Raw genomic sequence first — 144,179 nt, 5'->3', positions numbered from 1 at the left:
ACTGATCTATGGCTTTCTCTAGTTTTCCCTAAAACATCTCCTCCAAATCTAGAGAAACTCTAGTTAGGGCCGCTAAATGTGGAGGCAGACCCAAAATTGGTGGCATCGCTAAAAAAAATCTGCCGAATTAACTCTAGATTAATTAAATGAAAAACGGGTTTAATTATCTACTAATCTGTGTTTAGCGCCATAATTGCACAATTAGGGCTAGACGTAACCTTAACACATGGTGGTTTCTGTGGGCGTGTTCACATGGTGCATTAAACATTAACAGTTAGCTGTCCGCCGGGTGTAACTTTAACTGTGACCATTACGTTGAGTGGTTTTCACATGGGTAGGGTTGGCCCGCGTGCTGGCTCTCCTAACCACCAACCTTAACAATTTTAAAACTTAAATATGCGCGGACAATGATAAGATTAAAAACTAATGGTGTGGTAGAGTGGTAAGGTGCATGACTAGGGGAGGGGAGGTCATGGGTTTGAACCTTGGTGCCTCCAACAAAATTTTGATATACCACTCATTCAACCATTTGACCTACAGGAGGGACATGTGGCAGTGTCCGGGCGTGCCACATGTCGCCTTCCCATTGGTCCAATTCAACCACAATTGGCCAACAACAGGATGCCACTTGTCAACATATGATCCACCCACCTATAGAAGTATATTCCAGGGAATATTTTGAGGAATATTCTCCTTGCTCACTGGGTTGTACGGATGCCAAGTCAATTGTTTTTTTTCAAAATTGTCCCTGTTTAGTGAAATGATCAGCGGGCTCTAACTTCTTCATACAAGCTCCGTTTTGAATGAAAGGAGTTGCGTTGGGATATTTTTGATGAGAGGAACACGTTCATTCAAGTTTCGCATGTTTCCGAGCACTTTTATGTTTGAACTAATTTTTGCCTTGAAAGAGTAAGATATTGTTTTGTACAAGTTGGAGCTTGTAACTTGTTGTTAGAGGATTGGGGTCCTCACTATATTCATCAATACAATTATTTTTGTTCTATATCTTGTGCTCTGGTTTACTTTATGACTAAAACCTTAACTATAATAATATAATAATTGAAATAAATATTGATTCACCCCACCCTGCATCCCCCGGACCCCCCCCCCGCCCTCCCTTTCGGTATTTCCAAAAATCACCTCAAAATTTATCCTTAGTTTTTGATGTAATAATATTTTTAATATTATCCTTATTCTATAAAATGATCTCCTCCTTTATCTCCCAACAATCTATCCAAGTCTAGCATTTCTTGAGGCAAAGGTGGCTCTTGACGGAGTTGGAAGTAATTCTAAGAAATCTCTTATATTCCATGCTATTTAACCTCTTCTTATACATAAGATACCTTGTCATAGTCATGTTTGCAATGGGGAAAGACTTGCTTTGATGAGGAGGAAAAGATAAGAGTGTATTTCTTTTAAATCTTGAAATTGTAGGCTATAATTGATTTTGGATCCATTCTATCTTCCTCTGTGACTCTCCAGATATACTACATTCCAAAACCTCGCATCCATATCAACTAACAGTTCGATGAGAGTCTCAAAGAGGAGTTTATTTTTGATCTCATATCCAAAGATCTACTGAATTTCAATTATTTTCAACTCCATTATCTTTTTCTCAATGTTATAATTCCACTTGAAAAGCATATGATGGATATTAATTCCAAGATATGTGTATGAAGGAACTACCTCCAAGTTGTTATTGTCATATATGAAAGCATTGTATGTGATAGTTCCTTATTTAATTATCGTGATTTTTGTTTTTTTAGTATTAACAATCATACCCATCTTGGAACATAAATCTCTTAGGATTATTAGTTTCTTTCAAAGATTGTAAGGACTCATCACCAAAAGAATAATACCATTAGTATAATGAAGAAGAGTAATGATAATACTAGTGAGAGGGGCCAACACAACCTAATTCTTCCAAACACTCTTCTAACTTATCAATGTATATGCCAAAAATAGTAGAGGACATGGGAAACCTTTGCTCGACTCTAATATTGTAATTAATTTCTTTTGCCCAACCCTCAGTAGTCCTAAACTTGGCCATGATGTTCCAATACAACCTTTTTCACAACAACCCTCAATTGAAGAGGAAACTTTATCTCTTTCACAGGCTTGTCCTAGGAATGGTGCCAAAATATTTTTTGAAGTCAATGAAACAACAAAGGAGATCAATTTTATTATTATGGAAATCCTCTGCAATGATCCTAAGAGTAACAAGGTGTCCCATAGTTGAATGATATCCCCTAAAACCATGTTGGCCTTTAGCTTTCTTATCATGGCTTTCCAGCCATAGGTGAATTTTTTTTTCCAAAATAATTCCATGCAACTTAGCTAAAATGGAGCTAATCATAATGATACTATAGTTAGAGAGAATGATTTTATCCCCACTTTTAAAGATAGATGCAATGAGACTTTCTATCCAAAGCTTAGGAAAGTCTTTCTTCAGTAACAAATTGAAAATCTTGTATTTGCGAGGGATGAAGATAAACACTCTTATTTTAAAAATTTCCTACATTTTAACTATAAAAACAAATATATTGTTTAAAATGAAATTACAAATTCTTACAATTTTTTTTTTTTTCTCTGTAAAAACTAATTCTGTTAAGAGGAAATATTGTACAATAAGAAGTTACATCCAAGAGAGGCAAGAACACAGGCTGCCGGTAAGGATATGCTATCCACCTCGGCCCCTAAACGAAGAAGAGAAGAGAGCTGAACTGAGCAAGGGAGAAACAAGAAGAACAGAAGAGCGAGAACAAAACAGAGGATTCTACCCAACATGTGTAGAATCAACTATTCGGCATTTTTTCCCTTTCTTTTTCCCAACTTTGACCCAATCAGGGGGAGACTGATGAACCGGCATGATTTGCAAACTGAGCTGAGCTGTCGGGGAAGGCTCCTTGTCTGAATCCGAGGTGGAGGATTCATGAATTCTTTTCTGTGAGATTGATGGGACGGATAAATCCTTAGGATCAGTCGAAGGCGGATCCTGAGCTGGCTTCGCTTCCATTCCTTCCACTTCCTCTTCCTCTTCATCCGAGCTGAAATCAAAGTCATCCATGGGGGGAGGATCATGAGGCTTCCAGCTTTTGGATTTCTGCTTAGGCTTTACTTTCTTCTTTTGGGCCGCCATCGTGGGACAAGAACTCTGAAGGTGCCCTGTGAGATGGCAGTTTCGGTAGCGAAAGGCTGTGTTCTCGTAATCCAAGTTCTGAGTCCAATGGAAGTCTCCGATTTTGAGATTGATCTGGTCAGGGAGACCTTTGCTTATATCTATTTCTGCACAGATTCTGGCAAAGGTGTATAGGCCCTTTTCCCCTCTAGAGACGTCTGTGTCTAGAAAGCGTCCTAGAGAATTGCCGATCCCTTGGAATACAACAAAATGCCATAGGTGTGCCGGAAGATTTGGAAGTCTGACCCAGATAGGGAGCTTGGTGATGATTGCTGTAGCGGGATCGAAATCTGGGAACCAGGGGGTGAGGAATAAACCTGCTGAGCCCCAGAACCATGGGCCTGCAGTTAAAGCTTTTTGGTAATCCACATCAAGAGCAAACACTACGATGAAGAAGCCCTTTGAGCATAACAGCACCTGGCAATCGTTGGTCCAGTTAGAGTGAAGCCATTGGTAGAGGTCTGCTGTGCGTGGCCATAGCCCATTGAACCTACAAATGATGGCGTGATCTGCAAGATTTTGGGTTAGCTCATCCAGCGTTGGGTGCATGATTTCGATGGAGGGGGTTTCCTCCAGTTTGTCCACCAGAAAGGGCTTGGGAGCCTGAGCTGGTGGAGCTGTTTTCTTAGGCATCTGAGCATGGACAGCGTCTTTGTAAGAAAACGACTTAGCTGAGGATGACTGTCCTGCAACTCCCCCTCTCAGACGTAGGGTAAAAATAATGGATGCATTTCTCTTAATACTGTAAAAAGACAGGGGGAGATGATCCTCGAGTTGTTTACCTTCGTGGAGAAGTCGTTGAGCTGCAAAGGGTATACCCAGCTTGAGATCCAGAGCATGTTTGAGGTCCAGCACAAGATCCGACGAGCTCACCCACTGTAGCAGAGTTTTGCCAGAGATGAGCCTGATCAGGATCTGGAATGCTGCTTGATCCGTTTTCTGCTTTCCTCTGCAGATCTGGGATGAGAGGAATCTGGTGCATGCACTGCTTGCTGAGAGCCCAATCTGTGTCTGATTCTTTTTTCCCTTCGCCGCGCCATCTTTTTCAGGGCCTAGCTGAGCGCAGACGGTGGCTGAACATTGCAACCCGCGAAGGTTTCTCAAAGCCTCTTCAGAAAAACCATTCTGCGTGTGGCTTGAGATCAGGGTCCTCCGTGAGACCAAATCTCTGTATTGCCTTTCGTCAAACACTTGCCGCGCATCCTCCCTGCTTCGGCATTTTGCATATTTTTTGAGACTAAGGTTTCCCGGAGAATTTTTTTCCTCCAATCCGCACATCCTAGCATACCGCAGGGACGTGGATTGTTCCAGAGGAAAACATACATGTTCTATGACCCATCTCCCCGCCCATAAGCGGTTTGGGAGAGAGCGTAGGGTATCCACAGACTTTAAAAGCGATATCTCAAGCAGCTGTTGTTCCCCCTGTAACCAGAAGGCGTATCCATTCGTGCCGTCAAAAATGGTCCTGTGGGGTTCTTGGGAAGCACCTTCACTTGTTAAGCAAACCTGAAATAAATCGTGGATACCAAAATCTGCTCTTCCGCTGGAAATGACTTATGTTGCCTCTGAGCTGAGCGGATCCAGAGTAGTGAACAGAGCCACATCGAAACTGGAGCCAGGGAATCCAAGCACGAAAGGGATGAGACTTGCCCGAGCTGCGCCGTCCAGGGAAACATTGGAACGCAGGGAGAACCTAGCCGAGCCCGCCATTCTTTCTCCTTGAAAATAATTCTTTTATTCAAAATTAATAAATTTTTAAATATATTACAAATTCTTACAATTAAAGATATATACTATACAATATTACAATATTATTGTATTATAGAATACATCATTATATAATCCTATGATTTGTAATGTTGTTTTCAATCATGAATATGTACTTTTCTACATTATATGGTTTATTCTTTAAAATCAAATATAATATTTTATTATTATTAATTTTTAGTAATAAAATTTTTCTCTTATTTATTTGTTTTTTTATTTAATTAAAAATTATTTTATTTTTTTACTAAATTTTATTATAAGTGATTTTGTTTTTAATTTCTTTATCATTTAAAATGTTTTGAATTTAAATATCATTTAATTTAATTTTAACATTTTAAATTAGAATAGACAATGATGGGGTGTCCTGTTAAGTCACTTTGTGATGTGAAGATCACTGGTTCAAAAATTCATGGGAAAAAAATCTAGTCATGCTAAGGGATGGTGTGGCCCAGGCTGGATGTGATTCCTGAGTGATTTTGACGACTTAAATGCCCCTGGGTCGCAGTTTCTCAAGCCACGAGTCAAGCATGAAGTCAATCTCAAACAACTTGATATATATATATATATATATATATATATATATATATATATATATATATATATATATATATATATATTTATTTGAGGCTTCTACGATCTGCATTTTGTGTGGTGATGTCTTCCGAAGTCATAAAAAAACTTAATAATGGAATTAATTAATTAAACTAAATCTGATTTATAGCTTTATCAAACCTGTCGGCTCTTTACATTACCATCCCTACCCTATCCTCTATTTATTACCCATAAACCTCTGACTTTTTTCACATATCTAATCCTGATGATGAACCACAGAGGTTGGTTCGAAACATCGATACATAAAATCATATATATATATATATATATATATATATATTGTTTATCGCATTTCAAAGTGACTCTATTATAATTTTTATAAATCTAATCCACATTTAGTATTGCAAGAAAGTTTTCCATTTCTCCATATGATTTTATCAAACTTCTAATCAATGTAAGGTTTACATATAGTTAACTATTCTCAAATAGAAATATGGCACATGATCATATTTAACTATTATAAATCCAAGTTGACGATTATCGTTGATCCAATTTCTTCAAATTCTAATGGCTTTTAAATTCCTAACTCATCAATAGTAGTTTTCTTTATTAGGCTCATTTTAAACCTCAAATTTACTTTAATGATTTCAAGAGATCAAACTTGTACATCTTGTCACTCTACCCCTATAGCACATACTACATGTAAAATTTGGAGATAACCCTTATATGTCCTCTTCTGATCACATTGCTATTACTTCAATCAAACCTTTCAAACTCCAAATTTGAGCTTTTTGGTAGAACCTATGCTTTAAACCAGGTTTAACCACTAAAAAACACCTTATCTTATTTTTAATCCCACAGGTCCCACACCAATACAATATTCTATATTATTGCAATATAATGATAACATAATTAATTAATTAATTATAATAATAATAATAAGTATAATGAAAATGTTACAATAACTCATTTGAAAAAGCTCAAGTAAAGTATCATCATTTCGTATACCAAATGTTATGATTCAAAGTATCTAAATAGAAAGAAAAAAAAGAAATAGTAATGTTGTGGCTAAGAATGAGAGAAAGTGAATGACCAACTATGCCACTTTAAAGGGGCAACGTCCTTTACCACTTACAAACATGAAGACTATGTAATCATATACTTATAAACCATAATTAATGAATGAATAACAATGTCATTTCGAGGGGCCTCCTTTACACCTTATGTTTACAAATAACTCTTAATTGCCCCTAAAAATGTATCTCCTTTGCATGTGTTTGTGTGTGGGAGATTAAGGGTAAAAAAATATTCCAAGTTACAAGGCCCTAAGAAAACCCTTAAGTACTTCTTGTAGTGCCCACTCTAGTTGTCTGACCCTGATATGACATTATCCTTGATACATTATTCTTTGAGGACCTTAGGTTGAGGATTTAGATATTTGACTCTTACTATGAGTGGATGTGATAACAATTATTTTTCCAGTTTGATGTTATGATGATAATAATTGTGATGGACATGTTTTATGATTATGTCTAATCGTATGATGGATTCATTATGTGTCTATTTACATTAGTTCTTGCTCTTAGTTACAAATATGTTGGTGATTATGTCATGATGATGATTTAGCATACAAAATTATATTGGTGACTAATATTATGAATCAAATATTACTGATGATCATTGAGTGTGGCAGGAGACCACCCAGATGCACTTGCATGTGATGAGTCAACAACCTCTGGTTTGGTTTGAATTACATACTACTGCCTCAATAATTTTTTCAAGTCCAATTTAAAATTTTTGTTGTGACTTCTAATGACATGATAGTGTTTGCAGGCACAAGTTAGTTGCTTGGACGAATGACTCACACATGGGTGATTGGGTTGTACAAATAGATGTAACTTCATGGGAGGGGTGGGACAATGTCCCTGATTTCACCCGCTAGCACTCCCATCGTGACTTGGGCTGGAAGGTGTTGGGATACCTTCATCTTGAAGATCACGATGCCATGGGGTCAACCTTCACATTAGGCTACTCACAAGTATTTTACTGGGGGGCGTGCATCAAGGAAGATTCCTTTATCCCCAACACCATTAGTCGCACTATAACGATCAACGTAGGAGAGGATATTGGTCTCCATAGTTGCACCTAGTTTTTCCCCTCGTAATCATTGGATGCTTGAAGGGAAAGTGACGTGGCACCCTTGGATCTTCATGCAAAATTTTTGAAGGGGACAACTAACTTGGAACCCTTGGCATCAAGAATAAAATGATTGGTGTGGAACCCTTGGAACTTCTAAGGGAATTTGTTGAAGGGAATGACCGACTTGGCACACTAGGCATCATGAAGAAACTACTGAAATATAATTAAGATATGATAATCATACTAATTCACATAATGTGGTAAATGAAGTTTTAAAACCAAGTTATCTAATCAAGAATAAAACTTGGGGTAAAGGGAGAATAGGAAGAAATAAAAATATTGGACCACTTGAGAACTCTACCCTTCCCTCATTTGGAAAATTTTAGGTAGACAATGTGTATAAGTGTTTTAATAGGAAAAGGGGGGAAGAGGGACATAGATTTAATTAGAAATATTAATCCTAAAATAGTTTAACCTCATTAAGAAAAGAGGGTGGTGAATAAAAATAAAGATTAATAAATTAAATTAGAGAAAATTTAGAGAACCTCCATGTGGCAAGAGCCAACAAAAGAATCTCCATCTAAGAGGAAATTTGAGTTAAATTAGGAGGTAGTTGGGGGACCAAATATTGGACTTGTCAGTTGACTTCAATAATGAACACAAATTAATGAGTAGAAAAGCGGGATCAAGAGACAACTAGGAGAAAAAATAGGGAATCATGTTGGGGCGAGGAAAATATTATTTTTGAATCAAAATTTAAGTAAATAATTTTGGATGGCCTTGATGAGAGGGTGACACATGGGTGGGTGAATAATCAATTTTTTCGATTAATAAAAATAATTAGTTATGCATGAAGTGCCAAGTGTCAAGTTTGAAGCCTCCTATAAAAGAAGGGGCAAGTTATAGGAGAAGGGACCTTTTTTCCCTATTGTTGGATGGATGAGATAATGCTATTGTGAGTAACTATGAACCATAGTGAGTTTGGTGAGGTCGAGTACATTATAGAGGGGGCTCTTGAGCCAAGAGTTCTCTTCTCCATCAACTAGATTTCTTCCTCTATTGTACAACCTCATTCCAGCTTAGGAGTCTATGGGGAAGAAGAGTACCCAAGGAGTAGCCTTGAAATTCAATCAGTGGGTTACCAACGTTCAGTCGGGACACATTACCCTTTACATGTGGATGCAAATGGAGACAAGGGAGCACAAGTAGCAACAAGGCCAAGAAACGACAATTCACTCCTTGGTGAATGATACATTGTGTATTCATAATTTATATTATATGATTATTTATGTATTTATAATGACCAAAAAATTGTAAATGTGAATTTCATGATGGTTGAATTGAAATTTATGACTATTGATGTATGCATCTCAATTCATGTGTTTTCAGTAGTGATGTAAATTTTAAGTAGTGTGGGAACTTGATTGCTACCATGAATTGTAAATTAAAAAAAAAATGTTTAGATTACGAAGGTCCCTACACTTGGTATCTGAGTCTAGGTTTGGCCTATAGGACCTATGGACCCTACAAGTTCATGGAGTCTTCCTTCATTGAGAGCCCAAAGTTCCAAATAAAAATATATAAAGCATTTCAAAATATAGCAGAAGTTGGTACATCAGATACAATCTTGAATTCCAAACTTTAGAAAAATCAGTACTCAAGATGGGTTTTAGCTTTTCTCCCACGATATATACCATAAAATGGTATGCACCATTCCTACTATTTCCTTCATATATATCACATTCATTGATTTAGATAAGAATTTATATCTATATATTTATCTATATGAAATCCAGATGATTCCATGGCCTTAATGACATTCTAATATGCATTCCTACACATAAATGAATGTATACAATAGCCTTGCATTGGGTATAAATGTATTAATCAAGCAACATTATATATAAACATGGTCAATCATTCCGAAATAAGTGGCTTGGAAGAAATAAGGGAAAATTGTTTATGAGTTTACACGTCCATATATATATATATATATATGTGTATGTATGTATGTATATGAGAGATAGAGTAAATAATTACAGGGAAAAGAATCCCTTTTAAGGCTTTTTTTAATAGAACAATTTTATCCTCTTATATGTTGTTAATTGTACAAAGATTCTAAAAAAAATTAGAGTTAATGCCTATGGCCTAAGAGCCAAACCACGAAATTGTCCCTGAGGCTTTATTGACCAATTCAAGCTTTCGAGGTTTTCAATTATATTTTGAACTCTTTTGATACAATCTACTATCATACTGATTTGAAATCCCATGATTTCCGATGGATATACTAAGGAAAATTCCAAACTAATGGATAGTCAAACCCTTCATCCTTTCGACTCTAATGCTACATCAAACTAAGTGGGAAATTGGAAATTTTGTTTAACACATTGTAGTTATTCTATTGATTGTTGAGAAGTACTAATAGCGATAAACATATATATTTTTGTGCCTGGTGTGTTACTACTTGACTTTAACGGTAGTTGAGATTCTGTATCACTAGGGAAACCTTGACTCAATCCTTTGTGCACTGTCAAAGAATCAAATTGTGGAGAAGGGTGTGATAAATGATTTTCTTTCTTAGGATCATCACTTATACCTACTCCTTTAGTTAAATTTTTCTCTCCCAAAGTATGAGATCTATCTATCATAGTGCACACAAGGAAACCATTGTGAATTCAAAGTAAAAAATATATAATTTAAGTTTTGCTTTCATGGAGATGGTCCCAAGATTTTTCCTTCACTCCAAACTTCATACACAGTTTAGGTATATTACTTAAATCTCTCTAATGGATTGGCTTACTAGGTAGCACATTATTTCGTGACATGTTGTTAACCAACCCAGACTGCAGGAATGAACCACATTTGATCCACACTTGTGTCAATGTAGTTATTCCTAGAATTATTGAATGTTAGGGATTGTTTGATGTAGTTTTCTATCAGTGCGCCAAGGTAAATCCATGATTTGAACAAGATATATCTCTTTATAAATGACAAATTATCGCCGCTAAATTTTGCATATTTTGTGCAAATTTAGATATTTGTAGGCTCTGGTGATGTATCTGGCAAACAAATCCTTATGATCCGCTCGACTTGTTGTCAAATGAAATGATTTAATGGAATCTCTGCATGGTGTATATCGCTAAGATTTTTTTTGTAGCTGATTGTTCCTAGCCACTTTCAAATACCAATGTTGATGTTGATATCGAATCTTTGTTAAAAAAAAATGTTATAGGTCGAAAGGCCCCAAGAAATACGAGCAAGAGAGAGACCCATATCATATGAAGAATGAAGGCTGAGTGATGAGACTTTTCATGATTTCTCTCTAAATATTCAATATGTAAACATTTGAATCCTTGCCATATTTCATTGATATGGAGATTATCTGTAATAATTCACCATTGTGAAAACTACCATAAAAATCTTTAAGTTGTTAATGGGTGATTTCAATTCTATCCTAAACCATTCATGAAGCTAATAGAACTAGAGTGATAAAACTATGATGATTGTATGGAAATGCAATAATATACAATATTCAACTTTACTTTGTGCATATTTGGATTTTTCTCCTCTCCATTCCTACTATATTTGACCAAAATAGACAGTCGAGCAACTATTTCCATAAATGACATTACTGTAACATAATTGTGTATCCTTTATTTATATTTCATATCCCATGTACCTTAGGCCACTCACAATCATAAATGGGTCATTTCATATAAAGCACTAGTACGCTTGGCCAGATTTAGTAATAGTGTTGGTTCAAAAAAACTGGAGTTTATTTTTATGATATATGAAAGACCGTTTACTAATAACATTCCATCATTGCATGAGGTTTCTCTTGATAGATCTATTCCTCGATAACTTCATGTATTGTATTGCTACAAGTTATATACAGTGATAAAGTTCTAGGATTTCTCAGAAATCATGGTTGCAATCCTTGTTATTTAGAATTTGACTTTAGCGTAGCTGAATTTTTCTTTTCCGTAGTTCAGGATAAAATGTTGGAGGGAGATGCATTTTACTCACCATTTTAATAAGTCCTACTAGTATAGAATATGAATTTATTTATCAATGGAATGGAGGAACCCATTTACTATCAGGTTATGTGAACAATACAAGACTATTTTGCAGATTTCAGACTCACTTCCAAGAAAAACATCCATGATAAAAATCAATATTCTAGTGATATTTTGCTACATTCACCATTATAACGCCTTATACATTTTATAACTATATTGATTTGGTATTGTATGTATCTGCATGGACGTAAACGACGATATATTTTTAAATTACAATTTGAATATTTTACATATTTTCAGTCACAGAGTTTTTCACCATTTTTCCCTGCATCTGGTTTTTGAGGTCAACTAGTTTGGTTCACTATTCAGTAACGATATATAGTAAGTTAGCAAAGTCTCCCTGAGCCATTATTTCTACTCCTCGATACTGACTATGAACACATTTGCAACTTCTCACATTTGCAACTTCTCTCTTGATTTCTCAGAACCACAAGCTCCACAAATAAATTCCATTAACAAACTAAGAAGAGTGCAGATACCACACTTCCACATAGAATCCCTTTCATTTTCACTTGTTTGGCTTTCATACCAGCTTGTTGTTTACATTGAAGAACCATGAAAAATATCGTTCCTTTCTCTTCCTTCGTTTTCACTTGTTTGACTCTCATGATGAATATCACAAAATAAACATAATATAAATAAAAAATTAAATTATTAAATTAAACCATATTGCTAATCACTATGAATTTATGCAGACATAAAGTGCATCAAATGTGTAAATCATGGGTAGATAGACCCAATTGTCATTAGTAATTTTTGCTTGAAAATAATTTTGTTCTCCATAAATAATAATTGTTTCATCGATTTCTCTTTCTTTCACACATATCACTTTGGTTCCTAGATAAAAATGTTAATATCATTGTTAAACATTATAGCTACTATCGAACTTGAAGATCCATCAAAACTCCTCTCTCTTTCAATGGCCCTTGAACCCCATCTACCCCAGAAGTGATAGGAGTAGCACACCAAATATCATCCCTAAGTCTCATTATTGCAACCATTGCAGTTGCTTGATTTGAAGTCAAAAGTTTCATCATATCCTTATTACCACCTAAGTGGTTTGGACTTGAAGGTACTAGAGTGCCAAGACATGCTCTTTTTCTGCAGCAACGAAAGCATTCTGTCGGAGGGACGAAAGAGATATATTTTGAGCAAATCCTCTCAATCGTTTTCCTGGCGCATCAAATCCTTGGCCAATTTATTTGATTCCCTTAGCCATCAACTCCTCACATTCATGGTGATCTCATTTAATAGCTTGTAAAACTTGGCATAGACTAGTTTTTAATTAATTATATAGAAGGTGTAATATGTGAAGTCATGTATGATAATGGATGTATTTATAAGGTGTTCAAAGAAATTTCAAAAGTGAAGACTGCCTGCATAACGTAAAAAATGTCCTAGAGAATTTTCCACCAACTCCAATATGAAATACAATATACACAATATACGCTGAGATAAAGAGGATATTCATGCAATGATTAAAACTATTAAAATCCTAAAATTCCATTAATTTTTTGTTAAATAAAAAGTGAATAATTAAAAATATTGATTAACTTTTGAAATAAGTATTGTATTAAAAATGTCAATTAGAAATGTATATACAACACTATGTAAGTGCTTAGCTTGTGTGATTCATTCATATATATATATATTATTTTTGGGATCCATATTCCTTGTACAAGTGGATTTTATTTTTAGTTGTTAGCTTAAAGTTTGAAATTAAAGTTTACTTAACTCCAAACCGTATACAAATCAACTAATATATAAATTTGAAATTATTAAATTTTTTGATAGTAAAGTTGTCTTTATATGGACATTATTTTGTATTGTGTAGTCTCTCTCTCTCTCTCTCTCTCTCTATATCTATATATATATATATATATATATATATATATATATATATATATATATATATATATATATATATAACTTTTGCACTCTATGAACCATTTTAAGTACGTAACTAAAAATTTAGCTAGATTTATGTGTTTATATATTTGGATTGATAAGGGAGTGGATAGGTCTATGTGTGCATTTGCCTAATAAGAAAAGATTGTATAACCCCTTTTGTTCATAAAGTAATTCAGGGTATGACAACAATGATGGTTTAGGAGGATACAAACCTTGGAATCATCGTCACCTTCCACATTGAAGTTATTGCATCAATGTGGACTAATGAGAATTGGTAATTGTGGAACATGTATCATGGAAAGAATAGGCACATGTAGGAGTGGGGCTACTAGAGGGTGCAACATGGTGCCACCTCAACAACCAACTCTTTCCATCCCACCCAATGATGGGGAAAACATCACAACATAAGAACATATACCTATTGGAGAAGTGTTGAACTTAAGGAGATCATGCCAACACATTTCAGAGGCATTAATAAACTGCCTTGAATGGGAGTAGGGAGGACCTATCATGCCAAAATAAACACCCCAAACCACCAAAATATATGATGTGCATTGACATATAGAAAAGGTAAAATTTCCAGAATTTTGGAGTTCCACAAATGGTCAAATTGTAGAGGCATGGCTAGAAAACATGGCTATGTGATTTACCTTGAGGGGCTACACCTCAAATTCGAAGGCTAAGATGGGTGTATTCAAGTTGAAGGGAAACACATTACTTTGGTGGAAGGAATTATTACCCCATTTTGGGATGGATATCTCAGAGGTAACTTAGAAAATATTTGAAGAAAAGTTTAGAGAATGCTACGTGTCAGAAGCACTCATCGAAATAAAACTAAATGAATTCAATGGACTAAAATAAGGCAATTGCTTGGTGCCTAAATATGAGGCTCGTTTCATGGAACTTCTTCGTTTTTACCCTCACTTAAATGCATAAAAGCTCAGAGTGAAAACAATTGTGTATGGACTAAATTTTAACATTTGAGTTAAGGTTAGGATGTTGATGCCTCACACCTTGCGTGAGGTAGTTCAATGAGAAGTTATTGCAGAGGAGCAGATCTTAAGCAATGGACCAAGTAGGCCACCAAAACCTGTAGGATTAGGAGTGTTAAATGGAAACATTATGAGTCACACAAAATTCAGAGGGGACCAATGCATAGTCATTAAAACTAGTTAGCAAAAAATCGAAGAACACCATATATGCATCTAGCTCAACAATCACCTATGGTATCATATGGTATCTTAGCAGAATCATCAACCACCATAGTACTGCCCTATACAATAGCACTGTGTTGCACCATGACAACACTGATCACAATAGTTTGTCTCTTACCAATAGAGATCCAAACCAACTCTTAGTTAAGCTGGTAGTAGGAGCCAAGCTCCTAAGAGGGGGTGTTGGACTTGTGGAGTCCCACACTATGAGAGGGATTTCCCTCAAAAGACAAGTAAAAAAACTCAACCTGAACATTAACCATAGTGGGGGACCTAGGAAAAGCTCATCACGTCCATGCAATGGTGAACAATCACTAAGTTGAACACTAATCCATTGTGCTGGAGATGTCAGGTAATATTGATGGTACAAGTTTTGTCATTATAATAGATCCAAGAGCTGCTGATTCTTTTATTTCTTTAAATTCATTATCAAAAATTTAACATGAAGCAATTGCACAACATGATTTTAGGCATGTAGAGATGGCATGTGGTATGGAAATAAATGTAGGAAAAATGGTAAGGGATTGTGAGGTGGATTTGGGAGTATGTAAAACCAAGGTGTCCTTGTACTCTACAATCTTAGGATCCTATGATGTAGTCATAAGAATGGATTGGTTGGAGCGGCATGAGGAAATTATAGACTGCAAGGAAAAAATATTGCATTTTATAGATGATGACGGGCTAAGAAAGTCCTTGAAGGGAAAGAACCAAGGAGTGTCCCTAAGGTTCATCTCATCAATGCAATTGATGAAATATAGAAAAAGGGGATGTCAAATGTTCACGGTGGTAGCCCTAAATGATAAGGGTGGCTCTAAAAATCCTGATAAGTATCCAACTCTTGTTGAATTCAAGGATGTATTTTCCAAACAATATGTCCAAAAAGGAAAAAAGATTTTACCATTGACCTTAAACCAGGCACGAAGCCTATTTCAAAGGCACCCTATCACATGTCAGTTATAGAATTAAAGGAGTTGTAAATCTGATTAAATGAATTGTTAGACTTGGGTTTCATACAGCCTAGAATATCCCCGTGGGGTGCCCTTATAATGTTTGTTAAGAAGAAGGATGGGTGTAAGGTACTACCTTACCAACCATCAATAATATAAAGCAATGAAGGTCACATTGAACACTAGTACTCAATTTTTTTGTTTGTTTGTTTGTTTTTAATTTTTTTAATTTTTTCATAACATGACTAACTTAGTTTTCATGTAATCATGTTCCTTCATTTATTTCAACATGAGAAGTCAAGGATAACTTTCCCTTAAAACCAATTCCAAAACACATTTCTCCTTGAGTTTAAAAGAAACATGTGCTCTTTTCATATTGTCAGCTCAGGAGGTAACTCCTCAAAATGAGATTGTATTATTCATTTAGGTTGTTCATTATTATATACATGAGGGAGTGACTGTTGAGTTTCATCTCTCGATGACTCTCCATTTTCTCTATTATTTATTTACACTATTTGCAGTTGTTCACCCAATCCCTATGATTAGGTGTCAACATTCCCCCCCTTAATCTGAAGGGATGTTGGTGAGTCCAAGCATCGTTCTGAATCTTTCAAGCTTTTCTCTTCCAAGCGCTTTGGTGAAGATGTTTACAATCTGCTCATTAGTGGAACAATGGCAAAGATGGATTGTTTTAGCCTCAACATGATGTCGAATCAGATGATATTTTGTATTGATGTGCTTCATTCGATCATGGAACTTTGGGTTCTTGGCCAACTTTATTGCCGAGGTATTGTCAATCATGAGTGGAGTCGAATTTACTTGTTTTACCTGCAAATATTCCAAAATTTTCCTAAGCCACACAATTTCTTTTGTTGCCTCAGTTGCTGCCACATATTCTGCCTCTGTTGTGGAATCTTCTGGAAGTGATTGTTTGTGTGATCTCCAGGAGACAAATCCTGATCTAAGACTCATAGCATAACCCAAAGTAGATACCCAAGTTTCTTTGTCTCCATCGAAGTCTGAATCAAAGTATCCAATCAAGCTGAAGTCGCCCACCTGTGTATGCTTGAGTCCAAAGTCTTGAGTTCCCTTCAAGTACTTTATAACTCTTTTTGCAGCATACCAATGTCCCTCACAAGGCCTTTGCATAAACCTGGAGAGGATACCAACAACAAACGAAATGTCTGGTATGGTAGTAGTCAGGTAGTTGAGACTTCCTACAAGTTGTCTATACTTTGTTGCATCCTCAAATTCTTTTCCTTCAATGGATGTGATCTTTAAGTTTTGTTCCATTGGAGTACTAAGAGGATTGGATTCAGCCATGCCAAACCTATTCAACAAATCTCCAATGTACTTTTTTTGAGAAAGGAATACAGACTTCAGATGTTGAGTTACTTCAATACCAAGATAGTAATGAACATAGCCCAAATCATTCATTTCAAAACATTTCCTCAATTACTTCTTTATGGATGCAATGTAGCTCTCATTGTTCCCTGTCATCAAAATATCATCTACATATACCACAAGATATACAACTATTTTTCCAACTTTCTTGACAAACAAAGTTGCATCATCAAGATCATAATGTTTGAAATTGAGTTTCAGAAGGTGCTCAGTTAATTTTTCATACCATGCTTGTGGTTCTTGTTTGAGGCCATACAAGGATTTCACAAGTTTGCATACTTTATGTTCATGTCCTTTCACAGTAAATCCTTCAGGCTGGGAAATAAAAACATTCTCTTTTAGATCTCCATTCAAGAAAGCAGTTTTTACATCCATTTGATGGACTTTCTAACCATTCTGAGCTTCTAGGGCAAAGAGTGTCCGGATGGTAGCCCATTTTGCCGTGGGGGAAAAATTCTCCTCATAATCGACCCCTTCCTTCTGTGCAAAACCTTTTTCCACAAGCCTGGCTTTGTGCTTATTAAGTGAGCCATCAACTTTATACTTGTTCTTGTAGACCCACTTGCAGCCAATTGGTTTGGTTCCCAATGGAGGATCAACCAGCTTCCAAGTGCCATTCTTTATCAAGGCATCATACTCCTTTTGCATTGCTTCTTTCCATTCATCATGAGAAGCAACTTCTTTGAAGGAAGTTGGTTCAAAATATGTAGACAAATTCAATTCACAATCATAAGAAACATCCATATCAATAGGTGAATCAGAGTCATCTACATCACCTCCATTTTGTCGGGTTGAATTTCTAGTTCCTGTCTTTCCAACCTCATCAGGATGAACACTTTCAAGTGTCTTTGTCAGCCACTTTGGGGGACCTTTCTGAGATGGTCCAGGCTGCTCAGTTGATTGAGTTGGGACTGAATCAAGATTGAGTCTCCCAATTCTGTTAATCACATCACGCAAAGTATAATCTGTTGTTGGAGTTTCATGTAGGGAAGAGAGTGCTTCAGAAGAAGATTTCACAGGTTGATCTAGTATAGGAATCCCCCCTTCAAGATGTGGAATCTGATTATCAAATTATTGAAATGATTTTTCATTTGCGAATCTATCCAAGCGATCAAGTTGCCGCTCAACAACATTGTCAGATTTGGAAGATTCAAGAAAGATTACATCTCTAGATACAATTTTTTTTTTATTGACTTCATCATAGAGACGATATACTTTAGAGGTGTTTGAATACCCCAGGGAGATACACTTACGACTCCTTGCACCAAGTTTGTTTCTATGTACCTTTGGTATCAAGGCATAACATGTGGAACCAAAGACCTTGAGATGCCTTACTGAAGGAATGTGCCCATACCACATTTCATAAGAAGTGTTGTTTCTAATAGCATTAGATGGATATCTATTCTTTACATATACAACACATAGAACTACATCAGCCCAAAACATCAATTTTACATTCTTGAAAAACATCATGGAGCACACCATATTTAAGATTACTCTATTCATTCTTTCAGCTACTTCATTCTGTTGGGGATTATAAGGCACAGTTGTTTGATGTTTGATCCCATGTTTGCGAAGATAGTTTTCAAATTCATTTGAAGTGTATTCTTTTCCATAATCAGTGCGAATAGAGCCAATATGTATTGTGCATCATGTTCAATCCATGTATGAAATTTCTTGAATGTTTGAAAAGCATAATATTTATTCTTCAATAAATAAACCCAACACATTCCGGTGTAGTCATTATTTCCATTTTCAAAAGGAACAGGCATTGGACCACATAAATATGAATGAATGAGTTCAAGTTTTCTATGTGCTCTGGAATGTGAATCATGAAAAGACTATTTGTTATGCTTTCCTAGAATGCAAGCATCACATTGGTTAAGTTTCCTAGGAATTGTAAGCAAACCAGTAACACCATTTTTCTTCAACAAGCGAACGTTGTCATAGTTCAAGTGTCCAAATCTAGCATGTCATAATAAACTTTATGGAAATGTGCCTTCTTCATAATGAGAATTGTATGAGAAATTTTGTGCACGAGCATGTTAGAAAATTATATATTACAGAGCAATGGAACACATGAAATATTGCAGAAATATAAGCACAGAAAACACATAAAACAAGAGAGACACAGATATACGTGGTTCACCCAGTTTGGGCTACATCCACGGAGAAACAACCAGTCCTTCTTTATTATATTATCCAACAAACTGAAGAGATACAACCTACAATAGATCCGTTGTAACACCCTCTTCACTCTCAATCTCCTCTCTCTTCCTCACTCAGAATACATATGTACATAGACGCAATACAATTCCCTCATATATAGTAAGGGGTTGCCTTCTAGGGTAAAAAACCCTAAATTATACATAACTTCTACCTTCAGATCATCCGCCTAATGAACGACCCAGATTGACTAGAAATTACTAGACTTTTACAAGGCAATTTTACATCTATTTTTAGCTTTGGGGGCATTGCCCCCGAATGCCTGCCGGGGGACCGCTGGCCCCCAGACCCCCCAGCTAGGGGGGGTTAGCCCCCTTGGACCCCCACGGGGGGGACAAGTTCCCCCCACGTGGAGGGGTGTACAGTCTTCCTGGGGTATACATCCGGCTGAGACATTTGAATACAGAAGATAATCAGGCTCCACACCCAACAATCTCCCACTTGGAGACTGATTATAGCAACTCCACCGCTGCTTCATTTGCTAGACAATGACTCCACTTTGGACCTGGCTGTTTCTCACCTTCTTCATCATACTTGAAGACCAATTGAAACTAAGCAGATTCTCAATTTCTCCCTGGTTACAACTTTTGTTAGCATATCTGCAGGATTCTGGCTAGTGTGTACCTTTTCCAGCTTCAACTGTCCATCTTCCAATGCTGACCGCATGAAATGGTACTTGAGTTGTATATGTTTAGTCTTGGAATGAAATGCAGAGTTCTTTGCAAGATGTATGGCACTCTGGCTATCACTGTATAACCTGCCCAACTCCTGCTTCTTACCCAATTCATCCAGAAACCTTTGTAACCAAATCATTTCTTTACCAGCCTCTATAGTAGCAACATACTCTGCTTCTGTTGTTGAAAGTGTAACAACACTTTGGATTTTTGAAATCAAACTGATAGTTGTTCCACCTACAGTAAATACATATCCTGTAGTGCTCCTCCTGTTATCTTTGTCACCTGCCATATCTGCATCAACATATCCCTGTAGAACAATGTTTGAACCACCAAAGCATAATGCTTGATTTGTGGTACCTCTCAAATACCTGAGAATCCACTTCACTGCCATCTAATGTTCTTTTCCTGGATTTTTAATGTACCTACTTACAACTCCCACTACATGTGCAATATCAGGCCTTGTGCAAACCATTGCATACATTAAGCTTCCAACTGCTGATGCATATGGAACTTTAGACATATGAGCCATTTCTTCCTGAGTCTTGGGACATGCCTCCTTACTTAATTTGAAATGACTAGCCAAAGGTATACTAACTGGTTTTGCATTCTACATATTAAACCTTTTCAACACCTTTTCTATGCACTCACTTTGAGACAATGTTAATTTTCGATTATTCCTGTCTCTAGTTATTCTCATACCAACGATTTGTTTTGCAGCACCCAAATCCTTCATTGCAAATGTGTTTGCCAATTTCCTTTTGAGCACATTTATTTCTTGCATGTTAGAACCTGCAACAAGCATGTCATCTACATACAATAACAATATAATATAGCTGCCATCATTTTGCCTTTTGAGATAAACACAATGATCAGAGTGACATCTAGTATAACCTTGTTCAGACATAAACTTGTCAAATTTTAGATACCACTACCTTGGAGCCTATTTGAAGCCATACAAGCTCTTCTTCAACCTGCACACTAGTTTCTCCTTCCCTTTTACCTCATATCCTTGTGGCTACTGCATATATATCTCTTCCTCCAAATCCCCATGGAGAAAGGCTGTCTTTACATCTAACTGCTCAAGATGAAAATCTTCAACTGCTACTAGACTTAAAATAGTTCTGATTGAAGTCATTTTAATGACAGGAGAAAATATTTCATCAAAATCAATACCTTTCTTCTGTGCAAACCCCTTCACCACAAGTCTAGCTTTGTACCTCTGTTTTCCTCTATCTTCTTCCTTAAGCCTGTAAACCCATTTATTTTGCAATTCTGTTTTACCTGTAGGCAACCTGACTAAGTCCCAAGTCTGGTTATGTGCTAAGGAGTCCATCTCTTCTTTCATGGCTTGCTCCCACTTCTTCCTGGTTTCTACCTGCACTGCTTCTTCATAACATTCTGGTTCACCAGAATCAGTCAACAATACATAATATAATGAAGGAGAGTATTGTTCAGGGGGTCTACTTATCCTGGTAGATCTTCTAACACCACTTTCCAGTGTTTGAGGTGCTTGTTGTTGTTGTGGTTATTGTTCTAGCTGTTGATCATTATGATTTTTAGGCACCATCACTTTTCCTGTGATATCATCAAGCACTGTGTATTCTCTGTTTTCTTTTTCTTGTTTCTTTTCCTGCAACTGATTCTTATACAAGACCTTTTCATTGAATATTACATCTCTGCTCCTAATGATTTTGTGATTTTCATAATCATATAAGTGATAACCAAAATCATTAACACCATATCCAATAAAGGTACATTTCTTTGATTTTTTCTCAAGCTTTGTTCTATTTTCTTTATTAATGTGGACAAAGGCTTCACAACCAAAAGTCTTTAAAAATGAGTAGTTTACCTTTTTACCTATCCATGCCTCCTCTGGAATACCACCATCCAAGGAACTTGAAGGCCCTCTGTTTATTAGATAAACAACAGTATCTACAGCATCTGCCCAAAATTGTAAAGGCAGTCCTACATGCAATCTCATGCACCTTGCACGCTCCATGATTGTCCTGTTCATCCTTTCTGACACACCATTTTCTTGTGGTGTTCCTGGAACTATTTTCTCTCTGTGAATTCCATTCAGTACCTATCAAACTCTTTGCTGCAATATTCACCTCCATTATCTGATCTGAGACACTTCAACCTTTTCCCTGTCTCATTTTCAACCAAAGCTTTCCATTTCTTGAAAGTATCAAATATATCAGATTTATTTCGAATACAATAAATCCAGGTTTTTCTGGTTGCATCATCAATAAAAGTAACATAATAACGAGAGCCACCAAGAGATGATACCTAAGCAGGTCCCCATACATCAGTATGCACAAGCTCTAATTTTTCACTCTTCTTTTCTTTCCCAACTCTAAGGAATCTGACTCTCTTCTGTTTTCCATAAACACAATTCTCACAGAATTTTAAATCAACATGCTTCAAACCTGGCAACAAATTTCTTGAGTGAAGAATCTGCATCCCCTTCTCACTCATGCGCCCGAGCCTATGATGCCACAATGCTGTATCTTCTCTTTTAGAGGTTAAAGCATTAACAGAATTAGAAATACCATTGCATAAATACAATGTACCAACCTTTCCTCCTTTTGCTATTATCAAGGATCCTTTAGTGACCTTCCAGGTTTTATCTGTGAAAGTACTTACGCAACCTTCACCTCCCAACTGCCCTGTTGAAATCAGATTTTTCTTCAGATATGGAACATGCCTTACCTCCTTCAATAGCCATTGATTTCCATTCTGCTGTTTTATGAAAACTGTACCCATTCCAACGATTTTACAGGGTTTATCATCACCCAATCGAACCTGTCCAAAATCTCCTTGAACATAATCATGAAAATGTTTCCTATTAGGTGTGGCATGGAATGAGGCCCTTGAATCTACCACCCAAGCATCAATAATATTTTCTAATGAAAGAATCAAAGCATCTTGCAACACATCACCTGTCACATTCGCTTCATGGTTAGTTTCTTGCTGCGCGTCTCCTTCTTTTCCCTTCTGAGACTTGCAGTCTTTCTTTAGGTGTCCTTTCTTCCCACATTTCCAGCACACTATCCCCGATCTGGACTTGGATCTGCCTTTTCTTGACTTACTGCGATATCTTGGGCTCTTTCCTCTTTCCATTTTTCTTCCCCTAGTCTTTGCAGTCAAAGCATTACCTGATGTCTCACCGGAGCTTTTCCGTCGCATTTCCTTGCTAAGGATTGCACCGACAACATCATCAAACTTTAAAGTACTAGATCCAGAGACAGAGTTACTAATGGCCATAACTAAACCATTCCAACTTTCTGGCAATGAGCACAAAAATAATAAAGCCCTAACTTCATCATCAAAATTTACCCCTAGAGAACTTAACTGACTTGTAACTGTATTAAAATCATTTAAATGATCAGCAACAGATCCACCCTCTGACATCTTCATATTAAATAAACGCTTCATAAGAAATACCTTATTTGATGCCGAGGGTTTTTCATATAGTTTGGCTAATGCCGACATTAAACCCTGTGTTGTCGTTTCCTTTGAAATATTGAACGCTACCAACGCCGCTAGGCACAGCTGTATTGTTCCAAGTGCCTTTCTGTCGAGAATATCCCATTCTGTGTCTATCATACTCGTCGAATTCTTTGTCTTTCCGCTCAATGGTAGGTACAGATCTCTCTGATATAGATAATCTTCCATCTACATCTTCCACAGCTGGTAGTTTTGGCCATTGAATTTTTCGACCCTAAACCTACCATCTTCTGCCATTGCTCCCACTCGAACCAGGAACCCTTCTCTCCTGTGAGTTTATCAACCAAATAGACCTTCGGCTCTGATACCAGTTGTTAGAAAATTATATATTACAGAGCAATGGAACACATAAAATATTGCAGAAATATAAACACAGAAAACACATAAAACAAGAGAGACACAGATATACGTGGCTCACCCAGTTTGGGCTACATCCACGGAGAAACAGCCAGTCCTTCTTTATTATATTATCCAGAAAACTAAAGAGATACAACCTACAACAGATCTGCTGTAACACCCTCTTCGCTCTCAATCTCCTCTCTCTTCCTCACTCAGAATATAGATGTACATAGACGCAATACAATTCCCTCATATATATTGAGGGGTTGCCTTCTAGGGCAAAAAACCCTAAATTACACATAACTTCTATTGTCAGATCATCCACCTAATGAGCGGCCCAGATTGACTAGAAATTACTAGACTTTTACAAGGCAATTTTACATCTATTTTTAGCTTCGGGGGCGCTGCCCCCGAACCCCTACCGGGGGACCGCTGGCCCCCAGACCCCCCAGCCAGGGGGGATTAGCCCCCCTCGACCCCCGCGGGGGGGACAAGTCCCCCCCGTGTGGAGGGGTGTACAGTCTTCCTGGGGTATACATCCGGCTGAGACATTTGAATACAGAAGATAATCAGGCTCCACACCGAACAGAGCAGAGATACCCTGCAACTTGAGAAGCCTTTCTTCTTCTATCCCCATCATCACAAGTGAGTGGTCTGATGCTTTTCTCACCTCAACCTTGCCATCAAACATATGGATGGAGTGTCTTTGTTGGTGGACGTGGAGCAAGGACAGTAAGTTTCTCCTTAGCTGTGGGAGATATAAAACATGATGCAGAAGAAAGTCTAGAAGACCAGGTAATTTAAGCTTGATTGTGCCAAGCCCTGATGGCATGAGTTTTGATTTGTTTGCAAAGTATACTGCTCCATTAACATTGTCAGTAAATTCTTCAAAAAAATATCTTCTAAAAGTCATGTGGCAAGTTTCCCCTGAATCAAGCAACCAATCATTTTTCCAAGAAGCAAGTGAAGCATTAAATAAGTCTTCATTTACTCCAATATTACAATGTGCCACAACATAGTGAGTGGATTCAAATGCTTCACCTTTCCCTTTGTCATTAGTTTTACCTTTGGGTTTGTTTCTTTCTTGCTCAATTTTGTCCCAAGGCAACTTCCATGTGGATGCATCATGTGATCCATCTCTTTTGCAATGTATGCAATGCAAATTTGACTTTTCTCCTTGAGAGAGTCTGCCCCCCCACCTCTGAAATTTCTTCCTCTTCCTCTTTGACCACCTCTTCCTCTGGAAGAATCTTGAGCAAGATTCTTCTCTCTATGTGCAAGACACACAACCTCTTCAGAAGACTGAGGAGCTGTCTTCTTCCCAAAATCTTTCTCTCTTTCAACAAATTTTTTCACAAGGGAGTCAAAGGTAATATCTTTGAGGTTTCCATTTGCTTGCAATGACTCAAGATAATTTGAGTAAGTGGGATAAAGTTCCTTGAGAAAAGCTATCAGAGGAATGTCCAGTTCAACATTAGTGACTTTGATATCATGCATAATAGATTTTACTTCTAATGCAAGAGCAAGAGGATCATCATTTTGTAATTCAAGGTTGAACAATTTAATCATGAGTTGAACAACTTCAAGTGCAGAGTGTGAGTCATAGAGTTCCTTCAGTTTTTGTAAGGCTTCGAAAGCATTTGAAAATGGCGAAATATGGCGAATCACCTCTTCATTTACTGATATTGCAATCAATTCATAAGCCTTGTTGTTCTTATTTTCCCAAATGGCGAATTCCTTGTCTGAGGTATGTTGTTCTAGCTCTGTCTCCTTCTCCAATACACACTCCTTTCCACAACTCATTAAAAATGAGTGTGTTTGATTTTCTGAGACCACTCAGGATAATTTTCCTTCCCATTGAGGACCACTCCCACAATAGATATTAATGAGTGCATTTTAAAAAAACTGTGAACTGTAAAAAAATATACTTCTGCTGCCAATATATAAAATATTTTCACTTCTAGTGTTAAAGAAAAGAAAAAAAACTGCACTGTAATAGCAATATTCTTAAGAAAAAAAGTGCAATTCTGATCAAGAATGCAGTTCTGGTAAAAAATGCATTACTGATAAAAATGCAGTTCTGGTAAAAAAAATCATCTTCCAGCATGGCTTTAAAGGACTCCATCTGCTCTATTCAAAAACAAAGAAGAAGTATCTTAGAGGTTTTGTTCAAAACCCCATAAAACCAGAATGGAGATGCCTGAGCGTGTTTTCCTCCTCAAACCTCTCGCAGGACCAATACTGGGCATCCAACACAGTCTACTGCGATATTGGAGAGTAGAATATTGGCAGCGCAGTGTATTGGAGGGAGGGAGGGAGTAGCGTATGGAGGGAGCAACTTATGTATGGGAGCGTTGCGTATTGGAGGGAGGGAGGAAGCAACGTGTAGAGGGAGTAGCACATGTATGGGAGCACTGCGTATTGGAGGGAGGGAGTAGCGTATGTATGGGAGCATGCATTTGAGTGCTACAAACAGGCTGTAATGGAACTCTGCGTATGAGAGTACTATGTATGAGCAGTGAGAAATAGTGAAACGTTGTGTATTAGGCAACAGTCCAGTCTTGAACGCCCAGAGAATAGCAAAAGGATGGCACGAAGAGGGAGGTTTTGAAATGATTGGAGCAACATTAATAATGAAAAAATTGAAAGTAGCGTTGAAAACAGTGAGACTCAGAACCACAATGGCAGTGGAAGCATTTTAAATGAATAGTATGTTATACCTCTGGAGATGTTGGGAGCCAATGTTGTTGTTAACCTATGCGATATCACCAAATATGCACTCATCGCACCACAGTACAGTCAGAGGTGTCAGTTTTGCAATATGGGCAGAACATAGGCAGAATAGGCAAATAGGTAGAAAGGGAGTTACAAGGGCAGGAATGCTAAAAATAGAGCTGGCTCTAATACCATGTCAGGCCAGGAGGTAACTCCTCAAAATGAGATTGTATTATTCATTTAGGTTGTTCATTATTATATACACAAGGGAGTGATGGTTGATTTTCATCTCTCGATGACTCTCCATTTTCTCTATTATTTATTTACACTATTTAGAGTTGTTCACCCAATCCCTATGATTAGCTGTCAACACATACTTATATGTGACCTCTAAGTAAGACTGGAAATAAATGCCACAATAAGGCCATGTGCGAACATTAAGCTATATCAACCTATTTGATCTCCTAGATTATGCTAAATAAGTTCCACTTATTGACTCTTGACATCATAACCAGAAAAGTGTGCCACAATAACCTAAAATATTATGCTTTTATCACAAAAATCACATATAAGATTATGAGTATTAACATACTTGTAACAAGATAATTGAGGGAGGAATACGCCTCTCTTCATCAGTATAATAAATATTATATGTTTATTGATTCATCAATTAAAAATTCCCAATGGAATTACTTTAATCATGCGACTCGTATAATGAACGTCACAACAAGAACAACCACTATTACAAATTCAAAAGCATATTATTATTTAAAAAGTGCCAAATAAAACAATGGAATTGCCAAAATTGGGCACAATGGTTGTTCTCTATAGTCATTAAAGCACAAGAATGCACCCATGAATACATGCAACTCAAACAGAACTTGTTATGCTCACTTGCACAAAATCTTACAAAATTAGTCACTGTAAAATTGTTTCTAGCAAGAATCCCCTTTTTAAAAAAAACTTTAGATAATAAAAGTAACAACTATCCTATTCTCTATTCACACTTTAAAAAATTATTAAATTCATTTTCACATTAAAAAAATCGCAGACATAGGAAGCTACATCCATCAAATAATATATAATAAATTTCTAGTACATAAAAGTTACAGTAAGTAACACATTTACTCTAACAATTTATATGCACAAAAGCTACAACCATTGAGGCCTTTTTACAAACACTTCGAAAGCATGCAATCTACAGGATACAACCATTGAGGTATTTTGACAAACACTTTGAAAGCATGTAATCTACAGCCATTGAGGCCTTTTAACAAACACTTTGCAAGCATGCAATCTACAACCATTGAGGCCTTTTGACAAACACTTCGCAAGCATGCAATATAAGATTCTTACTCAACCTATTTAACTCATAAAATTAATAAATTATAATTCAAATGTTGGCATATTAAAACAAGGACTAATTCATCTTAATCCTTCACCAAAAACTTGATAACAGGCACACACAGTTGACAACAACAATCTGCAAAATTGCCCAAATTTATGATCTGGGTTTTGAAAAGTGTTTTTTTTGGAATCAAATGGGGGGTTACAAGTTCTAATCGTATAGATACCCCCTGATGTTGGGCTGAATTGCATCCAATATGCCCATGGATGCAATTCTTTGAAACACATGGAATGCAAACTTTCATCTTCAACTCTACGTGAGGAAATACAACCCAAAATTATTCTACTAAGAGTTTTTCACTGAATTTACACATTATAAGTCCACCATATGAGTTTTTCAAACATTTTAGAACCTGCAAGCTACTTCCTTTGACATAATTTGACAAGATTATTGCAGCCATTGCTATAATTTGGCAAACACATGGCGGCCCAAAATGCTACAACCTATAAGGCTTTATGTAAAAATTCTAATAGTACTATAACAAAAACTTGAATCACAAAGCATTGAATTATTAATAAGAAATAGACATAAGTCATAACTAAAAATTGCCTCAAACATACCTCAAGCCTTTGATCTTCCAAACCATATTTTTTGCTGCCATTATTGTTGCATTTTCTTTTAAGGGCTGATTTTGTAATTCCTCCAGGTATATTTTGGGTACATGTCCATTTTGTTACTTCTCTTGTAAGCTGCAAGTTATCACTTATTCATGCCAAAATATATTTTGATAGCATTACTCATTGAGGGATTTTGTAAACATACCCTGGAACCCTTTCTAAAATGCATATAATTACCTATTTCAATTAAAACAACACAAAACCATAAGTCATGAAACTCTTACCCAACCTCCTTCGCAATTCTTCATTATAATTATTGTTAGCAATATTTGGCTTTTCTTCCTCAGTTTGCTACAATACCAAGGTTAGTACAATAAACTACACCAATAATATTTCCAACTTGAAGTATAAGAATCCATACATATAGACTACTCTTAATATTCATTCTCAACTTAGCCAATAAGCTTCCAAATAACATAATCTTAAACCAAAGTTACATGCTCACAAAAATTAAAATTCCTACGATTCTTTATGCTAATATTATACTAAAATTTCAAGGAAATTAAATATATACCTAATGCAATATTCAATTCTAATTGTTGAAATCATGCTCCATCCTTGATTCCTTAACCAACTTATTTGAACCATCTAGTTTTCCTCCCAACCATATCTAGGAAGAACTTCTCCCCTTGGAACCCTCGAGTTGTATAAGCTCACAAGTAGTACCAAAATATAGCAGTAGAGAGATATACAAGGCAAGTTGAGGAAAATAAGTTTCACTTCCTCTCAATACAACTCATGCTAAAATCCATTGGGTAGAGCTACTTAGTAATTTAGATTATCATTTGCCTATGCTCCAGGTCTCTGCTTCTCACAATATTCTTCAAATATCTCCAACTCTTGGTATCACAATGCACCTCTTTCTCCCCCAAGTGAGAATACATGAGACACATATATAGGAGGAGCAAAAAATTCTTGTCATAAAGGAGGAGTAATATGCATTCCTTGAGAAAAAGTAACATATTCCATTTAGAGGAGTGTAACTCATGCCATTAAGGAGAGGTATGCATGCCTTAGTTAAGGAGAGTGTAACATATGCATTAAAGAGAGTGTAAGAGGAATATTTTATGACATGCTTTAAATGAGTGTAAGAAGAATACGCCATGTCTTTGATGAGTGTGTAATGTATCATTAAGAGAGAGAGTTATGTAGAGCCATGAGAGTCATCAAGGAGAGAGGTGTGAAGTGATTGAGGTGATGAAGGTGACTTGTAATTCCTTTTAATAATAATATCATAGTCTCATAAAAGATAATAATAATGATGATGATTACATCAATATTGAACTATTAGGATTGATTAGTGATAAGTTAAGTGATTTTACTTCAACTATACTTGATTACCAATTGATGTAAGGTGATTTACTATTTTCAGAAAGTCATACCTATGATGCTAGACATGACTTTCTATTTTTAGAAAGTCACTCTAGAATTGTTAGTAATGAGATTTTATTAAGGAAATTCATCCTTGAGTTGCCCATGAGTGGTATTTTTCTTTCGACCTTATGACCTAAACCAGGTCTATAGCATACAAGAATATAAATAAGTCTGACATGCATAATCTTTATATCATTGCATCAAAATTACCATCTCCAAGTGTCATCAAAGCTACCTCACCAAGAAGGGACACTACAATGGGTCTTGGCGATTGTGCATTGACTATCGCCAATTGAACAAGGTGACGATAAAAAATCAATATCCTCTACTGAGGATAGATGACTTGTTCGATCAAATGAGGGAAGTCATTGTGTTTTTAGAGATAGACCTAAGATCTAGATATGATAATTTGAGAATCAAGGAGGAATATATTCCGAAGACAGAATTTAAGATAATATTCCGACATTATGAATTTGTAGTATTACCCTTTGTTTTTACAAATGCCCAAAGTGTTTTCATGAGTTTGATGAATGAAATATTCTAGGAATACGTAGACAAGTTTGTACAAGTCTTCATTGACGATATTTTGATATACTCAAAGACCCTATAAGAGAATAGCGAGCATTTGGGGCTAGTTTTACAGTGTCTAAGAGAGAACCAATTGTATGGGAAGCTATCAAAGTGTTCCTTTTACCAATATAAGATCCACTATTTTGGGCACATTATCCTTGGGGAAGTGATTGCGGTAGACCTGGAAAAGATTGAGGCCATCATCGAATGGTCAGAACTAACCAATGTTCATGAAATACGTAGTTTCATGGATATGGATGGATATTACTACAAATTTTTCCAAGGGTTTTCAAAGATAGCAAACCCCATTAACGAACTCCAAAGAAAGAATACAAATTTTGTTTGGACTAAAAAATGTGAAGAGGCGTTCCAAAGGTTAAAATTATTATTAACCACAATTCCAATTATGAAAGTACCACATATGGAATAAGAATTTTTGGTTTGCACTGATGCCTCTAAGGAAGGTTTGGTCTATGTACTAGGGAGAGTAATAGTGCATGCGTTAAGAAACTTAGAACCCATGAGGAGAACTACACAACACATGATCATGGAAACTATTGTTTATGCCCTAAATATTTGGAGACACTACCTTCTAGGAAGGAAGTTTGAACTAAGGACTGATCATTGTGGGCTACAACACATATTCACCCAAGACCATTTAAATGCCAAACAACAAAGGTGGTCAGAATTAATAAGTGAATATGATTTTGATATTATTTACATAAAGGGAACAATAAATAAGGTGGCAGATGCTCTAAGTAGGAGACCTTGAATACTTTTTAGTGATTCCCTTAAACACAAATTTGAGCGATAAGTTGCTCCAATTACAAGTGGAGGGCACCTGGTACAAGGAGGTTAGCAAGAGTTTGAGGGAGGATGAAATGATGATCTCAAAATATGAAGGGTACTCCCTAGATGGTGATGGAATACTATGATTCCATGGGAGGATATATGTGCCATTGAATGAAGATATATGCCAATTAATCTTGAGAGAAGCACATCGAGTGGTATACATGGCACACCTCAGTGTTAAAAATATGAGTGTAGACCTGAAACCACTCTTATTTTGGAAGGGAATGAAGAAGGACATTGTAAACTTTGTAGCGAGATGTTTGGAGCATCAACGAGTAAAAGTTGAACACAAACATGTAGCAAGGTTATTGCAACCCCATGAGATACCAAAGTCTAAATGGGAAATTATATCAATGGATTTTATCATGGGACTACCTATGACCACAAGAAGACATGATGTCAAATTTGTAGTGGTTGACAAGCTAATTAAGAGCACCCATTTTATACCAGTCAATACTACATATAAGGCACCTAAGATAACTAGAGTTTTTATTGATGATTGTGATATTACATGGAGTACGAAGGAAGATCATATAAGATAGGGGAGTAGTATTTATAGGAAGGTTTTGGACAAGTTTCCAAGAAGCCTTGGGAACCCAAATGAACTTCAACATTTCTTATCACCCTGAGACAGATGGTCAAACAAAGAGGACTAATAAAATCCTCAAGGATATGTTGCGAATGTATGTGATGGGACAACAAAAGTGATAGGAGGAATTTTTACCACTAGTGGAATTTTCATATAATAATAGTTATCGGAGTTCCATCAAGATGGCACCAATTGAGTTCTTGTATGGGAGTCCTTGCATAATGCATCCCAATTGGTATCAGTTAGAGGATAGAGTATTAATAGGACCAAATAAATATGACCATGAATAAGGGGAGGATTAAAGAAGCAAATGATTGATATAAGAGTTATTTTGCTGCTCACTAGATGGATTGAAGTTATGAAGTGGGAGATAGGGTGTTTTTGAGAGTAAGACACCAAAATAATTCCATATGGTTTGGAAATGGAGTAAAATTATCCCCACGGTTTGTGTGACCTTTTGAAATCATAGAAAGGAAAGAGTGGGTGCCATATAGGATTGATTTACCTTCATCATTAGCACATATGCATGATGGTTTCCATGTGTCTATATTATGCCATTATATTTTAGATCCTTTGCATGTTATTGACTTGGGTCATCGATCTGAAATTGATTGATTAGTTTTGTTGTGCTAATAAAAATTACAGATTTATAAACATGTGCTTGCTTCTTGCATTTTGTGAATTGGTTTCCTTAGTTGTTGGTGCTTACAAATAGGTAAATTTCCTTAAGTTAAACAAGACATTCATGAGAAAAATAACTTCAGAAACTAATAATGAACATCAAACATGTACAATACAACAAACCATCAAAGAGACACATTAACACAGTGTTTTGAAGAAGGAGTTCACCCTCCTGGGCTACATCTCCTTGGTCCAGCTTCCATGGCTTGGGCCTATGTATTAGCTCAATGTGGCAAAAATGTTATTTACAAAGATCTATGGCTCTTGATACCTGAACCAATGTGTTCAGAAGGTCCAAATTAGCTAAGAACACTTCTTTATGATCCCAATTTGGTCGAAAATTGAGTAAGTTATGGCTCAAACAGTTTTTCCTAGAAAACCTCCGCTAAATCTGGAGAGACTCCAGTTAAGTCCACCAAAACTGGTAGTTTCCGCCTAATTTGGCACGTTGCGAAATCTGCCACCAACTTAATCCGAATTTAAAGCACACTTAATTAATGCCTTAAACGGAATTAGTTTTTAAAAATCATGATTAGCGCTAAGCACTATCCATTGCTCCGTCAGTCATTTAATGCACATTTAAATAATGTTCCTGCGACCCTATTTTCATTCGGTGGTCCAATGGTAAATGATTTGGTTTTGGGTGGGGGAGGTTATGGGTTCAAGACCCACTCTGCCTAACCCATATTCTTTTCCATATTAAATGTAATACCATAAATTTAAATGCGTTGTTTGATTTTCAGACTTTAGATTTGACGCATGCCATAAATCATTTAAATTACACCTTTGTATAATTCGGCTTTAATATGTGGATTTGTGTTGAATTAATAATATATATATATATATATATAGTTAAAAAAAAACCATATAATATAATATTAAATTATATATATAATAATATTTAAATAACAAAAAAAATTCAAATTCCATAATAATATTTAAATAATTAAAAAAATTCAAATTCCACCTTGGAACCAATTAGGCAATTTCATCTTCTCTGAGTTAAACTGGCGAATCCAGAGGTGAAACTTGTCACAGCTCTATTGGGAGAAAACTGAAAAATATTCTCCTTGCTGACTAGACTGCCATGTCATCATTTTGTCGCATTCTACAACTTTTTTCGCCGTTTAGGAAAATGAACAACAGGCCTTTTCTCCTTTATCTGGGCTCCATTTTCGACGAAACGAATTGCGTTGTGATCGTCTTGATGAGACGAATGCAACCATACAGTTTTCGAGCCAATCTGATAACTTTGAATTTTGAGCTAAATACTGAGCACTTGATCAGTGATTTCCAAATCTCAAATGAGGGCACAATGATGGACAAAGCAATTCGCATACACTTTGCAACTTAAACAATGATTAATGGACCAAGTTGAGGTCTGGTGGGATAGTTATAGTCCCAATTCTTCCACTTTGGAGGACGTCGAGGAGATGCATCACTTGTTTCCTTTTTTGTTCTGAGGACTTCGAGATGAAGTCCATTGTTGATAGGGAGTGTATGTAGTGCCTAGTCTAGTTTCATAGCCTTAATATGACATTATCATTGATACACTATTCTTCGAGGACCTTAAGTTGAGGATCTGGATATTTGAATCTTACTATGAGTGGATGTGATAATATTTGTTTTTTCCAGTTTGATGTTATGATGATAATAATTATGGTGATCATGTTTTATGACTATGTCTAATCATATGACATATTCATTATGTGTCTGTTTACATTAGCTCTTACTCTTAGTTACAAATATGTTGGTGATTACTCTCAGTTAATAATATTATGGGTCAAATATTACTAATGATCATTGAGTGTGGAAAGAGACCACTAAGATGCACTTGCATGTGATGAGTCAGAAACCTGTAGTTTGGTTTGAATCACATACTATTATCTTTAGAAAATTTTAAAGTTCAATTTAAAAATTTTGTTGTGAATTCTAATGACATGAGAGTCGCTGCAACCACAAGTTAGTTGCTTGGTGATAGGATTTTACAGATAGATGAAACTTCATGGGAGGGATAGGACAGTGTCCCTAATTTAACCTGCTAGCACTCCTACTATGACTTGGGATAGAAGGTGTTGGGATACCTTTTCCTTGAAGATCACAATGCCATGGGGGTAGACCCTGGATTGGGTCACTCATGAGGATTTTGCTAGGGGGCATGCATAAAACAGATACCTTGATACCTAGCACCATTAGTCTCACTATATCATGCGAAGTAGGAGGCAATAATGGTATGCATAGTCGCACCTAGATTTTCCCCTCGTAGTCACTAGATGATTGAAGGGAAAGTGGCGTGGCACCCTTGGAACTTCAAGGGAATTTCTTGAAGGGAACAATCGACTTGGAACCCTTGGAATCAGTAATAAATTGATTGGTGTGGCACCCTTCGAATTTCGAAAGGAAGTTCTTGAAGGGCATGACCGACTTGGCACATTAGGCATCATGACGGAACTACGGAAATATAATTAAGATATGATAATCATACTAATTCACATAATGTGGTAAATTAAGTTTTAAAACCAGGTTATCTAATCAAGAATAAAACTTGGGGTAAAGGGAGAATAGGAAGAAATAAAATGATTGGACCACTTGAGAACTCTACCCTTCCCTCATTTGGAAAATTTTAGGTAGATAATGTGCATAAGTGTTTTAATAGACAAAGGGGGAAGAGGGACAACAAGTTAATGATAAATATTAAACCTAAAATAGTTTAACTTCTTTAATAAAAGATGGTGGTGAATAAAAATAAATACTAATAAATTAAATTAGAGAAAATTTAGAGAACCTCCATGTGGCAAGATCCAACACAAGAATCTCCATCTAAGAGGCAATTTGAGTTAAATTAGGAGGTAGTTGGGGGACCAAATATGAGACTTGTCGATTGAATGTAGTAATGAAGACAAATTAAGGAGTAGAAAAGAGGGAACAAGATACAACTAGGATAATAAATAGGGAGTCATGTTGGAGTGAGGAAAAATATTATTTTGAATTAAAATTTAAGTAACTAATTTTGGAGAGCTAAATTGGTGAGAGGGTGACACATGGGTGGGTGAATAATCAAACTTTTGAATTAATAAAAATAATTGATTATGCATGAAGTTCCAAGTGTCACCTATGAAGCCTCCTATAAAAGAAGGGACAAGCTACAGGAGAAGGTACCTTTTTTTTTCCCTATTGTTGGATTGATTAGATAATGCTATTGTAAGTGATTATGATCTATAGTGATCTTGACGAGGTGGAGTACATTATAGAGGGGACTCTTAATCCAAGAGTTCTCTTCGCCATCAGCTAGCTTCATTCCTTTATTGTATAGCCCCATTATAGCTCGACTGTGCGGGGAAGAAGAGTACCCAAGTAGTAGGTTGGGAGATCAATCGATGGGTCATTAACATTTGTTCGGGATTCATTATCATTTACACATGTACGCAAACAACATCAAGGGAGCACAAGAAGCAAAAAGGTCGAGAAACAATAATTTAATCCTTTGTGAATAGTACATTGTGTATTCATAATTTTTGTTATATGATGTTTGATGTATTTATAATGACAAGATTGTCAATGTGAATGTCATGATGGTTGAATTGAAATTTATGACTACTAACATATGCATATCAATTCATGTCTTTTCATTAGTGATGTAAAGTTTAAGTAGTGTGGGAACTTGATTTCTACTTTGAATTATAACTTAAAAAAATGGTCATCATAGGAAGGTCCCTAAACTTTCCATCATTTTGAGGATGCTACCTAAGATAAATCCTAGAATCTTCAAGACACGAGGCCATCCAACAACAATGCTTGAATCCATTATGCCATTACAATAATATACTCATTATGATCTCAATATGTAACTTACGAGAATTGAACTTAGTTTTAGAGGATAACAATCATTCCTCCCAACCACCTGAGATAAATCCAACTGATAATAAGAATCTAGTACTAATGAGAACAATGATATAACAACAGAGATGTAGTATCCCAAACCCTAGAGGATTTAACAATTTGTTTCCTCTCATCTATAGAATAGTATGTTGACTATCAAAGACTTACATAGCCACTGTGAATCTTTATAAGTGTGCTGTTGATTCCTCTTCACCTGTTTTCATATTATAAAACCTTAAATTAAAGACATTATCATTTGAGTACGAATACATACAATTACATAGAAAATTATCTATTAGCAATCAATTTCAAGTATTCTCAATTTAAGATAATTGATCCACATTCTTATTATATTTTATATCAATTTCAAAATTTTAAAGAACTATTTGTAACTTTTGGTTCACATATCAAATCTACAATATACTTAATATGTTTAATTATTTCAATAAATTATTAAAAAATATATTATCATATAAAATGAAATAAATAAACACTATAATAATATAATACTATAAATAATGTTAATAAATTTGACAATATCTTTCACAAATATATATATATATATATATATATATATATATATAAATTTAAAATTATATTAAATAAAAATAATAATAATAAAATAATTCATCGATTCATTATTTAATTCATCAAAGAATCATTCAATTACAATAAGAATTTATTAGCTATTACATTTTTTCTCTATAGTAATAAAATCACTTAATTTTATTTAAATTAATTTGTGATTTTGTTTACTCAAAATGTGAAATATAAATTTCAATTCAAAATTATTTTTAATTGCATAGCAAATTAACTTAAAAAAATAAAAATCGATTCTCCCTTTTCTCTTAATGTGATTTGTATGAATAAAAATTACCCACTATCCAAAATGTCATGCAAAAAGGAGATGAAGGCTCAATTCTTAGATTTTTTATGGCTACTACAATGATGAAATCAACCACAAAATATGTTACATTTCAAGTGTAAGTGGCCTCATGGATTTCTTTAAGCATAGAATAACTCTAATATGAACTTAAAAAAGTTGACTCAAAATACGAGGGGTTTATGGTAAAAGTTTGTTACTTCACTATTACATGTTTTTCAAGAAGGAAAGGGTGTTTAGACATAAAAGTATATATAAATAAAAGTGAATTTATTATTAAGTTTTTATTGATATTGTTTTTTAATAATTATTATAAAATTTTATATTTTTGCATTTTGTTTTAATAATCTATTTTTTCAAAATGATTAATGTAATAAAAAAGAAATCTCTTTTATTTTTACTAGTCTAATATTTAACATGTTGTGATAGTCATATAGAGTTAGGATTAAAGGTTTTGCATGCCTCAATTTTTGATTAAGTTTAGAGTTTTTGACTCTTTAGAATCTTTTTGAGAGTCCACACATGACTAGCTCTATATGGGTGAGTAGTGGGCGTTGAATTGGCAACCACTGGATATTATTAGTAGTCAACAACATAAGTCAACTTGAGGGAAGCACACATTCCTTGTACAATATTTGATTGAGGCAATATTTGCACCATTGGAAAGCTATCAGTGTGTTGAATAACATCAAAATACTAACAATGATGTGCACCAAGTTTTGGCCCCTAAATCACCAAAATAGGCTTGGCCCATATATCGACCCTATAAGCTAGGCTCCATTTTTTCTCTCAAAAACATCAAAATAGATTGCAAATATAGTGATCCATTTCGGACCATAACTATATATTTTGGGAGGATTTTGGTCCCCAAAATATTTTACTAAAGAGGTGAGTAGAGTTTTCCTCTACCATATGCTTGGAATGCCATATTTTTCCATGAAGTTGTCCTTTGAGCCCAACCTACCAAAGTTCATGTTGCCTCCCTCTAGTTGTTCTATACTTCCCTTGCAAAACCACATCCTCTACTACCCATGCATGATCTAGCAAGTCATCAATCACAATGGGCCTAATGGTTAAGAGCATGTGTTTCCTCCTAATAGGTCATAGGTCCAAACCGAAAAGGGGGTAGAGTATGTACATATTTGTAGACTTTAACAATCAAAATCATTGCGTGGGGGCAAGTCCTTCATCCCAAAAACAAGGGGGTCTCATGCACCACTTTGGTGTCCAACTTGATCGTGACCTTAAAATTAGATCATTATTATTGTTGTTGATGATGATAATATGAACCAAAATGAATTATCATCCATTCATATAGACCTTCTCTTGCACTAAAGGTAAGAAAGGTATTCCTCTAAGCATCTCTTCATTTACTTATACATAGTGGTGTCCTAATATGATATCCAACATGTTGAAGTACTTGAGAATCTATAATTGATCATGCAAGTCATCAATCAAAGTGGGAAAATGATATTGAATCTCAAGGGTGATCTTATTTACAGTGCTATAGTCAATACACATTCTCCAAGTCCCATCCTTCTTCGGTACTTTGATGATAGGTAACCCACAAGGTTATAGATTTGGTTTAATTACTCCCTCTACAAACAATTGTTGCAACTACATCTTCAATTTATCCATTTTTTATATACATTGTTGGTAATGGGTAGTCATGCAAAGATTGTATCATGTGCTTCAATTTCCTATTAAATAAAAACCCCTTAGTCTCTTGAAAAACTTATTTATATGCTTGCAAAAGTTTCTTGAACCAATGTTTCTACTTTTTAGTACATCCCTCTAGATGCATCTTTACAGTTTCATCTCCTTGTTGATTTTGTCTTAATAAGAGCAATACAAACTTCCTACTTGAGGTAGTCGGTGTGTTGACTTGCTTAACACTTATTAGAGAGTCCATGAACTTACCTTTGTGTGCATGGATAGTTAAAATACTTCACATAATTGATAAGGGGTTAATTGTTTTCTCTCCTCATGAACATCACATCCCTCATGTATATCTAAGGGCTTCCTAACACCACACGACACATATCAAGTGGTACTACCTCCACCTCAAATTCAACAATATAGTTCACACTAACAGGAAATTTTACGTTGCGTTATCTAGTGACCTTGAGTTCTACATCCTTGTTTACCCATCCTAATGAGTATGGGTGACAATAGTCATTAATTTCCAATCCAAGTTTATCTCCCAAATATTCTACTATGAAATTGACTTGTGAACCAGAATCAAATAAAGCATCCACCTCTGTCTTCTTGACTTGGATCTTGATATGGAATGAATTAATCATCTCCTTCTTTTCCTTAGGATGGAGACTACTTGGGTTCACCGCACTATGCATTATAGTGTAGACAATCTTTACATTTGCATCTAAGCTACCTTTCCCTAGTTGCCTAAATCAATGTTAAGTGTGGTTTTATTCTCGCCTTCCTCATTGCGTTTTTTGAATTCATCTGTAAATATAGCTTCCAACATTTATCCTTAATATGCCCATAGATATTACAATGGTTGAAGTGGTTTCTTGAATCCTTACATTCATGTGCAGTGGTTGTTGTCTTCATAAGTTTTCTCCAGAAAACAATTCCCTTCTTGGGAATGCTTTGCTGGTCTCTCTAATTGGAACCATTTGGTTGTCATCTCTTCTTATCCATCTCTAGATATTGTACTTGCAAATAAGTATCAACAACTATCCTAGGTTTAAAGAGCATTAGTTATCGCCTTATATCATTGTCATGATTACCCAGATACTTGAGTACATTCATGTTCTTGAGAGATATTCCCAACATAATGGATTGTTTTCTTAACCTAGTAATGTATTCTAGTACATTTTGTTCTTTCTTCCACCAAAAGTGATGCCAATATATTCATCAATCATCTTCATACATGATAGGATAAAACTAGGATGAGAATTTTAAAGACCTCCCATTTAGTCACCAAGAGATCACCCCCTAACCTTAGCATCTTCATTTGGATTTCATACCAAGTTTGGGCATACACCTATAACTTAAAGGGGGAAAATATTATCTTGTGGAAAACATTGAAATAGACTTCTATATCTTGCAACCATTGATTCAACTTAACAACGTAAATCTCAACTTTATAGAGCTTCATGTCCACTTTCACTTCCAATTTCAATAGAAATTAAAAGATGGGTTTCTAGAACTTGGTCTCTCTTTCTATAGTTCCTTTTAAAGTTATTTTTCATTAGCATTAGGAGAATTTTAAAGTGAAAATTTCACCTCAAAACAAAAAATGTATTATCAATCTTTACTTTAAAAGAACCAATAGGATTCAAGATGATGATGTCATCCCATAGATAAAAATTTTTGGAGAAAAAAGAAACCCATTTTTTAACCATAATTTTGACTTACCTCTTCAAAGTTTTACTTAAATATCTAATGTGGACACTCTTCACCCTTACCACTGAACCCGTAGGAGCCCTTATGATTGAACCATAACCACACTGGCTTAAAGTTAGTATTTAAGTTAGTGGCCTGAAATATTGTTGTCTTTTTTGTTGTAAAATGGATTAAAGCAAGTGGTGTTAAGATGACTTTAAAACAAGTGGTCGTTGATGAAGTTGCATAGGTAATGTGAAATGGACAGTTTTCTTTTGGAGATTGGAATTCTGAAGATTAACCTATGATCCCACCACCTTCACCATTGAACCACAACCTCACTGGCTCAAAATCAATATTTAAATTAGTGGTCTGTAATATCATTGAACCACAACCTCGCTGGCTCAAAATCACTATTTAAATTAGTGGTCTGTAATATTGTTGTTTTTTCGTTGTAAAATGGCTTAAATCAAGTGGTGGTTGATGAAGGTGGGAGATAACATGGAGTAAATGAATGATAAAACTGTGGGGTAAGAAAAGATAACTCATTCACTAGTACACCTAATAGAGACAACCGATAAATACTTTCAACATTGCTACATTGGTAATATGAGGTATATAAGTTATCCTCATGTCACAACATCAACTATCCACATTATCTGTAAAACAAATGGAGTTGCCATAACAATAAAACAAGTAAATAAGCGCTAAACTTCGTGGTAGACAGCTGGTTTCCAAAGAACTTGATCTTTCACTTCCATATTATCTAGAATATCTAGTGTCCTAAACTTTGAATCGATCCAAATTTAGTAGCCTTGAGTTAGGAATAAAAACAACTCACAAACAAATTATCACACATGAAGATGAGAAATAAACTTCGTATTCCTTATTGTTATCAACTATAAATAGGTTTTTGATAACCCCAGTCAATGAAATTATTAAATATCTATAGAACTAAACTGCTTGTAGTGCATTTGAAAAGCCCCGTACACAAATTTATAGATATAATGTCCCAACTGGCATGGTAAGACAATGCACATAGCAAGAGAAAATTCACTCAATACTAAATAGATGATTTCTACTAACATATACTACATGCCTTCCAAATTCCATGACATTAATAGGTCAGGTGCTATGTGGTTGCTTCCCTTCATATCAAACTATGGCAATGCATTCAAAAATATTCACTATAATCCATTCTCCTTTTGCATTAAAAAACACAGGATGTTTTCAAAAATATTCGCTATAATTCATTCTCCTTTTGAATATATATATATATTTTGGAGTTAATGACACATTAAATGTTTCTTGACATGTGTAGGCTTCCTTTTAGTTTGTATCCCATATGTGCCATAATTCGTCATTGTCTAGAAAATTAGTAGAATAGAAAAGCAAAAAATAGAATAAAAGAGTACAAATTAAAGGGTGGTTATCCTTTTAGGTTTCATTTAAACTTCAAATGAGGTTTTACCCAAAGGACTCAGAAAAATTATCACCATATTCTACATGGACAACCAGGATATCAAAACCACAAATCGTTCGATGGAACTTTCTTTAGTGCTTCTTATTTATATAATTGACTACAAGAACCACAACCAATTATTGCTAGTGTTGTCGATTTAAGACTAAACATAGAAAATTACTACATAAATCTTCTCAATTTTTTTCATGCTAGGTATAAACATGGAAAGGAACCACAATTTCTTCTTGGATAGATTGGAAGTAAGCTAAGTGTAGACCACCATAGCTAGTGATGTTAGGAAAAACTTCAGAGACTCATTAACAAATTAAAGTTTGCATGATAAAAAGAGTCGATGAAAACCAAATGCAAACATATAATTTATATCTCCAATTCAAATCAAAATATCAACGTTATAGAATTGCTTTCAAACAAAGAATTGGAAGTGAATACAAAGATTACATGTTGAAACATATGGAACCTAATGTAATTTGAATTTACAAGCCCAAACCTAATGACTTTGGTTATTTAACTGTTTACAGACCCAGACCTAAGGACTTTGGTCATTTCACTGCTTTAAGAGGTTAGACAAATGACATAGGTTTGGGTCATCTAATTGTAGTTTCCTAGCACAATTCTTCCACAAGAAAGGCTCTCTTCAATATTGCGTATTGGCTCCTCCAAGATACATTGCCATAACAAAGACCTCTCACACACAAATTTGTGAATACAATGATGAATATAATTTGTGCCTTCGTCCTCCTTTTATCAATTCGATCCATGCTAAAATTGGACAAATTACAAATTTAGAATTTGAGTTGTGATTGACTAGTTAACTAAGTCTAACTGGTTATCTAACTTGTCCTTGCTTCAATCAAGACTAAAGTTCCTAATTCATCTTCTTCCAAACTCAAACTACCACTCGAACTTGTAGTCAAATTGAAGAAGTTCCACGTAATTGTTCCTCCAACACTACACATGAATTCACCATCTCCACAAACTCGTCCATGGTTAAAGGAAGACAAATCATGGTCTTTCTAGCTAAGCCATGAGCTAGAGAAGACCTTCCACACTACCATTTTCAACATTATGAAAAGGGAAGCCTAGTATTTGACCATATTTCCCTATTAATGCTATGCCCTCTATGTACCTTGATGTTAGTGGCATTGTTTGTCAAATTCCTCTATCATGAGCCCACTTAAAAAAGTACCCATCGGTCAAACAAAATCTTGACTTGACATGCCATGATTTTCTATCTTATTTTAATGCTTAGAGGGTAATATTAATGACTAAGATACTAATACGATCAATGATTTTGATGATATGTAGATATTTGTTGTAGCATGGTTTTTGCAAAAGGCCATGTGGAGCTTGTTTGTTGATGTATTTTTGGTTTATAGATGGCTTGCTCTTGGTGATATTTTGGTTATGTGCACTCTTACATGATATATAAATGAGAACTTTTTCTTATTTGTGTATAAATGGTTTGGATTCATATGGATGCACGTGAATATATATGTTTTTCTTTAAAATTTGAATATTTATGTGTTTTTGGTTTAATAGTTGTTTTTACCGGTTCTGGTCTAGTTCTGACCGGTTCCCAGACTGGGGGGTCTACCAGTTATATGACCAATCTGGTTCTAATAACATTGACAACCACTAAAAAATTCATGATGTTGAGTATGTTGACACTTACAATTCGTGCCTCTCCTAGCATTTCCACACATCTCCCAATTTGTCTCCTTCAATTCAGCCAAGGCCAAATGTGACCTCCCATCTAATGTCCTTTGGGAAACCACTTTAAACTCCTACACCCACACCATCCACCATTTACTATCTTCCAAATAGCTATCCCATGAACTATGTTACCACTCAATTTGTCTCACTAGATACGAAAGGTCAACATGTTGGAGAAAACAAGGGAAACCTGGAAAGGAAACCACTGTCACCTAGGCTCTCACTTCCCATTCTTCTTACATGAATACAAGTCACCTAAAGGGGGGATTCCCAACATAAGATTTCTTTGTTTGTGTGTAAGTGTGTTTTAAGATAATGCTCTATCTTAGGAAATTGCTAGGAGGTGCTCAATGAAATGTTGCTAGAATGTTCTAGAGTCTCCTCCTCATGAACATACAAATTCAATTCATAGTAGGAATTTCAGACCAAATTAATGAATTTGTTGCTTGTATCCCACCAAAAGTGGGGTACCCCTTTCGAGAGCTTTCCTTTCCGATGTATCATCCTTCAGCTGGTAGCAGTAGCCCTTGACAGCCACCTAAGAGTTTTGATGTGTTACTTTATCTTTGCCACCCGAGCCAACCATACTATCTCCTCACTCATTTGTCTTGATCATATGTTTGAAGGTGGGACATCCAATCCTGAAGTTATGACTTTTCATTACGTAATTGTGTGTTTATGCTTATTTTTGTTGGGCACTGTTGGATATGGATTACTGGGTGACTTGGAAGGAGGAAGAGTTTTGATTGTTGCTTTGTTCCCTTCCCTTAATGTTAGTGTGAAAATTCTTAGTAGGTGTACCAAAAATGTTTCACTTAAGTCACTAGTGACAAGTGATCCTAACAAAAAGATGTGGTCACTTTTATGCTTTAGATTGGCAATAAAACATGATAAAACCCTATAATAAAACATCTTATGCAAGCCAAAAACATCTAACAACATAAAATAGAAGTGTAATAAAACAACATAAGACTTTAAATGAATAATAATTTTATTTAAACACCCGACGAAGAATATTTACAACATGGGTCTGTAAATCCCCCTTCGTGGGATGGGTCCTTTTGATGTCCTTTTGCTTCAACAATCTTGTTCTTCTCTCTCAAATATGTAGACAAACCCAGAAATCAAGATAGAACTCAAGTGGGAGCTCAAATGACATGAGATTATAATGGTGATGATGATAACGATCATGGTGAAAAATTAACAGAAAACCATTTTATTTATAACAAAGGATTGAGCCAAACTAGGAATTGAAAAATAATAAAAAACTATTAACCAAATCCAAATCTCGTTGTTAGGAATACTTTATTATATTTTTCTTTGGAGAGGGAAATGATATTCAAAATGATCAAGTATATTTATTTAGAAATTGGTTGAAGTAATTAAAAAATAAAATGATTTATTAATCACTTTGCAAAGATTAAGAAAAGTGTGGATTTGAAATAATTATTAAATAATGGTTTAACAATGATTCCAAAAATAAGAATAAGGAATAATAAATAAATAGTGATTTATTTAATTATTCCAAGGTGATTTAATCAAATGTGTTAAGAAATAATTATCAAATAATTATTTGATAATTATTTCTAGAGAAAATTAAATAAATAATGATTTATTCAATTATTCTAATGTTTTTTTTTAAACGGAAATAATTTAATAAAAATGGTTTACAAAATTATTTCCTATGGTGAAAGTGATTTTACTATGGTAAAATTAATCCTACATGGTGTATTTCGATCCACCTAGTTAGAATGGCTAGGCGATCATTTTTTAGGTGATAACAACTTCCCCCCCAACATACGAACGTCAGGAGAAAATCCTATGACCAAAATACGTTGTAGGTTACACTTCCACGTGACACCAAAGAGAGAGAGAGAGAGAGAGAGAGCAGTGCAAGGAAGGACAAAGAAATGGAGGGGGCGACACCCACTAAACTGATATAAGTCTCCTTTTATTTGGGAGTACATGATCTCAAATGAGGTGGGGGAGGAATACCCATACCCACCGAGATAAACGAGTACAAATAATAATGATGCACCCAACGATGTGGGATTGAGCTACAAAATACATCATACATGATATGTTGGCATCAATCGACCAGAAAGTGATACAATGATACAATGAATCCCATATACATAATGTGCCTGGAAAACATAGGTCATGACAGAATACAATAACATCTACTTAGTTGAGTACATGAGACATAGTGCCCCTCAATCTAACATGGTGATGGGAGATCATAAACAAAGAAGCCCTACTAAACAGGAAAGGGATCTAAAGACCTGAATGGACCATCTGAAGGAGACATCCATACTATGGGTGTTGCAAGCGGCTGAAGCCAGACCAATCAAACCTATGGAACTGCATCTTAGGGTGGATCATAATCTGCTTCCATCCAGGAATGTGAGGGGCTACCTGAAGGGCCACCCCCTCGTGAGGTCTAGAACATCTCACGCAAATGCAAGAATGTTGGGTCAATCTACTGGATCACTGGAACATCAAGTGTACGATTTTCAATCGTGCGATAATGAGCTGGAGTTGAGCACGCATGAAATAACCAAGTCAAAGGGAAATGATGATGCCCTTTGCTTGATCTGAGGCACCAAACAATGATGAAAGATGGAACCAAAGTACATCACCTTCTAGACCACTCTCCTAGAATATATATGTTGAATTCGATATAAGAGGGCTTGCTAGAGGTGAGGCCATGAGGATTCCTCAACAAAGGCACGAGGGTCATAGTAATGTGACTGATGGACTGACACTAGGGATGATGATGGAAGGATATAATATGAGAGGTAGATTGATGAATTCCCTAGTTAGAACATGATATGCATGGTTGACCTGACAGTGACTGACTCGATTCCAGAGGGGATGGTCAATTATTTAGACGAAGACTTTTCAAAGAGGGAGAAATATAGTTGGAGGCCAAATATGAGCATAATGGGATGAATGCGACACAAATATGTATGATATAATGTAACAGGACTCAAGGGGACTCGAAACAGAGTCCACAGATGCAAGGGTGACTCATCTTTGATGCTTTGAACAAGGGTGACTCGAATTATTGAAAAATAATAAAAAATTATTGACCAAATCCAAATCTAGCCGTTAGGAATACTTTATTATATTTTTTTTGGAGAGGGAAAAGAAATTCAAAATGGTGAAATATCTTTATTTAGAAAATGGTTGAAGTAATTAACAAATAGAATGATTTATTAATCACTTTGCGAGGATTAATAAAAGTGTGAAGTTGAAATAGTTATTAAATAATAGTTTAACAATTATTCCAAAAATAAGAATAAGGAATAATAAATAAATAGTGATCTATTTAATTATTCCAAGGTGAGTTACTCAAATGTGTTAAGAAATAAGTATCAAATAATGATTTAATAATTATTTCTAGAGAAAATTAAATAAATAATGATTTATAAAATTATTCTCATGGGGTTTTTTATTTTAAACACAAATTAATTTAATAAAAATGGTTTACTAAATTATTTCCTATGGTAAAAGTGATTTTACTATGGTAAAATTAATCTTACATGGTGTATTTCGAACCAGCTAGTTAGAATGGCTAGGTGATCATTTTTTAAGTGATAACAGATTCCCCCCGAATGTATGAGTGTCAGGAGAAAATCGTATGACCGAAATACGTTGTAGGTTACACTTCCACGAGACACTGAAGGGGGGAGAGAGAGAGATAGATAACTGAAGCAATGCAAGGAAGGATGGAGAAATGGAGGGGACGATACCTACTAAATTGATATAAGTCTCCTTTTATTTGGGATTAGATGATCTCAAATGAGGTGTGGGAGGCATCAGGGAAAAATTTAAAGATACAAATTTATTTTAATGTTTCGAAACCTTGGAAAATCTTATTAGTTGCTAACATGCAAAGTATAAAATGTTTGAAGATACTTTTGTAAAAATATTCAAATTTATAATGATTTTATATTGTGTTTGTAAGATTTTGGCAATTTTAAGGTAAAATAATTTTATATTATAAAATTTGGGTGAATCATTTTTAGAAAAAAAAGGGAAATTGGCGAATCATTTTTGGGAGAAAACATGAAAAATTAGCCCACCTACAAATATTAGCCCCTAAAATTTTCCTTGGGAGGCACACCTTACTCACCGAGGTAATTGAGTACAAATAATAGTGGTACGCCTAATGATGTGAGATTGAGATAGAAATTAAAATACATGATACATGATAAATGGTATGCTGGCATTAATAAACCAGAAAGTGATATAATGATACAATGAGTCCCATATACATAACGTTCCTGGAAAACACAGGACACGACAAAATACAATAACATATGCTAAGTTGAGTACATGAGAAATAATGCCCCAACCTGACATGTTGTGGAGAGATCAAAACCAAAAAATCCCTGTTGAACAGGAAAGGGCTCGGAAGACCTAAATGGACCATCTGAAGAAGACATGCATACTATGGGTGCTGTAAGCGGCTGAAGTCAGACCAATCAAATCTATGGAACTACATCTAAGATTGGATCATAATCTATTGTCATCCAGGTAGGTGGGGGGCTACCTGAAGGGCCACCCCCTCATGAGGTCTGGAACATATCACACACACTTGAGAAATGTTGGTACAATCTGTTGGATCACCAGACCATCAAGTGTATGATTCTCGATCGTGCAATAATGAGCTGGAGTTGAGCACATGAGAAAAAACCAAGTCAAAGGGAAATGATGATTCCATTTTCTTGATCTAAGGCACCAAAAAATGATGAAAGTTCTAACCAAGGTACACTTCCCTCTAGACCACTCTCTTGGAATAAATGTGTTGAAGTCGACAGAAGAGGGCCTGTCAGAGGTGAGGCAATGAGGATTCCTCAACAAAGGCACGAGGGTCATAGTAATGTGACTGATGGACTGAAACTAGGGATGATGATGGAAGGATACAAGATGAGAGGTGGACTGATGAATTCCCTTGTTAGAGCATGATATGCATGGTTGACCTGACAACGACTGACTCGATTCTAGAGGGGATGGTTAATTACTCAGACGGAGGCTTTTCAAAGACAGAGTAGTATAGCTAGAGGCCAAATATGAGCACAATGGGACTAATAGGACACAAATATGGATGATATACTATAACATGAATCAATGGGACTCAGAACAGACTTCATAGATGCAAGAGTGACTCATCTTTGATGCTCTAAATAAGGGTGACTCGATGATGCTGCCACATAGGGGACACCCAGAGGGGATCATAAAAACATGAGTAAATAATGGTTACTCATGATGAAAATTGGCACACGAGTCGACAAGTGCAAAGGTAAAGTGGTACCAGAGTACAGGCGGATCATATGAAGAAATTCAATTTTAATAGGCGGCAAAGTTAAACCTTGTGGAAAAAATGGCTTCCTGGTAAAGTGTCAAATTACAAAAAAAAAAGAGATCCATTATAGAACTCAATGAGATCTTTCCAACAGTTCTGACAGATCGTCAAGCCGAGCTACGATTTGGTCGCAATGGGTGACAGAAAAACTAGGGTTTTCCCTATAAAAGCGATTCTTGCCCCCAAATCCAACTCATTTGCATAGTGAGTTGTTGGAGAATTGGGAGAGGAGGAGGAGGCCCTAAATATTGACGAGCACATAACAAACAAACCAACCATTGTAATTTGGATCTAAAACTTTCAAGTAGGTGGCCTTATCTGTTTGAAAATGGCCTTAGTGCTTCTTGGGAGGATGGTTGTTGGTTACCTTGAGATGGTTGGTTTTGGTTACCCTTCCCCTTATTTATTATCTTGGGGTTGGGGGGTTTATTTTCACTCTCCTGAGCATATACTTAACCTTGAGGAGGTGGTTGATATTGTGGCAAAGGTGGAGGACGCATGAGAGGTTGGGGAAATTGTGTCAAAGGGGTTGGAGTGCTAGGTGGTGCATAAGGAAAGTAAGGAGATGAGGCAACATTATGATAAACAGGTGAAGCAATAGCTAGCCCTGGCTTCTTCTCATGTAGATGGGAATATGCATATGACATGCTAAAAACTGGATAAGTGTTTCGATGTGAAGGATTGGGAGGGGGATATGTGTAAGAGGAACTTGCCCCCCCATGGGGTTGACCATAACTCATCAAAGGTAGATCATATGGTGGAGGTTGAGGGTGCGAGATGGATCCAACAATAACGTTAGTAGTATGAGATGCCCCTGGTGCATTAGTAGCACCAGGCTGAGTTAGATCGGGAAGGGCATTATAAACATATCTTGACTGTGCATAGATGAAGTCATATTTCATAGCTACGTGGAGCACTTATTCCTCAAACTGAGGGAAGTGAGAGGAAACATATTCACCTATGGGAGCCAAAATATTTCTTAATAACTAATCCATATAGACACAGTCTTCGAATTCAAGGGATCTACACATGCTCATCCTTCTGCACCATTCTTGGACATGGTCAGATAGGTGGGTGGTAGAAGTCTAACAGAAAGAAGTCAATAGTTCAGTACTAGTGTCATCATAGAGAGGTAACTAGAAGTAGGATAGAAAATCTTACGCGATAGCCACGAAAGTGTAATGGGAGGCATGCAATTGGTCCACATACCACTTGGTAGCAGCTCCAGTAAAGGTTCATTGGAAGAGGCGAAGGTGAATGGAGTCTTCAGTGATGGAATTTGATGAACACCACAATTGAAATGAGCGAACATGATTCGTGGGGTCTTCTCCAGGATTACCTTCGAACATGGATATGTTGGAAGGAAGTTTGGTAGGCATAGCAGGCCAATTGGGGTCATGGAGAAGAGGATCGTTGATGAGATGGTTGAAATCAGGAAGGCTCAAACTAGCCATATAGGGAATGGGAGGTTAGTGACCATACTGGCAGAGGTTCCACCTATGGGGTTACCTTAGTTACCACCTTGGTTTCCTGCACCCATGTTGGTGCCTGACATGGTGGTGGTATGGGGTTGGGAAGATGTGAAATCAAAGGAAGAACTGGAAGAATCAGCAGAACCAAAGTCAGAATGAGGACTCAATGGAGGACTAGGAGGATGAACTATAACTCGACAGGGAGGAGTAAGATGTCCTAAAGGAAACTGGGGGTGAAGGCCACAAAGTATTCTTGACAAATTCTTAGGGGGCGCAATGATGTCAAGACAAAGATGACTCAAAATAATAAAGGGTGATGATAGGAGCAAAATAACAACAAACAATAAACAAACACCTAGTACAGTGGTGCCAAGTGTAGACTAACTATATTAAGATGCTACTCTAATTCAAGAAAATGTGTCCTACCAAAGAAAAAATGACCTTTAGCATATAGGTTATCTAAATCCTCAAATAAGTCCTAAATATATTGTTTCAAGTGGCCTTTTAAAAGACTTCTTACTTGACTGAATTCGAGCCCCATAAGTAGAGATGTCTAGAGAAAGGTTGGGTAAAGAACCAACTACTGCCCACAATTAGTCCTATAGGGTTTTTTCTATGATAGGTCACTATGGTTACCTTTGTCTCACAGGGTGGTCGAGTCTTAAGCTTCTTAGTGATCAACCAACACACGAGATTCCCTAGCACATGTTAGGTATCCCCAAGGAGAATCACTCACACGATGATCTAGCCTAACCCCCTCTGAATTCAGTTTCTGACACACTCTGGGTTTGGACCGTGGGATGGTAAAGGATTTTAAGCTCTCAAATATGTCAAATTCTATGTGTCAATGTAATTGATCGATGGGTATTATTGGAAGCCCATCCCACCGATCCTACACCTAACTACACATATTTTTTGGCCCTAGTGCCTAAGTGGGCTTGATCTATGTGTGTTGATTTATTAAGGTGTAGTGTTTCAAGTCTTGGATTGGTGGTGTTAAATAAGCTCACGTTCACTTAGGGTGTGACTATGAGAAATAATGTATCAATTGGATGAGTTAATTGAGCATGTTTTATGATGCCATGTGTTGCCGAAAATAAAGTGCTAAAAAACTATAAATAATGCTGAAAATGGACAGTAAAATGAACGACAAATTCAAACACACAAAACCCCACCTGAGAAGGCTATCAAGCAGCTAAACAAAGAGGTAGAAAAAAATCTACTCAAAGACATACTTATGGCCAAAAGATCTAATGTCTAAGGGATTGGGATCTGAAGGAACAAGGCTGCTAAAAATGGTGCATATGATCCACAAAAATCAGAGGTGAAAATGCTGAAAAATGATAGGCAAGAAGCTCAAAAACTTAGGATACACAAGGGGATCCTAAAGGGGGAAGGAAACACCAAACTATAAAGGGAGTAAAATGATGAATAAACCTATACAAAAGGGTTGTAAAACAATGGACAAAACCATAGAAATTAGAGGTTGAAAGTGTTGTTCCCTACACTCCTCAACTCAAAAAATCTCTTTGTAAATGATGAAGGTGTACTCTAAACCCTAAGGGGATTTTTCCTTATTCAATGAGAAATTACTAAGAGAATCTAGGCCTAGGGGTGACTTAAGAAATAATAGAAACCCTTCCTAGTACACATGCAACACAGTCGACAAATCTGGAAAATTCTAAAAAAAATTATGAAAAATGACAAAATGCAGAAACTGACTTGAAAAGTGCGTTGGAATGCAGAAAAATGCTTGAAAAGTGCATTGTAGAATGTAGAAAAGAGGGAAAAAAGTGCGCTTTTCTCCCACAACTCTCTCTTGGAAGATCTCACCCAACGTATACTGTCTCCTGCTCAGTTGGTACTTGGACCTACTGAAAGATGCAAATTACCAAGAGAAACAAAAAAAATTCCAAAAAAAAAGGAGATCTAAAAATAGAAATTGAGAGGCTAAAAATAGCTGGAAAAAACTTTGAAGAGCATTGAAACGACAATCACTAAGGATCTGAATTACTACACTAGTGGAGTCACCATTTGTTAGTGTGAAAATCCTTAGTAGGTTTTCCAAAAATGCTTCATTGAAGTCACTGGTGGCAAGTGACCATAACAATAAGATGTGGTTGCCTTTACGCTTTAGATCTGCAATAAAACATGATAAATCCCTGTAAGAAAATATCTGATGCAAGCCCAAAATAGATAGTAGTAGAAAAGAGAAGTGTAATAACCCAACATAAGACTTTAAATGAATAATAATTTTATTGAAACACCTGGTGAAGAAGATTTACAACATGGGTCTGTAAATCCCCCTCCGTGGGATGGGTCCTTTTGATGTCCTTGTGCTTTAGTTATCTTCTTCTTCTCTCTCAAATATGCAGAAGAATCCAAAAAGCAAGATAGAAGTCAAATGGGAGCTCAAATGACATGAGATGATAGTGGTGATGATGATAATGATCATGGTGAAAAATGAATGGAAAACCCTCTTATTTATAACTAAGTATTGAGCTAAACTAGGAATTGGAAAATAATAAAAAATTATTGACCAAATCCAAATCTAGCCGTTAGGAATACTTTATTATATTTTTTTTTGAGAGGGAAAATAAATTCAAAATGGTCTAATATCTTTATTTAGAAAATGGTTGAAGTAATTAACAAATAAAATGATTTATTGATCACTTTACGAGGATTAAGAAAAGTGTGAATTTGAAATAATTATTAAATAATGGTTTAATAATGATTTCAAGAATAAGAATAAGGAATAATAAATAAATAGTGATTTATTTAATTATTCCAAGGTGATTTAGTCAAACGTGTAAAGAAATAATTATCAAATAATGATTTAATAATGATTTTTAGATAAAATTAAATAAATAGTGATTTATTCAATTATTATCATGGGGTTTTTTTTTAAATAGAAATAATTTAATAAAAATGGTTTACTAAATTATTTCCTATAGTGAAATTGATTTTACTATGGTAAAATTAATCCTACATGGTGTATTTCGATCCACCTAGTTAGAATGGCTAGATGATAATTTTTTAGGTGATAACACTTAACTAAGGGGGTTAATCTTGAATCCTGGTCTCATGGGATCTCCCTTATTGGATATTGTCTAGGGCACTACAAGGGAAACCCTAATTTTGGTTGCATGGTCTCGCTTTCCAATACCATACATTTCAATCTCCTCCGCTCATTATGAGTCCTTTTTCATATTTTCCTATCTAGGTCGACATTTTTCCATCGAGTCCACAAGGTGCTAACATCCCCTTCCCCTTGTCCATTGCCTGGGTTAGGCTTGGAATGATGCTTCGAAGGTTTATGGAGCTAAAAAAAAAATATTAAAAACATATCATGGCCACATACAAAAGGAAATAATACTACAAAATTCAAAATATGGTGGGGACACAGATAAAGCCACATGTGAAAATCCAAGCATGAGCTCTACCCTTCATCTATGGCCATCACTGGTTTTTTGGGGCTAATTGTGCCCTACCACATTATGGAAAGAAATCCTTGCATGTCCCAACCCCTAGTGGGTGAGGAACTTCCCACCTTTAAGATGGTAATAAATGTTGCCACATCATACAAAACATACTCTTATCTTGGGAGCTTCGACTAGTAATACAAAAGAAAATCAATAAAAAGAAAATGACATAAGAGGGATGGAAAAAAAAGGCCAGGGTAATTCATGCATCCATGTATGCTACTTCCTTACATTCATATACCCAACTTGTGGTATTTCCTTATCCTAACTACCCTTGTGCATGGCATGTGGCTTGGAGCCTTCCCTTTGTCCCGACTCCGTTCCATCCCTATTTCACATGACACCTACCATTTGAAGGTGTTGATCTAGATTGTAATTGATGTCAATATGGAAATATTCTAGGATACTAAATGAGATGGAGGACCCAAAAATTGAATACATCATATGGATTGAATATATATACAAACATAGTAGAAGCAGTGGACCCAAGGAGCGTCCCAAGGAGGAAAGCTATCAAAAGTCGAGGAAAGCCATCAAAAGCCATCAGAAAGACATTGGAAACCATTGAAGTCAGAAGATGAGCGAGAGAAGCATTTCATCAGAAGACATAAAGAATCAACAGAACCTTCTGGGGGGGGGGGGGGGATCATCGGGGGTGGGGGGGGGAGGGGGCTAGAGGGGAGGGCTGAGGGTGGGGAGTGAAGGGGGGTAGTGGGCAAGGGTTTATTGTTTTTTTTAATTGTTTTATTTATTTATTTATTTTAATTTTTAAAATAGGTGGCCTCAACTTGCCCAGTGGGAAACCAAGTCTGTTGGCCACCTATCCTCGTTATAAGCCATTCAAAAACAATATAGTATCAGTTGATCTAACCAAGCTATATACGTATCAGTATCATGATAAGAGTTTATGTGTCTATCTATCATAAGCATGCATCAGTGAAAGTAAATACTACCCGCAAGAAACAAAAAAACATCCAAGAAACTGACGAATCTTGCTGTTCTTCTAAGGCAGACTTCACTGGGGCCGGGTCTTTGGATGAGTCGCCAGGCATGTCAACAATCTCAATAATGCAAGGGATTTGGCTTTGGATTCATTCAAGGCGAATGTCCTACTTACATAGCTGAAATTGGATTGTTTGCAAGTATTTTTTGTAATTGGGCATGTCCTGAGGGTCATAGCCATGCCCACTAACATTTTCTCCCTTGCCTTCCCCATGAGGCTCTTCATGAGCCAGTACAGATAGAGCGTCGGTTTAAACTGTGTGAATCTAACCTTGGTATTCCCAAGATTTGGGATTACAGCCTACCAATTCTCCATTTCCTCTTCGAACTCATCCTCCTGTTTTATCTTCTCCTCATATTCGTCCAAAATCTTACAGATTCCTGCATCTGTTCCTTCCTTGTAAGCTGCCGCCACTTCGCTGATGAGACATTCTACAGGCTTCCTCCCATGCATAGGTTCCGAAGTGCTTGGGTCTGCGACTCGAGTCGACTCCCTCCCCCTTTTGTCGCATCCTCTTCCATGTGCAGGTCGGGCCATCTCTTCTCTGTTCTGTGCTTGTTCACACACGAGATGAATTAGCTCTCAGTACGTGGTCTCATGCCTCTCTAGATTGATGCAGGTTCCCCTCCTCTCACGCTTCCCATCACAATTGCCTCTGCCTAGGTACCCCTTTGCCCCAAGATGTAGTGCCTCTCCTCTACCTAGTGTAGCTACGCCACTCTTCTGCCACTCATTTTTCTTTCTCACCTACCTTGCGATAGCCTCACCACCACCATGGTTTTTCCAAAGCTCTCTCCTACTCACAGGAGTAGTGTCGCAGTGCCAGACCCAATTTACGCTTACGACTCTCACAACCAGCCTATCGAGCCAGGTTACCGTCACTCCCAATCACATTGCCTTCCCTTGCCCCTCTGCCTAGTGCTGTTGCCTCACACCTCTGCCCAAAAGAGCTACCTCACTTCTCTGCTCCTCCCATGGCCATCGCGCATGCTTAGCCTTAGTCTCCCCACCCTCATTGGTATACCAACTATCTCGTTCGCTCACAGGAGGGTTCTCTAGATCCTAGCCCCAGTTTTCTCTCATGGCTCTCGCCTCCGGCCCAAACACGATCACCATCCCCCCCAGCTTACACTGGTCTCCCCGACCATCCCCCCAATTTCCCTCCCCTGTCATCTCCCGCACCCCCCAGCCATGAATTAACATAGTTACCATAGTAATGGGCTTGTAAGGCCAGGATACATACCTGGAAATGCTTCGCAGAGGTCGTTGCTGGTAGCTCTACAGTCTTGTGCCCTCGCTCCTCCCTCCTCCCGTAATCTCGACTATACTCCTCTCTCTGTCCTGACTTCTTTCATAATCCCATTCCACCTTGCTCTGTCGCATCACCCGTCCTGCCTTAACCGCCTCACCTCCTTCTCCGTCCTAGCCCTGCCTGCCACTTCTCCCATCTCTTCTGTCAGGTAGCATGCGGGAGGCCACCGCACCCATCGCCATGAGCGTGTGGGAGGCGGTGGGTGGTACCCTTCCCTTAAACGTCATAACTACCATGTCTGACTAGCGTCCTCGCCTGCCTCGAGCACGCACCCCGATCGGGGGTGTTTTTATCTTTTATTTTTAACTTAAAAAATGGTTTTGTTTTAATTTTTATTTATTTTTTAATAAATTATATATATATATATATATATATATATATATATATATATATATTAAGTTTTAAATTTATTTTTTGTTTGCTTATTTATTTATTTAAATTTTTCATTTTTACAAGTTTTTTTTTTTTTTTTAATGAAATTTAATTTATTTTTTGTCATGAATCGTCCACTTGCCACCCCTAGCTGGTTGGGCCTCGGGGTGGCCGGGGAATTATTATTATTATTATTTTTAACGCTGTATTTTATTTTTGTAATTTTTATTTTTATTTTTTATTTGGTTTTTATTTTGTTTTACTCTTTTTTTTTTGAACATGGTATGGTTAATTTTGTTTTACATGTTATAGTTTTTTTTTTTTTTTTTAATGTCATTACTATATATTTTTTATATTTGATTTTTTTTGTCATGTTTTATTACTTGTTATTATTTTTTATTTTTATTTTTTTTCAATATTTGAATTTTTTCTTTTCTGTATATATTTTTATATTTGATTTTTTTGTCATGTTTTTATTATGTTTTATTACTTCTTATTATTTATTATTTTTTATTTTTCAATATTTGGTTTTTTGTTTTCTTATGTATCTTTCATATATATATATATATATTGATTGTAGGCTTCGTGTCATTGCTTGTCTAGCGATCCGATCCCATTATGTGCAATTTGATAGTTGATTTTAAATTTTTCGTAATAATGAATCGAGTCTGCCCCACAATGTGTTAATTTCATGGTTGGTCTTTAAGTTTCCATTACAATGGGTTGAGCTCACCTACATTGCATGTCAATTTGATAGTTACTTTTTAATTTTTTTTTGCAATGTATCAATTTGTCTTAGGCTAAGATTTCAAAATCGCTATACATTTAGCATTTAAAAGAATTACTCTTGGTATAATAACTCTTTCATTCAAGTGTTCATTTTTAAAGTTTTTTTAGTTATAATTTTTTCCATAATGTCATGCTTGAAATATTTTGAAATTTTAAGATTGTTTTGTAGTCATAATCTTTGGTTTTAATTCCATGGTTGAAAAATTGTCAAGATTTTAATGTTTTTCTAAGTCGTGATATTTTATCTTTAATGTTATGGTTGAAAATAGTTATAAATATTTTTTCTTAGCACCATGCTTGAAAATTGTTGGAATTTTAAGGTTTTTCAAAGAAGTGATATTTTAAATTTAATGTCATGCTTAAAAATTGTTGGAATTTTAAGGTTTTCAAAGACGTGATATTTTATCATTAATGTCATGCTTGAAAATCATTGGAAATTTAAATTTTTTCAGAGTCACGATATTTTATTTTTAACGTCATTATTAAAAAATGTTGAAAATGTACCCTGAAAAAAAGACGTTATTTCGGCATCAATATTTTTCGATTTCAAGGTGTTTTTTGCACCAAACAAAATGGCTTTTTATTGTTTTTTACTGTTATTTTTAAAAAATATTGAAAATTTACTCTGAAAAAAATGGTGATGCAGAATCAACACTTTTTATTTTTGGGTTGTTTTTTCATGTTTTTTTGAGATTTTTGGGCTTGAGTACCCATTTTGAGGTAATAGTTCTCGTTTGATCAGTAACTATGTTCTCATCAAAAGGGCTATAGAAAGGATAATGTTGTGCAGTTGAATATAGGTCAGGTTGATACTGGACACTTAGAAAAATAACAACAGTGAGGCACAACTTCTCATCGTTTCATCTGAATGTAATGATGTTAAAATGTTGGATGTCAATAACTTAAGGAGAAGCAAAAAGATACAGAGGAACTCAGATATGAAGAAATATAGCAAGAAAGACAATTTCAGTGGCATTTTTCTCTTGACTTGGACTATGAAGGGCTCTTAATTATGACTATGGAGACAACAAAATACATATTGTAGAAGCATAAAAAATTGGACTTGGACATTTGGTGTGTGGCTATTTGGAGTCTATTTGGAAGTATTAAAGTAGAGCATCTTTAAGGTTAATACTTGAAACATCTTGAGAAAGTTCTTTTTTTGGAGTAGCATTCAAAACCATGTTGGAGCAGACATTGTTGCCCACACTTGAGCATGGTTAAAGGAAAAACTTAAAGGTTTGTTTCAGACATCCTTGAAGCAGCATTGTTGAAGCCATGATAAAGTAGTTTTTGAGACATGAAGAAGGGATAATGTGCTAGTTGATGATGAGGCAACAATCTTTCTATCTTGAGTAAAAAGAAGAGCACCATGACAGGGGGAGTAACATACCCATGAAAATATACTATTCATGAAGAAGAGAAGCAACTTGACAGGGGGAGAAGTTCGACAGGGGGAGTCCTTGTGCACTCCTTTGCCATTGATGTCAAAGGGGGAGAGAAGAAGAATATTGCCATCAATGACAAAGGGGGAGATTGTTGATCTAGATTGTCATTGATGTCAATATGACAATATTCTGGGATACTAAATGAGATGGAGGACCCAAGAATTGAATACATCATATGGATTATATATATATATATAGTAAAAGAAGTGGACCCAAGGAGCATCCCAAGGAGGAAAGCTATCGGAAGTCGAGGAAAGCCATCAGAAGCCATCAGAAAGACATTGGAAACCATTGAAGTCAGAACAGGAGCGAGAGAAGCATTTCATCGGAAGCCATCAAAGAAGAGTTATCAGAAGACATAGGAAAGCCAAGCCAAGAATAAGAATTGAAGAAAACAATGGAGGAGCATTGCGGCGGAGGAGAATTGCGGTTACAATTCACTTTTATTGACCTATCACATATGCCCAAGAGTAAGAGCCACATCGGAGGAACTAAGAACCCAATCCGAGTAATAAGCCATGGAAACCTTTTAAAGTTCACAACGCATGTAATAAAAACAAATCAGAGTTAACATATCGACAATATCGTTTTATTATATGCCACCACTCAAAACCCCCGATTGCGATATGTAATATGGACCCGAAACAATTTATGGTAACAACTCTATTGAAATATCGCATCCGCTGCATCGCGAGCTTTAAAGCCTTGTCACGTTCAAATCCATCGATTGCGATATAATATGTGGACCCGATCACTCCATTATAATACACCTTTATGTAATATCGCATCTGCCTATCAGAACTTTCATATCGCTAGTTTCAAAGGGATGTTCAAACCGCCGATTGCGATAGAATTGTGGACCTGACGGACCACCAATTGCGATAGAGGTGTGGACCTGATGATTTATCAAAATGAGTTTGATATAATATTGCATCTTCTCCGTCAGTAGTAGGGGATCAACAATGTTATGTGCAGACCTCCGAAGTTGCGATTGCGATTAAAGCAATGACGTGGCATGTGGGGACCGCCAGACATCTATTATAATGTGGGTATAGCCTCTCCTATGTGGTTTCCATGAATAAACAAGTCTATGATATAATTGGATGAAAGGACCTCCGATATATATTTTAATATACAAGTTGGCCTCCCTCCAATAAACGTGTCTTTTAGGTATTGGTGAAACCCATATAAATACAAGTCAAATGCTTCACCTCAAGTATCAATCAGAAAGAAGAAGTACAATTCACAACTCGCGAACATGAAGGAATAAAAGAAAGAAAGGTGAAGATTGAGCGAGCGAAAGAGGAAGCGGAAGGTCCAATAGAAGAAGAAGGAAGCTGAAGGCCAAGCATTTTGTTGACTGGGTTACTCATTGAAAGGCACAGACCTATAATGACTTCGTAGAATCGCAACCCACGACCTGTTAAAAGATTGCATAGACAAGATTGTTTTTGAACGCACAATTTGAAGCAGTGACAGTCACTCCTATGAAGCAGTTATTCCTGAAGCATTACTCCTAAAGCAGTTACCACGACAGTAACAACATAGGGTAGAAATAGAGAGTTGTTTTTGTGCAGACATTAAGGCCTAGCGCAGATATCTTGTTGAAAAGCATCAACATATCTTGAAGATATTATTGAAGATCATGATGCATTGTTGAAATCATCATGAGGTAACTTTGCAAACTCTGTTAGGCAATATGAAGAGTTGTGAAGACTCCTTCATATGAAGACAGGTTGTCATTGATGATGTAGCATGGAGACTACAGTGAAGTTGTAGATTGACAGAACTCAGTGAAGAATATTTTGGGAGCCGTGAATTACTATAAAACATATCTAGACAAAGTACAGTAGTGGGTTGGAGCCCAAAGTGTTGGTGCCTTGAAGGTTGGAGCCTGGAACAAACAAGGTAGGTACCTTCAAGGATATCGTTGGAGCCCTAGAGGATCGGTGTCCTCAAGAAACAAGGTCAGAGCCTGTACCAGAGAAGGGTTTGTGCCCTAGAGGTTGGAGCCTCTAAATGCAAGGTTGGTGCCTTGAGAAGATAGGGTCAGTGCCCTAGAGGTTGGAGCCTCACAAAAGACCAAGTTGGTGCTTGGCAACAGGTTGGAGCCTTAGGAATTGAATATTTGTGTCTTCATCAAGGGTTGGAGCCCTATATATATTGTACCTGATTTATTGTAAAGATTATGTTAATAAAATCATTTATTCCTATTGTTAGTTTTGTGCTCCAAATATAATTGATTTAAATGGTAAAAGTAACAATTGAAAAGGAATATTGATTCACCCCCCCTCTCAGTATTTCCAACATAAGGATGTACCTTGGACATGCCATCCCCTTAGAGGTTGAAACCACCTAATAGGATCCTTCATTAACCACTCCTACCCAAGAAGGTAACACCCTTACATGTTCAAAGCCCCAAATCTGGAAGGGAAACCCATTTTGAAGTATCACGTATGCCCTTGATTAACAAGCTTATTCACTCAATTGCATTAATGAATTATTGTATCTAAAGGTGAGGAGATGCATTGGATCTTATACAGGATTACAATTGGGATTGCATCTTGGACTTGGCCTCCTTATATGGAATCCAATCCCTCCAAAGGACCATGGCGGCATTTATTGGGTGAGAGTCGATATCCATGGGCTTCCATTCATGCAGAACATTTATTTCCATGTCGTGGGCTTCTTCAACACTATTGGTTGCTTGTATGTTGCCCCATTTATTCAAGACGATGGTGCACTTGGACTAGGATGTGCCAACCAGCTACACATTTCACCCAACACTTGGTAGTTGATCTAATGCCCAGAGGAGTTGTGTATTTCCTATGGATACATGGGAGGGAATTCGTTATCCTTTGAACCCTCTTTGTGTTGAAAGTGTAACTAGTGCTGGTCTTCATAAATGAAAATAATTGTTGATTTTGTTTTTTCTTCAAGCATGTTCTTCATGCTCTATAATTCAAAAAGAGTCAAAGAAGATTGTATATGATTCATGTAATTTTTGACATTTGAAAAGAAAATAAAAGAATTTTATATTTTATCAGAAAGGTTAGTCAAGGATTCAAGTCATCTTGGGTGGCTGGTTAATACCCATTTGGAGAGTTATATAAAGGATAATCATTCATCCACTTAGAAGACAATTAAGATCAGATAATATACTTCAATCTCTGCACCAATCCGAGAAGAGAACAAGTTGAATTTAGAGGAGCAAAGGAAGAAGAAAAGAAATGATTTTTTTTCCCATGTTTGTAACACACGTGAGATTATGAGCTTTTTTTAAGCCTGCAATAGAGATGAAATTATATCTCCATAGCAAGGGGCGAAAGTCCAGAAATTGTTGACTAGGTTAAATAGATTTGACCTCTGTTGACTTTGAGCTATTAAATAATACTAAGAGGAGGGCTAACTTGGAATCATTATTGGTTTGGTCTTAGGTTGGATATATCATTTTGACTTTATTCATTAAGAATATGATTGTTGAGATTTCCCCCTTGTGGGGTTTTTCCCTAGCTTGGAGCCTAGATCTTGTGTCTTGTTGTTCCTTTGTGATCTTATGTACATTTTGGTAATTGTTTGATGAAGAAAACTTAATAATATTAATAAGAAGCCAACAAAAATTCACAAGCAATTATATTGAAGAGAAATATTCCCTAATATGCAAGCAACTCGATTTCTCAACATGGTATCAAAGTGAAGGTATTGAAAAAATAGTTTGAAGATCACTCTTTTTGGCATAATTGAAGATACCTCTACGACAATTCGTCCATCGAAGGCAAGAAGAAGAAAATCCTAACATCTTAGAAGAAAATATCCCATCTAGTCCTGACAAATAAGTATTTTCTCTATAGACATCAAAAAATGACATACTTTAGCAGGTCTTGGAAAGTATTCTCTCCTCCAACAATTTTTAGAACTAGTCATCAATAGAAAAACATAATAAAGATGATAAGACATTAAGGAGCAAGACAAGTTTGTCTTATGACCTTATATTGTAGCAATATTTGAATTCTAAATTCCTACTTCTCTGCGGAAAACCAAAATCATTCTTTATGGAAGTCTAGAAGAATGAACTTATCCAAGTAATGCAACAAAGATGCGAATACTTTTTTGTGATGAATTCTGGGGATATCTGAAATTTTGAGGTTACATGACTAAAGAAATGTGAAATTTCCTGAAGCCATATGACTGGAGCAGTGTGAGTATTTATGAGGTTTCATATGTGAGTTTCTTTAGGACTACACGACTATGGAAAATATGTGAGTTCTGTTTCTTATCATTCGTGGAAGGCATACCAATGGAAGTATTGATTGTAAGAATCTACGACATGATATATGAAATTATGATCTTTAACATCTATGAAAACACAAGTTCTATTCGTGATCTTATGTGGAAAAGAATCTTGTTTGACGGGTACTGTGTTGTGAAATATACTATTGTTGGTTATTGCGATACGTAACTGTAGAAGGCCAAATTATGCTACTATGGAAAATACAAGTTATATGTAGTTATATGCATGTATGGGATTGGTAATTCTCTATGAACAAGCCACAAATATTTTTGCACTATTGCAAGTGGAGAAATGGCCTATTCATAGTTGTTTTCAAGATTGGAACAACAAGACAAGGGGCCACATTCCCCTAGAGTAATAATGCAGAAGTAGGGATTGTTGAAGGAGGGTTAGCACACGTCTAGAAGGGATATTTGTCCAAGGAAAGAGTAGATCTATAGTGTCACATGATGCCCTAACCATAGGGCTTAAATTCTTGAAATAAGTGCACATGCTGAGATGTTTTTGAAGTTAGAAAGAAGGTGCCTATTAAGAGGTAGATTATGTCCTTCTATGGTTCATGAGAAGGAAAGAAAGCCAAGGGTCTGCTGCTATAGGAGAAAGGACCGAGGCACACATATAAGAATGTTAGTTACAAATTAGGAGCTTGAGATTTATTCAGTGAATATAAAAATATAGAGGGACCTGTTAGGAATGGATTTGGGTTGTTCCGTGTGCACAGAATCACCCTTAAAGTTGTTTTGTATTGCAGGGTGCAATAGTTGTAAAAGGGACAAAGTATAGGATTGATTGTGCAAGAGAGGAAGTGTTGGTTTGGATAACTATTCAAGGATTGAATAGTAGTTACAAACGAGCTCTAGTTCTCTAGTGTGGTGTTAAAAAATTAGAGATAAGAGGGTTGGTTGAAGAAGCCCTACATTAGTCATGATTCTAACTTTATTTGGGAAGATATGAAAACCTAGGAGGGAGACAAGAAAAGTCATGTGTCATTGTTAGTGGGTAGATTGTGTTGAGCCCTATTTCAAGTAAATGCAAAAAACAATTGAGAGATATGAGGGCAGATTTATTGGGTCCTCGGACCACATTATGGAGTAGTTAGGACGTTGACAAGTGAATACCTAGAAGACCTTGTGTACAATGCTCATTGAAGATGTTAATGGGATGGCAAGAGGTAGTGTATTGGAAGACGCAGTAGGTGAAGACATCAATTGTAGTACCATGAAGAATCCATGGACTGTTAGGAGGTGGATCAGAGGCCCTAGTTTAGAATTTGTAGATGGGAAAACATAGTGATAAGAGGGCTACATGAGGAAGTTACAACAAATCTCCACAAGAATAACAGGTAGTTGATGTAAGGTAAGTATGAGTACTTCCGACAAGCTTAGGCTTGTTGATATACTCTACATGTTTGATATGGAGTGAGTATGGATTTCTCCTATTAGGTTGAGAATTATTAAATTTTGACACATGGTTCTCCTTATGTCATGTAATATGATGACTTAGGATTGACATACTAATTCAAGTACATGGACATGGATAAGAAGAATGATGGATTGGATAAGCAGCTTAGATAGACATCCTTGAGTCATGTACTGTGATGGATCAAGATTGAAATCCTAAGTCAAGTACATTGACTTGGATAAAGAATGGTCCAATGGACAAACATTTCCTTGAGCCAAATGGTTCGTTGGAGGATATACTCTGAGTATCCTAGGTGGAGTATGTTCCTCAGAGAGGTGGTGTGGTGGCCTATGGAATGACTCCCAACATTATGCTATGATCTTATGGAGAGATAGATTATATTGTGACAATTTTGGTTGTCATGATACTATCCTCATTAATTCTCATCAATCTGGATCCCTTCTTATGTGAATATTTGAACTTGAGATAGACCTGTTGAGTCATTATGAATAACTCCCTTATTAAGAGGGGGCGTTGAAAATGTAACCAGTGCTGGTATTCATAATAAAAAATAATAATTTATTTATTTTTATTATTTTATTTTTTTGTTCAAGCATGTTCTTCATGCTCTATAAGTCAAAAAATGTCAAAAAAGATTGTATATGAGTAATGTCATTTTTGACATTTGAAAAGAAAATAAACGAATTTTATTTTTTGTCAAAAAGGTTAGTCAAGGATTCAAGTTGTCTCTCCTCATCAAGTCACCTATGTGGGTGGTTATTACCTCTCTGAAAAGATATATAAAGGACAACCATTTGTCCACTTGGAATACAATCAAGATCATACAATATGCTTCGATCTCTACATCAATCCAAGAAAAGAATGAAGCAAATTTAGAGAAGTAAATGAATAATTGAAGGAAGAAGAAAAGGACTGATTTTTTATGCTCTATCTCTAACACATGTGTGAGATTTTGAGTTTTTATGAAGCCTGTAATAGAACTAAAATTTTATCTCTGTAGCAAGGGTTGAAAGTCCATAAATTGTGGACCAGTTTAAATAAATTTGACCTCCATTAACTTTGGGTTGTTGAAGAATACTAAGAGGATAGCTAACTTGGAATTCTTGACAGTTTGGTCTTAGGTTGTATATCTCATTTTGAATTAATTCAACAAGAAGAGGTTTGTTGGGTTTTCCCCCTTATGGGGTTTTGCCCTGGCTTGGAGCCTACATGATCCAAATGGATTCAGCATAGCCTCTAGATCAAAAGTCTTCAAATACACGTGAAAATGGAATAATGTTGAAGTGCTCATGAAAATGAAGCCAACGGTTCAAACAACATGCAAATCCAAGTTCGGACAAGGAAAATAGAGCCAATTAAAGATTTAGGCCAAAATGTCAATGCCTACATCAGCAAAACAGGTGGCAACCCGGGAAAGAGTCACAGGTTCTTGATGATATAAGTGCAAAAGATGATGTGGTAATCAGTGTTTGGTTTAGACCACAGGCGATGGGGATCAATGAACAAGTGTGGAGATCGTTCGATCAAAGGAGATCGATGCATATCGCGTCGAAACATGCAAGCATGTTATCTTGGAAAATGGACGCGATAAAATTATGAAAAAGGAGCTAAACTATTTGACTTCCGATAGAAGGGCGGTAAATGGTTATGGCATGCCCTCAAGGCAGGAAGCGGTTTTAGACCGGGTGCACATGAATCCACTCAGCACTCGACACATAGCCTCCCGAAAACTACTTTTTTGCGTGCCTTCGGAGAATTAGCAAACATGCTAGTTGGAGCGCGAAACTGCGCGACAACCATCGGATCCCATAGGACAGATCAACGGTGTAGGTTGTCCAGATTAGTTGATGAGTGGGACGCAACAGGCGTTAGATGGTTTGTTCTCGAGATCAACGCCAGGGAAAGGTCGGACAGTCGGGGTCCACCCCGCGCCCGCCGGTCCTTTGGTTAATACGTTATTTTTAATGTAACATATTATTCCTTGATTAGCATAATTTGTAACTGTACATGTTATATAAACACCATAACACAGAAAAGTTGACAGAGGAGTGTATTGTGAACCGTTCCAGGGGGTCTGGAGGTCAGAGTGACTAGTACGGTCGAGTGTATGCTCATTTCGACTCGAAGATTCAAGTGGAACATAGTGGTGAGATCCATTTTTGTGTTTGAGACTCTGTTTTTGAGCTCACACCTGTAACAATCATTTGAAGACATAATAAAGAGGTCAGCACTGGAAGCTAGGACCAGGAGACGTAGCCAGGAAGTCTGGTGAACTCCTTTATCAATTTTGGTTGTGTTGATGTGTTTTTATTGTGTTTTATAATTGTTTAAGTGTCTGTGTTATTCACAATATTTTCGATCCATTGCACTAAGTAACATAGGAAACTTCACACATAGTCTGTAATACCTTTATCAATTTCAGATCAAGTGGTATCAGAGCTTAAGGTTTTTAAGGTTTGACAAGTTTGTGTGGAGATTTGAATGCTGACTAGGTTAAGGCTCAGACGAGGTGAAGGAGAACTTGTTGAGGCAAATCTAGAGATTGGAAGGGTCTTTTCACGAAGAAGGATGGCAGATGAAACTCCACTTGGGTCAGAATCCCAGTTCTTGGATAGTTTCATGACGATACGTGCCATGGTGGAAGAAATGTATCATGAGTTTAAAAAGGGAAAAGGTGAAGGTACTTCATCACCTAGACTAGAAAAATGAGCAGAGGAACCTTTTCTTTTTGGCCCTCCAGAGAAGGAAGATAAAGGAAAAGGAGGAATGCAGCCTCCACCATCTCTCCATCATCACCATCATTGTCGTCATCATCGTCTTCTTTGCATAAAACTAGTACTCCTAAGAAGAAGAAAAAGAAAACCTCTTTGATCAAATTAGATGTAAAATTTGATTTTCCAATTTATGATGGAGAACTTAATGTAGAAAATCTTGATAATTGGATAAGGAAAATTGATGTATATTGCAAGGTGAAGAAAGTTGATTTAGAAAGGAAGAAGATCCAGCTGGCTAGCCTTCGACTTGGAGGAACCACACTAGTGTGGTGGGAGGGCAAGACACAAGAAGATATTCAAAAGCATGGTAAAATCATTTCAACTTGGAATGAATTTGTTCCTGCAATTAAAAAGCAAATTTATCCTTTGGCTTATATGCAGCAAGCAATGATGAGTTGGCAAACACTACGTCAATTGAAGGGTCAAAGTGCACAGAGTTATACTCAGGAATTTCGCAAAAGAGCTTTAACATTAGGCATATCATTGGATTCACCAGACATTGTTGAAATATATAGGTTGTCTTCATAGTTATTTGAAGCATACTATACTTATGTTTAATCCCACTAGCTTAGATGATGTGTCAGTCCAAGCAACTTAGTAAGAGGCTAGAGGTAAAAATGTAAATCCAGATGTTGGGAAATCATCCAAATCTTTTGAGAACAAGAATAAATGAAAGAAGAAACTGAAATGGAAGGAAAGGAAAATAAACACTATAAAGAAGGATAAACCTTCATGCACTCATTGTAAGAAGGAAGGACACGATGAGGCACACTGCTGGTCTTTGCATCCAGAATTGAAGCCTAAGAAGTTCAGGGGTAAAGAGAGAAATAATGATGCTACTTTTCAAAAGGACTTGGGGTTATACTCAGGTGACGAAACAACAGTTACAACCACATGTATAAAAGGTAAAGATTATGAAGCATCTACAAGTAATTCTTCACATTCTGTTGATAATGAAAGTAGTGAGAGGAAAAGAAATGAGCTATTTCATATTAGAGTCATTTCCAAGAACACTAAAATTGATACTTTATTTGATAGTAGGTCACAAGTTAATTTGATTTCTGAAACAATTGTAAAGAAGTTGGGTCTAGAAACAAAACCTCATAAAAAGCTATATCCATTAGGTTGGGTGTGTGATAAAACAAAGCTACAAGTTATGAGACAATGTAAACTTTGGTTTGCTATTGGGTCAACATTTGTAGATGAGGTTGAGTTAGATATAGTCCCATTGGACATATGTGGGACTGTTTTAGGAAATCCATACTTCTACGATAGAAAAGCTATCTTCTATCGAGCTGAAAATAAGTATCACCTCACTAAGGATGGAATTGAATATATTGTAAGGGCTCATAAACTTAAAGATAACTTTGATCTCATAAATTTAGGACAGATGAAAAGAATTGTAAATGCAAGTAAGAAATTTTTACTAATGATTGTAAAAGCAAAGGATCTTGATAAATCTTATGCATTTCAAGGCTGTAATCCTAAACAGAAAGCAGATCTAGTTAAAGTTGTTTGCGATTATGATATTTTGTTTAAAGAGCTTAAGGGGCTTCCACCCAAGCGGGAGATAGCACATGATATTTATTTGCAGCAAGATGCTCCACTACCTAACATTGGAATGTACAGGTTATCAGCTCTAGAGAATGCAAAGATAAAGAAGCAAGTACAGGAGTTGCTCGATAAAGGGTTTATAAGACCAAGCACATCACCGTGCGGATCACCAATTGTGTTGGTGTGAAAGAAAGACGGTTCGTGGAGAATGTGCATTGATTTTAGGGCACTAAATAAAATCACGATCAAGAATCGTTATCCTTTTCCCCGTATTGATGATTTATTAGATCAATTAAAAGATGCAGTTTAATTTTCTAAATTAGAATGTGAAGCGGCTACCATCATATCAGAGTTGCAGAACAAGATGTATGGAAAACTACTTTCAAGACGAAGCAAGGACTTTATGAGTGGTTGGTTATGCCTTTTGGCTTAACTAATGCTCCTGCTACATTTATGCGAGTCATGAATGATGTATTTAGACCATTTATTGATGATTTTGTAATAGTCTATTTAGATGATATTCTTGTTTTTAGTAAGACATGGGATGAACATGTAAAGCATGTAAAGCAGGTTTTAGATGTTTTAAAAAGAGAAAATCTCTATGTGAAGCTGTCAAAATGTGAATTTGGCAGGACATCTTTGAATTATTTGGGTTATATTGTAGGGGGTGGTGAATTGAAGATAGATCCCTCTAAGGTTGAAGTCATTGTGAACTGGCCTAAACCCAAATCTGCTACAGAAGTTAGAAGTTTCTTAGGGGTAGTGCAATATTGGAGAAAGTTTATTGCTAACTTTTCGTTGATTGCAGCTCCTTTACATGCTTTGACAAGTGTGAAACAAGTGTTTCAGTGGGGAGGCAAACAACAGAAAGCCTTCGACACCTTGAAAGAAAGGATCAGTACAACGCCAATACTAGCACTGCCAAATCTTTAGCATCCATTTGAGATCGAGACAGATGCAAGTGACTATGCCATGGGGGCAGTGTTGATGCTGCATAGGAAGCCTATATGCTTTCATTCTGAGATATTTAAATCTGCAGTAGTTAACTATCCTACATATGATAAAGAATTATATGCATTAATTCAGAGTGTTAAAAAGTGGAAACATTATATAATGGCTAAAGAAACAATCATACACACAGATCATCAACCACTTCAATATTTACACTCACAAACTAAATTGCAACAATCAAGACATTATAGGTGGATGGGTTTCCTACAACAATTTCATCTTGTTATCAGATATAAGAAGGGCATACATAATAATGTTACAGACATGTTATCAAGACCAATCATAAATGCATCCACTATACTTAAGCATAATTTAGTAATTCATGAAAGTTACATTGAACAATATGCTCAAGATACATATTTTAAGGATGTATATGCAACTTTAAGTCATGGAAAGCAGGTAAAAGATTTGGATTACTATATAAAGGACAAACTCTTATATCATTTGGGAAAGTTATGCATTCCACAAATTGAAAGAGTTAACATAATTCGAGAAGCACATACTTCTCTCATATCAGGGCATTTTGGTGTAAGTAAGACAGTTGCACAATTGCAAAGGTTCTATTATTGGCCACGAATGCATGAGACAATTTCTAGATATATCAAAGGATGTACTATGTGTGCTACAAGCAAGCCAAGTAATAGAAAATTAGGCTTGTATACTCCACTCCCAACTCCTTCTCGTCCTTGGGAAAGTGTTTCCATGGATTTTTTTGGGGGATTGCCAAAGTCTAGAAAGGGTCGTGATTATTTGTATGTAGTTGTGGATAGGTTCAGTAAGATGTGTATTTTTGATACCATATAATAAACAGGTCACAGTTGAACAAACTGCAAAGTTGTTCTTTCAAAATGTATGGGTTCATTTTGGGTTACCCACTTCTATTGTATTTGATCGAGATTCTCAATTTGTTGGGAAAGTTTGGTCATGTCTATGGGAGTTAATGGACACAAGGTTAAAGAAGAGCATAGAATTTCATACACAAACAGATGGTCAAACAGAAGTGGTCAACAAAACAGTGATACAGTTGCGTCGAGAATATTGCAGCAAGCATACCAAACTTTGGGATGAGCATTTGTGTTATGTGAAACATGCTTACAACCGTGTAAAACATTCTTCTACTCAGAGATCTCCTTTTGAGACTTGTTTTGGTTTTATACCAAAGTCTCCCTCGGATTTTGTCATTGGTAAAGACATAGCAGTTGATGGACACAGTGATGTGGACAAAGCAACAAAGTTCATTGAACAAATCCAGGAAATTCACCAGGCAGCACAGGAACAGCTGGAAAGAAGTCAAGCCAAGTATAAGGCACCACATGACAAGCATTGAGTTGAGCGTAGTTTTCAAGTTGGTGATCAAGTCTGGTTGTACATCAACAAAGAAAGACTATAAGGGGAAGGTAAAAAGTTGAAACCAATTAGATATGGTCCTTTCAAAATACTTGATAAAATTGGTGAAAATGCTTTCCGCCTAGATCTACCAGCTTATATGAAAATATATTTAGTCATTAATGTTGAAAAATTGAGGTTGTATGAACCTTCATTGATTGAAGATCCCAAAGAGCAAGGTCAACTGCCTTCCATTGAGGATCTGTTGCCTGAGTATCTCAATGAGTTACAGGAGGACACAGTTCTTGACAGGAGGATAAGAACTTCGCGACGAGGGGATGTTGAGTACCTGCGAGTTGGACTCAAAGGTACAAATCCAAGTAAAGCACGATGGATAGAGATTGGAAAAGTGAAGGAACTTTATCCTCACTTACTCGATAGCTAAAACCAACTTTTGGTGGACCAAAAGCTTCCAGTGGGGAGGAGTGATCCAAAATGGATTCAACATAGCCTCCAGATCAAAAGTCTTCAAATACAGGTGAAAATGGAATAATGTTGAAGTGCTTGTGAATACAAAGCCAACGGTGCAAACAACATGCAAATCTGAGTTCAGATAAGGAAAATAGAGCCAATTAAAGATTTAGGCCAAAAAGTCAATGCCTACGCAGAACAGGTGGCAACCCAGGAAAGAGTCACAGGTTCTTGATGATTTAAGCGCAGAATATGATGTGGTAGTCAGTGATTGGTTCAAACCACAAGCGATGGGGATCAACGAACAAGTGTGGAGATCGTCTGATCAAAGGAGATCGACGCATATCGCATCGAAACATGCAAGCATGTTATCTTGGAAAATGAATGCGATAAAATTATGAAAAAGGAGCTAAACTCTTTGAGTTCTGACAGAAGGGCAGTAAATGGTTTATCACATGCCCTCAAGACAAGAAGCGATTTTAGATTGGGAGCACGTGATTCCACTCAGCACTCGACACGTAGCCTCTCGAAAACCACTTTTTTACGTGCCTTCGGAGAATTAGCAAACGTGCTAGTTGGAGTGCAAAACCGCGCGACAGCCGTCGGATCCCACAGGATAGATCAACGGTGCAGGTTGTTCGGATCAGTTGATGAGCAGGACGTGACAGCCATCAAATGGTTTGTTCTCAAGATCAGCACCGGGAAAGGCCAGACGGTTGGGGTCCACCCTGCGCCCACCGGTCCTTTGGTTAATACGCTATTTTTAATGTAACGTATTATTCCTTGATTAGCATAATTTGTAACTGTACGTGTTATATAAACACCATAACACAAAAAATTTGATAGAGGAGTGTATTGTGAACCGTTCCAGGGGGTTTGGAGGTCAGAGTGACCAATACGGTCGAGTGTATGCTCATTTTGACTCGAAGATTCGAGCGTAACATAGTGGTGAGATCCATTTTTGTGTTTGAGGCTCTATTTTTTATCTCACACCTGTAACAATCATTTGAAGACATAATAAAGAGGTCAGCACTGGAAGCTAGGACCAGGAGACGTAGCCAGGAAGTCTGGTGAACTCCTTTATCAATTTTGGTTGTGTTGATGTGTTTTTATTGTGTTTTATAATTGTTTAAGTGTCTGTGTTATTCACAATCTTTTTGATCCATTTCACTGAGTAACATAGGCAACTTCACACATAGTCTGTAATACCTTTATCAATTTCAGATCACTACATCTTGTGTCTTGTTGTTTCTTTCTGATTTTCATGTATACTTTGGTAATTGTTTGATGAAGAAAACTTAATAAGATTAATAAGAAGCCAACAAACATTGAAAATCAATTATCATGAAAGATAAATCTTCATTGATATGCAATAAACTCGATTTCTCAACACATTTATGGATCATGGGCATGATTTTGAGCCGGTTGGAGAACCATTTTGGAGCCCCAAGCCCAAAATAGGGGTTCCAAAGATGTTTTATAACATAACAAGGGTATAACCCTCTTCATCATGATTTTTGGGTCCCTCCACCACATTTCTAGCACAAGAGGCCTCAACATTGCCTCTTAAGGCCTCCGCTCATGCATGACATCAACCTCGTGTGGGCCTAGGAGAGAGATAAAATAATTTTTGAAAGCTGTCATGGTTGGCTTGTAAGCATGGGTTGGTTACTCAACACATTAGACATGTATAAGGTCTTTATTATTTGTAATTTGATCTCATAACACTTGTATAAATAGATGAGACCTATTCTCATCTCAACCATCACACTTGGGATTTTGCATACCTCATTAGAGGATTCAAATCCAAAATTTGGAGAGGATTTTGGATGCTTATGGATGAATTTTGATGTTTGGATCATTTTTGCTATCTTTTTGGATCCTCTAATTTCTTGTTGATGGATGGATACAGTTCACATTGTCCTGTAAGTGCACTTTATGATGAATTTCTAATTTTTGTTAATGTCTAATGCATGGAATATTGTCTCATGATGAAATGTTGTGCCATGTTTTATTGAATATTGTTCTATAATTGGAATATGGAGAAGTTTTACATGTGTTATTCATTGATAATATTAAATGAATGTTCCTAGTGGATGATGATTATGTTTAATCCATGAAACTCAATTAACTAATACTAAAGAGGGTAAATGCTTGAAGGGCTAGTTAGGGCTTCCTCTTTAGGCCTCCTTCAAGGAAAATTTGGTAAAATCAAAGTTCCCATGATTCCAACCTCCCAATGGTCTAAGCACTAGTCTTGTCCCTTGGTGGTCACACTCAAATTTAATCCATAAATTTCTCTTTTATTTTCGTCCCTTTAAGGATAAGGAGGCCCATCTAGGGCTAAGTGTGAAATATTTTGGAGAAGGTATTTTTGAATTTCACTTGGATATAACTCTCTCTTTGTATCTCCTCTAGGAGTCCTCAAATTGTGGTGGAAATCGCAAAATGGATTCTCCATATATTTTGATGCCCTAGTTGTCACATCAAGAGGGAACCGTAGGAGCTAATCCTTCAACTTAGGGATTATTTGAAGGCAAGTTCTTTAGTACTTGGTGAAGTAAATCATACATTTCCTTTTCTCTCACTACCTTGACTTTGGATGTGCATATATCTCGTGTCAATTTTCAACCCTAGGTCTTGTGTAGCTATCTTTAAAAGGGGGTTTTCATGGAAAGTATTACTAGCTTCTCGCAAAGTTTGCACCTTTGTTAAACCTTTCCATTAAATGAGCAACCTTTTCCTCACTTTAAACGCATCAAAGAAAATATAAGTAAGTATTACTAGGACTCCTCTAGAAAGTGAAAATCCGAGAAGAGCATGGGACTTATGTTGTGGTGACAATGGGCCTTTGTCCCAAGTGTTGTTATGCCCTCTAATGTTTGCCTCTTCAAAAGGCCTTCTAGTTTGTGCAACAACATTTTTTTGCGTCGTTGTTGGGGAATAAATAATTTTGCCTTCCCTATGAATCATTGAGGGCTTGATTCTTGAAAAAGCACTATAGATGTTCCTCTGGAAAATTAAAAGTATTTTAGGTATGGAAGCTAGTGCCCAAGAATATCAAAGGAGGAATGCAGGAACCCAACTTATATCATTCTTCGATAGGGCTAGTCTAAAATTGAGATATACTAAATGTAAATGCCGTACTCTAGGTCCTTTTGACTTTGGAAATATCTTAAGGGCTCCTCATCCTACTCCTCAAGATTATGAAGAATTACCAACATTTGGTGGGAAAAAACAAGAAGATCCTCAACAACACTTATAATCTTATTTTACAAAAGGCTCAAGGAAGATGTGGTTATGATATTATTTGCTCACGCATTCACCGGTTATGCTCTTGAGTGGTTTCATAATATACAATGCAGATCAATAACAACTTGGGAGGGCTTCCTTGAACTATTGATGAAAATATGGTTTGAAGAAAAGAGTGTAGTTGAATTGTAAAAAAATATATATTCTAGCTAAGATAGAAGAAGATGAATCCATAGAACACTTTAATTGCATATTTAATATCTATGTCCAACTTGTTCCGGAAAATTTAAAGCCTCCATATGATGTTGTGCTAGAGTCTTATATACAAGCCTTTGATAGGATGTTGGCATTCAACCTTAGGAGCTGTGAACCTTCTGGTCTTCTTGATGCTCAAAAATACGCTCTCAAAATTAGTAGAGCTACCCATTAAACCATTAATGCAACATTTCAGGCAAATAGTTGGATCACTCCCTTGATGAATGAAATTAATAACTATACCCCTGTCTTATGCCAAGGACCAAGCCTCATATGCTCTAGAATTGATAATCTCCTAAGGCGGTCTACGATGGTTGCAAAGGTCCCTAAACCTAGTAGTGATCCTCCCATCATGATATATCCTATACAAATACCCATTATATTGTTCTATATACCTCTTAAATTTGGGGATAAAACATTGAAGAATTGTATTCTCGATTTTGGATCAATTAAGAATATCATCCTGCTTATGAAATGAGGGGTCCAAATTTGAAAAGGACTAGGCGGTATAAGAATAAGTTCACTATTGGATATAGGAAGGTCAAGGTGCATGGGGTTGTGATGAATCAGAAGGTATCATTGGAAGGATGTCTTGAAATGGAAACAACAATTAATATATTGGTAGTTGATATCTCGATTGAATGGCGAATCCTTCTTTCTCAAAATTTTCTGAACCAATTAGGGGCCATTTTATCTGATGACAAGTCACAAGCCAAAATTCCCATGGGAGAGAATTCTTATCTCATATTGTATCACCAACCTTTTTCTAGGACTTTCATTATCCTCCATGGGGATTTTGATGATGAGATACTAGAAGAACAATTTGGTGAATGGAAAATGTATATTGATGAGCCAAATCTTGATCTTGAAATTGAAGGTACATGGACTATGTATTTTGATGGAGCTAGTTCAAAATCACGGGCAAGAACTAGCATACTTCTCATACCCCCATCTGTGAAACATACTTTGTTTTCACCACACATAGATTTCAAATTCACTAACGACATAATTGAATATGAAGCTTTGATATTAGGTTTGGAGTCTGCAAGGTCTAAACAAATCCAAAATTTGATAATAATTGGGGATTTTGATTTTATTGTCTCACAAGTCGAAGGGTATTTTGGCACCAAGAGTGAAGGTTTCATTCCTTACAAAGAAAGAGTGTCTAAAATCGTTAAAGGTTTTAGGGACTTCTCCATTAAGGTTGTTCCTAGAAATTATAATCAATCGACTGACACTTTGATTGTGGCCACTTATAGTAGTCAAATTCTTAATAAAGAGTTGTTCAAAAGTGGGAGGTGTGTCATTGATACCATATGTCGTTCTATGGTCCCTGATTATGCTAATAATTAGCTCATATTTGAGGATGATAAGTACATAGCTTGTTTTATCCAAGGTGAATAACAAATGAGGAATAAAGAGAGAAGGACATTGATTGGGAAATCCAATTTGATAGAAATGATAGGACCCAAATTATCAATGAAATTTGGGAGTCCTGTGATACCATTAATTTAAATCTAGATTCCCCATCATCACCACAAATAATTAAGATAGGAAAGAATCTCACCAATCCTTAGAAGACTGAGTTGGAGAATTTCTTACATGAATTCAAATACATTTTTGCCTGGTCTTATCAAGATTTAAAGGCATATAGTCCCGAGATTATCAAACACACCATCCCCCTTTAAGAAGGTGAAAAGCTTGTCAAGAAAAAATTAAGGAGAATTAAACCAAAAATAGCCCCTTTTGTCAAAGAAGAACTTAAGTAGATTGTTTACTCTGGCATTATTACCCCCATTAGACATTCATCATGGGTATTCAACCCTATGGTAATTAGGAAGAAAAATGAGAACATTATAATGTGCACTGATTTTAGGGACTTGAATTAAGTTTTGCTAAAGGATAATTACCCATTTCCAAACATGGAAAACATTTTACAATGAATAACGGGATCCAAAATGATGTCCTTCCTTGATGGATTTTCAGGATATAACCAGGTTGTACTAAGTGACAAAGATAAACTAAAAAATGCTTTCACCACTCCATGGGGAACGTATAACTAATTAAGGATACCCTTTGGATTAATTAATATTGGATCTACATTTCAAACGACCATGGATTTTGATTTCCGAGATTTAATAGGTAAGATAATTTGATGGTTGCCTCCAAAGAGAGATATCACCATTGCAAGCACCTTAACAAAGTATTTGAAAAATGTCGGTAATATAGTATTTCCCTTAACCCAAAGAAAACCATTGTTGGTATCAAGGAATGTTTTTAGGGCATATTGTATCCAAGGATGGGATTGGCATAGACCAAGAAAGAATTTATGCCATTAGAAACCTCCTGGCACTTAAGACAAAGAATCAATACAATATTTCTTTGGAAAGATCAATTTTGTCAAACAATTTGTCCCAAACTTGAGATCATGTTCAGTTAAATTAGATAAATCAATTTACTGAGTTATGTTCAGTTAAATTAGTTCCAAACTATTTGAGGAGCTAATATAGAGTTAACAGTCAGTTGGTACACTAGTGCATACACAAGTGTCACTCTAGTTAACTAAAGATTCCCTCATCAGAAACTCATGCATGTCGATTTTAAGAAAGAACCAGTTGAGACTAGAGTGCAGGGACAGTGTATTATTAGTTGTATAGATCATGCATGCAATCAGGAAGTAAACCTAGATTGGATTGCACACGTTTGGAAGAACTAGATTCCCATTAATATGGGCTATTCAACCATAGAAATTGCGCAAGGAAATAGGGGCTTTGGAGGGCAGCACAATTGTTTAAGTGTTGGCCAAGGGCTTGCTTGTGAGCTGAGAGAGTTGAGAATACTTGTGAGGAATTGTTCTAGTGAGAAACAGATTTGTATCTTCACTCATATTTCTGATATATGAAATACAGATAGCGTGGTTTTGAGCAGTGGCTTTCCCTAGATACATCGTGTGTTATGTCCATTGATTTATCTTCTTCTTGTTCATATTGTTTTCATCAATCTATTGGCTTTTGCTGGTTGAAAGTAGAAGTAGATTCTTTTCCTGTGCTTTAGTAAATTGCATGAGCTTGCGAATCTATAGGATTTTCTACATGGTATCAGAGCTGAGAATAATATACTAGAGGAGATTTTGAACTTTTGAGTTTTGGGTTACAGGTTAAATTCAAATTTGCAATACATGTTGGGTTGTGTTATATTCTTTCCACGACTAGCCCCCCTAGTTAAACTGGGGGCGGAACCCCCCCTTCGTTGCACCGATGTGCAACAGAGGGGTCATAGGGGGTTTGAGGGGGGCGGTCAGCCCCCCTCTATGGGGTCTGGGGTAGCGCCCCGGGGAATTTTTGTTTTTGGACCCATGGTTTTGTGCATGGTTTTCGCACATGGTTTTGGGCACAATGATTTTTGGTCCATGTTATTGGATGCTTCGGCATGTATATATATGTATTGTAACATTGAAAGGAACATAATGAAAAATCAAGTTGGTAGTCCTAGTTTTGGGATCCAGGGGAAAATCTCTGTGTATATTTGTCTTATGTGTTATTCTCTCGCTATTATTTATTTTTTGTTTTTAGAATTTGTATGCAGTTAATTTTTGTATAGGGTTAAAACCTACATTTGGTATTAGAGTTGTTTTGGCTTCAAGTGGACACCTTTGTTACTGAGGGGTTTCACTCGGGCCTGTGGTAGACCCTGTTTAGTGGGAGATCTGCGGGATCGATTCTGGTGGTGAAAGAATATGCGAGCAATGGAAAGATAGAGATTAAGAAATTTAATGGTCAGAGTTTTGAGTTATGGAAACTCTAGATGGAGGATCTGTTGGTGGATAAATATTAGTGGATCATGGTAGATCTGGGTACTAAACCAACGGGATTGTCCGATGAAGAATGGAAGAAGTTGGAACAAAAGGCAAAGAGCACAATACGATTGTGTGTCTCAGATCCAGTATTGTTGAATGTATCAGGGGAAGCTATGACGAAGGCTTTGTCGGACAAGTTAGGGACCTTGTAACAATCTAAGTCTCTGGTGAATAAACTGTTCCTATGGAAAAAGCTGTATAACCTGAGGACGAAAGATGGAGACTCGGTGACAGAGCATCTGAACGCATTTAATACTGTGGTAAATCAGTTATTATCTATTGATATTAAAATTTCAGATGAAGATAAGTGCATAAGTTTGTTGTGTTCTATACCAGATTCGTGGGATAGTCTGGTTATTACAATAGGTAGCAATGCAACTGCCTTACAGTTTGATGAAATAGTCTCATCCTTACTGACGAAGGAGATGAGACGGAAAAATATGGAGAGCCAGAATGGTGATTCCTTGTCTATACGAGGACAGTCCTAGAACAAAAACAAAAATAAGTCATCGAGTGGGAGATCTAAATCTAGAGGGAGATATAAATCTCCAAGAAAACCTGTAAAGGTGTGCTGGAAATGCAGAAATGAAGGGCACTACAAAAGGGACTGTAAATCTAAAGCTCCTGACAAAGGAAAGGGATCTGATGATGCTCCTTATGGAGAGGCGAAAACCACCTCAGATGAAGGTGGGGACGTGTACTTGGCTTCTTCAAGTACACATGTAGATCATGAGGCATGGTTGATTGACTCAGGTGCATCCTTTCACTTCACTCCCCATAGAGAGTGGTTTTGCGAGTATGAGAAATATGATGGTGGTGATGTCTTCTTGGGGGATGACAGGAAGACTAGAATCATTGGTCACGGAAAAGTCAAGTTGAAGTTGCAAGGTGGAAGGATTAGAACACTTCCGGGTGTTCTGCATATTCTTGCATTAGCCAAAAATTTGATTTTTGTAAGAAAGTTGGATGATGTAGGTGTAAAAACAATGTTCGAGAAAGATACCTGCAAGATGGTTCGGGGAGCACTGTTATTGATGCAAAGAGTTCAAATTGAAACTCTGTACAGGCTGCAAGGTAGCACTGTTATTGATGGGTGCAATAGTTCTGTGGTTCCTGAAAGTGGAGTAGAAAATCTATTGGTCTCTGGAGAAAAGACCATGCTATGGCATCAAAAGCTTGGACATATTGGAAGAAGGGACTTCGAGTACTTCATGGTAAAGGTATGGCTAATAGCTCTTTGGATTTTGATTTCTGTGAAAATTGTGTATATGGGAAGCAGAATCGGGTGAGTTTCCCCTTTAGTGGTAAGAGGGTGAAACATATATTAGAGCTTGTGCACAGTGATGTGTTTGGTCCTGTGAAGGTTCCATCATTGGGTAAGTTTGTGTACTATGTATCATTTATAGGTGACTTCTCAAGGAATACATGGATATATTTCCTCAAGAAGAAACCTGGAGTCTTTGATAGTTTTAAAGAATTTAAGGCTCTAGTAGAAAACCAGACAAAGAAGAAGATAAAGGTGCCGAGGACAGATAACGGTGGAGAGTTTTGCACGAAGGAATTTGAATAATTCTGTAAGAAGTGTAGCATAGCGCAGTAGAAGACTACTCCATACACACCTGAGCAAAATGGAGTTGAAGAAAGAATGAACAAGACATTGATGGAAAGGGAAAGAAGCATGCTCAGTGGTGCCGGGTTAGGATAGGAATTATGGGCAGAGGCTGTGGAGATAGCATGTTACCTAGTCAACAGATCACCTTCATCAGCTTTGGAGGATAAGACTCCACAAGAGGTATGGACTGGTAAGAAACCCTCTCTTTCACATCTGAGGGTATTTGCATATGTAGATGTTCCAAAAGAGAAAAGAACCAAGTTGGATATTAAATCTGAAAAGTGCATCTTTATTGGGTATAAGGATGGTTTAAAGGGTTATAAGCTTTGGAACCCAGTAACAAGGAAGGTTGTGTACAACCGAGATGTAGTGTTCAGAGAGGTGAAAGATGTTATTAAACATGAAGTCCCATCAAAGGAACCTAAAAAGATAGAGTTTGAGCTAAAGGAGGAAGAATCATACTTTATAGTGGAAGAGGAATCAGAAGATGAAGGGCCACAAACTCCGAGTGTGAGAAGATCGGTTCGAGAAATGAGGCAGTCAGAAAGGCATAGTCCATCTACTTTTTGTTCAAATTTTTCTTTATCTATTACTGATGTTGATTCCAAAACTGTGAAGGAAGCAGTAGATTCAAAGGATGGAAAACTCTGGAAAGAGGCCATGGTTGATGAAATGGAATCTTTACACAAAAATGAGGCTTGGGATCTGGTGGAGTTGTCGGCTGGAAGGAAACCCATTGGCAGCAAATGGGTGTTCAAGAAGAAAATGAATGTAGAAGGAAAGGTGGAGAAATACAAAGCTCTGTTGGTACCAAAAGGTTATTCCCAAGTGCCGGGAATTTATTTTGGAGATATTTTTTCTCCTGTTGCCAAGGTAGCTTCTATTAGATTACTTTTATCTGTTGCTACTGCTTTTGTTTTTGAGGTAGAACAGATGGATGTGAAGACAACATTTCATCACGAGGATCTGGAAGAGGAGATCTACATGAAACAATCTGAACGCTTTGCGGTAAAGGGTTAGAAAGAACTGGTATGTAAGTTAAATTTTTTTATGTATGGGTTAAAACAATCACCAAGGATGTGGTATCAGAAATTTGATACATCTATACGGGGACTTGGCTTCACCAGAAGCAAAGCAGATCACTGCGTGTATTTTAAATTAATTGATGACCGTGTTATTTATCTGGTCTTGTATGTGGATGATATGTTGTTGGTTGGTGTTGGGAACAGGTCCCCTGGGGGTCAATTTTGGGGTTAAAAACCCAAATTTTGGGGCAGAAGGCCCGAAGTTTGTATAAAAGAAATGTAAAGTCTCCGCATTTTGTGGTCGCGGAGCATGAAGATATCTAAAGTCAAAGAGGGTTTTCCGCCCTTAGTCTAGATAGGTTGTGTCGGTTTTGGAGATCCACCCTTGGTCTGCAGACCATGGGATTGTATAAAAAGGAGAGTCTTAGAGAGTCTAAGGCAGTTCAGTAGTCATGAGTCATTGATGTAATAGGTTTGTGAGAGCTAAGAGCGAGAGTCTTAGCAGAGGAAGAGGCTCTGTAGCTGAGTGTGCAGAGGCCTAGGGTAGAAGTCTGCAGCTAAGTGCGCAAACCCCTGCAGTTGTGTGCATAGGGCAGTTAGAGTCTATATTGGAAATATGAATCATTAATAAAGAGAAGTGTTCTGAACTTACTGTGTACTTTCCATCTGTGTAAGCATTATTTTACTTCTGTTATAAATGTTGCGATTATGCTATGTTGAATGCTCGGTTTAAGATATAATGTTAAGTTGATGCGCGAAAATATATGTTTCCATCTGTTACATGAACGCAAGTAATAATATATGTTTATGCGAGGATAATCTTAATTGCATGGTAAAGTTGGCTAATACTTAAGATAATTTGGGAAACAAGACAGTAACCTAGTTATAGAGGTGCGTAAGTGCCTGAATCATCGTCTAGGGTTGCACGAAGGACAGTTGGATACCTTTGCGGAGGTTCTGAAAGACAAAAGAAGAAGTACATCGATAAGCCCTAAAGGCTTATCAATCTGCGTGAAGACAGGGGTTAGGGTATAAGATCGACATCACGACTATCTCAGGGTGCAGAAACTTGGTTCCTGCATCCCCCCATACTGCTTTAGGTGAGACTTCAGTTCGCGCTCCGTGGATTGATGCCGAAAGGACCAGTAGTGTAGGGATTTGCTTGGCTGCTTAACGTTGAACCTAGGTCAGGGCCCATCAAGCCAACAAATGGTTCCGTTGCCGGGACTGGGATCTACATAATGAGATGTGTGATGTCGTATCATTGGAATCCAACTAAGAAAGAGATCGAGAACTGGTTGGATAGAAAGATCCATGAATTCGCGGCACAAGAGAATAAGAATCTGTGATTGATGAAAGAACAATGGTTGGAAAAATATCTGTACATAGAAATACATGAAATCTTCTTTTGTTCCTTCCCAGTTGAGTTATACGAGTGGATCGCAAAGTTGGCAGACGACCAAGGAAGGTGGAGGCTTAACAATTCGATTGTTTGGACATCGGAGTTAGTAAGGAGATTGGAAGCCTCTGAAGATAAGATCACGTGCGCTATCGACCATTGGCTCGACCGCATTATAGGAGGATTTGTGACAGAGTCTGCGGTTGATACTTCTGTCAGTTACAGCAAAGTAGAGTGTCACTTCCTTAAAGGACCACGAGGTAAGTATTTGAAGTCACTAAATACCTGGATTAAGATGCTCTTGTGTGAAAAGTGGGTCATGCGGTTACCTTGATGTTTGGAGCTATGCGAAGTGGAAGGTCTTTCAGGGACGGAGGAAGAAAAGGTCTTGAGTATAGCTCGCTAATTGAGCCTCCTTTGAGTGATGACGAAAGAGCAGTGTAGTCTTCTCCACTGAGCGTTGTTCAGCTGATAAGACAAGGGTTCTCGTGAATACCTACACCACCTCCATCCTTGTCCCATCCATCCACACCGCCTCCATCCTCACCCCCACCACTCACCCCATCGCCCACACCACCCCCACCTCCACCACTGTTCAACATGGCGAACTTCGTAAAGCTACCTATATTCAAGGGCGTAGGAAATGAAGATCCAGATCAATTTTGGTTCATTGCGAAGGCTGTATGGGAAGCTCAGGGTATCACGGATGACCAAATGAAGAAAGCCACATTAGTTAGTGCTTTGTAGGACCGCGCACTAACGTGGTACATTAAGTACAATATTGATAACCCAACGTCCGCGTTGGCAGATATCTAGGTTGTGCTAAATAGAGAATTCAGTAGACCTAAGTCTCAAGCACAATCGATTGTGGGATTCAAGGAGATCATGATGAAGCCTGGGGAGATGCCCTGGGATTTGGATCAAAGATTGAAGTGTATGATCTGTGAAGCCAACATGAACCTAACTGATGGGAAGCACCGCGAATGGTTCGTGGCCTCGCTCCTGCCCCACCTAAGGGTTGCGCTATCACAACAGAAGATTGGGACCCAGGCAGAAGCTCTGGAAATCGTGATGAGACTGCATGAGACACCAATGCAGGATGTTAATCTGGGGGTTCAGCAGATTCATGCACAGTTGTAAAACCTTTGTCTCGAAATGAAAATTCTGAAGAAGGATAAAACAGCTTGGTCAGAGGCACGCGAAGAAGTTTGGTGCCTAAAATGAAAAGGTCAGGGGCATGACAAGGATCACTATCCAATCTTTGCAAACTATGTTGCAGTAGGGGGACCAATGCCTCTACGGCCGGAGGCTACAACAGGGCCAAGTGCAGGGCCCGTGCTATGGTGTGCTATATGCCAGGTGGCTGGGAAACATGCGATTGACAATTGCCATTTGCTACAGAAATTCATACAGACACCACAACAACTCTTCTGCAATTTTTGTCAATCAGTAGGTCATGACGAGCACAATTGCCGTAGTTACGAATTAATGATGGATAGGACACCTGCATATAGGGTGCATGCAGAAATGTGGCCTCCGGACCAAGGTGTTAGGGGAATGCGAGGTGAGTATCAGGGGCGCAGCTGAGGCCGAGGTGGAGGGGGGCCTGGTAGAGGCTGAGGGTAGCTTATTTGTTACAATTATGGAGGACCAGGACACTACGCGAGGGACTGTCCAAATCCGACACAATTGCCATGCCATTATTGCACTCAGTTTGACCATGCAACTGAGGATTGCCCTATCTTGTTGGCTAAGATTCATGAAAAGGGGGTGTAATCGACTTAGAACCTCTAGATGATGAGGGATGAGCCTCTTAAGGAGGACCCTAAGGTAAACATTATGCTGTGAAGTGGAACCACGACTGGGGAGGATAAAGGGAAGCGGCCTACAGAAGGTGAATGGGTCCCCAAAGAACCAGAAAAGGAGATTGGGTTTGATTTGGAATGCGCAAAAGAAACATTTGTGGAAGCAAAGAAAAGCTTCGCCGAGACATCTACCTTAGGAAGTCAGGAGAAACCAGTTGAAGAAATGAACCCATCCATGATTACCACGTTCTTGGAGACCTGCATGAAACTTCTCCGCAATAGTAAGGCTATGAAGGGCCTGCAAGAACTGATCAATTGGTGCACTGGAAAGGACGACGCTACTAGAGAACCACATGTAGTCAGAAAGCTTGACAAGCATAAGGTAAGGACTGGGCATGAGATGAGACTCACCGCGCAGATAGGGGAATACAAAATGGACCAAGTTATCTTGGATCTGGGGTTTGACGCGAATGTTTTTCCAAAGCAAACATGGGAAAGAATGGGGAGACCTGCGCTCTAGTGGTCTCTGATCCAGTTAAGGATGGTGAATCAACAGAAAATTATCCCGATGGGGAGGCTGCAAGGGGTGATAGTTGACATTGAAGGTGCCAGCAAAATGGTGCATTTTGAGGTAATAGAGATTGTGGATGATAGCAATCCATATTCTGCACTCCTTGGAATCGATTAGGCCATTGACATGAATGGGGTAATCAATTGGAAGAAGAGAAAGATGACATTTGAAAATAAGTCGCTCCACGTAGTGGTGCCGTTGGATCATACAGAAGGACCGTGCTATATAGAACCAGTCAGTGATTATACCAGGATTGGGTAAATCCGACAGTAGACAGGCGTATTGTATGGGACCACGAAAGCTCCTGCACATTAGATTTGGATGAAGCATTAGAGCACTCGCATAACGAGTTGCATGAAGTATCTACGCTGCATTGTAATATGATGACCAAGTCATTGTGACACGTATCATTAGAAGTAAGGGATTTTCCTCATTATGATGGGCTAACTGATGTTGATTGATTTTTGGATGCATTTGAGAGAGAAGTGTCGGAGAAGCATCGATTCCAGGCCTTTGACTAGGTATTGCGTGCTATGCCCGCAAGATGGTGGGGTACACACAAGGGTAATTTTGGTGATTGGCGTGACTATAGGCAGATGATGAGAATACATTTTGGACAGCTGAAAGTGTGGATGACCGACAAGTATGATGGAAGGGATGACCAGCATGATCACCTAGCCAAATGAACTAAGACTTATGGAGTGAAGCCCCAGCCTAAATGGGTGCTTCTGTTTTGTCATACCCTGGATGTCATACCAATGAATTGGTACTTGGAAACAGAGCTCCACCATGGCACTGAAGAATGGGACATCTTGCGCCAGGGGTTTATAATGACGTTCAACTTTGAGGATGGGTTTGATTGTATTGATGCAGCGCTATAGGAGGTTAAAGCAGCGATCTTTAGGATACTGCAAGATCCTTTGGACCTGATTCAACCTGATTGGACTACCCAATTGAACCACGCGCTGGAATGCTATAACGTGACCGCTGAAGAAGAAGATGAGGATCCTAGAAAGATTAATATTCCAGAAACTGAGGGTCACCGCAAGGTTGAAGGTCCGCAAATAGAGGATCCAAACATAACCGTGCCACTGAAAACTAGGCAGGTCAACATTGGCATAGAGGCAGAGCCAAAATTTGCAAAGATTGGGGACTATTGGGATGATGCGATAGTAGACAAGGTCGCTGAGCTCCTCCGCGAATATCAGGATTTGTTCCCCATGAAGTTTTCTGATCTGAAGGGAATCATAGGAGACCTGGGTGTCATGAAGATCACCCTGAAACTGGACACGAAACCTGTAAAACAAAGACCTTACCGCCTTAATCCAAAGTATAAGGAAAGGGTCTGCGCTGAGTTAGATAAGATGCTCACGGCAGGAATTATTGAACCAGTGGAAGAATATGATTGGGTAAGCCCGATAGTGGTTCAGGAAAAGAAACAGAAAGAAGAAATAAGGATATGCGTGGATCTCTGGAAATTGAATGACGCTTGTGTGCATGATCCTTTCCCAACCCTGTTCACTGATGAGGTCCTGGATAATGTAGGCGGCCAAGAAGCATACTCTTTCACTGATGGGTTCTCTGGGTACCATCAGATCAAAATCGCACTTGAGGATAGAAGAAAGATGACCTTCATGACTGAATGGGGATGTTTTCAGTACACTGTAATGCCTTTTGGGCTGAAGAATGAGTCAGAAATATTTTTACGCGTAGTCATTGCAGCATTCAAAGACTTCATTCATAAATTTCTGGAGCTATATTTTGATGATTGGACAGTGTTTGGATTGGTCAAGTGCCATGTGGTAAGTCTGCACTTGATGCTAGATACATGTCGGAGATAAAAGATCGCACTCATTCTAAAGAAGTGTCTGTTTTGTGTCCCTTTTGGGATCCTACTGGGTCATGTGGTATGTAGACAAGGATTGATGGTAGACCCCATAAAGATCGCGGTGATAATCAACTTGGAGGCGCCAAGGAATGTGAAACAATTGCATGCAACTCTAGGGCATACCGGATACTATAGGAAGTTCATCAAGAGATATGCCCAGATCACCGCACCTATGGAGAAATTGTTGAAAAAGGATGCTACGCTCTGTTCGAATGATGAATGTTAGAAGAGCTTGGATGTGTTGAAAGAGAAAATGGTCACTTCGTCGATCCTAGTCTTCCTAGACTGGAAGAAGGAATTTCATGTGCACGTGGATGCATCATGTATTGTGCTGGGGGCCGTGCTGACATAGACCGGTGAGGGAGAACTAGATCACCCTATAGTGTTCGCAAGTAGGAAACTGTCTAAAGAAGAGAAAAATTACTCCACGACAAAACGTGAAGGATTAGTTATGGTGTATGCACTCCAGAAGTTCAGGCACTATTTGTTGGGTAGACACTTTAAGATGTATACGGATCATTCCGCATTGAAGTACCTAGTCAACAAGCCTGTGTTGGGGGGGGAAATATGTAGGTGGTTGCTATTGTTCTAGGAGTACGACTTTGAAGTTATTGTGAAGCCAGGATGACTGAATGTGGGACCTGATCATCTATCGTGCATTGAAACAGGAGAGGAACCTACTAATTTGGAGGAGGGACTGCCTGACACACAGCTCTTTGTAGTGCGTGTCACAGACAGTAACTTTGAATATATCATACGTTTCCTGACTACGTGAACTGCTCCAGAAGGGTATACAAGCAAGCAGAAGAAGGAGCTAGTGGTGCGTGCGACAGACTTCTTCGTCATTGCAGGGAACTTGTACAAAATGGCATTAGACGAAATATTGCGACGTTACGTACCTGACTTTGAATGAAGCAGCATCCTTGCGGAGGCTTATGGAGGAGTTGTGGGAGGTCATTATGCAGGGAAAGCAACAACGCAGAAGGTTCTACATGCTGGGTTGTAGTGGCCAACCCTGCATAAGGATTTGAAAGCATATTGTAGGGCATGTGACGCATATCAAAGGAACGACAAGCCATCACGGAGGGATGAATTGCCTCTGATGTCATAGGTGACATTACAACCATTCGAGAAATGGGTGATTGACTTTATGGGTCCAATTCAGCCTCAAGGAAAGAAGACGGGTGCGCGGTACATCATCACCGTGATTGAGTACTTAACTAGCTAGGTGGAGGCACAACCTATGAAGGATTGTATAGGCATGACAGTAGAAAAGTTTATTTTTGAATATGTGTTGATAAGATTTTGCTACCCAAAGATCTTGATGAGTGTTCGCGGTACGCACTTTCTTAACGAAACAATCAGCGCGTTGACAGAAAAATATCAGGTGTAAAAATCAGAAAAGTACACCTTCTCATCTACATGCCAATGGGACGGTGGAATCATTCAATAAGATATTAGAGGGTGCACTGTCGAAGATCTGCAATGCTCAGAAAAATGACTGGGATGTGCGCGTACCCGCAGTGCTATGGGCCTACAGAACGACTTGCAAGAAGATGACGGGGTCAATGCCTTTCAAACTAATGTATGGTGTACAAGCTGTGATGCCAATGGAATACATTGTACCTAGTCTGGGCATAGCGGCACTCATACGAATGGTGGACCATGGAGCCCTAGAAGAGAGGCTCCCATAGCTAGCAGAGCTTGAGGAGGACCGATTTCTAGCTGGATTTCATCAACAAGTTCAAAAGGAGCGCGAAAATTGCATGGCACGATCAACACATCAAAATGCACACCTTCAAGGTAAATGATCTGGGCTTGTTATATGACAATAAATTTGATAAATTTCCAGGGAAATTTAGGATGCACTGGCTAGGGCCATATGTCATCAAGGAGATTACCGATGGTGGAGCAGTTTAGCTGGTTAAATTGAATGGAGAACCCTTCCCAGGAAAGGTGAATGGTAGCTAATTGAATCCATACACCGGTGATCTAGCTAGGTGACTATATGAAGGAACCACAGTATTAGCACCCCAAGAAGCTGAAAGGTGGTGAGGGACTATAAACTACATTGCCCGGGTTGGAGAGTTGCACGAGGAGAGAACTGTGCAGGACGAGGGAATGTCACATAGTCCACAACAGCACGCAGAGAGTTGCGTTACCAAGGGAGAAACCATGCAGAGAAGCCGGAAAGTGATCGTTAAATTCATTGTTCATGATTTGACGATGAAAAAACGACCAAATGGACTGGGGGGGGAATTTAAGTCAGAAATTATGGGCAAGAGCTTTGAAAATCTGTCGCCAATCTAGCATTAATGAACTGACTTTTGGGGGAACGGTCAGATTTGAATTCAAAATGGTCTATAAATTACAAATGGCCGCCCAACAAAAAACACTTTGCATATTGAGAACTTGTGAGTTGTGCTATGTGCTATGCATGAACCACACATTTATCAAAGAGCTACTTGATTGCCCAGTGTTCGATCGATTTCCAGAAAATAACTACAAAATCATCCATGACATTATTCTAGGAGAAACAACCATGGACGCTGAAGCAATGACAGTCGAGGGAGTTGTTCCGGAGGTCGCTATGGCAGTAGAAGGAGATGCCCCGGAGGTTGCGCTTGCAGAGATACCAGCTAAAGTACCAAAGTCTCCATGGATGCCTAGACCAAGGCCTACCCCAACCAAGGAGGGTCCCAAGAACAAGAAGGGCAAGCAGGCCACGACACCCACAAAAGGATAAGCCCACCATACAGGTAAAGGGCAAGATGATTAACCTAGAGCCAGAAGACGAAGAGATTAAGGATATCCCAATGGATGACGAGGATGTTGGGGTGGAAATGGAGGATGTTGAAATTGAGGGGTCTGACCCCATCACTAAGCTGCCTGAGTACGTTCCTCCGCACAGGGGCAAGACCAAGGTGCCCAAAGACATTGATGAGAGTAAGGTCACCCTGCACACACCCTTCTTGACGGACCAAATTGTGTTCGAAGGACCTCACTTAGGGCGTGTCCCCCTTTTGAAATTAGAAGACTGGGATTTAGCGAATACGAAACAGTTCCCTCATTTGGCAACGGACCAACTTATGCACCAGGTGTTCCATAAAAATATTGGAGAAACCATGTTGGAGCTGAGGAAGTGGTTGAAAGGCGTGGATAAGGCAGGACTGCTCAATCTGTTATGGGTGTCACGTTACAACTACACGCCCATCACAATGGTGGTAATCAAGCAGCTGCTGTGCTTGGTACACAATGGGTGTTTATGGCTGGAGGAGCCGATACCCATCACTGATATGCTGATTCATAGGATCACGTAGTTGTCATACACAGGGGAAAATTCAGCCATAACGTTTGGCGGGAAAGTTGGCGAGCATGCCCTCACGGAGGCCATGAAGGAAAAGTTCAAGTTGGTAAAGAAGTCACGTGGCTACGCGATTTCGAGCATCTGTGACCCTGCGGTCAAAGTGGTGATGCAACACTTAGTAGGGAAGGTGATGCAGAAGCGTCACACAGATGAAGTGTCGGCACCAATCGTAGCTTTGGCGGCCCAATGTGCGAAGGGAGTTCAACTTAATTGGGCACACTACCTCTGCGGTGAGTTCCTTGCGAACTGCCATGAGGCGTAGGATCTCAGCAAGCCATTCCACTATGCATGGCTCTTGCTGTCCATAGTGCTGGTAGCATGGGAGCTACCCGAAGACAATCAGTTTCCTCTAGTCATGCCGGACCTACCAGAGGCAGCAAAGTACACTTCGCTGTGGGTGACTAAGGATCCTCAGTGGATAAAGGACAGCAAGATATTTTGGATCTTGATGGAGATGAACATGCATATGGCCATCAACCGCAAGCCGCGGTTGTCGCCTACCAATTTTGATAGATTGTAGGAGTATGTGGAATTCAAGGCTGACTTCCACCACATCTCAATATGGGCATGAAAGGACCCTGAGAAAAAGTGGCATGACTTGCCCTACTTGGAAACAGATGACACGATCGACGCGGTCCTTGACCACTGGCTGGCAGAGTGGTGCATTGCCTCAGACTTGGCTGCGGGGTCTAGCAAGACCATCGCGCAATGGAAGAAGGAAGAGACCAAGCTGAAAATGGAGCAGCTAACCGTGAAAAGGAGAAAGGAGGCCGATGACAAGGCTAAGGCAGAGCGCACTGCTGTGCAGCAGTCGGGTGGGCAGGCAAGAGAAGAGGAGCACAACTATGACGCTGGTCAAAAGTCGCCTTCACCAGAAATAGAGGAAAAAGAGGATGAACAGATGGAGCAGGGAGGAGTGGACCCAGAGACGACTCTGTTCCATATCAAGTGCACCAAAGGACCAGAAAAGGTAGGGCCACGGAAGAAGTCCAAGACTAGTAAGACGTCTCTGGATCCAATCACCCTAACAGAGGGTGATGTGAATGATATAGGGGATGCAGTGTGGGATGCCACCATGGAATTGATGCAATAGTTTGAGCTGTAGTAGCATCAGGCGTTGGGGGCTATTTAGACGGGTCTGTGTGAGTTGCAGATCCATGCATCACATATTTAGACCATCGCGACGTCCACCAGTTTGGCCCTTAGCACCTCAGAAGCCGTAGGGATGCTGCGTGCAAGAGACCCCCAAGCCATAGTGTTTCCAGATGGAGCATTGATTACGACAACTGAAGCTGACAGGCCCGTTATCAGTGCCCTCAAGGGAGTGGGACTTAACCTGTCGTGCTTCCTAGTGAAGCGCTTCATCTTCTGCAGGATGGTGTGATTGCAGAACTTGGGGTCCGCGAACAACGCGCTTTACAAGTGATCAATGAGCAAAAGGTCAACAATGCTCAAATGGATGTGCAGAGAGACTCTGCTGTTAACCTTGTGACAGACCTGACAGACAAGAATCAATGCATAATCAAGGTTGTGGATGAGGCATGAAAAATTGTCCTAGAGCTGGCCATTCCCGAGGCTGAGCCAGTAGATGTGCGGGTTCGGAAACTCACTGCAGTACTGCGCGACACACGCATAGAGTTGGCAAAGGTTTAGTTGGAGCTGAACCTCAAAATTGCAGAATTGTAGTTGAAGGCCCAGCCTTCGATTCTGTCAGAGGTCAAGGAGCAGTGCACGACTTCTGTGACCGATGCAATAGTAGCAGTAGCAAGTGTAGTGACAGACTGTACGACGCTTTTTGAGCAATCGCTTGAGGCACTCACCAGCCTGCAAGAAGACCCCAATGTGTAGAGGTTGGAGACAGAGGCGCGAGAACTACAACAATGCTATGACGAGGTTAAAGCAACAACGTGCATTGTTGCCATCACACAAAGACTCACGAAGCTGCAGGAGGCCAAGGCATTGAAAGAACAAGTAGACGCAACTCAGCATAAGGAAGTTGTGCTGAAGGATCACTTGAAGCCTTGGTTGGACAAGGCCTATGTGATCACAACCACCATTGAAGGAAAGCTAGCTAGTTTGTAGGAGACTCAACATAAGCTATAGGCTGATAGCACAGGGCCAGCGACAGAGCAGTTGGTCAAGGAGATGAAGCAGCGGCAACACAGTGCACTGCCGAGGTAGCAGTTATCCAAGTCAAGCTGGTAGGTCTCCGCGATAAGATCTCTGTGCCAGCCAAGTGACTCAAGGGCGAGTCACCATGTTTTTGTTGGGGGCCTGTTGGGAACAGGTTCCCTAGGGGTCAATTTTGGGGTTAAAACCCAAGTTTTGGGGTAGAAGGCCCGAAGTTTGTATAAAAGAAATGTAAAGTCTCCACATTTCGTGGTCACGGAGAGTGAAGATATCTAAAGTCAAAGAGGGTTTTCCGCCCTTAGTCTAGATAGGTTGTGTCGGTTTTGGAGATCCGACCTTGGTTTGTGGAACATGGGATTGTATAAAAAGGAGATTCTTAGAGAATCTAAGGGAGTTCAGTAGTCATGAATCATTGATGTAATAGGTTTGTGAGATCTAAGAGCGAGAGTATTAGAGGAGGAAGAGGCTCTATAGATGAGTGCATAGAGGCTTAGGATAGAAGTCCGCAGCTGAGTGCGCGGACCCCTGCAGCGGTGTGCGCAGGGCAGTTAGAGTATGTATTGGAAATCTGAATCATCAATAAAGAGAATTGTTCTGAACTTACTGTGTACTTTCCATTTGTGCAAGTGTTATTTTACTCCTGTTATAAATGTTTCGATTATGCTATGTTGAATGTTGGGTTTAAGATATATTGTTAAGTTGATACGTGAAAATATATGTTTCCATCTGATACATGAAGGCAAGTAATAATATATGTTTACACGAGGATAATCTTAATTTCATGGTAAATTTGGCTAATACTTAAGATAATTTGGGAAACAAGATAGTAACCTAGTTACAGAGGCACGTAAGTGCTTGAATCATCGTCTAGGGTTGTGCAAAGGACAGTTGTATGCCTTCGCGAAGGTTATGAAAGACGGAAGAAGAAGTAAATTGATAAGCCCGAAAGGCTTACCAATCTGCACGAAGACAGGGGTTAGGGTATAATATCGACATCACGACTATCTTAGGGTGCGGAAACTTAGTTCTTGCATTCCCCGATACTGCTTCGAGTGAGACTTCAGTATGTGCTCTGCGGATTGATGCCAAAAGGGCCAGTAGTGTAGGGATTTGCTTAGCTGCTTAACATTGAACCTGGGTCAGGGCCCATCAAGCCAACAGTTGGAAATGACAAAGAAATTATCCAGGATTTGAAGACCCAATTTTCCTCCAAATTCGACATGAAAGATCTTGGTGCTGCAAACTATATTTTGGGCATGGAAATAAAAAGAGATTAGGCAAAGAGGAAGCTCTGGTTAAACCAGAGGAAGTATGTCAAGACAATACTGTAGAGGTTTAATATGTAGGATAGTAAACCGGTGAAGACTCCTATCCTTGTAGGTGTAAATTTATCTGCTAAATAGTGTCCAAGACACAAGAAGAGGAAGAGTACATGTCCTGTGTTCCATATGAAAGTGCTGTTAGTAGCTTGATGTATGCGATGATCTATACTAGACCAGACATTGCACATGCAGTGGGAGTATTGAGCAGGTTTATGTCAAAACCAGGGAAGGAGCATTGGACAACAATGAAGCGGGTTTTCAGGTATTCGCGTGGCACTAGTGATTATGGTTTGTGCTACCAAGGAATACTAGGATTGGACAGAGTTTTGGATATCCATGGCTTTGTTGATGTAGACTGGGCTGGAGATATGGATCAGAGAAGATCTACAAGTGGGTATATGTTTAACCTATTTGGGGGGTGCAGTCAGTTGGATGAGTAAGAAATAATCTGTGGTGGCACTATCAACTACAAAGGCAGAATACATGGTAGCCACTCATGCAAGCAAGGAAGCAGTTTGGTTGCAGAGATTGTGTTCAAGTATGGGGTTAGTATAGGGAGCTATAAGGATAGATTATGATAGCCAAAGTGAAATTTTCTTGGCAAAGAACCCTTCTTATCATTCAAAGACAAAGCACATTGATGTTCAATATCACTTTGTGAGGGATATGATAGAAGACAAAAAGGTGTTGTTGGTAAAGGTGGACACTTTGAAGAATACTGCAAATGCATTGACAAAATCTATGAGCTCTAAGAAGTTCTCTTGGTGTAGAGAAATAATGGGCGTTGCAGGGCTGGATAAATGACTAAGCTTTCTTGTGGAAAGAAAACAACAAGTGGGTGAATGTTCGGTTGTGTTATATTCTTTCCACGATTAGCTCCCCCTTCGTTGCACTGATGTGCATCAAGGGGGTCACAGGAGGTTTGAGGGGGGTAGTTATCCCCCTCTATGGAGTCCGAGGCAGCGCCCTGGGGAATTTTTTTTTTTTTGGACCCATTGTTTTGCCCATGGTTTTCGCATATGGTTTTGGGCGCGATGGTTTTTGGTCCACGGGATTAGATGCTTTGAAATGTATATATATGTATTGTAACATTGAAAAGAACATAATAAAAAATCAATTTGGTAGTCCTGGTTTTGGGATCCAGGGGAAAATATCTGTGTATATTTATTTTATGTGTTATGCTCTTGCTATTGCTTATTTTTTGTTTTTAGAATTTGTATGCAGTTAATTTATGTACGGGGTTAAAACCTACAATACATACTTCAGGATTAACAGATGGAATTCTATGGTTTGCAGCTCAAGTATGCCTTTGAAGGCATCTCAAATTTTATAGCTTGGAGGGACAGAATGGAGGTTATGCTAGAGGATAATGGCTTGAAGGATTTCGTTGATCAAAAAATTCCTAAGCCAGTAGCATCGGATGCACATAATTTGGCTGAATGGAAGAAGTGTGTGGTTAAGGCAAGGTAGATAATCCTTGAGGGAGTTCCAGACCACATTGTCTCGATTCTTAATGGCAAGGAAAATCTATATTCTATGTGGAAACTATTGACGAATTTGTATCAGAACAATAGTGACCAAAGGAAATTGGCACTGAAGGACAAACTTCGAAAAATCAAAATGGAGAAAGGTGAGACTATTCCAAAATACTTGACCAAGTTCACTCAGTGTCATGATGAACTTGGAAGTGTTGGAATCACGGTTGCTGAGGATGATATGGTGAGTCTTGCTCTTCTAGGACTCCCAAAGAGTTGGCATAGTTATCAGGACTCTATCAATGGTCGAGAGAAGCTTCTAGATTGGGAACGACTGTGGTCGGATTTGATGCAGGAGGAGATCAGGAGGAACACCAGGGATGGCTCTTCATCAAAGACTGATAATGAAGAGAATTGTGCCTTAGAAATTAAGGTGAAGAAGGGGAAAGGGAAAGCTTCCCATTCTAAATCAGATTATTATCATGGAGGTAAGAAGAAAGACATGACGAAAGTTAAGTGCTTTCATTGTCATGAGCTGGCCCATTTTGCTACAAATTGTTGACTCAAGAAGTCCTCAGGAGGAGCGGTAGGTGAGGCTTTGGCCTCTCAATTCGAATTGACCTTTTTCCTCATTGCATGCATGGTGTCATTAATGATGGGAAGTGTATGGTACTTAGAAAGTGGAGCTTCATTCCACATGACTAGCGATAAAGAGTTATTCAGTGACCTGGAGGAGAGAGATCTCCAGATGCATATCGAGATGGGTGATGATGGGAAGTATAATGTTATTGGATTGGGCACGATTAATTTTTAGAGGGAGAATGGGGCTCCACTCACCTTGAAGAATGTTATGTATGTGCCTGGGCTAAAGAAGAACTTGGTATTTTTTTCCTTGATTGAGGATAGGGGCTATGATGTGATCTTCTTGAAAGGAAAGGTGTTCCTTTGATAAATAGCCACGGGTCAAGTAAAGAAGATATAGATTCGGGTGAAGAATGTTTACAAGATGGAGGTACAGGAGTGTGTTTCTTTGAGCACAAAAGAAGAAAGGGTGCAGAGCCAAGAAGTTAGCGAGTTGTGACACAAGCGATTGGGCCACCTGCATCAGGGGCTTTGAAGATATTGCAGTAGATCTCTATCAGTCTTCCCAAAGGTACGTGTGAGAAATTTGATACATTCAAGGGGTGTACTTTGGGAAAATACACCAAGTCTTCCTTTCATGACAGAGACAATCATGCAGAGGTTATTCTAGAGTCATTCCATTCAAATGTGTGTGGACCATTCTCGACAGCATCCATAGCCAAACATAGGTATTATGTTACATTTTTTGATGACTTTTCTCGAAATGTCGGATATTTTTCATGCAAAAAAAGGATCAAACCTTCACAAATTTTTGTGAGTTTAAAGCATTGGTGGAGAAAGAGTCGGGCAAGAAGGTTAAAGCTCTATGGAGTGATAACGGTGATGAGTATGTATCAAATGAGTTTAAGAACTTTTGTGCAGTGGAAGGGATTAAACAGGAGTTGAAGATACCCCATAACCCTCAATAGAATGGGGTGGTCGAGAGGAAGAACATAACAATAGTAGGGTCAGCTAGGGCGATGTTGCATGATTAGGGCCTACCACTACACTTGTGGGCTAAGGCATGCAACACAACGATTTATGTTCAAAACCGTAGCCCACATTGGATACTTGAGATGAAGACACCAAAGGAGGCTTATTCCGGTAAGAGGCCAGATGTTGGTCACTTCAGGATTTTTGGGTCATCAATATATTTCCATGTGACCAAAGATGCACGGAAGAAGCTTGAGCTGACAATAGAGTTGGGGATATTTTTGGGGTACACTGATACACCTCACAACTATCGGGTGTACTTGCCAACCAACAGGATGAAAGTGGTTCGTAGGGATGTCAGATTCGATGAGGAGAAGGCCATGTGAATTTCCCTTAAGAGGGAGCTTGAGCTACATGCAGATGAGGAGCATTTAGCTCCTAAGGTTGAGGAGGCTCAGATTGATGTGGAGCAGCCGCATGAAGAGGATCTGGGAGTGGAGACATCCACTCAAGTAGAGTCTTCCAGAGAGGGAAGAAAGCGCACCAGAGAGGCCAACAAATTGTTGGATGATGCATGGGAGAATGTGGGAGCTCCCACTTCTCAGCACAGGCATAGGAGGTCACCTGAGAGGTACATTGGATACATGGATTGATCCAGGTGGATGTTGGTGGCCACCCACCTATCCCACTTGGACCCCCACAACCGTCTCTTTCAGTTTTTTAGTTTCCTTAATTGTAGCACAATTTACTATTTTTAGCAGTTTTTTAGGTCCCAAACTTCCAGAGCTGTTTTGAGGCCCTAAATGATGTTATAGTCCTTGGATAGATATTTCTAATGAGCTATTGTGCACGTCAAACGAAGTTACGACCCCGGGAAGTTGATCTACCACTTTAACCAAACGGGGCCCACAGTTTGGCGCTTCATCTCCTAGGGTTAGGTTTTTGGATGTTTAGGGTTTTCCATTATTTCTCAACAATAAATAGGCCTTTGAGCCTCATTGTAGCACAGTTCAAAAGCATGTAGCCGCCACAGCTCTTCTCAGAGACAAGCTACCATCGCCCTAGCCGGTTTATTTCCATTTTTGTTTGTAAGAATATTTCAGTATTTTACATTAATGAAATGAAGTGTTATTTCCACTGCATCTATGTGTTTATGGTTATCTCTGTAATTTGTTGCATTCCTGTTTAAATCCAGATCAGTGGTATTAGAGCGGTCTGCTTTTTCTTGGTTTTTCTTTGCATGTCCCCAACGAGGTCGGGATATAAGGAGCTAGGGCTTTATCTAGTTGAACCTTTGCAAGATTAGCCTCGAAAATCCTGACGAAATCCCATGGCGGATGAAAAGAAATATGAGGGGGCAGGAGATCCTATCAAAATCTTGCTCGAAGAATCCCTCGAGTGACAAAGGAGTGCGATGATGGAAAACCTTGCCAAGATCCTTCAGCGGCTACCCAGAGGCGATGCATCGGCTTCCAACAACTACTCTGGAAACGCCACATCGTTTAAGGTACAAGTTAATTTTGAAATCCCCATATTCGAGGGTCGGATACACGCAAATGTCGTGGATAAATGGTTAAATCTGCTAGAGGGTTATTTTTCTGTTCATGATTTTTCCAGTTGGGAAAAGATTATTTTCGCTCTTCTCAAAGTAGCCCCCCATGTCAAGGACTGGTGGGAAACCTACTGCGAGCAGAAGGATGAAAGTATGGGCTCACTATTCTCAGCCGCACCCACTTGGAATTCATTCGGGGATGCCATTAAGGAGCAGTACTACCCTATAAAAATCTATGAGGACAAATACATAAAGTGGACCACGCTACGACAGGGAAGGACCAAGATGTGCCAGAGTTCACAAACATTTTTCATACCCTTCGCACACAGTTGGGTATCAAGGATTCTAAGCTACATTTGGTACTCAAATACTATAGATGCCTACACAGGTACATCCAGGAAGAGATGGAGTTCCTAAACATCTCTTCGCTCGGCACAACGTACCGATACGCTGTCAAGGTCGAGCAAAAGTTGAAACAGAAGAAGCGAGAATTTGGATCTGCGAATCTGAAGCAAGGGAAAGGCTTCCCCAAATCACAGAACCAAGGACAAGGCCAAGACGGGGCAACCCAAGACAACTCGTCAATGCCACAAGAAAATACCAACACCACGAAGTCGAAGAAGGACACAAGAAAGTGGTGTAAGTTCCATAAGAGCCCCACTCACAACACAAGTGAGTGTCGGACCAAGCAGTCACTGGTGGTCGAGTTGAAGGCTTCCGAACCATATGCATGTTTCAACCCTGAGTTAGAACTTGATAAGGGGAATGGAAAAGGGAAGCAGATCATTGATGTGGAGCCCAGAGCCATTGTTGCCACTACCAAGATCCAGAAGAATGAGCCCGAAGATCCAAAGGAGGGGAAGCGTCTTTTCCACTCATAAATGTGGGTGAAGGGTTCGCTGCTACAATTCATTGTCGACAGTGGCAGCCAAAAGAACCTCATTTCAGCAGATGTCATGAAGCAGTTGGGCCTACCAACTACACCACACCCGTAGCCGTACAATATCAGGTGGCTTCACCAAGGATGAGATCTTCAAGTTCGCTAGCATTGTCGCCTTCCCTACAACATCAAACCCTTCACAGATGAGGTATTGTGTGATGGTGCACCTCTGGATGTTTGTGATGTATTATTAGGTCAGCCATACTTGTGGAGGCGACATGCTGTGTATGAGTCAAGGCCTCGCACTGTTATTATTTCTTTGGGTAATTAATTATACAAGATACCAGAGGTAGCCCCACCTACTGCCACCTCTTTGATCTCTACTAAGAAATGCAACAAGATCATCTCCCAGACTAAGAAATTCATTTTCTGTTTGGTTCGCTCCCAAAGTAAGGGGAAGATCGTCGCCACATCCATGATCCCCGCGAAGGGATCCTCCACGCAGCAGCGGCAGAGGGATATGGTCATGACAGAACACAGGAACAAATTATCCTCACGCACAGGGGTACCACACAAGTTTCAGGTGGGTGACAAAGTTTGGTTATGTCTACAGAAAGAATGCCTTACAAGAGCCCATCAGAAGCTCAGACCACTCCGACATGGTCCTTACAACATTACCAAGGTTGTGGGAAAAAATGCTTTGGGGCACAACATTCCTCCATTCCTTCGCTTTCACCGAGTGTTCAATGTGGACCTCCCTGGACCATGCTTCCCACCATTGCTGGACACATCAGAGGTTGCAGAACAGCTCACCAGGGACCCAGCTCAGCAAAAGCTTCCTCATCTCAGGGAGGAACTCAATGCAATGGGGACCATTACTTCCTAAAGGGGGAGGAATGATCCAGGTGGATGTTGGTGGCCACCCACCTATCCCACTTGGACCCCCACAACTATCTCTTTCAATTTTTCAATTTCCTTAATTGTAGCACAATTTACTATTTTTAGCAGTTTTTCGGGTCACAAACTTCCGGAGCTGTTTTGAGGCCCTAAACGATGTTTTTTGGGAAAACCAAGAGCAACATGGGTATGTTTCTCTTCCCAAAGTTATATTCCTCGGATAGATCTTTCTAACGAGCTATTGTGCGCATCAAACGAAGATCGTATGCCAAAGTTACGACCCCGGGAAGTTGATGTACCAATTTACCCAAACGGGGCCCACAGTGTGGTGCTTCATCTCCTAGGGTTAGGTTTTTGGATGTTTAGGGTTTTCCATTGTTTCTCAACAATAAATAGGCCTTCGAGCCTCATTGTAACACAATTCAGAGGCATGTAGCCGCCACATATCTTCTCAGAGATAAGCTACCATCACCCTCGCTGGTTTATTTCCATCTACATTTGTAAGCATATTTCAGTATTTTACATTAATGAAATGAAGTGTTATTTCTGCTGCATCTCTATGTTTATGGTTATCTCTATAATTTGTTGCATTCCTATTTAAATCTGGATCATGGATCTTATGGGCAAATGTGTTGTGACAGAGCCATCTTCCTTTAAGGAAGCAATGCAGCAGTCGGTTTGGGTTAATGCCATGGTGGAGTATGACTCCATAGTTCGTGTTTGGTATGTGGTCCTGAGACCAGAAGACAAGTCAATGGTGAGCTCCTATTGGCTTTACAAGGTAAAGCAAGTTGCAGATGGTAGTGTGGAGAAGCATAAGGTTAGATTTGTGGCCTGTGGCTTTTCATAGGTAGAGGGGATTGACTATGATGAGACCTTCTCTCCTGTTGCAAGGTAATTGTCAATCAGATCTATATTGGCACTATCAGCATAGATGGGTTGGAAGATACATTAGATGGATGCAAAGACAACGTTCCTTAATAACATCATTGAGGAAGAGGTGTACATAGAGCAACCTAAAGGTTTTGAAACCTTTGACCATGAATTGCATGTGCGTTGGCTCAAGAGAGCGTTGTATGGGCTGAAGTAAGCACCCCGTGCTTGGTACACCAGGATAGGTAGCTACTTCACCGAGTTGGGCTTCACGAAGAGTGAAGAGGATGTGAACATGTACCACATAATGGTGGAAGGTAATCTGTTAATCATTCTACGTTATGTTGATGATCTCATACTAACAAGTGATGATCAACTAATCAAATCTTGCAAGGAGGACCTTGGAAGAGAGTTGGAGATGAAGGACATGGGGCTCATGCATTACTTTCTTGGCATGGAGCTATGGCAGGGTGATGGGGAGTTTTTTGTGTCTTAGGGAAAGTATGCCAACGAGATACTTAGGAGATTCTACATGGAGAGCAACAAATCCATGGAGACTCCTCTAGCAGGTAACTGGAGGAAGGAGGATGTTACTTTAGGGGAAGTAGTGGAAGCTATTGTTTACAGGCAGCTTGTGGGTTCACTAACGTATTTGGTGAACGCACGACCGAATATGTGCTATGCAGTTAACCAACTTAGTCAAGCGATGGTTAGGCCTACCAAGCTGTATTGGAAGGCGGAAAAGCATGTGTTGAGATACCTCGGGGGCACTTCTCAGTATGGATTATGGTACAAACGGATAGAGGGAGTGAAGCTTCAAGGATTCATTGATGCAGATTGGGTAGGGAGTCCATCCGACTGGAAGAGCACATTAGGAGGGATCTTCAGTATTGGGTTAGCGACAGTTTCTTGGTACAATAGGAAACAAAGATTGGTTGCACTCAGTTCGGCAGAGGCAGAGTACATGGCTGTGAGTCAGGCAACATGTGAGGCCATCTGGATGAGGAAGATCATGGTTGGTTTGTTTGGTCAATAGATGGATCCAACTGTGATTTACTGTGATAATCAGAGTTGTATCAAACTCTATGAAAATCCAGTTTTTCATGATCGGTCCAAGCATATTGATATATGATATCATCTCAAATATTGTGTATTGAGGTAGATTATGTTGTTAGAGTACATTCCCATAGAGGAGAAAGACGCTGGCATGTTGACAAAGGCATTGTCAATATGAAAATTCAAGTTTTACAGAGACAGGATCGAGGTAGCTAATAATCCCTTTCTTATTGAGAGGGTGTGTTGAGAAATGGCAACAAGAAATTCCAATTTAAATTTGTCCTTGAATTTAAACTGTGAATTAAAATCGAATTCTATCCTCATACCAACTTGTAAATAGTTAATTAAGTTTAATTAACTTAATTAGCTTAGGAATTTTGAGTTGGAAGTCTTTCTGAATTCATCTATATGTTCTCCCTAACTTCTTAGGGGTCCAGGATGAGTTTAATTGTGAGTTGTTGGATGAGGAAGATCATGGTTGGTTTGTTTGGTCAATAGATGGATCTAACTGTGATTTACTGTGATAATCAGAGTTGTATCAAACTCTATGAAAATCCAGTTTTTCATGATCGGTCCAAGCATATTGATATATGATATCATCATCTCAAAGATTGTGTATTGAGGTAGATTATGTTGTTAGAGTACATTCCCATAGAGGAGAAAGACGCTGACATGTTGACAAAGGCATTGTCAATATGTAAATTCAAGTTTTACAGAGACAGGATTGGGGTAGTTGATAATCCCTTTCTTATTGAGAGGGTGTGTTGAGAAATGGCAACAAGAAATTCCAGCTTAAATTTGTCCTTGAATTTAAACTGTGAATTAAAATCGAATTCTATCCTCATACCAACTTGTAAATAGTTAATTAAGTTTAATTAACTTAATTAGCTTAGGAATTTTGAGTTGGAAGTCTTTCTGAATTCATCTATATGTTCTCCCTAACTTTTAGGGGTCCAGGATGAGTTTAATTGTGAGTTGTAATTAGATAACTCAGTTTACTAAGTTATGTTCAGTTAAATTAGTTCCAAACTATTTGAGGAACTAATAGAGAGTTAATAGTCAATTGGTGCATTAGTGCATCCACAAGTGTCACTCTAGTTAACTAAAGATTCCCTCATCAAAAACTCATGCATGTCGATTCTAAGAAAGAACTAGTTGAAACTAGAGTGCATGGACAATGTACTATCAGATGTATGATTTATTGAGTTGTATAGATCATGCATGCAATCAGGAAGTCAACCTAGATTGGATTATGCAGTTTTGGAAGCACTGGATTCCCATTAATATGGGCTATTCAGCCATAGGAATTGCGCAAGGAAATAGGGGCTTGGAGGGTAGCAAAATTGGCTAAGTGTTGGCCAAGAGCTTGCTTGTGAGCTAAGAGAGTTGAGCATACTTGTGCGGAATTGTTCTAGTGAGAACAAGCTTTGTATCTTCACTCATATTTATGATATATGCAATACAAATAGTGGGGTTTTGAGCAGTGGCTTTCCTCAGATACATCTTGTGTTATGTGCCATTGATTTATCTTCTTCTTGTTCATATTGTTTTCATCAATCTATTGGCTTCCGCTAGTTGAAAGTAGAAGTAGATTCTTGTCATGAGTTTTAGTAAATTGCATGAGCTTGTGAATCTACAGGATTTTCCACAGTTAAGCCCATGAATTATTTGTTGAAAAATTATGTGTGCTATATTTGGGATGATCCTCAAGCAAAGTCATTTGCTGAAATCAAAGATACAATATCTTCTTCCCCTGTGTTGAAGCCCTAATTGTTCCAAAGACTTCATTATTTATTCATTTGCATTTGAAGATGGTAACGAGATACCAATAGAATTATGATGAGCAATCCTTTAAGAGATACTGAAACTAGGTATAATCTCACTGAGAAACAAGCATACACCCTTGTAAAGTCACTAAAACATTTTAGAATATATGTGGGGTACAATAAGATACATGCATATTTTCCTTATCATATCGTTAAGGACACGATCACCCAAATTGATTGTCTAGGATCAAGGGGAAAATGGGTCTAAAAAATCCAAGAGTATGATATACAAATATGCCCTAAAAAAATCGTTAGAGGTCAAGGCTTGGCTCAAATGTTGGTTGAAAGTAATGACAAGGAAATCTAAGAAGGTGAATAAGAAAAAGTATGTTCTATCGATATTGAACTTGAACATGATGAATGGTATTCAAACATCATTTATTATTTTCATAACCTAACTACTCCTCCAACGTTATGTCACCACAAGAAAAGGGCTCTTAGGTTGAATGATACCAAATATTGCTTGACCCATGAAGGGTTAGTGTTACACGTCATTTTGTCACATTAGGAAAATAACCATCAGTTTGGATCTTTTGCTATCCATCAAAGTGTTCCAAGGCATCCCCCTGCAAGGCTAGAACCTAAATAATCCCAAAGATAATCAAATTCCTAGATCTCTAGTCTCAAAAACCTATCTTTTACTTCCTGCGCAGTTCCCTGGTCCATTTCTGCACATATGTGGAAGAGACCATTACAAGATGCACAAAAGTGTGCTCTTTCTTACACTGTATCCTGCGCAAGTAAAAAATAAAAAGTAAAATCTAGAAGCTTTGTTAGTTGAATCTCTCCCAACAAACAACTTCGAATGGATTCCTACTCAAGCCTGATCCCTTCCATCATGGAGCTACTTCCCTCTCTTTATGGATCCCCTATCCCACCATTTTTGGATCTCATCCCTTAGGAAGAGGATCCCAAACCTCCTCCTCTTGGCCTATAAATCAAACATAGGCTAGAGGATTGGGGAGGACCATTGAAGGTAGGCTTATGCTATAGAAATAAGGCTAGGAGGCTTTTCATCCAAGGAGAGGGTTGGAGATTGTGAGAAGAGGCTTGTAACATCACGACTTTGAGGTTGTAAGTTTGCTATCCATTTTACTTAATAAAAAGAAACTGTTCTTTCCTAATCATGTCTTCTTTGATATCATTTGTGGGATTCCTTGATCATTCACATAGGTTATTATTGGTTATTGATTCAATTTATGATATATGCTGAGTTAAGTAGTTCATTTATCTTTCATTCTATATACTAGATGCTTTGATCCTTTGTGTGTTTATGTCTATGCAGATATCTTTCGAAACATCATTGAGAAGTTGTGGGAAGCATTGGAACAATATCTAAAGCATCAAGGGCAAGTTAACTGTCGAAGGAAATGAAAGGGACTTCAACAAGAATTTCGATAAAATGGTAAGTGGTCTCTCTCATATTGTTTGTTTCAATCAATCGTAAGCTAAGGAAAGGTAGCAGTTCTTTCCTATTTTTTACTAGATTTCGTTTGAGATTTACGGAGATCCATCTTGTTCGCAAGAGGGATTAGTCCACCTAACAAATTGGTGACTGCACTGGGGATTCCTGGACCGTCTCACTCTCCATCATTCTATTTGTTTTGACATTTGATCCTTCTTTTGTAGCCCTCTTTAAGTGTTTGGAAATTCTGAAAATCAAGATTTATTTATTTATTTGGCTTGTGTTTATTTTTTCTAAAAGTTTTCCATCGTGTGCACTTTATCTTTTGGCAAAAAGCGTATTTCTGCGTACTTTTTCCTTTGCAACAATGCATATGTGAACTGGATTTTTCTATGAGGTGCACACATACCTATAATTTTTGAAAATTTCAGTTTTCTCTTCATCAAGTCCAATTTTTTTTGTTTTTCCTGTTTAATTACATTTGTTTACCTTATGGAAATCTCTTCCTAATTTTGATTTGACTGTCTAGGTTGCCTTTTAAAGAATTTTTTACTTTTGCAAATTAGGGTCTAAAGTTTGATATGGTGAATTGCTAATTAATCAACAGAAGGACTAGTCATTACTGGATAGTTTGAGTCTGTCCATTTTTATGTTAAAGCATTAGATTAAGTACTTTGTCTTCTTAATTTTAAAGTGTCATTAGTATTAGGAAAATTTAGGGTTTCTCAAGAGAGCACTTGTGATTGGAAGTTTGTTGTTTTTCCAAAGTGATTACTAATTATTTCTCTCTATAAGACAACATAATCTTCTACTTATAGTGGTTTGCAACTCATTACGTCAAATTGAAATTATAGCTTGTGTATGTTGAAGGAAGAATTCATTGATTGTTTTGGGTATGTAAGAAGTTGATAAGATCAAAATTTTGCTTCTTGTAACTTAGATTTTGAGGAATTTAGGTTGCATTTCTCGAAGAAGAGCCAAGAATCATGTATTCTGCATTCTCTTTGATTTGTGTCTTGAAAATGATTCATTGATTCTTGTATTTTTGAAAAGTTAATGAAACCTCTTCCCTTATTTTAGTTACAATTCATTGAAAAGAAAAGATTACAATTTCATGTTCAATTGCATTAGGTTTTGAGTCAAGTCATAATACCATTAGTTTCACGTCCATTACCTTTGAGTAAATAACAAGTCTTAAAATTAGCGCTAATAAAATTAATCTAGAAATTTTTATTATTTTAGGGCTCTTTTCCACCAATATTAGATCAGGTTGTAGGGCTTTGGAATAGGGAAGTGAGTTAACTTTCTGAAGATGCAAACAAAAATTAACATCTTGCGACAGGGAGTAAATCCATTTACTACAATTTGGCTCTGGGGAGCTCCCCTTACAAAGGAGTTAAGTATAAAATCATGTCAAACCCCGTGGAGTGATGGACCCTACTTCAATGGTTACGATAGAGGGATCTACACGTATTAAAAATGGTGCTGAAAGGTACTTGGGAGTCACTTGGAAGTAAACCTTAAATTAACCATGTTGAGGAACTTTCAAGGGAATTGAGCTTTGCTACTCTTCTCTTGCATGTACGTATGATCTGGGACTGTCCCCCCAAGTTAAATTATTTTATGTGGTAACCTTAGAGACAATAATCTTAGGGCTATTACCCGAGATGATGGCAGAGGGGAAGGATCCGTTGTACTTGGAACATGCGTTGGCTAGAATCACTTGGACCTTTTTGGAGGGTATTCTTCACTCAAGATGGCATAAGTGAAGTCACTTGCACTAGAATGTGTACATTAAGCAGGTTATCAGTATAATTGGATCCACCCGCTCTATCTTTAGCCACTTTTCACATTGATCTCTGCGACATTGGGTTTCATAACCAACTAGTGATTTCACTGTGAAAAGATCTTTTGCATGGTTTGATTCCTTAGATTTACTAGCACATGTTATTTTCTTGTTTTTACTTTTTACAGACCTTAGGTGTGGATTGTGATTTTCAATTGTTAATATTGATAATAAATTTATCTAAGTTGCATATAATAACAACAATGACATAAGTTACTGATAAAGAACCCATTTTTAACGGAAATCCTAATTCTCTCCCTAATTTTGTGAATGTTGGTCCTCCCCATATGGCTACATTGTCACTTCACGAATTCACGATGGGTTTACTAGTGTGGTTGCTTTTGTAACAACCTTGGTTAAAAAATTATGTAAAAAATATAAGGCCACAGTTGATGGGACACTTATTCCAAGCTGAATGTTGGGCAAGACATCCTAGTGTGGGTGTTCATTTGGTTATTAATGTCTACGAAAATTGGCAAAGGCAATGCCTAAGGCTTTGGAAAGGTAAAATGGCAATTTTGGCACATTTATTTATGAAAATAATGGAAATTAGGAGAAAAGAAGGTGAAAGGTAACATGTTGCATGTGAGGAGAAAAATAATGGAAAATGAATATTAAAATAGAGGACTCATTAATAAAAAGGCTTATGAGGATCAGTGGGCAAGATTGGTCAGTGTAAGCTTAGTCAATTCAGTTTTGGTGGATCTCTCTTATATTCTCTTTCTCTCTCACACATTCTTGGATACTTAGAGTTTTCTTGGGCACTCTTGGAGAGTCTCGCATACTTGGAGTTTTTGAGCAAGAACGAAAAGGAAGAACAGGAAAGCAAAAGAGGACATTGGGATCAACAACTACATCAGATTTTTCTTGTAGGTACTGAGTTGCATGTATGATTTCCTCACTAATTTTGGTACGCATGGAACATGCATATGGTTTATTGGTCATGATCTATCATTGGCATGGAGGATTTCCTGGATTGACAATGGTTTTTCCTAGCCTTGCCATTTCCTAGATAACCATGGAGATTATGGGTTTGTTTCCTTGTTTTGTTTTGGTTGGTTCTCATGTTTCCTTTAGCTTGGGTTGATTTATTAGTTCATGGAAGCCCTGGTTGGACAAACACTCTAGAAGCCCTATAACAACTTCAGTTGAGTCACTAGTCCTAGCAGCCTTGGTTGGAAAAACACTCTGAAAGCCCTAGGTGGGTTGAGTTACTAGTCCTGGAAGCCTTGGTTGGAAAAACACTCTGGAAGCCCGGAATAAGCTGTGGGTTGAGTTACTAGTCCTAGAATCCTTGGTTGGAATAAACATTCTGGAGCCCTAGAAGGCTTGGTTAGAGACCAATTTGATGATGGTTTTGTGATGTCCGACTGTGAGGTGGATTCACTTTTTGATGGGTTGAGGTTGTTGGCCTTTGGAAGCCCTGGATGGTTTTGGATTGATGTGTTTTATGAAATCCCACATTCATGCTTAGAAGATGGAACATGGGTGACTAGCTGAAGAGAGATTTGGCTCAGCCATGTCTACGGTCGGGTGGAACGTGGTAGTCACATACTGAGTTGGATTTTGTATCATTAATATGAGGTTATTTCTCCTTGTTATCTCATGAGTATTATATTGGTTTATATGTGGATTATACGACTGTTGTTTCCTTGGTATTTCTTTTTTTATTATGATGGTTATGAATATGATTATAACAGTGGCTATGTATGGCTCCCATCATGTTTTTACTTCTATATGAATGAACAATGTATCTATGGCCTAATGGATGAAACTATAACTAAAGTGATAAGGAAACAATGCCTCATAGCGAATCTCAAATAAGTGTGAGATCCTTATGCTTAGATTTGTTGTTTACACCTGTAGATTGCATTGATGCCATGTGTTTGACTGAATGTCAGCCCCGGTTGGGGATGTTCAAGCCTAGTCTTGGAGTTAATTTTTGGTTCATTAGTCTTGTCATCATGTGTTTAATAGATTCCGGAAGTTACAGCAAGTTCTAGGCAGTGGCTGGAATTCTGGGCCTGAAAAGTGCCTTAAATTCCGTGGACTTTGGCATAGGTCTACTGGAAATAGTCCCTGGACGAAGGCATTGAGGCTTGTAGCAATGGCCAAATATCTTTAGACACTTTCATGCTCATAACATGGGAGCATCCAGAGTTTTAATAGCTTAAAAACTCAATGGGACCGAGGGGCTGGTTAACATAAGGGTTGGGTTGGTTCCTAGGAGTCCTATTGTTGATGGTGAAGGTATGTATGGTGTGTTTCTATCGGTTCCACTTCCTTAACGTGACTTAGGAGGTTGAATCATATCATAGTGGCCTCTTGTTGCATGTTTACCCCAGTTGGTTGGTTACTTGGGTAGATGTGGGAAGAGGGTGTTACAAAGTGGTATCAGAGTGGGTTGCGCTCTCTTTGGGTCATATCTAATACCACAGAGTGGTATCAGAGCATGGTTCACCCCTTGGACTCGATGGGCAGTGTGTTGGTCATGCATTCATGTCGTTTGCACATGTGTTTTCATCCTTGTGGTCTATGTGCTTGTTGCACATGCATGGTGTCGGTTATGGTTGTAGTGATGTCACCATGTGAAAGAGGATGTTTTTGATGGGAAGTGTGTCATCATAAGTGTATGGTTGTATATGCATTTGTTATGCATGCATTGTCATGGTTATGGTTATGCATCTATGATAGGTGAGATATGCATTGCAAGATCATTGTATGCAATCAGCTCATCATGTTGATATTGATATGTTATGATGCTAATGTGTTGGTTGAGATAGAGTGGGAGATGCAGACTATCAAAGTGAAGTTGCAATATTGGACCTCGAGGCAAGAGAAGATCATCATACATGTATTGTATGTTTGGAATGCAGGCATGTTAGTTAATGGATTGTTATATGCATTAGGGTTATATACATGTTTGTCATACTATTATTATTATGGTTACATGTATGATAAATGCTAGTTGATCAGTGTAGTCATATACACATGTGTCAGATCGTCATGAATGATAGTAACTTGTGGTTGTATGCATTGCTATTATTGTTTTATGTTAGATAACTTGATGATTAGGTTATATGTTGTTGATGAGCATGATATATAACTTGTTGTTGTTATATGCTAGTAACTTGATGATTAGGGTTATTACATTAAGATCTTGATGTTATATGTATCATACTAATTGAATTGGCCTATGCAAATGGTTAGGGTTATGACATTCAGGTATGACTTGATATGTTGTGATATTATGTCATACTAATCTAGACTGACTGTGCAGATGTGATTATTATGTACGAATGCTAATTGTTTATGATTTTATGAGGTTAACGTGTTAGCTAGTGACTATTGTGGATATCATGATCGTTGTGCTTGAGCTGATGTGTTGTAAAGTTATATCATGCTAACTATATTGATTGTGTAGACAAGATAGCCTCCCCTGAGATACGTTAAGGTATGAGCTTGCTTATGTCGTCTACTTTGTGCTTGAATGTTTGATTGTGTCGTCTAGTTGATTAATTTAACATGGTAGGTTTGTAAGTTGGTTGAATGTTTGATGAATTGCATAATATGAGTATGTGTTCAAATGATCTTGTTTCAAAATGATTGTACTAACACATATGTGCTGAGATAGATGGCATGTACTTGAGTGTAATAGGCGACAGTTGTAGTATTATGTCTAATGACTATGAGTTGACTATGAATTATGACATGATTACTAGTCTTGGTAAAGGTTGATTTCAAATTGATAGATATGACTGTCTTGATATTTGGAACATGTAGTTGACATATGTAAACAGTTGCAGGAAACATGCTTGGTATTAGCATGACAAGGTAACAGTTGATGTGTTTAAATAAATAACAGTTGGTGATGTGACAGTACATACTAAGCCTCGATTGCAAAAAGGTAAAAAGGTAAAAGAAAGGAATTGGACAAGAATTCCTTTGGCTATGTTTGGAAACCCTAATTCCAAACGAATGAGTGCTTCGCATACATGAAGTCTTCTTAACCTTAATCTTGTCTGACATTATGTGGATATGTGCTAGATTCATGAACATGTACTTGACATGTATATATGCTAGTCTCTAGTTATATGTGGATTAGTCAAGGGAATTGGAGCCCCTTGAAAGATGGCATTGACGTGTTCAGTTACAAGGCAATGTGCTTGGCACAACAAGGTAAGTTGACTAATATGTTGTTATGTTTATTTATGCACTGACGTTATGCGTTCATGGAAATATGATGCACGCGATTGCATGGAAAAGACACTGTTATGAAATCTTGAAGAAGGCTCAGGTTGAGCTTTCCTTTGGAAGCACTGGGAACCATGGGGATTGAGTCATGGTGTTTATTTCCAGTCTTGTGCTTTTGGTATTTTGGTGATTTGTTGTGCTTTATTGCGGTTTTGTTTGCGTCTTGTGCATGACCATGGCACTTTTTTATGGTGTCTTATTGTTGTTGGTTTTCCAAGGTTTTATTCTTGGTTTCTTTTTGGTATTTCCTTTTATGTTTTTAGATTCTTGAAAATTGGTTGGGAAAGAGGAAGGTTAATGGAGTTCAGGAAGAGCTGAATAAAACCTAGCAGATAATGTAAGACCCAGATGAAGCTCAGTACATGTATAAAGGAAGTGTAACACTTAGAGCCTATGGACATTTTAATGTAGAAAATTTTGATTATTTTTTAATGTTTACTACTTTTATGAGAAAATATTCTCTAAAATTTAATACAGAAAAATCATATTATTCAATTTTTTTATTATTATTATTTATAATAATTATCAATAATATTATTTTATTATTCAATAAAATAATTAATTATAATGCTATATATACCTCAAATTGAACATGTCATATAAATTTTATATAAATATTTTATTATTAATTTTATATAAATCTTTTATTATTAATAAAAGTGAAAATTCTTATTTAATACAATACAACATATTTGGGGTTTTTGTTGAGTTTGCTCCCTATCAAAAATTGCGAGCGTTCGTTTTACGTTGTAATTAAAAGCAGAACACAAGAAGTCCATGAAGGCAAGTCACAATCACGCAACAAGTTTAAAAGGTTTTTAAAATCCCAAAAGTAAAGGTTAAAATCACATGCAACAACATCAAAGGTTCATAAAAATATTTTAATCCAAAAGCAAAAGTTAAAAGGCAAATGCTAAAGGAAAGTTAAAGTCACGTGGATTTTGAGTTCTTAATTAATACGTGACATTTCTTTTTCAAAAGTTTTTTTTTTCAAAGCTTTTTCAAAATGTTTTTTTAATGGTATAAAAGAAAAATAATAAGAGGCTTATAAAATAGTATTGTAGGAAGAAAAATAATAAGGGGCTTATAAAATGGTATTGTATGAAGAAAAATAATAAGGTGTTTATAAATAAAGGCTCATAAAGTTTTATAAAAAAGTTTTGTTAAAGCCTTTTTCCTAAAAGAGTTTTGTTTAGTTTAAAAAAAAAAAATTATATTAAAAAAAAAAAACAAAAACTAAGACTAAGACTAAGACAAGGTCCTAATTTCGAGCAATCGATTATGCATCAACAATTTTATGGGAAATAGTCTACAGTTATTATTTCATTTAAGAGGAAGGCAAACTAATCTCTAGTTTTCCAGTTATTATTTCATTTAAGAAGAAGGCAAACTAATCTCTAGTTTTCCTGCCGAATTTATTCCCCGATGTTTTTTTAGTTCTTCCATTAGGTATATTTGGCCATGAATTCGTTAAAACAAAGTCTATTTATTGGCTTGATGTTTGGTAATATATTATATAGGGATACAATATCTAAATTCTATATTATATATTTTGATGGACTTTTATGTTTTTATTCATTAATAATTATAAATAAAAATTTATTATGTATATATATCCCGTATAATTTATGGAACACTTTCATTGCACATTATAACATATGCCGTCAAATTCTAAATTAAGGTTATATATATTGATTAATAAAATAGTTGATACATAATTTAAATATTAATTATTTTATGCGACATTACAATGAGATAATTAAATATATAATTGTTAGAGAGAAATTGATAAATTATTTTTAGAATATTTTAAATAATTGATAGTGACAAATTATATCTAAAATTAATTGTGAACTTGTGAATTTTAGGAATTTCATGGTTGATTTATAATCATTGAGTGACATTTTGAATATAGTTAGTAATAATATGTACATTAGTTATTGATATAATTAATAAGGAAGTTTGAATGTATACTAAAGATAAAAGAAGAGTATTTTATTTGTTGTGTGGAAAAGTAAATTAGGTAATTATAAAAACAAAGTGAAGTGTATCGCAAAACATTTTGAAGCATTAACAATGTTTAACTTTCATGATATGATGGTATCAGGATGATGATGCACATGGGGTTCTTATTTATTTAGTTGTTATGATAATGATGTTGTATACTCATGATGAATATGATATGCATAGGGATTATGATGTTATCATATGAGGTATATTGACATGTGGTTTATTTATTATGAGATGATATGTATTTGATGTTGATATGTTGATGTTATAACTTATGAAGATATTATGATGTGAAGCATGTGGTAATTGCATGCAAATTTTATGACATGCATGAGCATGCAGTTCTTTACTATTCAGAATGTGGTGGTTAACAATGATGTTATATTATCATGATGACATGCAAGACTTGGCATGTGGATTATTTTTTATGATACTATGATGTTATAACTAATGCATTGGATGCATGTTAAGATGTGGTGATTGACAAGAACTCCACAAATGGGCTGAGAGGGCCAAGTTATTTGACAATCTCATGGGAGCCCATACCTGCAAGGAAGAATATGTAACACCATATGGGCTAGGGACAAACTCAATCAACACTACATATTCCAACGGTTCATTTGTCTTGTATATCTCTTGATGGATGCTCTTGAGGGGCTATGAGACCATCTTGAGGAGGCCAAGTGCTTGATATTGTAGGCTAGGTGCCTGGTATTGGATTGGGATGCCGAAGTCTAGTGGGGGTGTAAGGACTTCGATGCCTGGGGTTGTGCACCTTAGTAGGTGTGGAGGGAGTGGGCCAGCCTTGCGAGATGCCCAGAGTCATTGAGTACCGTACTGGATGCCTGCCTTGGGGCAAATGAGGTTTGAGTCAGGCGCGAGCCTTGGGGCCAGCCTTGGACTAGGATACAGACCGATGAGGCTTATGCCTGGTTCCGAAAGTGGGAAAAAAGATAGAGATTCCTTGAGATTTCCTGGGTGTTGTGAAAAATTTCGATGCATGCTGGTTATACTAGTTCAGCAGAGGGTGTAGGGCAAACATGAAGTAATAAATAAATAAATAAATAAAATGTTAAATGATTCAATTTAACTTCGGGACGAAGTTCCTTAAAGAGGGGAAGTATGTAATGTCCCATAATAATAATAATAATAAAAATAATAAATAATATAATATAATATTAAAATATAAGCAAATAAATAATAAACAATAAAAAAAGATAATAATGGTAAATAGATAATAAATAATGAAGAAATATAATAATAACAAATAAATAAAATAGTAAATAACAATACGAGAGTTCTAAATAAGTATATATAAAAGTAAACTATAAAATAGTAACAAAAAGTAAAGTTAACAAAAAATAAAATAAAATAAGAAAGAGTTAACTAAGAGAACTATAAAAATAGTAAAAATAAGTAAAGTTATCAAAAAGTAAAAATGAATAAAATAATAAAGAAATAAATTAAGAGAAAATTTAACTTAAGTAAAACTTATAAAAAAAAAAAAAAAAAATTGCATGTTGACACATGGAATGTGTGCATGCGGTTCCCTTTCCAATGTTTGGTCTATTTAATAGACGATGAGGAAGATGAGAGATCATTCCATCATCCATTCTCTTGGGAGAAAAGTGTTGTGAGACAAAGGATTCCCTGGCAGTAGTACGTTGATTGAGGGCTCGGGGGTGGCCAGCTGTAGAAAGATTATATGCAGTTGAGCCTATGGTTGGGTGGAGAGTCATCCCCAAAACTTTGTTGTGGTTAGCGAGATTCAAATAGCGTTCAACTCCAAAATTACAAGTAAGGAATATCATCGCTACAAGTAAGTTGCCTTTGCTCCTATTTCTAAAAAATTCTATGTTAATTAGTTGAATAGAGGTGTGTTGATTGTAAATCGCATAATTGATCTAATTAGTTGCATGTTTTAATTTCGAGGTTGTTACAGGAAGTTGAAGGCAGGAGCATGACAACCAGTTGGACTGGTTGGGTCCATTGGCGTAAATGGACGATGGAAGGATAGTCATGGGAAAGGTAATAGGAAAGGTGAAGTAAATGGATACGAGGTGCCAAATGCCTTGGTTATGTTGGGAATGATTGTTCTCAACATTGTGCACGATGTGCACAGATAAAGGGAGTTCTCTTAACCTTGACCTTATGTTATCTGGTAATTATGTTATGATCATGATTATGTTGATGTTTATATATTTATACATGTATGTATGTATGTATGTATATATGTATGTATGTCGTGTTTGGAAGGGTTGTCATGGATCCTGGTTGTTTAATGCTATTTTTTATATGTATATATGTGTTTATGTATGTCGTTGTCTGACAGGTTCATGATTTTTTTATGTTAGTGTTTATATATATGTGTATGTATCTATGTATCTATGTCACTATCCGACAAGGTTGTCAGGGATCATTCTTGTGGAGGAATGATTGCTTATGCAAGTGAATGGAATGACGAGGTTCTTGGTCTTATGAGAAATCAAGTGGAAAGAGTAGTCATGACAAATATATGAGGTCAGTATAATGTGGATATGAATTGACATTGTATGCTTGTATTATGCCTATGTTTATGTTATGACGGGTAACGCTGAAGGATACATCAACGAAATGAAAGCAGTGAGATCTGTGGCATGCTAAGATAAGCATGGATGATAGAGAGACATTGGAAGCAGGGTTGCTTGGTAGAGACAGTTAAGGAAAATTTTAAGGATGGAAAAAAATTGGCGAATCTCACTAGTCCCTAATATGTAAACTATAAAATATTTGTTGATGTGTTTGTAAAAAATTTCAAATTTATAATGATTTTATATATACTCTATATATAATGTTAGCGATTTTTAAGGTAAAATTATTTTATATTGTAAAATTTGGGTGAATCATATTTATAAAAAATGGAAATTGGTGAATCTTTTTTTTGGGAAAAAATCATGGAAAATTAGCCCACCTACGAATATTAGCCCCTAAAATTTTCCATGGAGACAGTGTGGTTTTGGAAGTGTGGTACTATTTTTGTGAATATGTTGTATATTTTGTACATGTTGCATCTGTGATGTTGTGTATATATAGTGTGTGTACATGTTGTTTATGAAATGTTATGTACAAGGTGGTACAAATAGTGTTGTGTGAATGTTGCATATGCAGTGTTGGGTATAGATGGTGTACTGTACATGTTGGATATGCGGTGTTGTGTGCATATGGTGTTGTGCACATGTTTTATATGCAGTGTTGTGTACATATGATGCTATGTACATGTTGTATATGCAGTGTTATGTACATATGGCATTGTGTGCATGTTATACATGTGGTGCTATGTACATATGGTGTTGTGCATGATTGTACAAGTGGTGTTGTGAGCATGTGGTGTCATGTACATATTTTACATATGGTGTTGTGTGCAGGTGGTGTTGTGTACATGTCGTGCATATGGTGTTGTGTACAAGTGGTGTGGTGTACATGTCACACATGTGGTGATGTGTACGTATGGTGTTACGTACACATTGTACAGGTGGTAGAATGTACATGTGGAACTGTGTACACGTTGTGCAGGTGGTGTCGTGTACATGTGATGTTGCGCATATGTTGTGCAGGTGGTGCTTTGTATAGGTGGTATTGTGTACATGTTGTACATATGGTACTAGTATACATGTGGTATTGTGTGCATGTCATACATGCTGTGTTGTAGAGATGCAATACTATGTATGTTCATTGCGTAGTTGTGGCATAATGAAATGTGTATTCGTTGTGTTGTACTCTGTGTACGTATATGTCTTATGTTGTACATCAAGTGTAGGTGTATGTATTGTGTGGTGGTGTACATCGGATGTAAGTGTATGCATTATGTTGTGCTGTACATTGGGTGTAGGTGTATGTGTGGTATGTCATGTAGGTGCATGTATTGCATGGTGTTGTATGTCGTGTCTGGTTGTATATGTATGATGCATACTACGTGTATGTGCACATGGTTGAGGAGAAGGCACTGGGTGATTTTCGGGTGTGGCAATCGATCTGGAGTGCATACAGAATAAGGACAAAGGTAGAAGCTAAGGATTGATTAAAGGATAAGTATAAGTATTTTATTTCACTTTTATTATGCATGTGATTTATGATTCCGGTCTATGATGATTACATGTAATCTATGATCTTGGTTTATGATGGTTACATGTGATTTATGATTTTGATTTATGATGGTTGTTTTTGAGCTAACCTGATGTGATATGTTTATACATGACGATTTGGGAAAAGATGCTAGCTTGACTTGTTGTGATAGGAAGTGAACATAATCGCAAGTGTACCTTGCTGACGGGCCACCAATGAGGTATGATTTGAAGTTATTTCAATTTATTCTGAATTTAATGGCAATTATGTGCTTGGTATAGGAAAGCATGAAATTCCAGGTTGGGTGGTTGTAATTGACTGCAAGAATTCACAACAACAAAAGGAATTGGAAAATGCAGCAATATGCTGGTAAAGTATTTAGGATCAGGGCCATTGTGGAACACTACTACCCAATAGTGTCCATTGATTTCCATGAGCATGTTATGACTGGTATGATATTATTAAGGTAGGGATATGCCTTTTTTTTTGTATCTTCCGATGCGAGGAAGCTTTACCAAGGGATGGACTTCTTGGGATGGGAGTGCTAGCGGAACTTGGAAGGTGTGTGACTACACAGAAGGGGGTGATCAAATTTCTTAAGGGACTATGTAGCAGAGAAGAGAAGCTTAGGGATGGATTTGTTTTGGTCATTAGCATTACCATGTGGAATTATATGCACAATGGGAGTGTGCCCTGGAACAATGAGCCACTAAATGTTCACTGAGAGGACAAGTGGCACAGGATTGTAGCACTGGACAGTGGATGCAGATTTGACCTTGTAGTGGATTATGGACTTCCTGGGAAGGAGGTGAATCTTGGTATTACTTTGAGGGTGGAGGTGCGAGCCTCTGGATTCCCTGGTTACGGATGCAGGCAATGTATCCTTTTATTTGTTGGTTGAGAAAATGTGCATATATGCATATGTGTGTATTATTGTAAATACTATATCGAGCTAAATTTATAAAGCTACATAGACAGTATGATTATTTGTTGGGTGAAGCAAATGTGTATGTGTTTATATGTGGTTATTATTGTAAATATCGTAATGAGTTGTGTTATAAAGCTCCAGTAAATGATATGTTTGTCATGTTTTAGCAGTTAGTCACCGTAAATACAGTAACGAGCTATGTTATAAAGCTCCATGGGTTGTATATTTTTCTTTCATCAATCTTGTTGGTTATAGGTCTCATTGAACACTGAGGATAGTGTTCCCCCAAGAGGGAGGGTTCTGTAACAACCCTGGTTAAAATTTCAAGTAAAACATATAAGGTCGTGGTTGATGGGCACATATTCCAAGTTGAATGTTGGGCAAGACATCCTAGTGTGGGTGTTCATTTGGTTATTAATGGCTAAGGAAATTGGTAAAGGCAATGCCTAAGGCTTTGGAAAGGCAAAATGACATTTTTGACACAATTATTTATGAAAATAATGGAAATTAGGAGAAAAAGGAGGTGAAAGGTCACAAGTTGCATGTGAAGAGGAAAATGAAGGAAAATAATGGAAACAGAAGGAAATAGAGGCCTCGTTAATAAAAAGGCTTCTGAGGATCAATGGGCAAGCTTTGATCAGTGTAAGCTTGGCCAGTGTATGCTTGGTCAGTTTAGTTTAGGTGGAGCTCTCTTATATTATCTCTCTCTCATATTCTTAGATACTTAGATTTTTCTTTGAGCACTCTTGGAGAGTGTGGCATACTTGGAGTTTTGGAGCAATAAGGCAAACGAAGAGCAGAAAAGCACAAGAGGACATCTAGATCAGCAACTACAATGGGTTTTTCTTGCGAGTACCAAGTTGCATGTATGTTTTCCTCACTAGTTTTGGCATGCATGTGGTTTATTGGTCATGATATGTCATTGGCATGGAGGATTGCCTAGATTGATAGTGGTTTTGCCCAGCCCTTCCATTTCCTAGATAGCCACGGAGATTATGGGTTTATTTCCTTGTTTTGTTTTGGTTGGTTCTCATGTTTCCTTTAGCTTGGGTTGGGTTATTAATTCTTGGAATCCCTGGTTGGACAAATGTTCTGGAAGCCTTATAATAGCTTGGGTTGAGTCACTATTACTAGAAGCCTTAGTTGGAAAAATTCTCTGGAAGCCCTAGGTGGGTTCAGTTACTAGTCCTAGAAGCCTTGGTTGGAAAAACTCTCTGGAAGCTCAGAATAAGTTGTGGGTTGAGTTACTAGTCCTGGAAGCCTTGGTTGGAACAAATTCTCTGGGGCCCTGGAAGGCTTTGGTAGAGACCAATCTGGTGATGGTTTTGTGATGTACAATCGTGAGGTGGAATCAATGTTTGACGGGTTGAGGTAGTTGGCCTCTGGAAGCCCTGTATGGTTTTGGATTGATGTGTTTTATGAGATCCCACATTCATGCTTGGAATATGGCACGGGGGTGACTAGCTGAAGAGAGATTTGGCTCAACCATGTCTACAGTTAGGTGGAACGTGGTTGTCCCATACCATGTTGGATTTTGCATCATTAATATGAGGTTATTTCTCCTTGTTACCTCATGAGTATTATGCTAGTTTATATGTGGATTATATGACTTTTTTCCTTGGTATTTATCTTGTTTTTATGCTGGTTATGAATATGAATTATGATAGTGGCTATGTATGGCTCCCATCATTTTTTTACTTGTATACAAATGAACAAAGAATATATGGCCTAATGGATGAAACTACATCTAAAGTGATAAGGAAACAATGCCTCATAACGAATCTTAGATAAGTATGAGACCCCTACACTTAGATTTGTTGTTTACAACTGTAGATTACATTGATGCCAAGTGTTTGACAAAATGGCATTCTCATTTGGGGATGGTCAGGCCTAGTTATGGAGTTAGTTTTTGGTTCATTAGTCTTTTCATCATATGTTTAATGGATTTCGAAAGTTACAACAAGTTCTGGGCAGTGGCCGAAATTCTGGGCTTGAAAAGTGCCTTAAATTCCCCGGACTCTAGCACAGGTCTGTTAGAAATAGTCCTTGGATACATGCATGGAGGCTTGTGGGAGCTCCATAGCTCTCTAGATGCTGGCATGCCCATAGCATGGAAGCGTCCAAAGGTTTAATAGCTCAAAAACCTAGTGGGACTGAGGGGTTGGTTAGTAGAAAGGTTGGGTTGGTTCCTAAGAGTCTTATTACTGATGTTGAAGGTATGTATGGTGTGTTTCTGTCGGTTCCACTTCCTTAACGTGACTTAGGAGGTAAAATCATATCATAGTGGCCTCTCATCGCATGTTTACCCCAGTTGACCGGTTACTTGGGTAGATGTAGGAGGGGGGTGTTATAGTTTTGAACTTCTTTGATCCCAAATACCCAAACTATTCCACCTCAACCGAGTTTACCATCTCAACATCACTAACCTCATGCTGACCCTTTACATTCTTCATCCAAAATGTCCTCATCTCTTTCTTCTTCTTCACCTGGTAAAAGCCTTTATGCTAGTAACCATGTGACTAAGAAGAAGAAGAAAGGGAAGAAGAAAACCAAGAAGCAAGATAAGAAAAATGTCAACCAACCAACCATGGTTGTAAGTATTGGTAATGTTGAGGAAACTTCCAACATGTATCACAAGCCTAGATACCCTTGCAATCTTTGTAAGGGTGACCACTTCCTTATTGATTGTCTTGGTATTCCTAAGGTCTTGGAAGTATGGTCAGAAAATTCTTATCAACCTATTGTTGATCCATCAACCAATGATTGTGAGGTTCCTAGGAAAAAGGGTAAAGTTAGGTTTCCTTGTAAGTTATGCAAAGGGATTCATCATAGTCAACTTTTATCTCATATGGATGAAGCCTCAAATTTTTTGGAAAAACTTACTATTTCACAGCAACAACTTCCATCTGGTTACAGTAAACTTTCTCCAAATCTACATCAGTTGACGAAGTGATTGATATAATTCCAAGTACAGTCAATTCCACTCTTCCATGAGAGGGTGAAACACATATCGCTGAGGTTGATGAGCCATTGTTTGATCAAGTGGTAAACTTGATACCATTTTCAAGTGATCCCACTCTCCCTTTAGAGAGTGAAGATAATACGCTCAGGTTCTTCTTGTTACTTCAGATTCTTCTACACATGCCAAGGGCATTTAATCTGTCTCCATTAATCCCCCTCCAAGTAATGAGGCTATTTCCTTTTATTGGAGTAGACTAACAGGAGCTCGTCTTCCTTCTTCCACCCCTTTCCAAATCATTGTGAAAGTGTATGGTAAGAATGTGCGGTGCATAAATGTAGATGAAGGTGGTTTTGTTAGTATTTTATCCTCAACCGCTTGGAAATCTTTGGGTTCCCCTCAACTTGTGCCTGTTACATAGAATCTTTTGGATTTTAATAGAACCATTAGTGAGCCTTTAGGGATTCTTACTAAGTTACCTATTACTCCAGAAGGTAAATGTGTCTATATTGATCTTATGGTAGTCCAAGGCCCCTTGGATTTCAATTTTCTCCTTAGGCAAGACTATGTCTATGCCATGGCAACTGTCATATCAACACTCTTTTGTGTGATGTCTTTTCCTCACAATGGGAACTTTGTGACTATTTACCAGCTTTCATTTGTTGATCTTGATTCTACTACCAACCATCCGACATCCATGAATATTCCTTATATGAAAGTGGTATCTACCCCACCACGAGTTAATTATGTGGCAACCAGTCCCATGTTTTCAGTTACCGATGTAAGCGAGCCTCTCACTATTTGCTCGACTTCTTATGACTTAGATCCAGTAATTGACATAGGGAACCTTATGGGGGAATTTGAAATGGATTTTGTTACCCATTTTGATTCTCTTCACATGACTTCTTTTCAGAGTGTTATTCTTCCTTCTGATGAAGATCTCTTAGAAGCCATAGCTGAGAAATATCCCTTGGCATGTGTTTCTTCCAAATGGAAGCCATAATCCAAATACTTGTGAGGATGGTTCTTTTACTATTTCAACCTCATTAAAAATGAAACAAGTTCTTAAGAGAATAGTTATTTTTGTTTCAATCTCGCATAAACATGAAACAATGCCTGAGGATGGTTCTTTTACTGTGTCAACCTCATTAAAAAATGAAACAAATACCCATGAGGATAGTTCTTTTATTTTGTCAACCTTGTTATAAAATGAAACAAATTCCTGAGAGGATGCTTCTTTTATTGTTTCAACCTCATTAAAAAATGAAATAATTGACTGTGAGGGTAGTTCTTTTACCGCGTCAACCTCATTAAAAAATGAAATAAAGTTCCTATGAGCATATTTCCTTTTCTTGTGTCAAGCTCGTTAAAAAATGAAACAAGGTTCCATGAGCATAGTTCCTTTTCTTGTGTCAAGCTCATTAAAAAATGAAACAAGGTTTCGTGAGCATAGTTCTTTTTCTGTATTAAGCTCGTTAAAAAATGAAACAAATCCTCCCCTAATCAACTTGAGTCTTTCACTTGATTTCACAAATGAACCTTCATTTTCTCTACCTATTAGTAACTAATAGTCTACTTAGGCAGATCAAACGAAGCTTGGGGGCATGTACCTCTGCAAGTTATGTTTGGGGGCATTCAAACTTATCTCAAGCACAATTTTTCTCTATTTCAAGCTTGTGTAAAAATGAAACCTATCTCAAGCACAATTTTTCTCTGTTTCAAGCTTATGTAAAAATGAAACCTATCTCAAGCAAAATTTTCCTATGTTTCAAGCTTATGTAAAAATGAAACCTATTTCGAGTCCATTTCGGTTATTATTGTCAAGACTAGTTAAACTCATGAAAATCTTGAGCTTCTTTTGCAATATTTTCATGCTCATAAAACGTACATGAAAATGTCAAGTTCTTTCCATCTTTTCCTGCTTATTAATTAAACTGAAATTCGGTGATATGAGTAAATTTTTATCACTTTTTCAGACTCGATAAAACTTACAAAAAAGCGAAATAGTGGAGTTCTCTTTACGCCCTTTTTAGACTCCCTAAATATGAAAGGATCGCTGAGTACTTGACTATTCTAACTCGTAAAGGTAAATGAACATTTGTCTATTCAGTATAATTTTACCCCTTTTATGGATTGAACTAGATTATTTACGAAAAAGGTATATGTTGACTAATCATGGTCAATAGAATTCTCTCCTGCATTTTTTTTACCCTTTTTCGGGCTTGATGGAATAAATGTATGAAAAAAGGACATTTTAGAGTCTACTTATGTTTTTCTCCTGACTCTCTAAAAATGAAAAACACCAATCTTTACTTTCTCTGGGCTCGTTAAAACTTTACGTTGAAAGAACTGAATAAGTTTTCTTTTCATGTCTTTTCAAACTCTTTAAACATGAAAACGACATCGAGTTACCCCTTCACTGGACTTGTAAAACTTAAACAGTGTAGGACTCGTCAATCATGACGGGACTAAACCACTCCTTCCTAGGGTTCGTTAAAAATATTTCGAAGGACTCATCTGAAGGATGAACTTATAGGACAAGCATATGTTATCCTCCTCTAGCTTGCCAAAAATAAAGAGGTACTTGCCAGTAATGATGGGGGGAATTTGCAAATAACCTTTGTTTTTTATATTGTAAAAGGTAGTATGTCTCTATTGCATTACACTCCGTCACTTTTGTGTCGGGGTTGGGAAATCCATTTTCCTCTCAGTTCACCATACCTCATTGAAAGTCTTTAGTTGGTTTGGGTACCATTTTTGAGTCAAATGTTTCCAAGTCAATATGTCATGTCACCGATATGTTTAAGATAATCCCAAACTTAGTCAAATTAATTTTCTATTCCTAGTCTTCAATCGTGTCGACCATCCCTGAGTCAGTCTTGGATTACTCCAACTTACTGTTCTTCAAAACTTCACATGAGTTTCATTTCGTAGGCCCTCTTGCGACAGGTCGCTTGTTATCGACTTCAGCTCATTATCTAAGAAGTTGATCTAGAAACCTTCTTCAGTGCCTTGGAGCCTGCATGCCTTAATTGTAGGTTTCTCGCCTTCGATGATAGGTTCTCATCATTGACCTTCAATCGAATGATTTTATGAGTGTTCGACATCAGCACATCTATTCACAATTCATAGATTGTATTGGAAGTACCTTGAGAACCGTTGTAATTATTGGTGGTTTCTCCCGTGCTTGTTAACGATTCACATCATTGACCAGTAATCAAGTGGTTTCTACCATGTTCGACTATAAGACATTCACTCGCATGGCTAGATTCGTACTACGAATAGAGAGATGGAGATCAAGACCCTGGATCTAGTTTCATCCATACAGGTTGCGAGGAGTTATTAAATATTCAAGATTGTAAACATAAATCCATTAATGGATGCGTCCGTACTATGTCTTTTGTTGACATGGATTTTTAGGTGTATTTTCATACAGATTCTATGAGACATTTATGATATGAGTATGGGAATTCCTACCCTAGCGATGATTTAATATTGCATTGTAACATTTGATTGATTTTTTCAGGTATCCAACTACTGTCTCTAACCCGAACCTTGGCATGATAAAGTGTTTCAATCATAAAACATCTCTTCTGACTTTGAACTTTAGGGGGAAATTTGTTACACGTCATTTTGTTACATTAGGAAAACGACAGTTAGTTTGGATCTTTTGATATCCATCAAGGTGTTCCAAGGCATCCCCTTACAAGGATAGAACCTAAATAATCCCAAAGAGAATCAAATACCTAGATCTCAAGGCTCAAAAACATATCTTTAACTTCTTGTGTAGTTCCCAATTGGTCCATTTATGTGCATACGTAGAAGATACCATTAGAAGCTATGTAAAAGTGTGCTTTGTCTTACAATGTGGCCTACACGTATGACTTAATGCAAGTAGAAAATAAATATTAAAGTCTAGAAGCTTTGTTAGTCAAATCTCTCCCAACTAATAGCTTCGAATGGATGCCTACTCAAGCCTGATCCTTCCCATCATGGATCTACTTCCCTCTCTTTGTGGATCCCCTATCCCACCATTTGTGGATCTCATCCCTTAGGAAGAGGATCCCGAACCTCCTCCTCTTGGACTGTAAATAAAACATAGAACAGAGGATGGGGGGACCATTGAAGGTAGGCTTATGTTGCAGAAATAAGGCTAGGAGGATTTTCATCCAAGGAGAGGGTTGGAGATTGTGAGAAGAGGCTTGTAACATCAAGGCTTTGAGGTTGTAAGTTTGTTCTCCATTTTACTTAATAAAAAGAAACTCTTCTTTCCTAATAATGTCTTCTTTGATATCATTTATGGGATTCATTCATCACTCACATAGGTTATGATTGGTTATTGATTAAATTTATGATATATGTTGAGTTAAGTAGTTCATTTATCTTTCATTCTATATATTGGATGCTTTGACCCTTTGTGTGTTTCTTTTTATGCAGATGTCCCGCAAAACATGTTGGAGAAGTTATGGGAGTGCTGGAACGATCTCTAAAGCATCAAGGGGAAGTTATCTATCGAAGGCACTAAAAGAGACTTCAACAAGCATTTCGATAAAACGTAAGTGATCTCTCTCATATTGTTTGTTTCAATCAATCGTAAGCTAAGGAAAGGTAGCAATTATTTATTATTTTTTACTAGATTTAATTTGAGATTTAGGGAGATCCATCTTGTCCACAAGAGGGATTAGTCTGCTTAACAGTTAGGATGGGTGAGCCTTGATGGAATTCTCCTTTGATGTGTGAGTAAGGAAGAATCGTTTAACTCGTTTAAAGAATTTCAAGCATGATTTTGTGGATGGCATTATGCCCCTAGGACTGCTACACATAAGATATTAAAGGTGTGGTATTATTGGCCAACCATATTTGTTGATCAATTATATTTTTCCAAGAAATGCTAACCTTTCCAGCTATTTGTAGGGAATCAACAAATGTCGGCTCTCCCCCTAAAGACTGTTGTGGTAGAAGCACCTTTTCAACAACAGGATTTGGATTTTTTTGGTGAATTTAAAGACAACTCCAGTAATGGGTATAAGTGGATCCTCAATGCCACTGATTATTTCACAAAATGGGTCAAAGCTATAACCACTAATAATGTTATTGATAAGGTAGTCATGGATCTCCTCAAGGAGAAGATCATAACACGATTTGGTGTTCCTGCCAAAATTGTGACTTTCAATGTTAAAGCCTTTGACTCTATTATGCTAGCAACCCTGTGTTGCAAGTATTGTATTGTGCTAGCCATTCATCTAATTATTATTTGTAGAGAAGGTCAAGCCAAGTCATGTAACTAAAACCTTATCAAAATCATCAAAATAACGGTGGAGAAAAATAAGTGCAATTGGGATAGCAAGAAAAAGTATGCACTTTGCTATGACCGAACTATGGTAAAGGCTTCAACCTATTATATTCCTTTTAAATTGGTCTATGGTGTGGAGGAAAAATCTCTCATTGTTAGAGGTATTGAAGGATTGTATTGATCAGTGAGATTCTCTCCAAAGAAGATTTGATCAAACTATTGAAGCTAATGAAACTAGAAGAAGGGTCATTGATAAATTAGGTCAAAATCAAGCAAAGATCAAAGTGTCATTCGATAAACATGCCAAATATAGAACCTTAGAACCTTGAACCTTAGTTCTCCTATGGGGTATAACGAGGGAAAATCCTGGCATGCATAAGAAGCTGGATAATTTATGGATTGGTACATATAAGATTTGGGATATTGCTGGGGAAAATTCTTATCACATTGAAAAGTTGAAGGAAATGAACTTGCACTTCCTATGAATGGTCAACTCTTGAAAGAGTATTTTCGTAATGATACTTGACATGGAATTCTATGCATGTTAGAGTAGGTGCATTGCATGTTGATTTTTGCATTAGAATTTTACATCATATTGATTTTCTTATGCTGGATTCGATTGTATTTAGATTAACATGCATCTTAGAATAGATTTTTGAATTATTTTATTTTAATGAAAACATGGCCAATCAAACTACACCTAGGACAAATGTTTCCTATGTTTGTCTGTGATGTGTTGGTGACAGGTCTATGGTCTCAGAGGATTATTGTGGTTCTCATGACCTCCCTGATCGAATACATGGATCATGCATTCTATAGTGACCTCATGTTGCGACTAGAGTTATATGTGGCCCACCAAAAGTGGGGTACACCTTTTGGAGAGATTTCATTTTTTATGTATCTTCCTTCAGCTGACAATAAAAACCCCTGATAACAACCTAATAGATTTGATGTGCTACTTTATCTCTTCCACATAAGCCATCCATCATGCCTTCTCTCTCATCTGTCTTGATCATATGTTTGAAGGTGGGCCATCAAATCATGTATATATGATTTTTCATTACGTAATTGGGTGCTTATGCCTATTTTTCTTGGGCACACTTGGATATGGATTACTCCGTGACTTGGAAGGAGGAAGGGCTTTAACTGAAGCTTTGTTTCCTTTCCTAAACTGGGGAGCTTATCCTGAATCCTAGTCCCGTGGGATATCCTTTATTCGCTATTAGCTTTAGGAAAGGAACTACATGGGAAACCCGAATTTTGGTTGTGTGATCCCACTTCTTGATACCATATATCCCAAGACCCTTAGATCATTACAAGCCCTTTTTCATATTTTACTATCTGGGTTAACATTTTTCCATTGGGTCCATAAGTTGCTAGCATTCCCTTCCCATTTTCCACACATTAGGTCAAGCATGGAACTATGCCTTAGAGGTTGATGCAATTAAAAAAAGAAGAAGATTAAAAGCATATCATGTCCACATATAAAAGGAAATAATACCACAAAACAAAATATGGTTGGGATGCACATAATGCCATGTCGGGAAAACCGAAGCATGAGATATAAACCTTCATTTATGGCCATCACCTTATTCCTAAGACCAATTGTGCCCTACCACATTATGGAAATGAATCCTTGAATGTCCTAACCCCTAGTGGGTGATGAACAAAACCACATCTAAGGGAATAATAAATGTGGAGACATCATATAAAGCATTCTATTATCATGGGAGCTTCGAGCAATCACTAGTACAAATGGGGCCAAAATACGGCGGTTATTCATTGGATATGTGACTTATTGGCGTTGGCTATTCGAAACATTGGAGCCAAGAAACTCTTCACTGGAATTGTGTCGAATAGTCAACACTTTATTAAGTGTTGGATATTTGATGGGCTAACATTGAATATCTAACCCCAAAAATGTCATTAAACATTTGATGCTTTGAGGTTAGTTTTGCGATGCCCACATGCGTCGGATATGCGACAGAAAAAATGTCGATGGAGATGCCCACATTTGTTAGATATGTGACGCTTTAACCTCGAATATCCTCCACCTTAGATGACAAATTGGCGATGCATTAATGTCGGTGATCCAGGGGGATAAAAAATATGCTAAAAACAAAAGTGCTCAAATTCTCCTGAAAATGGCACCAAATCATATATCTCGTCATTATAATTCCAATGATGCTTGAATCACCTCAATCCAACATCGTATGAGGAAGTTATCACATTCTGAAGTTTTTGGAAAACAGTTAAAAAACAACTTGCAAGGTTGATTGGGCAATGTACGGATGCCACGTGGAAGTTTGTACACTAACATGGTGCTGATGTTAGCAGGATGACTTTGCAAGACGAAGCCAATCAGGGCATGGCACTTGGCCCAACCGTATAGAGGAAAGTGGTGTGTTTTCATTAGTTAGAGGTGATTTGGTTTAGGCCAATCATAGAGTGACATGTGGCCCAATCATAAAGTGTTGTTGAACCTTAGAATTACCCTCTTCTTTACAGCTTTTCTCACTTGTTTCCCTTGCTTTTCCATAATATTACAGATCTCCATCAATGATAATTGATAGGTTTTGTCTTAAGGAAGGCATTAAATGATTGACATGTTATATTTTTATGTTTTTGCTATTTGAATAAATTTTTGCAAATTAGCTACAAAACGCAGCCTATTCTGCAGCTAACTGTGTATTCCGTAGCTACTTCCATGGTCTGGTAGGTTCCAGGTGTCAAATGAAGAAACCAGCCACATGGGCATCTCTAGAATCGTCTCCACATGGATTCTATCCTAGTCACTCAGCCTAGATCGACAAGAAAGCAAGCTCAAGATTGTAGTCAAAGGTGGAGTCAAACATATGATACCCAGAAGCAATAGGACTCTTCGTCTACTCTTTCGTGGTTAATTAATAAATCCAACAGTTCTATTGCAGCATTAACTCGGATCAGCCACCTGTGTTAACGGTTCTGTTGCAAACATCTCGCTCGAATTCAAGTCACCTATAGCTGATCAGACATTTATACAGTCCTGTTGTAATACGTATAGGCCACCTGTAGCTAGTTTTCCTCAAAGATAGTTATGATTATTTCCTTTTAAATATTGGTTGTACAGAACCGAGAGGGGTTCGAAGAATTTGATGTATTAAGTTCAGACTTTTAGCTCTGTATTTTTGGACTTCGTTCCTGTCTATAATATAAAACTGTGTGTTGACCAATGATCGTTTAGAAGAGCATTTTCAATTAGTTAGCAGCTCAACCCAGTCAGTTGCAGAGGGCCCCAGCACTGAAGGAGGTTTTCTTTCCATTCGTTTTTTGTTTAGTTTTAATTTCACCATTTTCTTTTAACAGTATTTCTAACTTAGGTTGATTTCTTTTAGTTTTGATCAATAGCATAATGTTAAAACTCAATTGTGCAGTCTTGTTTCTCCAACACATTTCATGAAAGGAAACGATTTTGTTTCTAAACAGAGTAAGGTTGAAGTAATGAGAATGCATTGTTGACTAGTTTACTCACTATTTTGTTATTTATTTTCTAGTTCAAATTATCAATACACTACATTAATGAATGTTTTTTTATCACCATTTCAAGTTGATACTCATCCTAAACTAAATGGTTAAGCATTCACTTCACACAATGGTTGAAATCAATCAGTTACTTTCTGCATGTTTTCATTTAGTTCTCTAGATCATAAAGTACAGAAAGTTTCTTGTATTCCATCTCAAGAAGGTTATCTTTCAAAATTGAAGGTTAGAGTAACTAGAAGTACTTCAGTTGATTTCATTCTTTGTATTTATTTCAACATGCATTACAACTTCACCTTTTTAAGAATTAGATTCATGACTTAGGATTAGTGACAAGATAGGACAAATGCTCTGCTTTTCCTTCTTTCAAATTAGACTTTGACTAGTTTTAATATCTTGGTTCACCTTTAGGAAGTTTAGATTCAATTTCTCATAGTTCAGATTGTACATCATTAGGAATCAAAGAACAAAAACCCCCAAAATAATATAAAAATACAAAACAACGAAGTAAGAAGGGTTAACTAAGCACATATAGTGCACTACACTTCATCAGCTTACAAACCTCATTTGATAATTTATGCAAGCAATTTAGGACACTAAATTGACTAAACATTTTTGGCGCCGCTGCCGGAGAAGTGTAATTAGGTAACCTCGTCTCTTACATTCAAAAAAAATAAATGATATGCATAGAGAGAGAGACTCTAGGGGTAGATTTATAGCTAGAGGAAGGAGTTCAATTCCTACAACACCACCTACTCCACCAAGAATAAGAAGAGATACACCTCCATCTCAAGCTCATACTCCTAGCCATAGAACTCCTGGAGTTCTAAGGCCAGAAATTCAATCAAGAGAATTTCCTACTTCATCTACTGAGGCAATCCTAGAGGAGAAAAATCTTGGGTCTCCAACAGAAGGAGTAGCCTTTTTCACCTCCACAGGGGAGCATATTTTAGTTGAAGAATTAAGACTACCTTGTGAGGAAGAAGAAGTAGAACCTCTCTCCCACATACCATTAATAGAGGAACTAGAGGAAGAGAAAGTAACCTTGCAGGTTGAACCTTATATTGACTCTGAAGAAACTATAATGGCAGAAGAAGGAGAGGATGGAGAATTCACACTGTTTGGAGGAAGGGGTAGAGGAAGAGGTAGAGGAAATAATGGAGGAGGTAGAGGAAATAATGGAGGAGGCATAGGAAATAGGGATATAGATAATTATTTTTGATTCCCTACAGTTGATGAAGAAACAAATGCCACAATGAAAAATATGTCACCTTCTGTCCTCCCAAATTTCCATGGGTTAAAAAGTGAGGATCCTGAAACATTTTTATTTGAGTTTGAAGTCTTGTGCAGAACCTATGATTACTTAGAAGACTCTCAAAAACTTAAGTTGTTTCCTTCAACATTGAAAGGAGCTACTTTGAAGTGGTTCATAGGGTTGGTCACTTAGTCCACTAGAACATGGAATGACATGAAGAAAGTGTTTTTGGATAGGTATTTGTATTATTGCATGCCTACCAATCACAAGGATGAAGTGTTCAAAATGATGCAAAGAGAGGATGAAAATTTGGAGGATTTAATTGAGAGATTCAACTATAACTTGAAAAGAGCAAAGATGGATAATTTAGATGAAGATACCTTAAAAGCTCTTCTATTAAAAGCCATTAGAGATGAGTGGATAAATATCCTTAACATGGTGGGGAAGGGAGATATCTCTTAACTCCCATTAAGTGACATAGGAGAATTATGTGTTCATCTCTCAAGAGGGAAATCCAAAACTAGGAAAGGCCCAAGAGATCCTTCTCTTGTTAGAGTAAATAAATATACAACTGGATCAGTGAGTAGGGCAGAAATTGGGAATATGATTGATGAATTCAAAACAGATATTTTAGGGAGCCTTAGTGAGAAAATAGAAACACTTAAGTTGCAAAACAAGTAGAAAACCAAGGTTGATGCTTTAGCTATTTTCTGTCCCAAATGCAGAAAAAAACATGCTTTAAGAGAATGTCCTTTGGATGAAAAAATCATAGAGACTTGTGTGATTTGTTCATAAAACCATGAGACCAAGGGTTGTCCTTCAATTCCAGGTCTTAAGGCTATTTTTCAAGAAGAAACAATTCCAAATTCAGCAGAATCTCTTTGCTTTGTCTCTAGAAGACCTTGGCAGGGGCCACAAAATCAGGGATTTAACAATCAAACATATCTTCATCCCCCACCAAATTGGAATTCTTGGCAACAACCTTGGCCTCAATCTCAACCTCAATCTCAATCTCAACCTTGGGCTCAAGGAATACAAAATCCTTATGGAAGATTTTCTCAATATTATCAATATCCTCCATCATATCAGAATTATCCTCCCCCACAAATTCCACAACAAAATCAGCAGCCACAACTTCAAAATCAGAACCCTCAACTTTCACTACCATTTCCACAACAAAATCAACAGCCACAACTTCAAAACCAAAATCCTCAACTCTTACTACCATTTCAATAGATACCAAATCAACTACCTGCCCAACCAGTGCCAAACCCCAATAATAATTGTCCTCAAAATACTTACATGGTGGAAGGACAACAATTTCCAACTTATATGATCACCTCTCTAGATCTCAATGATGTTCAACTAAGATCTGGTAGGATATTAGAAAAGGAAAGACCTTCTGTAGTTATTAAGGAACAAGAGAATTCTAAGGAAGATTCTCCATAACGCAATAAATTTTTTGAAGGAACATCTCTCCAACAAGAGAATTTTGAGGAAGATTCTCTATAACACAATAAAAGTTTTGAAGGAACATCTCTCCAAAACAAAAATACTGAAAATGAAAAACAGAAAGAACCAATGAACTCAACTCCTATCATTGAGCAACCAATATCTACTTCTGCACCTCCTTTTCCTGAAATATTACAAGTTGATAGAGGAGTAGAAAAGCAGATTATGTTGCCTAATTATGATTTTCTAGATGAATTGAAAAATGTTTGTATCAAAATCCCTTTGTTACAAGCCATTAAGGAGATTCCAATCCTAGCTAAAACAATAAAGGAGTTGAGCATAAAGAAGTCGGGAAGAAAAGCAAAAGAAACAAAAAGAATTCACCTGGTAGGAAAAATAGCAGACATAATGATGGGAAAAATTGCCATACAAAAATATGTAGATCCAGGAAGTCCAATTGTGAAAACACATATAAATGGAGTTTAAATTCTGAATACATTGATTGATTTAGGAGCAGCAATAAACATCGTGAGCAAACAAACCATGGAACAACTCAAGCTTCCTAATCTTCTTTACACGCCTACATTACTGCAATTAGAAAATAGATCTGTAATCAAACCAGATGGTGTGTTAGAGGATATTTCAGTGTCCTTAGATTCTTGGGAATATCCTGTTGATTTTATGATCTTAACCCCCAAGAACAATCTAGGAGGACATCCACTTATACTAGGAAGACCTTGGCTGGCCATAGCTGATGCTTTCATTAGTTGTAGATCTGGTGACATGTATATTTCTGATGGAAATTCAACAAATAAATTCACTCTATATCCTCCAGCAAGAACAATCACAGAAATAGATGACAAAGAATGGATTGATGATGAAAATGACATTCAGCCTCTCTCTACTATTTCAGATATTAGTGAAGATAGTCGAATCTTGAATACAATGGAAAATTTTGAATCATCCCTAGAATATAAACATGATCAATTCCAAGAAAAATCAAATATTGAATATTTGTCATCTAGGCAGATGTCTCTTTATTCTATGGAAGAATTTGGTAGCTCTACAATTGAAATTTTTCTAGGGAGAACATTGAACATAAACAATAACTTGGAGAAATTACAATAGGAAAAACTAATCAAAACATTACAACAACATTCTGCTGCATATGCATGGGAATATACTGACATGAAAGGAATTAGCCCTAGGACTTGTATACGTCACATCTACATTGAGGAAAACTGTAAACCTATCAGACAACCTCAAAGAAGGATGAATCCAAATCTTAGGGAAATTGTGAAAGAAGAACTGCAAAAACTGCTGAATGTAAACTTCATTTACCCAATTTCAAATAGGCAATGGGTTTCCCCTTTAGTGATTGTGCCTAAAAAGAATGGTAAATGGAGGGCGTGCATTGATTATCGAGAATTGAATAAAGCTACCCTTAAAGATCATTTTCCTTTGCCTTTTATAGATCAAGTGTTAGATACATTAGCAGGTAAGAAGTATTTCTCATTCTTGGATGGTTTTAGTGGTTATAATCAGATTCAGGTGGCACCTGAAGATCAAGATAAAACCACATTTACTTTTCCATGGGGAACCTATGCCTACTGAGTACTTCTTTTTGGATTATGTAATGCACCTGCAACATTCCAAAGAGCAGTACTAGGAATTTTTTCTGATCTAATACATGATTGTGTAGAGGTATATATGGATGACTTTACAGTCTATGGGAATACATTTGAAGAAGCTTTGGAAAATTTGGAAAATGTTCTTAAAATATGTAAGGAAGCAAACCTTTCACTAAGCCATGAAAAATGTTTTATGATGTTTACAGAAGGGATTGTTTTAGGATATCACATTTCAAGAGATGGAATTAAAGTTGATAAATCTAAAGTTGAAGTCATCTCTAAATTATCAATTCCAAATTGTCAAAAGGTTGTTAGAAGTTTTTTAGGATTTACAGGATACTATAGACGATTTATAGAAAATTTCACTAAAATATCATCCCCACTCTTCAAATTACTCACCAAGGATTTTGAATTCAATTGGAATCCTGATTTCCAGTTAGCGTTTGAGACTTTAAAAGCAAGAATTTCTGAAGCACCCATCTTGAGAGGTCCAAATTGGAAACTACCTTTTCAAATTTCAACAAATGTTTCAGATACAGCTTTGGGAGCTATATTAGGACAAAAAGACTTGATTCCCTATGCCATTTACTATACAAGTAAGAATTTGACTCCCACTGAGTTAAATTATACTGTAATTGAAAAGGAATTTTTAGCTGTTGTTCATGCCATCAATAAGTTCAGACATTATATAACAGGCTATGAAACCTTTGTTCATACATATCACTATGTAATTAGATACTTAATGAATAAACCTAGTACTAATGGTAGAGTTACAAGATGGCTATTACTCTTGCAAGAATTCAATATTACTATGCTAGATAGACCTGGAAACAAAACACAATTGATGATTTCTTGTCCAAAATTCAAAATATCAAAGATGACACTCCGGTTGAAAATAAGTTTCCTAATGAATATCTTTCTGCAGTGACTACTCATACCTCTTGGTTTGCAGATATTGCTAATTACTTAGTCATAGGGAAATTGCCTTCACATTTGTTTCCTAGAGAAAAAAGAAAAATCATTCAAATAAGTGCAAGATACTCATGGATCACTAATGAATTGTATAAAACAGGTCTAGATCTCATGATCAGAAGATGTGTGAGGGAAGATGAAATGCCTGAGATTCTTAAGGCATGTCATGATGAACCGTGTGGTGGACACTTTCCTGACAAGAGGACAACCTATAAAATCCTTTAATTAGGATATTATTGACCATCCATCTTCAAAGATGCCAAAGAATATGTCAGGAGGTGTGACAGCTGCCAAAGGGTAGGAAAACCTGCTTCTTCAAATGAAATGCCACTACAAATTCAGGTACTCATTGAACCTTTTGAAAATTGGCCTTGGATTTTGTTGGACCAATTAATCCCCCATCTAAGAAAAATAAGTATATATTGGTATACATTGATTATGTTACTAAATAGGTAGAGACTAAAGCATTACCTTTTGCTAATCAAAATTCTCTAGTTAATATTCTTTTTGAGGACATCTTCACTTGTTTTGGTGTTCCAAGAGAAACTGTGACAGATCAGGGATCTCAATTTACATCTAAAATGGTGAAGTGTCTTGTGGAAGATTACAAGATCAAACATAGGAAATCTACCCCCTATCATCCACAAGAAAATGGTCAAGTTGAATCTACAAATAAGGTGATTGAAGGGATTCTCACTAAGACTGTGCATCTACATAGAAGAGATTGGGAAAAAAGGCTTCCTGAAGCCTTATGGGCTTATAGAACTACATGGAGGAACACAACAAGACACACACCCTATGAACTTGTTTATGGGAAACAAGTCCTGTTCCCTATAGAGTTTCAAATCAAAACCTTCAAGATGGCAATCCAATTGAGACTAGATTTATCAGAGGCACAGAAACATAGATTGGAGCAACTCAATGAGCTTGATGAAATCAGGAAAGATGCAATTCAAATAACCAGTATAGTCCAACAGCAAAGGGATAAATTGCATGATAAATATATCAAGGAGAAGAAGTTTCAAGCAGGAGATTGAGCACTTTTGTTCGATTCAAAATTCAAAGATTTTCAAGGGAAGTTTCAGACTCATTGGCTTGGGCCATATGAGATTGAAGAAGTCTTTAATAACAGAGAAGTAAGGATAATGACAATAGATGGAAGAAAAATACCTCTTCTTGTGAATGGTCATTGGCTGAAGATATATCAGAAACCAATTTCAAGAGAGGAGTTCATCAAGATTTTCCAGAATAACTCTGAAATGAAGCTAGTGAAGAAGAATTATTCTTCTCCACTAACTTAGCCTTTATTTTTCCTAAAAAATTGATGAAAAAAATCAAAAAATAATAAATTGTATGAGTTTGAAAACCAATCATTGATTGGCATACTTATATAGAAAATACAAGGTGAAAATCAGAGATTTCTGACATCCTATATTTTCCATTTCCTTTCTGTAATAAGTAGTGACAAAAAGCTACATTCATTTGCAGTTTAGAGTCTGCAAATTCATAGTCTCATTCCATCTCATTCTGTTTTCAATTTATTTTACAGTTCCATTTCATCTCACTGTCATATTTCATTTACATTTTATTTTTACATTTTTACTCCATTTCACCCTATTTCCCATTTTATTTTACATTTCATTCCATCTCACTGTTATAACCCATTTCCATTTCATTTTTACACTCATATTCCACCACCATACTTCACTTTTCCTTCTTTTCACATTCTGCAGCTAATTTGATTCTGCAGCTACAACTTACTTATCAGCTCTAGCACAATTGTGTAGCTCACAAATAAATCATGAATGCAAGAAATTGAAGAATCAAGTTTTGGAGACCAAACATGCTAAAGGTACCTACGGATCAACACCAAAAGAGTTATCAAGCAAAAGGTTAAGTTCTAAATATAAAATGAAAAATTTATTTCAAACAGCAAGTTAAAAACATAAGGCATATATAATATGAATAATCGTATGTATCCTTAACAAGTCATCATTCGATTTGACTGCCACTTCATCATAGCACATCTCCGACACATCTTCCAAACTCGGTACCAAACAGTCCACAATAACTTCATTATACCACATCTCCACTACACTCTCCACACTCTGTACCTAAACGGTCCCTAATAACTCCATTTGTTAATGGTCATGGCTACGATGTGACCAACTTATCCATGTCTCTCCAAACCCTCACCGTCTACTTATTCCACGCAAACCCATAGTTCTTTTTCACCATACCCGCAATCAGTCCATTTCATAGACCAGGAGAGTAATTCTGAAGGTTAAGAAATTTTGCGAAACAGAAGCCATGGGACTCATTGTTAGGACAGAGCCAGTAGGAGAAAAATATATGGAGGGATACCCACAACTCAAGGAGATGTTGCAGAAGGCTGGATGGCTCAATTTCATTGAAAAATTTGATGGCTTCCACAAAGAGATCACAAAATCTTTTGCTAGATCATTTGATGGTACCAAAGTAGAAATTGGAGACATTAAGTTTGTAGTAACATAATCTTACATAGCAGAGGCTACAGAACTACCAAGACATGGTGAAAGATGGTTCAAAAACAAGGAATTCCACAGTGAAGCATGGAAAGTAATCCTCAGGAACCCAGGTATGGATGTCTCTGTGTTTAGAAAAGGAATTCCTATTTCAGCACTTAAAAGTAAATGGAGAAGCATGCTTTTGATATTACAGAAATTCATTACCTATGAGGGGAGATTCAAGTGCATGTATGTCTATCATATACGTTTATTGATGAACTTTCTAGAAAATGGAGAAATCAATCTCCCTTTCTTCCTACTAAACAATTTAAGAAGGATGGCTTCAAATGTACATAAGAAAATAGAATTCATAGACACAACCATGTACCATCATGGGTTGGTAAAGATACTGGTTGAGTTTCATTTGAAAAGAATAGGAGATACTTGGGAAAATTTCCTGATAAGAAACTATTTCCAAGAGGCACCAGAATCACCTGAAGAGGGTAATGTCAGAAGGAGTAGGAGAAAGAAGACCGGTATAACCATTCAAAGCAAACTTGAGTCCTCAACGCAGAAAAATGATGAAGAGCTAGTCTCTGAAAAATTGATAGAGATCAGGGAACAAATCAAACAAAAAGGGAAGATGAAAAAGAAAGCTGGTGAAACTACTGGAAACAAACCTGAATCTTCATTACAACAAGATGATGAAAAATTAATTTCTGAAGAGTTGACAGAGATTAGGAAACAAATCAAGAGAAAAGAAAAGATAAGAAAGGAGAAAAAGGGTACCAAGGAAGAGAACATAAGTCCTCTACAACTTAGAAGGAGCTCTAGGCTCCGAGGTATGGTAAAGAAGATATCATCAAAGGGAACGAAGTTCATAAATCTAGAAGAAGAAACCCCAGTACCATCTCTTGATAATGTTCCATCTGCACATAGTCCTCAAAATTCTCCTGAATAGTATTTCGAAGGCAGCCCCAGCAGAAGATCTCCAGGAATAGACCCAGTGCAACAACAAATATATGATTATATAGAATCACTGGAGAAGAAGAATGCCTCAATGGATCCAGAATCCTCTGTCAATCCAGAACCCTCTGTCAATCCACAAGAACCTCTAATTGACTCTCTCAAACAGGAAATCTATGAGTTAGAGATATTGAACAGACATATCAAGAAAGAAAATGAAACCTTGAGGGAACAAAGTAAATTGGATAAGGCTATTCATGATAATACAATACTACATCTAGGGCTATGGTATAAGAAGAATAGGAAGTTGAAGAGGAAGAATAGAAGCTTGAACAGAACAGTCATCAACCTTAAATACAGGCTTCTTATGAAGAAACCCAGAATGGCAGTCACTTCAAAGAGGAGCAAAAGAAGAAAATTAGATGTACTAGTTGAAGTGTACGAGCAAGTGCAATGGGAAAGAATAATTCACATTTTTGACAAATTGCATGAGGACATGCAATGATTTTGCAATGGGGGTCTGTTGAACCTCAAAATTACCCTCTCCTTGATAGCTTTTCTCACTTCTTTCCCTTGCTTTTCCATAAGATTACAGATCCCCATCAATGATAACTGATAGGTTTTGTCTTAAGGAGGGCATTAAATGATTGACATGTTATATTTTTATGTTTTTGCTATTTGAATAAATTTTTGCAAATTAGCTACAGAACACAGCCTATTTTGCAGGTAACTATGTATTCTTTAGCTACTTCCATGGTCTAGCAGGTTCCAGGTGTCAAATGAAGAAACCGGCCACATGGGCATCTCTAGAATCGTCTCCACATGGATTATATCCTAGTCACTCAACCCAGATTGACAAGAAAGCAAGCTCAAGATCGTAGTCAAAGGTGGAGTCAAACATACAATACCCAAAAGAAATAGGACTCTTCGTCTACTTTTTCGTGGTTAATTAATAAATCCAACAATTTTGTTGCAGCATTAACTTGGATTAGCCACCTGTGTTAACGGTTCTGTTGCAAACATCTTGCTCAAATTCAAGTCGCATGTAGCTGATTAGACATTTACGCAGTCCTGTTGTAATACGTATAGGCCACCTGTAGCTAGTTTTCCTCAAAGACAATTATGATTATTTCCTTTCAAACACTGGTTGTACAGAACCGAGAGGGGTTCGAAGAATTTGACGTATTAAGTTTAGACTTTCAGCTCTGTATTTTTGGACTTCGTTCCTGTCTATAATATAAAACTATGTGTTGACCAATGATTTTTTAGAAGAGCATTTTTAATTAGTTAGCGGCTCAACCCAGTCAGTTGCAGAGGGCCCCTGCATTGAAGGAGGTTTTCTTTCCATTCATTTTCATTTTAGTTTTAATTTCACCATTTGCTTTTAGAAGTATTTCTAACTTAGGTTGATTTCTTTTAGTTTTGATCAATAGCATAATGTTAAAACTCAATTGTGCAGTCTTGTTGCTCCAACACATTTCATGAAAGGAAACGATTTTGTTTCTAAACAGAGTAAGGTTAAAGTAATGAGAATGCATTGTTGACTAGTTTACTCACTGTTTTGTTATTTATTTTCTAGTTTAGATTGTCAATGCACTGCGTTAATGAATGTTTTTTTATCACCATTTCAAGTTGATACTCATCCTAAACTAAATGATTAAGCATTCACTTCACACAATGGTTGAAATCAATCAATTACTTTCTGCATGTTTTCATTTAGTTCTCTATATCATAAAGTATAGAAACTTGCTTGTATTCCATCTCAAGAAGGTTATCTTTCAAAATTGAAGGTTAGAGTAACTCGAAGTACTTCAGTTGATTTCATTCTCTGTATTTATTTCAACATGCATTACAACTTCACATTTTTAAGAATTAGATTCATGACTTAGGATTAGTGATAAGATAGGACAAATGCTCTGTTTTTCCTTCTTTCAAATTAGATTTTGACTAGTTTAAGCTCTTGGTTCACCTTTAGGAAGTTTAGATTCATTTTCTCATAGTTCAGATTGTACATCATTAGGAATCAAAGAACAGAAACCCCCAAAACAATATAAAAATACAAAACAACGAAGTAAGAAGGGTTAACTAAGCACATATAGTGCACTACACTTCATCAAATTACAAACCTCGGTTGATAATTTATGCAAGCAATTTAGGACAATAAATTGACTAAACAAGTGCCATGTGACACTCCAGATGAGGCAAAAAAATTGGTTATGCATCAAGTGAGCCTGAACCGCATGACCTCTGCGTTACCCACTAGCAGTTCTACCAATGCACTGTGTTGTTTCTTGTTATAACATGGCCGACTAGTTGTATTTAAGTTTGACCGAGAGCACAATTGGGGGCAGCCTATCCACTAGTCATATTATGGTTACGTGACTGTGGCATAAGGTGGAGAGGGCGGGGAATGTGGCACCCTATCCATGCCCCAACCCAAGGTTCTAATGTGTATACGTGACTGTTGGAGAAAGGTTCGGGAGGAGCGGCCATGTGGCACCCTGCCCGCGCCCAACCCCTAGTCATCTTAAATGTCACATGACCAGGAGCATGGGTTGGTGGGGTGCATGGCCTATGTCCCATGCCCCACGGTCACATTGTTTCCATATGACCTACTAGAGGGGGAGAAATAGGGGTGTGAGGTTTGACTAACTATTCTACAATTCACACCCGACACGACGGGTTTTGTGGGTGAAGCATGCCACGTGTAATTGCTAAAAAATCACCTTGATAGTCCTCCAAAAAGAAATTTCATTGCGAGTTTTGATAGAAGGATGAATTTGTAGAACAATTAATAGAGAAATGAAGGAGGCCTAACTTGGCTATTTTTCAACCTTTTTTAGCACAATAAGAGTCTACACAGGGGTTTTTGGGTGTTCTGGACACAATGGCAGTGTTATTTTTTGCAATTTGAGCATTGTATGTTGATTTAATTTCACATTTGAGCATATAATTTAAAGGGCTACCATTGGAAGTTGGACTGAGAGATGTAGCCTAGGAGGGGTGAACTTCGTCATCAAATTGTTATTTTGTGATGCTGCTTGTTGTCTATTTTTAACTTTCAAAATCTGCAAAATTTAACTTAGTTTATGTGCTTTTACAATATCGATCCATTACCCATAAGACGTAAACTAGATTGCAAAATTTTACATGAAACCTTCAATTTTAATTTCATTTTTTTCCAAGTGTTTTCTTGAATGATTACAAGGTCGAAATTAGAAGGAGGAGGAGTGCTTGAATAACCAAACCCTTAATTCGGTTCAAGGATGTCACAAACTCCACCAGTGATGGCACATGAAGAAGGATAAGAGATAATGTATGAGGATGAGAGAGATTTTAGAAAGGATTTCTATGATATGTCTGAGATGGTAAAAGTGTTGTATAATGAAAGGACAATAAGGTTGCAAGGAGAAAGTTCAAATCAACCAAAAGGTAATGGCGGTAATGGGAGCAAGCCTCCACCTCCACCTCTTCCACCTCCATCTACACATCCATATTCACCTCCTTATTCACCTCCTTCATCTCATAGACCTACTCCTCCTCCATCTTCAAAAATACATGCTAAGTCTCCTTTGATTAAGATTGATGTCAAGTTTGAATTGCTTATGTACAATGAGGAAGTAAATTCTGAAAAGTTGGATAATTAGGTTCATCAAATTGAAGTCTATTGCAAGATTCAAAAGATTGATGATGATGTCACTAAGATCTAGCTTTTTTCTCTTCATTTGGAAAGTGCAGCCCTGATATGGTGGGAGGTTAGAACTGAAGAAGATTTGAAGAAAAGTGGTAAAATTATCTCTTCTTGGAATGATTTTATAGCTGCATTAAGAAGGCAATTTTATCCATTAGCTTACATGCAAAAAGCAATTATGGATTGGAAAAATTTTAGACAAGCTAAAGGTCAAAGTGTCCAAAGTTACACACAATAATTTAGAAGAAGAACTTTAATATTGGGTGTTGATTTGTCTTCACAAGATACTTTCCTTAAATACATAAGTGGATTACATAGTTATTTGATACATATTATACTTATGTTTAATCCAACCAATCAAGATGAAGTATGTGTTCAGGCAACTCATTTAGAATCAAGAGGAAAGAATGTTCCTTAAGAGACTAGTAAGAAACCTTTTAAATCTGGAGACAAAGGAAAGGGGATGCTTAAAGGAAAATGAAAAAAGAATGCTACAGTTAAGAAAGAGGGAGAGAAACTTACCTGTAAAAATTGTTCAAAATAAGGCCATGATGAAGACTAATGTTGGAAATTACATCCAGAAATGAGACCAAAGAAGTTCAATAACAAGGGGGAACAAAAGATTGTTGCTACAACTCAACAAGATCTAAGATCTGATTC

This window comes from Pinus tabuliformis, chromosome 7, assembly GCF_031772625.1.
Source record: "Pinus tabuliformis cultivar Carrire ecotype Pingquan chromosome 7, CPIR1, whole genome shotgun sequence".
Classification (NCBI taxonomy): domain Eukaryota; kingdom Viridiplantae; phylum Streptophyta; class Pinopsida; order Pinales; family Pinaceae; genus Pinus; species Pinus tabuliformis.
Note: the sequence above shows the minus strand (reverse complement) of the source record.